Raw genomic sequence first — 132,500 nt, 5'->3', positions numbered from 1 at the left:
TCCTTAATTGCACCAAAAAATAGTGATAAGTGTTGATTAAGCACTGATTAGTAAATTAATCCTCTATTTTATGTGCAAAAAACAGAGTATGCAAGGAGTCCAGATCTGAGGCCCTAGAGTTTAAATGAGCTTAAATCCTTTCAAGGCCATTAATAGAAATTAGTCTAGTAGAGGATTAAGTAAAGAAACACAAGATTTGACCAAACATTGAATGCTTAATCTCTGTTTTACCAACGTCACCTGCTCTACTGCAGATTTGATGAAGAGCTTAGATCTCATTGTAGTCTTGATCAAATCAAAATCTATCTTCACCAACTTGTAGAGCACCCTTGAAACCCCCTAGGGCCAAGAGGAATCAGACCCATTACATCTGGAGCAGCAGAGATCTCATTTCTTCTTCAGAAAATAGGCGCCTATAAAATCGCGTAGAACTGCTGCCTGCACGGTGGTTTGGGCTAATTTGATGTATGAAGGAAGAGAGAGCTCCTCCACCAGCTGGGGGTATAGAGACTAATTGAAAATAGAGGTAGAAACTTAATTATCTACTAATCCTAATTAGCCAAGTGATTAGCAAGATAATGGGCTCATAAATTGATGGATTCTAGGCTAGGCCCTGATACCATGTTAAATTTGTAGCAATGTGATGAGCTATGGTGGATCAATTGCTAGAATCAACATCATTAATAAAGAGATTAGATGATAACTAAGACGTGATCAATGAGCAATTAACTGATAGCTTAATGTAGGCATGGGTAATCAAAAACCAGCAAATTCTCATTAGGCCAATGCCTCAATTTATAGAGTTTACATCCAAGAATCTAATCCCACTGATTTCTCCTTGATTCACTCCACCTCTTTTGCTTGATTCTCTCCACCTCTTCCCAGAATATCTCCACACATCCTAAATCTTCTCATGCTACCCTTTATTCTCTCCCAGTAGATACTTCTCACCTTTCCACAACTTCTCTCTCTTTTATAGATTCTCTTTATAGTGCCTCTTGCTAAGGGCTTGTTCCCGCACACACCCTATTCACTTATATTTACAACACCTCCCCCTCAAATGAATAATCCTAGCACACCTGGACCCTATACCAAGTTTCCCTCTTACTTGGTAGTCCGCCGCCGCGACCAGTGCCTCAAGTCCCTAAATTCATAGTCCTTGATACTCTCTCTCTCTCTCTCTCTCTCTCTCTCTCTCTCTCTCTCTCTCTCTCTCTCTCTCTCTATGTGTGTGTGTGTCAAAGGCTACTAGTGCTCGTGACCTTGACTAAAGTGCTCACACATACATCTACCACATGGCCTACATCATCAGTGGCTCAGAGGTGGTTTTACTCTATTGGGATGGCAGGTTATATTGGGTTGTGGGGTCTCTCTCTCTCTCTATCTCTCAGAAAAGATGATCTGACTCCACTTCCTTAGGAGCCTCCATGGGGTGGTTTTACTCTATTGGGATGGCAGGTTATATTGGGTTATGGGGTCTCTCTCTCTCTCTCTCTCTCTCTCTCTCTCTCTCTCTCTCTCTCTCTCTCTCTCTCTCTCTCTCTCTCTCTCTCCTCTCTCTCTCTCTCTCTCTCTCAGAAAAGATGATCTGACTCCACTTCCCTTAGGAGCCTCCATGAAGTTTGCCGATATCGTTCCTTCTCCACACTAGGATTGCTCTAGCAGTCTCTTGCCCTCTCCAGTTGTTGAGTCCAGCCATTTCTACTCTTTGACCCTGGTCTCTTGCTCTACTAGAGCTCCTTCTATCTCGTGAAGCTCAATTCAGGTACATTCTTTAATGTTGCTACAATGTTTTTATATTCACCTTTGTCCACACTCTTCAGAAGCACTGCTAGTGCCTCATCATCTTCTACCTTTTTGTTGCCAATGGCTGACAGTTTTTGCTTAATGCTTTTATATTTGTTCAAGTGTGTGATAAAAGGTTCACTTTCCTTCATATCCAATTTTTAGAATTGCATTAACAAATTTATCTTTGAATTTTTAAGCTTGTGTGCCAAATAATTTATTGAGTTTATCCCATGCATCTTTTGCCCATTGTATCCCTGTGATGTGATGAATGATTTCATCATTTAAACTAAGTGCAATAAGTCCCAATGCTTTTTCATTCCTGATCTTTCACTCATTTTCCCCTCTCACCTCTGGGAATTCATCTCTTCCCTCAACTACCCCCACAGGTTTTTCCTCATGAGCAGATACATGGTTTTTGTCTACCATGTGTAAAACTGCTCCCTATTAAATTTGGCTATCTCTTGTGCCGTACTCATGATGATGTAAAGGGGGTCTTACCTCTCTTGATCCAATTTTAAGATTCAAGGGCAGTGTCTACCCTTTCACAACTCAATCAAGTGTTTAGGTGATGATTACAATATATTTATCAGCATAAAATCAACAAGAATTACATTAAACGAAGGGTAACAAATCTATACAGAATGGTTGGAGTATCAAACCATCTCCGAATTGCAATCTGAAGTTATAGGGATCTGTATCAGATACCCAATGGTTAATTTGAACCCTCAATTGCACCAAAAAATAGTGATAAGTAATGATTAATCACTGATTAGCAAATTAAGATGCTTGGATGTAAATTGAGGCATTGGCCTAATGAGAATTTGCTGGTTTTTGATTACCTATGCCCACATTAAGCTATCAGTTAATTGCTCACTAATCACATCTTAATTATCATCTAATCTCTTTATTAATGATGTTGATTCTAGCATTTGATCCACCATAGCTCATCACATTGCTACAAATTTAACATGGTATTAGGGCCTAGCCTAGAATCCATCAATTTATGAGCCCATTATCTTGCTAATCACCTGGCTAATTAGGATTAGGAGATAATTAAGTTTTTACCTCTTTTTTCAATTAGCCTCTATACCCCCACCTAGTGGAGGAGCTCTCTCTCCCTTCATACATCAAATTAGCCCAAACCACTTTAGCCAAGCATAGCTAAAGAATGTACCTGAATATAGAAGAAGCTCTACAAGAGCAAGCGACCAGGGTCAAAGAGAAGAAATGGCTGGACTCAACAACTGGAGGAGGATTCTCTCGAGGACGAGGATGAGGAAGAGGCACAGTAGGAGGAAGGACCTTCACTTATTGCCACAACTATGGAAAGCTAGGACACATGGCAAGAGGCTGCTATAGCAAACCGAGTGGAGAAGGAACAACATCGGCAAACTTCATGAAGGCTCCTAAGGAAGTGGAGTCAGATCATCTTTTCTGAGAGAGAGAGAGAGAGAGAGAGAGAGAGAGAGAGAGAGAGAGAGAGAGAGAGAGAGAGAGAGAGAGAGAGAAACCCCACAAACCAATGTAACCTGCCGCAATAGAGTAAAACCACCTCTGAGCCACCGATGATGTAGGCCATGTGAGTAGACACTGCTATTGAATCTTAAAATTAGACCCCCTTCACATCATCATGAGTACGGCACAAGAGAGCCAAATTTAATGGGGAGCAGTTTTACACATGGTAGACAAAAACCATGTATCTGCTCATGAGGGAAAATCTGTCGGGGTAGTTGAGGGAAGAGATGAATTCCCAGAGGTGAGAGGGGAAAATGAGTGGAAGAGTAGGAATGAAAAAGCATTGGGACTTATCGCACTCAGTTTAAATGATGAAATCATTCATCACATCATAGGGATACAATGGGCAAAAGATGCATGGGATGAAAATAAATTATTTGGCACACAAGCTAAAAATTCAAAGATAAATCTGTTAATGCAATTCTACAAATTGGATATGACGGAAAGTGAACCTTTAATCACACACTTGAACAAATATAAAAGCATTAAGCAAAACTGTTAGCCATTGGCAAAAAGGTAGAAGATGATGAGGCACTAGCAGTGTTTCTGAAGAGTGTGGACAAAGGTGAATATGAAAACATTGTAGCAACATTAAAGAATGTACCTGATTTGAAGCTGCAAGAGATAGAAGGAGCTCTACTAGAGCAAGAGGACCATGGTCAAAGAGAAGAAATGGCTGGACTCAACAACTGGAGAGGAAAAAGCATTCTTCACCCGAGGAGGATTCTCTCGAGGACAAGGACAAGGAAGAGGCAGAGTAGGAGGAAGGACAAGGAAGAGGCAGAGTAGGAGGAAGGACCTTCACTTGCCACAACTGTGGAAAGCGAGGACACATGGCAAGAGACTGCTAGAGCAAACCCAGTGGAGAAGGAACGACATCGGCAAACTTCATGGAGGCTCCTAAGGAAGTGGAGTCAGATCATCTTTTCTGAGAGAGAGAGAGAGAGAGAGACCCCACAACCCAATGTAACCTGTCATCCCAATAGAGTAAAACCACCTCTGAGCCACCGATGATGTAGGCCATGTGGTAGATGTATGTGTGAGCTTTTTAGTCAAGGTCGCACTTGTAGTAGCCTTCGACACATAGAGAGAGAGAGAGAGAGAGAGAGAGAGAGAGAGGAGAGAGAGAGAGAGAGAGAGAGAGAGAGAGAGTCAAGGACTATGAGTTTAGGGACTTGAGGCACTGGTCGCGGACTACCAAGTAATGGGAAAACTTGGTATAGTGTCCAGGTGTGCTAGGATTATTCACTTGAGGGGGAGGTGTTGTAAATATAAGTGAATAGGGTGTGTGCGGGAACAAGCCCTTAGCAAGAGGCGCTATAAAGAGAATCTATAAAAGAGAGAGAAGCTGTGAAAAGGTGAGAAGTATCTACTGGGAGAGAATAAAGGGTAGCATGAGAAGATTTAGGATGTGTGGAGATATTCTGGGAAGAGGTGGAGAGAATCAAGCAAAAGAGGTGGAGTGAATCAAGGAGAAATCAGTGGGATTAGATTCTTGGATGTAAACTCTATAAATTGAGGCATTGGCCTAATGAGAATTTACTGGTTTTTGATTATCCATGCCTACATTAAGCTATCAATTAATTGCTCACTAATCACGTCTTAATTATCATCTAATCTCTTTATTAATGATGTTGATTCTAGCAATTGATTCACCATAGCTCATCACATTGCTACAAATTTTAACATGGTATCAGGGCCTAGCCTAGAATCCATCAATTTATGAGTCCATTATCTTGCTAATCACTTGGCTAATTAGAATTAGTAGATAATTAATTTTTTACCTCTATTTTCAATTAGTCGCTATACCCCTAGCTGGTGGAGGAGCTCTCTCTTCCTTCATACATCAAATTAGCCCAAACCACTTTAGCCAAGCATAGCTATAACCCTTGTACTCCAGTCCATTCAAACAAAAGCTATACCCCTAGCTGGTGGAGGAGCTCTCTCTTCCTTCATACATCAAATTAGCCCAAACCACTTTAGCCAAGCATAGCTATAACCCTTGTACTCCAGCCCATTCAAACAAAAGCTCAAACCACCGGCGCGCAGACCGGCGCAGACAGCAGTTCTACGTGATTTTGTAGGGCGCCTATTTTCTAAAGGAAAAAATGAGATCTCTGCTGCTCCAGATGCAATGGGTCTGATTCCTCTTGGCCCTAGGGGTTTTCAAGGGTGCTCTACAAGCTGGTGAAGATAGATTTTGATTTGATCAAGACTACAATGAGATCTAAGCTCTTCATCAAATCTACAGGTGACGTTGGTAAAATAGAGATTAAGCATTCAATGTTTGATCAAATCTTGTGTTTCTTGGGTTAATCCTCTACTAGACTAATTTCTATTAATGGCCTTGAAAGGATTTGAGCTCATTTAACCTCTAGGGCCTCAGATCTGGACTCCTTGTTGCATACTCTGTTTTTTGCATACAAAATAGAGGATTAATTTGCTAATCAGTGATAAATCAATACTTATCACTATTTTTTGGTGCAATTGAGGGTTCAAATTAACCATTGGGTATCTGATACAGATCCCTATAACTTCAGATTGTAATTCGAAGATGGTTTGATACTCCAACCATTCCGTATAGATTTGTTACCCTTCGTTTAATGTAATTTCTGGTGATTTTATGCTGATAAATCTGTTGTTGTAATCATCACCTAAACACTTGATTGAGTTGTGAAAGGGTAGACACTGCCCTTGAATCTTAAAATTGGATCAAGAGAGGTAAGACCCCCTTCACATCATCATGAGTACAGCACAAGAGATAGCCAAATTCAATGGGGAGCAGTTTTACACATGGTAGACAAAAACCATGTATATGCTCATAAGGAAAAATCTGTGGGGGTAGTTGAGGGAAGAGATGAATTCCCAGAGGTGAGAGGGGAAAATGAGTGAAAGAGCAGGAATGAAAAAAGCATTGGGACTTATCGCACTCAGTTTAAATGATGAAATCATTCATCACATCACAAGGATACAATGGGCAAAAGATGCATGGGATAAACTCAATAAATTATTTGGCACACAAGCTAAAAATTCAAAGATAAATCTGTTAATGCAATTCTACAAATTGGATATGAAGGAAAGTGAATCTTTAATCACACACTTGAACAAATATAAAAGCATTAAGCAACAACTATCAGCCCATTGACAAAAGGTAAAAGATGATGAGGCACTAGCAGTGCTTCTGAAGAGTGTGGACAAAGGTGAATATGAAAACATTGTAGCAACATTAAAGAATGTACCTGAATTGAAGCTGCACGAGATAGAAGGAGCTCTACTAGAGTAAGAGACCAAGGTCAAAGAGAAGAAATGGTTGGACTCAACAACTAGAGAGGAAAAAGCATTCTTCACCCGAGGAGGATTCTCTCGCGAGGACGAGGACGAGGACGAGGAAGAGGACGAGGACGAGGACAAGGAAGAAGAGTAGGAGGAAGGACCTTCACTTGTTGCCACAACTGTGGAAAGCCAGGACACATGGCAAGAGACTGCTACAACAAACCGAGTGGAGAAGGAACGACATCGGCAAACTTTATGGAGGCTCCTAAGAAAGTGGAGTCAGATCATCTTTTCTGAGAGAGAGAGAGAGAGAGAGAGAGAGAGAGAGAGAGAGAGAGAGAGAGAGAGAGAGAAACCCCACAACCCAATGTAACCTACCCCAATAGAGTAAAACCCACCTCTGAGCCACCAATGATGTAGGCCATGTGGTAGATGTATGTGTGAGCACTTTAGTCAAGGTCACAAGCACTTGTAGTAGCCTTGGACACATAGAGAGAGAGAGAGAGTGTGTCAAGGACTATGAGTTTAGGGACTTGAGGCACTAGTCGCGGACTTGAGGCACTAGTCGCGGACTACCAAGTAGGAGGGAAACTTGGTATAGGGTCGAGGTGTGCTAGGATTATTCACTTGAGGGGGAGGTGTTGAAATATACAAGTGAATAGGGTGTGTGCGGGAACAAGCCCTTAGTAGCAAGGCTGTAAAAGAGAATCTGTAAATGAGACAGAAGCTATAAAAAGGTGAGAAGTATCTACTACTGGGAGAGAATAAAGGGTAGCATGAGAAGATTTAGGATGTGTGGAGATATTCTGGGAAGAGGTGGAGAGAATCAAGCAAAAGAGGTGGAGCAAAAAACCACCTCTGAGCCACCGATAATGTAGGCCATGTGATAGATGTATGTGTGAGCACTTTAGTCAAGGTCACGAGCACTTGTAGTAGCGTTCGACACACACGTAGAGAGAGAGAGAGAGAGAGAGAGAGAGAGAGAGAGAGAGAGAGTCAAGGACTATGAGTTTAGGGACTTTAAGGCACTGGTCGCGGAAGAGGGAAACTTGGTATAGGGTCCAGGTGTGCTAGGATTATTCACTTGAGGGGAGGTGTGGAAATATACAAGTGAATAGGGTGTGTGCGGGAACAAGCCCTTAGCAAGAGGCTATAAAAAGAGAATCTATAAAAGAGAGAGAAGCTGTGAAAAGGTGAGAAGTATCTACTACTAGGAGAGAATAAAGGGTAGCATGAGAAGATTTAGGATGTGTGGAGATATTCTGGGAATAGGTGGAGAGAATCAAGCAAAGAGGTGGAGTGAATCAAGGAGAAATCAGTGCGATTAGATGCTTGGATGTAAACTCTATAAATTAAGGCATTGGCCTAATGAGAATTTGCTGGTTTTGATTACCCATGCCTACATTAAGCTATCAGTTAATTGCTCACTAATCACATCTTAATTATCATCTAATCTCTTTATTAATGATCATTTAATCTCTTTATTAATCAACATCTTAATTATCATCTAATCTCTTTATTAATGATCATTTAATCTCTTTATTAATGATGTTGATTCTAGCATTTGATCCACCGTAGCTCATCACATTGCTGCAAATTTAACATGGTATCAGGGCCTAGCTTAGAATCCATCAATTTATGACCCCATTATCTTACTAATCATTTGGCTAATTAGGATTAGTAGATAATTAAGTTTTTACCTCTATTTTCAATTAGCTCTATACCCCCAGCTGGTGGAGGATCTCTCTCTTACTTTATACATCAAATTAGGCCAACCCACTTTAGCCATGCATAGCTATAACCCTTCTGCTCCAGCCCATTCAAACAAAAGCTCAAACTATCGCGAACGTAGCAGTTCTACGCGATTTTGCAGGCATCTATTTTCTGAAGGAAAAATAAGATCTCTGCTGCTCTAGATGCAATGGGTCTGATTCCTCTTGGCCCTAGGGGTTTTCAAGGGTGCTCTACAAGCTGTGAAGATAGATTTTGATTTGATCAAGACTACAATGAGATCTAAGCTCTTCATCAAATCTGAAGGTGACGTTGGTAAAAACAGAGATTAAGCATTCAATGTTTGGTCAAATCTTGTGTTTCTTGGCTTAATGCTCTACTAGACTAATTTCTATTGATGGCCTTGAAAGGATTTGAGCTCATTTGAACTCTAAGGCCTCAGATCTGGACTCCCCACATACTCTATTTTTTGCACACAAAATAGAGGATTAATTTGCTAATCAGTGATTAATCAACACTTATATCTATTTTTTGTGTAATTTGAGGATTTAAATTAACCATTGGGTATCTGATACAGATCCCTATAACTTCAGATTGCAATTCGGAGATGGTTTGATACTCCAACCATTCCGTATAGATTTGTTACCCTTTAATTGGTTTAATGTGATTTTATGCTGCTGATAAATCTGTTGATAAATCTGTTGTAATCATCACCTAAACACCAGATTGAGTTGTGAAAGTGTAGACACTGCCCTTTAATCTTAAAATTGGATCAAGAGGTAAGACCCCCTTCACATCATCATGAGTACGGCACAAGAGATAGCCAAATTTAATGGGAAGCAGTTTTACACATGGTAGACAAAAACCATGTATCTGCTCATGTGGAAAAATATGTGGGAGTAGTTGAGGGAAGAGATGAGCGCCCAAAATAGAGAGGGAAAAATGAGTGGAAGAGCAGGAATGAAAAACATTGGGACTTATCGCACTCAGTTTAAATGATGAAATCATTCATCACATCATAGGGATACAATGGGCAAAAGATGCATGGGATGAACTCAATAAATTATTTGGCACACAAGCTAAAAAATTCAAAGATTAGCGATGATAGCTTAATGTAGGCATGGGCAATCAAAAACTAACAAATTCTCATTTAGGCCAATGCCTCAATTTATAGAGTTTACATCCAAGCATCTAATCCCACTGATTTTTCCTTGATTCACTCCACCTCTTTTGCTTGATTCTCTCCACCTCTTCCCAGAATATCTCCACACATCCTAAATCTTCTCATGCTTCCCAGTAGATACTTCTCACCTTTTCATAGCTTCTCTCTCTTTTATAGATTCTATTTTTATAGCCTCTTGCTAAGGGCTTGTTCCCGCACACAACCTATTCACTTGTATATTTCAACGCCTCCCCTTAAGTGAATAATCCTAGCACACCTGGACCCTATACCAAGTTTCCCTCTTACTTGGTAGTCCGCGACCAGTGCCTCAAGTCCCTAAACTCATAGTCCTTGACACACACACACTCTCTCTCTCTCTATGTGTCCAAGGCTACTACAAGTGCTCGTGACCTTGACTAAAGTGCTCACACATACATCTACCACATGGCCTACATCATCGGTGGCTCAGAGGTGGTTTTACTCTATTGCGACAGGTTACATTGGTTTGTGGGGTTTCTCTCTCTCTCTCTCTCTCTCTCTCTCTCTCTCTCTCTCTCTCTCTCTCTCTCTCTCTCTCTCTCTCTCTCTCTCTCTCTCTCTCTCTCTCTCTCTGAAAAGATGATCTGACTCCACTTCCTTAGGAGCCTTCATGAAGTTTGCCGATGTCGTTCCTTCTCCACTCGATTTGCTATAGCGGTCTCTTGCCATGTGACCTAGCTTTCCATAGTTGTGGCAATAAGTGAAGGTCCTTCCTCCTACTCTGCCTCTTCCTCATCCTCGTCCTCGAGAGAATCCTCCTCAGGTGAAGAATGCTTTTTCCTCTCCAGTTGTTGAGTCCAGCCATTTCTTCTCTTTGACCCTGGTCGCTTGCTCTTGTAGAGCTCCTTCTATCTCGTGTAGCTTCAATTCAGGTACATTCTTTAGCTATGCTTGGCTAAAGTGGTTTGGGCTAATTTGATGTATGAAGGGAGAGAGAGCTCCTCCACTGGGTGGGGGTATAGAGGCTAATTGAAAAAAGAGGTAAAAACTTAACTATCTCCTAATCCTAATTAGCCAAGTGATTAGCAAGATAATGGGCTCATAAATTGATGGATTCTAGGCTAGGTCCTAATACCATGTTAAATTTGTAACAATGTGATGAGCTATGGTGGATCAAATGCTAGAATCAACATCATTAATAAAGAGATTAGATGATAATTAAGATGTGATTAGTGAGCAATTAATTGATAGCTTAATGTAGGCATAGATAATCAAAAACCAGCAAATTCTCATTAGGCCAATGCCTCAATTTACATCCAAGCATCTAATCCCACTGATTTCTCCTTGATTCACTCCACCTCTTTTGCTTAATTCTCTCCATCTCTTCCCAGAATATCTCCACACATCCTAAATCTTCTCATGCTACCCTTTATCCTCTCCCAGTAGGAGATACTTCTCACCTTTTCATAGCTTCTCTCTCATTTACAGATTCTCTTTTACAGCCTCTTGCTACTAAGGGCTTGTTCCCGCACACACCCTATTCACTTGTATATTTCAACACCTCCCAAGTGAATAATCCTAGCACACCCTCGACCCTATACCAAGTTTCCCTCCTATTTGGTAGTCCGCTACTAGTGCCTCAAGTCCCTAAACTCATAGTCCTTGACACACACTCTCTCTCTCTATGTGTCCAAGGCTACTACAAGTGCCCGTGACCTTGACTAAAGTGCTCACACATACATCTACCACATGGCCTACATCATCGGGGTGGCTCAGAGGTGGTTTTACTCTATTGGGATGACAGGTTACATTGGGTTGTGGGGTTTCTCTCTCTCTCTCTCTCTCTCTCTCTCTCTCTCTCTCTCTCTCTCTCAGAAAAGATGATCTGACTCCACTTCCTTAGGAGCCTCCATGAAGTTTGCCGATGTCGTTTCTTCTCCACTGGGTTTGCTCTAGTAGTCTCTTGCCATGTGTCCTCGCTTTCCACAGTTGTGGCAAGTGAAGGTCCTTCCTCCTACTCTGCCTCTTTCTTGTCCTTCCTCCTACTCTGCCTCTTCCTTGTCCTTGTCCTCGAGAGAATCCTCCTCGGGTGAAGAACGCTTTTTCCTCTCCAGTTGTTGAGTCCAACCATTTCTTCTCTTTGACCATGGTCTCTTGCTCTAGTAGAGCTCCTTCTATCTCTTGCAGCTTCAAATCAGGTACATTCTTTAATGTTGCTACAATGTTTTCATATTCACCTTTGTCCACACTCTTCAGAAACACTGCTAGTGCCTCATCATCTTCTACCTTTTTGCCAATGGCTAACAGTTTTTGCTTAATGCTTTTATATTTGTTCAAGTGTGTGATTAAAGGTTTCACTTTCCGTCATATCCAATTTGTAGAATTGCATTAACAGATTTATCTTTGAATTTTTAGCTTGTGTGCCAAATAATTTATTTTCATCCCATGCATCTTTTGCCCATTGTATCCCTATGATGTGATGAATGATTTCATCATTTAAACTGAGTGCGATAAGTCCCAATGCTTTTTCATTCCATTTATCTTTTGCCCATTGTATCCCTGTGATGTGATGAATGATTTCATCATTTAAACTGAGTGCGATAAGTCCCAATGCTTTTTCATTCCTGCTCTTCCACTCATTTTCCCCTCTCACCTCTGGGAATTCATCTCTTCCCTCAACTACCCCGACAAATTTTCCCTCATGAGCAGATACATGGTTTTTGTCTACCATGTGTAAAACTGCTCCCCATTAAATTTGGCTTTCTCTTGTGCCGTACTCATGATGATGTGAAGGGGGTCTAATTTTAAGATTCAACGGCAGTGTCTACCCTTTCACGACTCAATCTGGTGTTTAGGTGATGATTACAACAGATTGCATAAAATCATCAAAAATTACATTAAACCAAGGGTAACAAATCTATACGGAATGGTTGGAGTATCAAACCATCTTCGAATTGCAATCTGAAGTTATAGGGATCTGTATCAGATACCCAATGGTTAATTTGAACCCTCAATTGCACCAAAAAATAGTGATAAGTGTTGATTAATCAGTGATTAGCAAATTAATCCTCTATTTTGTGTGTAAAAAAATAGAGTATGCGGGGGGGGAGTCTAGATCTGAGGCCTTAGAGTTCAAATGAGCTCAAATCCTTTCAAGGCCATCAACAGAAATTAGTCTAGTAGAGGATTAAGCCAAGAAACCCAAGATTTGACCAAACATTGAATGCTTAATCTCTGTTTCACCAACGTCAGTTTTACAGATTTGATGAAGAGCTTAGATCTCATTGTAGTCTTGATCAAATCAAAATCTGTCTCTTCACCAGCTTGTAGAGCACCCTTGAAAACCCCTAGGGCCAAGAGGAACAAGACCCATTGCATCTAGAGCAGAAGGATCTCATTTTTCCTTCAGAAAATAGGTGCCTGCAAAATCACGTAGAACTGCTGCGTGCGCCGGCAATTTGAGCTTTTGTTTGAATGGGCTGGAGCACAAGGATTATAGGTATGCTTGGCTAAAGTGGTTTGGGCTAATTTGACGTATGAAGGATGAGAGAGCTCCTCCACCACCTGGGGGTATAGAGGCTTATTGAAAATAGAGGTAAAAACTTAATTATCTACTAATCCTAATTAGCCAGGTAATTAGCAACATAATGGGCTCATAAATTGATGGATTCTAGGCTAGGCCCTGATACCATGTTAAATTTGCAGCAATGTGATGAGCTATGGTGGATTAAATGCTAGAATCAACATCATTAATAAAGAGATTAGATGATAATTTGCAGCAATGTGATGAGCTATGGTGGATCAAATGCTAGAATCAACATCATTAATAAAGAGATTAGATGTGATTAGCAAGAAATTAATTGATAGCTTAATGTAGGCATGGGCAATCAAAAACTAGCAAATTCTCATTAGGCCAATGCCTCAATTTATAGAGTTTACATCCAAGCATCTAATCCCACTGATTTTTCCTTGATTCACTCCACCGCTTTTGCTTGATTCTCTCCACCTCTTCCCAGAATATCTCCAGACATCCTAAATCTTCTCATGCTTCCCCCAGTAGATACTTCTCACCTTTTCACAGCTTCTCTCTCTTTTATAGATTCTCTTTTTATAGCCTCTTGCTAAGGGCTTGTTCCCGCACACACCCTATTCACTTGTATATTTCAACGCCTCCCCTTAAGTGAATAATCCTAGCACACCTGGACCCTATACCAAGTTTCCCTCTTACTTGGTAGTCCGCAAGACCAGTGCCTCAAGTCCCTAAACTCATAGTCCTTGACACACTCTCTCTCTCTCTCTATGTGTGTCCAAGGCTACTACAAGTGCTCGTGACCTTGACTAAAGTGCTCACACATACATCTACCACATGGCCTACATCATCGGTGGCTCAGAGGTGGTTTTACTCTATTGCGGCAGGTTACATTGGTTTGTGGGGTTTCTCTCTCTCTCTCTCTCTCTCTCTCTCTCTCTCTCTCTCTCTCTCTCTCTCTCTCTCTCTCTCTCTCTCTCTCTCTCTCTCTCTCTCTCTCAGAAAAGATGATCTGACTCCACTTCCTTATGATCTGACTCCACTTCCTTAGGAGCCTTCATGAAGTTTGCCGATGTCGTTCCTTCTCCACTCGGTTTGCTATAGCAGTCTCTTGCCATGTGTCCTAGCTTTCCATAGTTGTGGCAATAAGTGAAGGTCCTTCCTCCTACTCTGCCTCTTCCTCATCCTCGTCCTCGAGAGAATCCTCCTCAGGTGAAGAATGCTTTTTCCTCTCCAGTTGTTGAGTCCAGCCATTTCTTCTCTTTGACCCTGGTCGCTTGCTCTTGTAGAGCTCCTTCTATCTCGTGTAGCTTCAATTTAGGTACATTCTTTAGCTATGCTTGGCTAAAGTGGTTTGGGCTAATTTGATGTATGAAGGGAGAGAGAGCTCCTCCACTGGGTGGGGGTATAGAGGCTAATTGAAAAAAGAGGTAAAAACTTTATTTTCTCCTAATCCTAATTAGCCAAGTGATTAGCAAGATAATGGGCTCATAAATTGATGGATTCTAGGCTAAATACCATGTTAAATTTGTAGCAATGTGATGAGCTATGGTGGATCAAATGCTAGAATCAACATCATTAATAAAGAGATTAGATGATAATTAAGATGTGATTAGCGAGCAATTAATTGATAGCATAATGTAGGCATGGGCAATCGAAAACTAGCAAATTCTCATTAGGCCAATGCCTCAATTTATAGAGTTTACATCCAAGCATCTAATCCCACTGATTTTTCCTTGATTCACTCCACCTCTTTTGCTTGATTCTCTCCACCTCTTCCCAGAATATCTCCACACATCCTAAATCTTCTCATGCTTCCCCCAGTAGATACTTCTCACCTTTTCACACCTTCTCTCTCTTTTATAGATTCTCTTTTTATAGCCTCTTGCTAAGGGCTTGTTCCCGCACACACCCTATTCACTTGTATATTTCAACGGCTCCCCTTAAGTGAATAATCCTAGCACACCTGGACCCTATACCAAGTTTCCCTCTTACTTGGTAGTCCGCGAGACCAGTGCCTCAAGTCCCTAAACTTATAGTCCTTGACACACTCTCTCTCTCTCTCTCTCTCTCTCTCTCTCTCTCTCTCTCTCTCTCTCTCTATATGTGTCCAAGGCTACTACAAGTGCTCGTGACCTTGACTAAAGTGCTCACACATACATCTACCACATGGCCTACATCATCGGTGGCTCAGAGGTGGTTTTACTCTATTGCGGCAGGTTACATTGGTTTGTGGGGTCTCTCTCTCTCTCTCTCTCTCTCTCTCTCTCTCTCTCTCTCTCTCTCTCTCTCTCTCTCTCTCTCTCTCTCTCAGAAAAGATGATCTGACTCCACTTCCTTAGGAGCCTTCATGATCTGACTCCACTTCCTTAGGAGCCTTCATGAAGTTTGCCGATGTCGTTCCTTTTCCACTCAGTTTGCTATGCAGTCTCTTGCCATGTGTCCTAGCTTTCCATAGTTGTGGCAATAAGTGAAGGTCCTTCCTCCTACTCTGCCTCTTCCTCATCCTCGTCCTCGAGAGAATCCTCCTCAGGTGAAGAATGCTTTTTTCTCTCCAGTTGTTGAGTCCAGCCATTTCTTCTCTTTGACCTTGGTCGCTTGCTCTTGTAGAGCTCCTTCTATCTCATGTAGCTTCAATTCAGGTACATTCTTTAGCTATGCTTGGCTAAAGTGGTTTGGGCTAATTTGATGTATGAAGGGAGAGAGAGCTCCTCCACTGGGTGGGGGTATAGACGCTAATTGAAAAAAAAGGTAAAAACTTCATTTTCTCCTAATCCTAATTAGCCAGGTGATTAGCAAGATAATGGGCTCATAAATTGATGGATTCTAGGCTAAATACCATGTTAAATTTGTAGCAATGTGATGAGCTATGGTGGATCAAATGCTAGAATCAACATCATTAATAAAAAGATTAGATGATAATTAAGATGTGATTAGTGAGCAATTCTGATAGCTTAATGTAGGCATAGGTAATCAAAAACAAGCAAATTCTCATTAGGCCAATGCCTCAATTTACATCCAAGCATCTAATCCCACTGATTTCTCCTTGATTCACTCCACCTCTTCCCAGAATATCTCCACACATCCTAAATCTTCTCATGCTACCCTTTATTCTCTCCTAGTAGGAGATACTTCTCACCTTTTCATAGCTTCTCTCTCATTTATAGATTCTCTTTTACAGCCTCTTGCTACTAAGGGCTTGTTCCCGCACACACCCTATTCACTTGTATATTTCAACACCTCCCCCTCAAGTGAATAATCCTAGCACACCTCGACCCTATACCAAGTTTCTCTCCTATTTGGTAGTCCCCGACTAGTGCCTCAAGTCCCTAAACTCATAGTCCTTGACACACTCTCTCTCTCTCTATGTGTCCAAGGCTACTACAAGTGCCCGTGACCTTGACTAAAGTGCTCACACATACATCTACCACATGGCCTACATCATCGGTGGCTCAGAGGTGGTTTTACTCTATTGGGGTGTATTGGGGTAGGTTACATTGGGTTGTGGGGATTCTCTCTCTCTCTCTCTCTCTCTCTCTCTCTCTCTCTCTCTCTCTCTCTCAGAAAAGATGATCTGACTCCACTTCCTTAGGAGCCTCCATGAAGTTTGCCGATGTCGTTCCTTCTCCACTCAGTTTGTTGTAGCAGTCTCTTGCCATGTGTCCTGGCTTTCCACAGTTGTGGCAACAAGTGAAGGTCCTTCCTCCTACTCTGCCTCTTCCTCGTCCTCGTCCTCGAGAGAATCCTCCTCGGTTGAAGAATGCTTTTTCCTCTCCAGTTGTTGAGTCCAACCATTTCTTCTCTTTGACCTTGGTCTCTTACTCTAGTAGAGCTCCTTCTATCTCGTGCAGCTTCAATTCAGGTACATTCTTTAATGTTGCTACAATGTTTTCATATTCACCTTTGTCCACACTCTTCAGAAGCACTGCTAGTGCTTCATCATCTTTTACCTTTTTGCCAATGGGCTGATAGTTAGTGCGTAATGCTTTTATATTTGTTCAAGTGTGTGATTAAAGGTTCACTTTCCTTCATATCCAATTTGTAAAATTGTATTAATAGATTTATCTTTGAATTTTTAGCTTGTGTGCCAAATAATTTATTTTCATCCTTGCATCTTTTGCACATTGTATCCCTGTGATGTGATGAATGATTTCATCATTTAAACTCAGTGCGAAAGGCCCAATGCTTTTCATTTCTGTTCTTCCACTCATTTTTCCCTCACCTCTAGGCATTCATCTCTTCCCTCAACTAGCCCCCACAGATTTTTTCTCATGAGCAGATACATGGTTTTTGTCTGCCATGTGTAAAACTGCTCCCAATTAAATTTGGCTATCTCTTGTGCCGTACTCATGATGATGTGAAGGGGGTCTTACCTCTTGATCTAATTTTAAGATTCAAGGGCAATGTCTAACCTTTTACAACTCAATCTGGTGTTTAGGTGATGATTACAACATATTTATCAGCATAAAATCACCAAAAATTACATTAAACCAAGGGTAACAAATCTGTACAGAATGGTTGGAGTATCAAACCATCTCCGAATTACAATCTGAAGTTATAGGAATCTGTATCAGATACCCAATGGTTAATTTGAACCCTCAATTGCACCAAAAATAGTGATTAGTACTGATTAATCAAATAGTGATTAGTACTGATTAATCACTGATTAGCAAATTAATCCTCTGTTTTGTGTGTAAAAAATAGAGTATGCAGGGACTCCAGATCTGAGGCCTTAGAGTTCAAATGAGCTCAAGTCCTTTCAAGGCCATCAATAGCAATTAGTCTAGTATAGAGGATTAAGCCAAGAAACACAAGATTTGACCAAACATTGAATGCTTAATCTCTGTTTTACCAAAGTCACCTGCTGTGCTGTGCAGATTTGATGAAGAGCTTGGATCTCACTGTAGACTTGGTCAAATCAAAATCTGTCTTCACCAGCTTGTAGAGAGCACCCTTGAAAACCCCTAGGGCCAAGAGGAATCAGACCCATTGCATCTAGAGCAGCAGAGATCTCATTTTTCCTTCAAAAAATAGGCGCCTGCAAAATAACGTAGAACTGCTGCGTGTACTGTCGGTTTAAGCTTTTGTTTGAATGGGCTGGAGCACAAGGGTTATAGCTTTGCTTGGCTAAAGTGGTTTGGGCTAATTTGATGTATGAAGGGAGAGAGAGATCCTCCACTAGGTGAGGGTATAAAGGCTAATTGAAAAAAGAGGTAAAAACTTAATTATTTACTAATCTTAATTAGTCATGTGATTAGCAAGATAATGGGCTCATAAATTGATGGATTCTAGGCTAGGCCCTGATACTATGTTAAGTTTGCAGCAATGTGATGAGCTATGGTGGATCAAATGCTAGAATCATTATCATCATTAATAAAAAGATTAGACAATAATTAAGACTTGATTAGTGAGCAATTAACTGATAGTTTAATGTAAGCATGGGTAATTAAAAACCAGCAAATTCTCATTAGGCCAATGCCTTAATTTATAGAGTTTACATCCAAGCATCTAATCCCACTGATTTCTCCTTGATTCACTCCACCTCTTTTGCTTTATTCTCTCCACCTCTTCCCAGAATACCGTGATGCTCTATGTATATATCGAAAACTTTTGATAATAAAGGATGTTTTGCAAAAAAAATTCTAAATTATTTTCATGATTGTGAATATGGTTAATAAAATTATCAGAGTAAATCTTATTTCATGATGTATGATGAAATAATTATCTGTTTAAAGAATAAATCATAAAAAATTAAATAATCATAAATCTGTTGTCAAAGTTAAGTTGACGAAAATCTTGTTTTGTCAGAGTCATGAGGTGCGCAGCCCGTGCAAGGCAACCAGATCCTCTGACCGATGACAAAGAGTTAGATCCGGATGTTCGAAAAGCCCTGCACAGATCCCAGCCTGGTCCCTTCAAGGGTGAAGGGGAGCAGTTAGGTGAAGTAGTGGAAAAGTGGATTGAGGCAATGAAGGAATACTTTGATGTAACTGCTCTCCTTGAAGGGTAAAGGGGAGTAGTTAGGTGAAGTAGTGGAAAGTGGATTGAGGCAATGGAGGAATACTTTGATGTAACTGGCTACAATGAGAGAAGCAAGATGGCTCTCGCCACCAGGTTAAAGATTACGAAAACGACCAAGATCTCTCTTGGAAGAATCACTGCGAGACTACTGAAATACCCAGACCTAGACCGATCTTAAAGCTTACCTCAAAAAGAGGTTTTGTCCTCCGGGCTTCCTTGAAACTAAAATGAATGAGTTCTTGGAATTAAAGCAGGATATCCGGACAATTGAAGAGTACCATCAAGCTTTTGTCCTTCTCCTCAAATATTCCCTGCAATATTGGATGAAGAGCAGCTGATGGCTAGATTCATTCGAGGAATGAACGAGCCAGTAAAGAATGCCAAACCTGTTTCAAAGGGCGAAGCAGTAAGAATGGCAAAAGACTTTGCCAAAGCCTTTGTTGTTAAGGTCCCGCCAAAGCTTGCACCCTCTAACTTTAAAAGATTCCAAACCTTGGGAAGTACTTCAAACTTTCTTCCCCCAAAGAGGCAGCAAGGCCCAATTCAAAATCAGGATACTGGGAGATTCATAAGTGAAGGAAGACCCTTCCCACTGAACACTTTCTCTCTCAAGAGCCCCACCTCTTTCAAGAATTCAGAGGAATGAGCTCAGAAGTAAGAATCGGTGTTTTGGGATCCATCTCACCCAAATCAAGGAAATCCTAAGAGAACTCCAGCTCTCAACAACTGTCTGCCTCTATCTAGAGTAGCCTCAGCACTCCTTCCCAGAATTGGGACAACCAAAGAGAAAGAGTTCTGCCTCAGACTCTGCATCAGCCAGAGCAGTCACAATAGCAGAAGTAGTGGAAGAAAAAGGAGAACAAATTTATACAGCAATTGAAAACCAAGGACCAAACCGTCAATTCTGTCATTCATACTCCAACTGAGTATCAAGGTAAGCCTTTTAATCTTTTGATTGATTCAGGCAGTACTCATTCTTTCATTTCCCCTGGATGCTTTCGTAAGATAGTCTTAGATCAAAAATCAGGGAAACCTATGCAAGTTGAATTGATAAGTGGGAAGATTCTTTTCACTCACCTTGAGAGACGGATCCTTGAGACAGATTGTATTCAGATTCATCTAGATGAAAATATAACTGACTCTCAGTTCAGAGTTATACCTTTGGGAGTTTTTGACAGGATCCTTGGAATGGATTGGCTCCACAAAAATCAAGCTGACATTCACTGTCATAATAGAACCATTTCCTTCCGTGACCTTCACGAAAATAAAGTTCAAGGAATCGAAATTTCAAGAAACCCAAGTCTGCAATCAATAAAGGCTTCTAAATTACTAAAAGAACTTAAAAAGAAGCAACTCATTTATGCTGTCAAAATGAATCCAGTAGAGTCAAAATTAAAAGCTAAAGAACTTAAATGGTTAAGTGAGTATGATGATTTATTTCCAACAGAATTAACAGAGATGCCTCCAATTCAGGAAGTAGATCATGTAATAGAATTGACCCTCGGAGCTCAGCCAAAAACCCTGCACACGTACAAAATGCCAGTTCTTGAAGGCATCAAACTCAAGGAACAGCTTAGACAGTTGTTAGAACAAGGGTTTGTAAGACCCAGCGTTTCACCTTGGGGTGCCCCAATTCTCTTTCAAAAAAAAAAGATGAAACGCTAAGACTCTATGTGGAATACAGAGGTCTCAATCAATTGACAGTCAAGAATAAGTATCCTATCCCCAGAATTGATGAGCTTCTAGATAGGCTAAGTGGAGCCCACATCTTCACAAAGATAGATCTCAAATCAGGATATTATCAGATCAGGATTAATAAGCAAGATATCTCGAAGAAGACAACCATCAATACTCGATATGGGCATTATGAATTCACTGTCATGCCGTTTGGATTGACAAATGTCCTAGCTACATTCAATCAATTAATGCAAGCCATTCTCAAAGAATACTTGGATGATTTTGTTCTTATTTTCTTTGATGATATTCTAATCTATTCAAAGAATGCAGCTGACCATAAAGCTCATGTCAGAAAAGTTCTTGAGATCTTGAAAGAAGCACCAACTCTTTGCAAAAAAGAGCAAATGCACTTTCTCTGCTCACCATGTTGAATACTTGGGCTTTCTGGTATCCAAAGATGAAATTTCTCCAGATTTCGCTAAAGTCCAAGTAGTCATAGATTGGCCTGAACCAAAGACAGTGAAAGAAGTCAAAGGATTCTTGGGATTGACTAGTTATTGGTAGAGAATTTTTATACCAAAGTATGCTCTCGTAGCTTCCCCCCTGAGACTAATATTCTCAAGAAGAATATCCCATTTCAATGGTCTGCCAAGTGCCAGAGTGCTTTTGATAAGCTGAAGATCGCCTTGGTAACCAATCCCGTTCTAAAGCTGCCAGATTTCTCTCTACCCTTTGAGGTAGTAACTGATGCCAGTGGTTTTGCCCTGGGAGGTGCACTCATGCAAGAAAGTCATGCAGTGACCTATGAATCCCAAAAACTCAAAAGGCATGAGTGGAATTATGCTGTCCATGACCTGAAACTACTTTCAATAGTATATGCCCTGAAGTTGTGGAGACATTACCTACTGGGTCAAAGATTCACTTTGATGACAAATCATCAAAGCTTAAAGTGGATCTTCACTCAGAAAGATCTTAACATGCGCCAAAGAAGGTGGATGCATACCCTACAGGAATCCAGAGTGTGAGTCAAAAACTAATTCTTGAAAGAAAAGGTTGTCAAGAAATAGAGCATAGTGAAGAACTTCTATGGAGATAGATAAAGAAATAGTGCAAAGTTTGATTGAGAAAGCAAACAGTTTAGAGTCTGGATTTTGGCATGATTAAGCCTTGAGTTTATAATTTCCTTCAAGGATTTGCAGCAAGCTCACACAATTTCTTCATTGAGCTTCAGTAGCTCTCAAACATAGTGCAAAGTACCATTGAATGCAATAGGACCAAAAAGAAAAATTGTAGACTAGAGCTTCAAATGTAGCCTCATAACCTTGATCATTCAAGACTCAACCTAGCGAGTTCATGTCATCAAATGTAGCCTCATAACCTTGATCATTCAAGACTCAACCTAGCAAGTTCATGTCATCAAAGCTCTTGCAGATTCGCAAATGGAGAAAGTTTCTGATGCACATGATTCTCCAACAAAGGCAGTCTCCAGGATACTAAGGCATACAAGAAGTCGAGTTTAAACAATACAACTATAAAATGCCAGGCTGCTTCTCTCCACAAAGCCTTTCACACAGTGTGTAAATTCAGCCTTGCGCAGATTACAACAGCACATCAAATCAGTTACAGAGCTGCAAAGGAAGCAAAATATATTTTTTAAAAAGGGATTTTGTTGATCACATGACATCACCTACTCTCTGCTAGCCTCTAAGGCGGGCATTGTTTCTTCATGTAGTGCAGGTGTGAGTGTATTCTAACGCATAACGCTTCTTTGCATCGTCCAGCTACAGAGAGCAGCACGAGGTTTAGTGCAGCGTTTAGCTATTTGTTGACTCTAGTGCAGAGAGAGAAACCGTCTTCTACAGTAAATAATTATTGCAAACAAGTCGGCACGCAACGTTTCACACCACTCGAGTCTAACACAACCTTGCGGCAACTGTTTTCTACAACAAGAATTTTTAAAATAAAAATAAAAATAAAAGAAGCTCTTCGCCATCATCACTCTAAGAGCTAGGTAGCTCCCTTGTTCAAGCGCAGAGTAGTGTTAGTAGAAAAAGGCATAGTCATAGGAGCAACTTCTCCGTCGAGCTACAGCAAACAACCCCCATGTTGGCTTGCTAGCCATAGTCAGAGCTAGTCAGTGCCTAGCCATCGCCTTCAACACACAGCAGTTCAGTCATCGTCGCTCTACGTACGAAAGCATCATAGTCATGTTGATAAATCAAACGTCTGCAAGCGTGCAAGCGCTTTTAAAAAAGAAAGAAAGAAAGAAGTAGACGTGATCTAAGTGAAAGCACATCAGCAAGCGTTTCAACTCAGCACAGCGCATCTCAAGCATCACAACCGAGCATGTGCAGAGGAAGAGAGACTTGCATCATTGAGCTTCAAGCTCTCAGCTTGCTCTTTCACAATAGCTCTCCACCTCAAGGGAGAGGGAAGGAATAAGGAGAAGTGAAAGTGAAAAGCATACGTGTGTATTTCTTTTACACTCCTTTTCACATTCCCCAAAACCCTATACTTTGCCCATTTCACACTTTATTACTTTTGGGAGTCCATCTTTGCCTTAGCCTTTTAACACCCTACCTTGCTTTTGGTACAACCCAGCTTGTTTTATCCATTCACATCACACGTGCATCTTGGCCCTTGTTCATGCACGGGTGGTCATTCTGAGCATTTTAGTCATTGTTTTGGTTTTTGCTCATGTGCGGGTGACCATTTGAGCATATTGGTGCCTTTTCCACACATGATATGGGATTCTTGAGCACATTTGGGGGTTTTTCCACACTTTTGGCCTTTGATGGGACGCCATGGGTATCCATTACTATCTCTACCCCACCTACGATCGCCGTGCTACCGACCATCTTCGTCGTCGACATCACTATGTCTCCATCCCAGACATTGATCGTGCGGCATCTGCTCATACCTATCACTCTGGATCTATGCTCGTCATCTTGATTTGCCATTTTAGGTGAGAGGTTACATATCATTTGCCGAGTTCATACATACATTCGGCACATCGCGACTTCGACCTCTAGATCCTTCTTCACCGACATCATTCTATGATGACACATCATATTCATGTTGCATATGGATGTTTGAGCTTCATATGTTATTACCTAGCCAGTTTAGACACTTATTTGATGAGGAGGATGTTTGTGCTAGATGGTCTAGACGTTCTACACATGGTGATTTTGTTGAGGATCTATATGGTTATCTTTACATGGATGGTTATCTTTACATGGATGGTTCGGCATTGCTTGCATGGGATGATGTATGTGGGGATTTGATTGAGTGCCCTACATTTGTGAGCAGAGATGACTATATACCTAAGGATGGGTATCATTATAATATGCATTCAGTGGATGATGATGTGGATAGTGATTATGATCATCATGTTGATGATGATATTGATGTTGACACATGTACACATGGTGATGGTCCTACACATACATGTGATGACATTGCTGTATCACACCCACATACCTATGATGATGTATTGTGCACACACACACATGATGATATTGAAGTATCACACACACATACACATGATGATAGTGATACACATACACATGATGCCACTGACAGATATGCACATGATGATGATGTATGTGATAGTAATAGTGAGAGTGACGTGTGTGAGCTAGATCATGTGGACATGATCTCGAGGGTAGGGATGGCAGCGAGCACATCGAGCATTACGAGCATCATAAGGCTACCTATCTCTATTCCTAATGATCATAGGGATACATTAGATGACCATAGTGATGCATTCCATGATCTTGATGGGCATTTGACTAGTCATGATCATTCGGCTAGTCATACATCCTTAGTTACACATGGGATTGACACTTCATATGTCATTGATGAGCACATCATAGACCATGAGGACCTATGAGAATTTGCTGGTTTTTGATTATCCATGCCTACATTAAGCTATTTGCTAATTACTCACTAATCACATCTTAATTATTTGCTAATCACTTTGTTAATGATGTTGATTCTAGCATTTGATCTACCATAGCTCATCACATTGCTGTAATTTTAACATGGTATCAGAGCCAAGCCTAGAATCCATCAAGTTTATGAGCACATTATCTAGTTGATTAGGACTAGTAGATAATTAGAAAATAATCAATTTTTTAGTTATTTTCAAGAAGCTTTCTGTACCCCCAGCCAGTGGAGGAGCTCCCTCTCCTTGCACACATCAAATTAGCCTAAACCCTTCCAGCCATAGCTAGCCACTTCAATGGTGCTCGAGCCAATCGAATCAGAAGCGCAAACCGCCGGCGCATCCAGGAGAAATTCTGTTTTTTTCCAGCACAGTTTTTTCTGAGAAATTTACAGATCTTGTCTACTCCAAATCAAATTGGTCTAATTCCTCATAGCTCCAGGGGTTTTCAAGCATGCTCTACAAGCTGGTGAAGTCAGAATTTGATTTGATCAAGTCTACAGTGAGATCCAAGCTCTTCATCAAATCTGCAGGTGACTTTGGTAAAACAGAGATTAAGCATTCAATGTTTGGTCAAATCTTGTGTTTCTTAGCCTAATCCTCTACTAGACTAATTGCTATTGATGGCCTTGAAAGTATTTGAGCTCATTTGAACTCTAAGGCCTGAGATTTGGGCTCCCCGCATACTCTGTTTTTTACACACAAAACAGAGGATTAATTTGCTAATCAATGACTAATCAGTGCTAATCACTATATTTTGGTACAATTGAGGGTTCAAATTAACCATTAAGTATCTGATATAGACCCCTATAACATCAGATTGCAATTCGGAGTTGGTTTGATACTCCAACCATTTCGTACAAATTGGTTACCCTTGATTTAATGTAATTTCTGATAAAATTATGCTGATAAATTTGTGGTAATCATCATTTTGCATTTAACCCTTGTTTAATGCCTGTAAATCACACTCAAATTCAAGATTATTCATAGCCAGAGTTGCATTTGGGAATGTGCATAAGAATGAATGCTATATGCATTATGTATTGGGCACATTATATCAGTGTAAAAATGGGATCAGACACTGCCCTTGTCCATAATAAGGCAAGAGGTAAGACCTCCCACATAGATTTGGGTTTGCATTGCATAATGATACAAGATAAACATCAAAAGCCCAAAAGAACTAGCAACAAAACATTTAAACATGTTGCTCACATGGAGCAAGAAGACCTGACGGACAAGCTCATGGCCCCAGCCATGAAAGAAGAAGAACATCTCCTTCCAAGAGGAAGATCCACACCAAGAAGAAAAGCTGAAGGAAGACATGGACACGAGAAGAGAAGCTGCCACAACAAGAAGACTGAAAGAAGAGGAAGACATGGACGCGTGAAGAGAAGCTGCCACCATGACAAGAAGACTGAAGACAAGAGAAGATGTGAGGCTCCAAAGAGTGAGGAGCCATGTGAAAATCTCAGAGAGAGAGACCCCACAACCCAATGTAACGTGCCCCAACAAAGTAAAACCACCTCTAAGCCACCGATGATGTAGGCCACGTGGTAGATGTATGTGTGAGCACTTTGGTCAAGGTCGCGGGCACTTATAGTAGTAAGCCTTGGACACATAGAGAGAGAGAGTGTCAAGGACTATGAGTTTAGGGACTTGAGGCACTGATCGCGGACTATCAAGTAAGAGAGAAACTTGGTACAGGGTCCAAGTGTGCTAAGTTCACTTGAGAGGAGGTGTGCTAGGCACTGGTCGCGGACTATTAAGTAAGAGGGAAACTTGGTATAGGGTCCATGTGTGCTAGGAGTATTCACTTGAGGGGAGGTGTTGAAATATACAAGTAAATAGGGTGTGTGCGGGAACAAGCCCTTGGTTAGAGGCTGTAAAATAGAATCTGTAAATAGGGTGTGTGCGGGAACAAGCCCTTGGTTAGAGGCTGTAAAAGAGAATCTGTAAATGTGAGAGAACCTGTGAAAAGGTGAGAAGAATCTACTGGGAGAGAATAAAGGGTAGCATGAGAAGATTTAACAAGTGTGGAGGTATTATGGGAGAGGTGGAGAGAATCAAGCAAAAGAGGTGGAGTGAATCAAGGAGAAATCAGTGGGATTACATGCTTGGATGTAAACTCTATAAATTGAGGCATTGGCCTAATGAGAATTTGCTGGTTTTTGATTATCCATGCCTACATTAAGCTATTTGTTAATTACTCACTAATCACATCTTAATTACTTGCTACTAATCACTTTGTTAATGATGTTGATTCTAGCATTTGATCCACCATAGCTCATCACATTGCTGTAATTTTAACATAGCTCACCGACAACATCTTGCTCCTCCTATACTGCCTCTTGTTTGTGCCGCAACATCCACGGGTGGAACTAGTGCCAAAAGCTCCACCACTTCCCTAGCTCCTCCCCTATTGGGGAGAGCTTCTATTAGCATCACCCCAGCCAACTGAGTTTAGAGAGAGAGAGAGAGAGAGAGAGAGAGAGAGAGAGAGAGAGAGTCGCCCTAAGAGTGGGTGTACACCCTTGGTGGAACCAACAAAGGTGTCTCTGCTCAGTGTGAGTAGGAAAGTAAAGCTACTCTCGGTGTAGTCCTTGCTAAGGCAATCCTCTTGTGCTATCCATGGGTCGATAATAACTCCCAATACTAGATAAACAAGTAATAGTCATACCTTGGGCCATCTGAACATAAGGAATGTTCAAATAGATAAGTCATAGAGTCATACCTTGGGCCATCTGAACATAAGGAATGTTCAAATAGACAAGTCATAGTCATACCTTGGGCCATCTGAACATAAGGAATGTTCTTGTTGTAAGGCCAAATAATCCATCTTAGTCCATAATCAATGATCTCATAAGTCTATCACGTCAGTTTTAAAGATAAGATCGTGAGTCATAGTTATACCTTAGGCCATCTAAACATAAGGAATATTCTCGTAATAAGGACAAATAACCCATCATAGTCCACAATCAATTGATCTCATAAGTCTATCACATCAGTTAGAGATGTGACCCAAATCCAATCCAAACAATCATTTAAAAAAAACACTCAAACCTAGCCCAATCTTCTCTCCTTTTTAAACATACACTAGGTTTCCACCCTTTTAATGATTCCAGATAGGCTATAAGAAATAGTGCTCCTACACAGAGAAGGGGGCCATAAGGTCTTTCCACGTGCTCACTGCCACTAAAACCAAGATGAGGGCTACATAAGAATCTCAACCTCCTTCATGGATAATGACTCCTTACAGTCGTACTCAGGATCATTAGGAGTAATGTAAGATCGTGAAATACCTAAGTATGATAGTTTTAGATAAGCTATGCTTTAAGAACCTTGGTCTTTGATACCAGCTATAAGGACCCTACCCCTTATATATATAGAGAGAGAATCCAATGAAATCTATTCTTGACCGCATAGAGTGACTTATGTGGGGCCTCTCCTTATAATATCCTAGCATACGCTTGACTGTTAGGAAAATCTCAATCTAATCATACATTCTTCACTCCTAGCCTCTACCAGTTAGTGGCTCTTGCCACTCTTGTACATTGGTCCAACCCAAGATCACTCATCACTTAGCATTCACTTTTGGGCTATACCTCAAGGTACATTATCAAAGTCTTATTCTACTGATCTATGTTCCAAGCATATGGTCACCGGCATCTTGGCATCATCTAGTTTTGAATATTGGGCATGTTTTCATCAGGAAGGGGATCCTATCAATCTTGTGCATCTTTTTCTTAATACTAATCAAAGAAGAGGAGTATTTTATATTTTTGTGTGTTAAATAAAGACTGCCATTGATATGTGTCACTGAAGACATCAGCCACCCCTTACCTTGCAGTTACATGTCAAGGAAGGGATTTGTTTGTGGTTCTAGTGGCAACTCATGTCCTCACACTTGCATGGCAAGTTCTTGTTTTGGAGGATCTAGTTCCAACTATAGTATAAGCTTGTGCTGCTCGAGCCTCTAACTTGTTCAATTCCTTTTTGTCCCTTTTCCTTTAAGGGAGGGTTTGTGTGGGTGTGTGTGAACACCTCTTATTAAGAGGGTGGGCACTCATAATGGGTGTGAACATAACTTTAATAATGTGCCACCTCAGTGGACACTATGGCAACTTTATAAGTGACACTTCTCACTATGCATGCATATCTTGAACTAGCAAAAGGCTATAAAATCAGCCTTGTACTTTAATCAATTTGTTCAAGTTTAGCCAAGATGTAGCCCTCAAAGCTCTCTTGTGTGGTGTTGAGTAGAATAGGGTTTCTTTATCTTGTTAATCATGTTATGTTAATATTGTTAATCCTCCTCTCTTTACCCTACTCCCCTCCATCTTGTGATCCAAAAAGTTGGAAGCTTGAGTGAGGGAGTGATTGAGTTCACCTTAGAGGATTGAGAGTAGAGAAAGGGCTTAAACAAGAGGGATTAACACACCTGTTTTTTCGCCTCTCATATTGGGCCTTCCATGATCCAAGATAAGTGGTTTGGCTAGTATCACTATGATCCCTTGCAAGAGGGCAAGAAGGTTCTTGACATGAACATAAGTGTACTAACAAGCCTCAATCATGACATGAGAATAAGTGTACTAACAAGCCTCAATCATGACATGAGCATAAGTGTACTAACAAGCCTAAATCTTTAGGCTCATGACATGAGCATAAGTGTACTAATAAGCCTCAATCCTTAGGTTCATGACATGAGCATAAGTGTACTAACAAGCCTCAATCTTTAGGTTGTCTTCTAATCTTAATAAATCCCTATTGTGAACTTGTGTATGTATACCTTCTTTCTTCCATTGGATATCTTTGGCCTTGTCCAAGTGGTGGTCAATTGGGCACCTATAAAATAAGCATTGAGAGTTACTTTTTACTTTGTGTGCCTTAGTATCTTGATTTGATGTGTGAGGGCCTAGGCTTTATTCAATGTTTTGGCTACTTGTCTAGTTTAGATAAAACCTTGTTTCAAACTCAAATTGGATAATAGCAACGATAGAGAATAATAATATATTACTAATGTTACACAATAGATTGCAAATCGCCCACAGTTGTGTGCTCCTATGAAGAGAATTACAATCGTTGATATGGAATTTGCTTGGATAGAGGGTGGTGTGCTTTGCAAATCACCAATTGAATGATGTGGAAATGACCTACACAACAATTAACACAAAAGCATTTGTCATGGTCTATGGAGAGAAAAAGTATCATCACTATCTTTTGGCTCTACTAAATTAAAATTTTATCCTTTAAGGCTACGCGAAGAGGGTTGCAAAAAGAAGACCTTGCCATCATGTTATGCTTGTGAAGATTTTATGTATCATGTATTATATATCACCTTGCCATCTTGTTGTGCTTGTGGAGATGCTTCGTATTATGTATCATGTATCATATGCTTTGTATTATGTATCATATATGATTTTCTCAAGAACATGATCTTACAACATTATTGTGCCTGGATATTTTCTAGCACCCAAGAAAATTCTTTATTTTGTAGATCTTATTTGAGAGGACCAGGTCGAACTTTTCGATTAGCCTATAAAATAGTTCTAGACAGATGACCAATGTGTTTGGGTATATTGAGAATACTAAAATGCCATCAATGTAAGCAATATTAACGTTGTAATTTGAAAAGACCAATTTGATTTTCTTCTCTAAAATTTAGTTGTAGCAATCGTCGTGAGTCCAAAAGGCATTACCTTCCATTGGCATTCCCCATGTGGCACAACAAAGGTTGTTTAATATATGACTTCTTTTTTAATTGTAAGTTGCCAAAATCCTCATTTTACGTGTAGAATACTTGAGCCTTGGAAATTTTCTTAAGGAGATCATCTTTATTTGGCATTGGATGTTTATATGTACTAGAGAGGTTTGTAATTAATGACTAACCTCTTTTTCCATCTTTTTTATTGTATATGATTTTTGATGTAAAAAGTAGTGCAAGTCCAATTGCACAATTAATCCTTTTCAATCCCTTCTAAGTACCAAAGAGGTTCTCTCTATATGCACAACTAAACGAGAAGGGAACAGGGGAAAGGCATAATTGTGCTCTCTCTTGACCAAAGGTGGGGCACAACTTGTTTGATGAGTGAGTAACAGCCAGTGGGGGCAGACGATGGGGTTGATAATAGTGAGGCCATGCAAAGTGGGATACTCAGATAGCTAATGGGGGTCAACCTTCTAATTGAAGCCTTACATTTTACTATTTATAACATAGAGTGTTTTCTTTGAATGCATGTGTTTTTGTTCTCATGGCATTAGCGAGAGGGGAAAGAACGTGCACATCGATGGGGTTGACAGGTAACAAGGGCAGTTAGAGTGGTAGAAGTCCCAGAATTAAGGATTTTAAGGCCTTAAGGTGCTCTTACCCTACAAAGAGAGGACATAAGTGCTATAGGTAATGTCAAGGTGCTACAGGTCATCTCTTTCCGATCGCATGTTGCAAGGTGGTTTTTTCTTTATCATAAGAGTTTTTTTCTTGATATTTAAAAAATATATATGGGAACAATTGAGATTTATGATTTAGAGAGTAGATGCAGTAGAGCGGTAGGGCTTGATTCCCGACAAATAGAAACCTTGGAGTGACATTGAATGCCTCTACTTTAGAAAAAAATGCCTATGTCAAATTGAGGAGACATTTGCAAAACAAATAGATTTGAAGCGCCAAAATATTATAGAAAAGTATGCCTTTTTTTGCATTGCAACAAGGAGTTTTTTTTTTAAAAAAAACCCACACCTTATGTGGTAGGGGGGGGGGGAGTATTGAGCCCATGTGCGCAGCTTTTAATGCCAAAGCTTCATCACTGGGCTATATATGTAGGGTCTTGCCTGGCTAAACTTATTATGGGCTTTGGAGTTAGTCCAAATTACTTAATGCCTAGAAGAAGTTCAACTTAGTGGGACCCTGTATGTAGTGGGACCCTGTATGTAGTGGACCGTACAAGATTCTCATTTTATGTTTTTGAGTTTTAATAAGTTATCAAAATTCTAATTGTGAAATTTTTTAAGAGCATACTAAAAAGACATGTGTCCAAAGAGGTGGATTAGCATGATTCTGTTTCTTTAATATATACTAGTCCCCCAACCCGTCCTCTAGAGACGAGAGAGGAATGGATACCATAGAGTAGGCCTTGAATATGAATTGAAGCCCATTTTGGCATCACTTACACCAGATGCTTGCAGAAGAGAGAGCACACTGCACAGCCTGAGTGGGCCTTGAAGGGTACACTCATCTCTGATGGGGTCGACATCTCTCTCTCTCTCTCTCTCTCTCTCTCTCTCTCTCTCTCTCTCTCTCTCTCTCTCTCTCTCTCTCTCTCTCTCTCTCTCTTTCTTTTCGACCCTCCCCCCTCTTTCTGTCCCTTGCTCTATGTCACCCCCCCGCACTTTGCATTCTTTGATGACACGTAAGACTTAAGTCTTTTTTATATATATTATGATAGCATATAGTATAGATAGAAGTTAGCAAAATTAACCCAAAACAAGTAATTTACAAAATTCAGGCCAAAAGTGATTGCTCTTAGAATTACTCCAATGCTGCAAGATCTTGTTTCCAAAAAACAACATGGTTTTATCAAAGGAAGGTCAATATATGATATATGATAATATTTTTGATGCATTGTTGGTGGGAAGAGACGTGGCTATCAAAACTCATAAAAAATGCATTATGTTACAACTGGATTTAGAGAGAATATGACAGGATTCATTGGTCTTTTGTAGCAAGAGTGATGGAAAAACTGGGTTTTGGGACAAAAATGGCAATATGCATTTATACTCTTGCTTGGGGAGGCTATTATGAGGTGTTACTAGATGGAAGAGTGGTAGGTGGGTTTGAGATTAATAGATCAATCAGACAAGGCTGTCCTCTAGCCCCTCTTTTGTTTGCTATTGCTTCTCATCCTCTAGTAATTTCCCTAGAATTAGCCTGCAGAGATGGGAATATTACTAGGCTAAAGCTTAAGCATAGTGAACAACTAGTTATACAATGTTTTGCTGATGACTCCTTAGTGTTTTTAAGGGCTAAGAACAATAATCTGAGATTGGCTTTAGAGATAGTGCAGGAGTTTGCCAGTGCCTCTCACTCTAAATGTAACATTTTGAAGTTTAGAATTATCAGCTTGACTAATGACTTTTATATGCAAAGGTGGGGCTGTGAGGTGGTACAAAAGGGTCAGATTGTCAAACTACTTGGAGTCCCCTTTGGAGTTGGGGTAACTAATAAACAACTGGTAGTGTGGGCAATAAATAGGTTCTTGGAGAAATTAAAAAAATGGAAGAGCATCAGAGTTCCTTTTCATAGCAGGGTTGATATTTGCAATACAATGCTGAATGCTTATTTTATGTTCCTTTGCCTTGTGTTTGATATTCGTAAGTGTCATTGGAAGAAAATTATAGGACTTGCTAGAGACTTGCTATGGAGGAATGGCAATGGAACTAAAAAAGTATCTACTTGGGTAGCATGGGATAAAAAAGTATCTACTTGGGTAGCATGGGACAAACTGATAGTTCCTAAAGGAGAAGGGGGCATTGGTATTATTCATTTGCCTACTCATTGCATTGCAAGAACTGCTCAGATGCTTCCTAGATGTTTATCTCAGAACACTACTTGGGCACTAATGATGAGGGAACTGGTTGAGCTCTCTGCTGATGTGATGGTTAAAGGTAAATGGGTGGACTTAAATTGGAAGGATAAACTCTTCTCATTTGCTTCTCTTAAGGTTACCAGTTCAGCAGTTTGCAAAATGTTATGCAAAACTTGGAAAGATTGCTTGGGTCTCATTACTTGGGATGGGGGTGGAAGAGTGACTGGCAACTCTATGTTCAGTTTGGGTATTTGGTGGACACATAAATTTAACCCCCCTTTGTCATTACTTGACATATCTACTGCATACTTGGATGATTGCTGGAATTGGGATGTGGTAGGGTGGAAGGATGTGGACCATATAATTTTGGAATATCATTTATCTGGAAGGGAGAGTGATTTGATAGCCCAAGTGCTGGATTTGACTCAAAGGAAGCTATGCTCTACTGCTACTGATGTTTCAGTCTAGATTAAAGATTGGGCTTGGCTTAATGGTATCAAGCTAAAGGATGGCAAAACATAGCACTAATGAGAAAAGGGGATGCCAATGTGATGTATTGCAATAAAATTTGGAAAGTCAATTGGAGCCCTTCCAGTTGGAAAAAGAGGTGGAAACTCCTTTGGGATAGCCAGTTTCCTAAGAAATTTTTAGGTCTTTATGTGGAAGGTATGTATGTGGGCATTGCCTATTGGCTCCAAACTTTAAAAGAGAAATATCTCTAGTGGTATTTGTCCCAGGTGCAGGTCATCACTTGAAGATGATAGATATGTGTTTTGGGAGTGCCCATCAATCAGAGGAACTTGGTCCAAGCTGTCAAAATGGATAGAGTTAAGCTTGGGTATTCAAACATTATGGGGGGATTGGATCTTGGGTAAATGGTCATTTAGTGATGAACATACTGGTTTGCTTCTTAATATCACCAGAGCTTGTATTTTGTGGGAAATTTGGTCTGACAGGAATGCCATTGTGTTTATGATGGTTGTATGTATTGGCTTGCAATAGTCAGACTTGATGTATAAGTGTGTGGACGCATGTGCTACTATGTCTGTAATGTGAATAAGATAAGATGCACTGAGCAGGATGCGCTGATACAGAATCTACAAAGGAATATCATTTGAGTCCTTGGTGGAGCTTCAAACATACTAGGAGTAAGTTCCTAATGCTGATTTGTATGCTGCAGGTGAGGTGTTGGGAAGGGAAGAAGAGACCCCCCAAATTTGGACCAAGAACTCAAAGTACGTGTGTGTGTGTGTTTGTGTGTGTGTGTGTGAGAGAGAGAGAGAGAGAGAGAGAGAGAGAGAGAGAGAGAGAGAGAGAGATAATTTCTACGTAGGAGATAGTTTGTGTGGGAGGAGAGAGTGTGCGTTTAGATTAGTGTATGTGCGGTGTGTACATGTGTGTGTGTGTGTGTGTGTGTGTGTGAGAGAGAGAGAGAGAGAGAGAGAGAGAGAGAGAGAGAGAGAGAGAGAGTATGCATGCATGTGCGTACATCTGCATCTATGTGTAGAATGTGCGAGAGAGAGAGAGAGAGAGTATGCATGCATGTGCGTACATCTGCATCTATGTGTAGAATGTGCGAGAGAGAGAGAGAGAGAGAGAGAGAGAGAGAGAGAGAGAGAGAGAGAGAGAGAGATGTAATGAGGGAGGGTGAAAAGAGAGAGAAAGAGAGTGAGAGATAGAGAATAAAAAGTATCTTTTAATAAAATATAAATTAAATAGAAAACATATATGTATATGTGTATATATATGTGTGTGTTTTTATTTACATTTATATATACATACATACATATGTATGTATATGTATATATGTGTATGTGTGTGTGTGTGTTTTTAATAAAATATAAATTAAATAAAAAATATATATGTATATGTGTGTGTGTGTGTGTTTTTTTTATTTACATTTATATATACATACATACATATGTATATGTATATATATATATATATATATATATATATACATATATACATATATATATATATACATATACATATATATGATGTATATGTATATATATATGATGTATATATATATATATATATATACATATATATATATATACATCATATATATATATATGATGTATATATATATATATATGTATATATATATATATATATATATATATACATCATATATATATATGATGTATATATGTATATGTGTGTGTGTGTGTGTTTTTTTTATTTACATTTATATATACATACATACATATGTATATGTATATATATATATATATATACATATATATATATATATATATATATATATATACATATATACATATATATATATATATATATACATCATATATATATATATGATGTATATATATATATATATATATATATGATGTATATATATATATATATATATACATCATATATATATATGATGTATATATGTATATATATATATACATCATATATATATATATATATATGTTTGTGTGTGTGTGTGTGTGTGTGTTTAGATGTGTGTATGATATATCTATCTATAGGTATGTAAGCATGTATATATAAATAGCGTGCATGTGCATGTGCATGTGTGTGTGTGTGTGAGAGAGAGAGAGAGAGAGAGAGAGAGAGAGAGAGAGAGATTACATGTAAGATGCATTTATTTGAGAGTGAGCACACCTCACCACTTATCCCTACCATTAAAATTTAATCTAAAATTTAATTAATTAAAATTATATATATGTGTGTAAATCTATTTGTGTGTGTGTGTGTGTGTGTGAGAGAGAGAGAGAGAGAGAGAGAGAGAGAGAGAGAGTTTCTATGTGAGAGAGTGTGCGTGAAGAGAGAGAGAGAGTGTGTGTGTGCATGAGAGAGAGAGAGAGAGAGGCTGAGAATTTCTATGTAGGAGAGACAGTTTGTGTGGGAGGAGATAGTGTGTGTTTTCATTAGTGTATGTGCGGTGTGTACATGTGTGTGTGTGTGTGTGTGTGTGTGTGAGAGAGAGAGAGAGAGAGAGAGAGAGAGAGAGAGAGAGAATTTCTACGTAGGAGATAGTTTGTGTGGGAGGAGAGAGTGTGCATTTAGATTAGTGTATGTGCGGTGTGTACATGTGTGTGTGTGAGAGAGAGAGAGAGAGAGAGTATATGCATGCATGTGCGTACATCTGCATCTATGTGTAGAATGTGCGAGAGAGAGAGAGAGAGTGAGATGGGGCAGACCTGGAGAGAGAGAGAGAGAGAGAGAGAGAGAGAGAGAGTGAGAGATAGAGAATAAAAAGTATCTTTTAATAAAATATAAATTAAATAGAAAACATATATGTATATGTGTATATACATGTGTGTGTGTGTGTGTGTGTTTTTATTTACATTTATATATACATACATACATATGTATATATATATATGTATATATATGCATATGTATATATATATATGTTTGTGTGTGTGTGTGTGTTTAGATGTGTGTATGATATATCTATCTATATATTTAAAAGTGACCACAACTTATCACCCATCTCCACATATTAAAATTTAATCAAAATTAATTAAATTATGTCGATGTTTGTATTTATATTTTTAAATACATGTATATATGTATAAGTATATGTGTCTATGTATAGGTTTATGTATCTAAAACATAATATTGTATATACTATATATTTACATATGTGTATGTGTGCGTGAGAGAGAGAGAGAGAGAGCGCTTCTATGTGTTTATGTATCTAAAACATAATATTGTATATACTATATATTTACATATGTGTATGTGTGCGTGAGAGAGAGAGAGAGAGAGAGAGAGAGAGAGCGCTTCTATGTGTGGGAGAGTGTAAGAAGAGAGAGGGAGTGTGTGCATATGTGTGTGTGTGTGTGTGTGTGAGAGAGAGAGAGAGAGAGAGAGAGAGAGCAGGTGTGTATATGTGTGTGCATGTGAGAGAGAGAGAGAGAGAGAGTTTCAACATTTGAGAGTGTGTAAGTTAGAGAGAGAGGGAGAGGGCATGTGTGAGAGAGAGATGGTTGTAGAGAGAGAATAGTTCTTTTTTGGAACCTTGGTGTGTACGCACGGGTGCAATACTAGTAATTATTATTGATTAAAAAAAGAAAATTTAATTATTGCAAGCGAGGTTGTTCCTTAAAAGAGAGAGCAGGCGAATCAAAGATCCCGACAATGGAAGAGGTGAAGTCCATACTCCCGCGCTGTCAGCGATGGCTTCCTCGTAAAAGCCGGTACTGTGCTGCAGTAGCTCTTCCAAATCTCGCGTAAGCATCACTCCACTCCGCCCCAAAACTCCAGTATTTATCATGCACGTCATGTCAAAGAAGAATAAGCAGCTCTGAACCAGGCCCTGTGATGGTAGCAGGTATTGTGGGAATCATAAGCAACCGGGTGTGGAGACGAGGATCCCTTGTCCTGTGGACCCGTCACAGTGAGTACCGGTCGATTTAGCTGGTGTGTGCGTGCTTGCTCGCGTGATTGATCTTTTCTCGCGGGTTGTGCAGCTCTATTCTCCAGACGGAGGCGGAGGCGCATTCTCGGAGATGCCCTGGCCTTGTGCGGTTTCAACAGCTGGAGCGGATGCCGTACTACCGCGAAGGGGTCAATGCAGGCAGCGACGATAACAACGAAGATGGCAATGATGGAAGCGGCATGCGAGAGGAAGAGGAGTCCGTAGAGAGGAGGGTAGCGGACGATGCACATGATGGCATGGAAAAAAAGCTCCGGGATCACTGGAGTTCCAAGTTAAAGCGTTTAATCTTCAACTCTTTATCCAAGGAGGAAGTGAGAGAGCTGGTTTGGAAAATTGAGTCCGCGTACAATCTCCATTGCAAGGATGAATTCGATCTTGCATTCGAACACCCCTCAGCGTGCAACAAGTGGGTCGATGCAGACGTGGACAGGTGATTTAGGCCAGGTTGATTCTTATGTTACATAGAGCTGTTTTCACATAGGCTGTCATGTTTTACTTAGAGCTGCAGTGATATAGATATTGTTTTCACCAAGTGTTCTGATAACAGTGATTCCATGCCCTAGGAGGATACCTTTTCAAGTAAAACATGTTCTACAACAAGCGTCTATGCTTGGCAACATGGAGAGTTTTGGTCTTCTTCAGTCACCCAATGCTTATGCTACTGGCAAAGAGAAAGCAATCTCTTACTCAAATGCAGAACCAGTGTTTGTAGAATTTGGGGCAGGAAGAGGCTATCTAGCTCATATGCTGGCTGATTGCTACAAAGCTCAAAATATCGTCCTTGTAGAGCGCAGGTCCTACAAGTTCAAGGTCTCTGGCATTTCTTTTTATCATTATTTATGCAAGTCCATAGAGCAAGCATGCCATGTTCTACTCTTTTGAAATGTTTATGTATGTACACAGGCAGACAGAACTTTACGGCGGAATCCAGATGTTTCTTTTGAGCGTGTACGAATTGACAGTAAGTAAATGAACATGAATCTGGGGGTTTTTTGCAGTATATCGTTTCAATTCTTGGCTGCATGACAGGCTAGATTTGTAGCTAGGGTGGGGTGCACATTGAAATAAAGAATGCTATCTAGGAAGACACTGAATGCTAGTCTCACTGAGGAGAACTTCCAAACTGTAAAACCTCTTTCCTTTTGGATGTTGCAACTCTAAAAACTCATATCTCCAATCTCCCAATCCTTCCATAGCGGTTGTATTTGTTTCACATCATAATGTGGAATACATATTTAGTAGTCACAAAAATGAAAAACATTTAATTGCTAGGTATAGAGCACAAACAAACGCCATGCCAGAAAAATGCAAGGTCTACTATAGGAATTGCAGCTTTGGGAATGTTATGCAATTCTTTGATGAGCCATTTTTTGAAAATTACTAAAATGGGGAGTTTGAAGCAAAGTTCTTGAGTAATGAACAGTTTTAGCTTAGTTCTGCAGTTCTTACTGTGAAGGCTATTAAAAACTCGCATATGAGAGCAGGGCCCGACTTCAGTTTCCAAGAGGTCTTCTCTCACTACCCTCCAAAAGGTGTTGCAGCAACATGCTGGTAAATGAATAAACAATGAAACTATTGAAAAGAATACGTAGAGTATTAAATTCGCGCACCTCACGTGTACTGTGTAGGGTGTTCCGTACGCCGCACAAATGCACAAGCTTCTATATAAATTTTGAAGTTCTTGTTTGTCCTGGATCTTATTAGGCTGCCCTATGCCTCATCCATGCATCCCATATGCTTTTTCATGTGACATGCAGCATAGAATTGTTCCCAATATACCGCTATTAGCGATATCTCCACAAATAGGAATCCTAAAGGCTAAAAGAATAGCCTGACACATCTAACACTAGGAACTCTTTCATGTTAATTATAATGAAGTAGCAACTTTATTAGTTAGGTCTAGGGACTATGGTCACGGACTCAAGTATAAAAGGGGCCTCATGGGCCACCATTGGTATCTTTTGGACATATTACTTTTGCACAATCACGGAGTCTATGGCTTAGACACATTTGGCTTATGTAGGACTATTTCTATCTTGATGGTGAGAGGCTAAACCACTTAGGCATCAAGGATTTGTATGTTATCTTGATTGTGCTTTCATTTTGATTGCTCAGTTTTCTCTAATCTTAGCTTTAATATTTGTGCACAAGTGATTCTCTATTACATTTCAGATTAGAGCCTTGATTTTGATCCAAAGGGATGGAATTTTGGAGAGATGAGTGCACATATGTCATTTTCTTGAGATATTGGCAAAATCTACCATAGATTTAATTTGTGTGTGTGGAATGGTAGAATGTGGAAAAGAGAGTGAGAACACATGGTTTGGGCACCCAATTTGAGAGACAACATAGTCTAGATAGGAATTTTGGGCATATTTTTGAGAAATTAGTGAAAATTATGGTAATAAAAGTCAATTTCTACACTTCTCCCCTTCTCCCTTCAAGCTTTCATGGAAACCTGCATCTAATTCTCATCTATGCTCCATTATGCATCCCGTTGGTGAAAAGTAATCCCACCATAGGCCTACTTTGGCTTGCAAGCTACACAGAGAGCTCACACACTTGCACGCATGGACACACATGTACACAGAGATACACACTTACACGCACACACACAAGCTTGCACATACACATACATGCTTATACTGTGAGGGCAAAAGGACGGAAGGACCAGATATACGAGAGATCGGAGTAAAACCACATAGCATGAAATATGTGAGTGAATATATATAAAAGGGTGAGTGCAGATATGTACAAGAGCCCTCATATGAGAGGTGACTTTGAGTAGAAAGAAGACCAGTGATGAAGCAGAGAAGATGTCAGAGCTGAAGCACGGTCGATGATGACGAAGGCTCGCGTCGATGTGAGGTAAAGCACTCCGAGGTGATAGTGGCAGCGGAAAAAGCTGACGTTGATGACGATGATGGTGGTGCAGTCTCTGATGACACGGGTGCTGCGTACCTGAAGCAGAGAGGGCTGCTGTCTCGAAGTGTAGCAGAGAGGGCTGCTGTCCCAAGGGCTGTGCCAAAATGCACAAGATATGCTTAAGGTAAGCACGGATGTGAGCCCTGATGTATGCGCTGATGTAAGGCTGAGATATACGTTGATATAAGCCCTGGCGTAAGGCTGATGTAAGCGCAGATGTGGGCTGATGTATAGCGCTGATGTATGCTGTAGCAAAATGCAGATGATTGCTGAAGCAAAGTGCTGATGTCTGCTGAACCAAAATGCAGATGTAAGCTGATGTATAAATGCTGATATATGCTATGATGTAGGCGCTGACATATGCAGAAGTAAAACGCACATATGGTGCAGAAGAAAGCCAGATGTAATGCTAAGAATAGCCTGATGTGAGCCCTGCAGAAGGCGTGGCCTGGACCAGCAGAGGAAAATGCTGATGTGAGCCCTTGCTGTAGGTGGCCAGATGGTACCTGATATGGCGATGAAGTGGTACATGAATGATGAGGTATAGGCAAATGCTATATATAGTGAAGGGGGTCGGTCACCGTAAAGGTGTAGGCCAGCAGTCAAGACAAAAAAACCCCAAAAATATAAAATATAAAATATCCAGAAAGTCCCTTTTTAGGGCTGGAAATAGTGTTGTGAAGTACATGCACACACTCACACACACATGCACGTGCACGTGCACACACGTAGGCACAAAGATACACACTGACATATTCACATGCTCACACACATGTACATGCACACACTCACACATGGATACACAAACACAAACATACACACCACGTACACATACTTACACCATACACACTAGCACATATACAATCAAGACACTTGCACGGTGCATGCATGCATGAAGTCGACATTACACAATCACACACGTGTGTATGTTCACACAATCACATATATGTGTGCAAGTGTCTGTGTGTAAGTGCGCATGTACGTGTGTGGGGGGGGGGGAGAGAGTTTCTATGGATGTGTGAGGGGGTGTAAGAAGAGAGAGTGCATGTGCATGTGTATGCATGAGAGAGGGGTGTGTGTGAGAGAGAGAGAGAGAGAGAGAGAGAGAGGGGGGGGGGTATATTGCATGTGTATGTGTGCATGTGAGAAAAGAGAGGATGTTCGTGTGTGTGTGCATGGGAGATTGTGTGTCTCTACGAGAGAGAGAGAGAGAGACACACACACACACACACACACACACATACATGACACATGAACGTGCATGTGTACATGCACACACATGAAGACACACACACATACATGGATATGCATACATACATAAACACACATACACACACTTACACAAGTACACGTGTGTGCACACATGGACGTGCATCACCCACACATGCACACATGTATACATAGATGCACACGTATACACATTTGCACATGTACATGCACACACATATGTACGTGCACATGTACACATAGGGGAGAGAGAGAGAGACGGGGGCAGGCCTAGGAGTGAGAGAGAGTGAAAGAGAGAGAGAGATGGCTATAGAGAGGGAATTGGTTCTTTTTTGGAACCTTGGTCGCTGCAGCAATGCGCGGGTCCGATACTGGTATATGCCAACAATACTTCATTTTTCCAAGGAATTAGGGTTTTTGAGTTTTCTCCAAAAAATAGGTATTTTTCCATGAATTTTTGTGTTCTAGGGTGTTAGTTCTCTTCCTCAAACTGTCCTTTATCCTCCCATACCATTTTCATCTCTTAATGGTCATGATTTTAGGGTTCTTGAGAGGAATTGGGTTTAGGAAAATTCTCCAAGATTAGGGTTTCCAGTGACATTTCTCATAAATTCAATCCATAATCCTCTTTCATGTGGTCTCTTCTATCCAACCATGCATTTCTTGACCCATTTGGCCAAAGAAAGTAAGGTTTTATGAGAAAACATGGTTTAGGGTAGAATCCTCATACACCAAGGGTTTCATACATTTCCTCTACAAGGAAAACTTAGGCAGTGCTGGCGGCTGTTGCAACTGGCGGCAAGTGGTGCTCGGCGGCGTAGGACAGCGTTGCTGGGTGGCGCTAGGCAGAGTAGAGCAGAATGGGGCGGCGCAACAAGGTGGTAGTGGTAGAATTGGGCAGCACAGAGGCGGCGCAATAGGCAGCCTTTGCGAAAGATGGAGGTGTAGCCCTAGGCCCGGTGGATGGAGAGGGTGGTGATGTTGAGGATGATGATAGAGATGATGATGATCTCCTTGCTCTTCACACACTTGATGCCAAAAGAGAGGCTCAAGGTTCTTTCTTATACTCGGGGAGAGCCTTGCTTTTTGCTAGAAAAGCTGTAGCCAAGCTTTTTGCTTTTATATTTTACTAATAATAAAATATTACCCATCTTTTGCAAAAGTTCTTGAATTGTTGCTTTTCTAGCTTCAAGGCCTTGCTTTTTGGTCCTAGAGCTGCTTTTAGGAAAAGGGGCTCTGAGCTTTTTGATCCGGCTCAGTCTTCTCTTTCCAATGGTGCATTTAGCTCGCGGTCAACTTAGTTTGACTTTTTGCATTTTCTTGCTTTTTGTCCAAAAGTGGTGCTTTTTCGTGAGCCAACTTCATGATTCCTGTTTCCATGCTGTCATCAACCTGTCCATGTGTCCGAGCATGTGTTTCCAACATGTGAAAAGAGCTAGGAGGCCAAATAGTTAGAGAGAAAGAGAGCAACGAGCATTAGGATAGCTAGAGAGCCTTAACCATGGAGTAGTCTAACATGATAGAGGCAACAATAGAGCTTGCAAAAATGAAGAGAGAGGACTCCAATTTATAGATTTGGGGCTCTCATGAGCTAGAATGGCAAGTGAAAGCTATAATGACAAGTGTAGAGTTGAGGAGACAAGTGTAAGGCCACTTGTCTCACTTTGAGCCACTGTTGTGCCACATGTCCCAATTTAAGAGATGATTCCAACTCATCTCTAAAAATATCTCAACTCGTAAAGCTTTTGTCAAAAGTGCTTTGGCAAGTCCCTCCATTTACTTAACTTACAAACGCAATGATGCAAACATAATTTCCATTGGGGTTTGTCCAAAAATAGTAAACCTCCTAGATTTTAGGAGCGTGATCCTTTGTATTCCACCTTATTAGAAATGTATGTGAGCACCATGTAGAACCATGTTTCAATACTAGATCTCTCCCAAATCCTTGGGAGCTTGCCATACATGCTTTCCACTTGACACCTAAGCTCCAATGCCCATTTGTGTGTCCAAGCAACCATCTCGAGCGCCTAGACCAAGCTTCAAGCACTAGATGTTTTGTATTAGATAATTCCCCATTCCCAAAGCTTATACTTTCTAAATATTTAGACATCTAGGAGTCCACCAGACTCCTTTCATATGGGGAAATGTCTAGGCTGGTGACACCTGCAACTACGTGACTCTCATTAGCATCACCGGGTGTTCTATTGCTGCTGCCTGCACAAGACTTGCTGCTACTTGTACCCTCTACAGTTGCTCATACTATTAAGGCTCATGAGGTGGAGCTGCTGTTGCCCAGCATCAAGCTCTCTCACGTTTTCTCTGTTCAAGCTTGCTCTCTGCGTGTGTGTGTGTGTGTGTGTGTGTGTGTGTGTGTGTGTGTCTACAAGACTGCTTCCACTCCATGCAACATTGGTATCCGAGCGACGCATCTTGTGCTTCTCATCTTTGCACACAGATTTAACACTCACCTCGCACAGCAACTTTGGTCTGTTTCAGCTTAGACCTCTTGTTTTTAGGGTTTCAGCAGTTTCATACAGTTGCCCGCCGCTTGTAAACTTCTGTACAGCCTGTTTTTAGGGTTTTGAAAATTTTGTACTTGCTGTTTTTAGGGTTATTGCTGTTGCAAACTGCCATACTTAGTGTGTTGGTCATGTTGCCTGCTTGCTCGCTGGTCGTTCTGCGCAGCAGCCGCCACGAAGAACCCTGGTTCCGCCTGCTCTCTCCAGGAGCTTCACCTAGCATCGAATGTGCAAACCCTCAAATCAATTTTTTGATTTCGGGGTTTCCGCCAATGCCACCATAGCGGCGCCGCCTCCGATGGCTGAGCAGCCAGTTTTGCCTGCTGTCGCCAGTAGCAATGCAACCGTTTGCAGAGCCAAATCTCAGACCAATTATTATTATTATTATTTTGCACAACTGTTGTTCCTCATTCTTTTCTGAGTCTCTTAAGCCGAAGCACACGATTTGGAGCCCGTTTAGGCCATCGAATCCCATGTGCAAATTTTCAGCTTCTCTCAAGGTAGCAAACGACTTCTTGAATGACGTGATGTGCTTTGTAGCACTTGAATCAAAATACCAATCAGCATCGAGCCTTGGGTTAAATTCGGCGTTCCTCGTGCTCTCTCTCAGTGCATTCGGCATCGAAATACAACATTGTGACACCCATCTTTGGGGTTTGATTTGGTCATCAAGTCTTTATTCAGATAACCTTTCTATCCCTACCCTTTGTCATCTCAATACATTTGCAAGTCCTTGTCATTAGTGAATCATTGGGCATCGTAGAAGTCTAACTTTTAGTGGACATTGAGGGTTTGCAGTGCATAGCTTGGGACAGATTGTTGAGAGAGAAAAAGAAGTAGTAGCAAGGTCTTGTTGCAACTATAGGTGACGGTGCCGAGGAAGCAAATTTTGCACATGATGGCTATGCCTTAACAGTCACATGCAGTGATTTGCCTGCCTCTTGTTTGTCATTGTCAGATGTTGATTTGTATTTTGATTTAGGTGCTACAAAGCATAATAGTTCGTGCAAGAAACTGTTTGCTACCTTGAGTGTCACGTGTATCCCGCACTTGGATGCCACGTAGACATATCTGTACAGTCGCCTGGATTTTAGACAGCCGACCAGCCTCCAATAGGGGTATAAATACCCATTACATAATTCAGTTCTATTCATCTCATATTTCACCAAGTGTTGAAGCTGATCAAAGGGCCTATACAGCCAAGGATAAGCTAACGCAGAAGGGGTGAAGGATTGAAGGTCAAGGGCAGAGGATTCTCCTCAGCCTAGAAGGTTCAGGTTCAGACTTTTATTTCAGTTTTTGCATCATTCTAATAAAAGCAAATACACCATTCGTGGTGGGGGTCCTATAGAGGGTATTCGGGACCCAATACTGTGTCCTCTTCTCCCTCTCTCTCTCTCTCTCTATTTTTTTGCACATCTACATTAGTTTTGTGCGTTAATTTTCGTCGTGACAAGTGTGCTATTTTTCGAAGCATTGAAGTTACCGATCTCCCGTGAAGCTTCCGCATGTTACAGTGGTATCAGAGCCTACTTCGAGCGTAAAGATTCAACAAGAAATCATAAATTTTTTCTCGCTCGTGTGGTTGGTTTTCAGTCTCCGGTGGACCACCCCTTTCGGAGTGACTCCTGTCCCTCGAAGGATGGTTGGTTTTCAGCCTCCGAAAGCCTCTGGAAGTCTCCCGCACACATAGTGGATGGTCAGATTGCGCTCTGGAAAGGAAGTGTGTTTTCCTGCTATGGCAAGCTTCGACGACGAGAGAGCCCAAGAACCTTGGGACCAAAGTGCACCAGGCAGCCCAGCTAGGGCATGAGTGTTATAGAGATGTTCCAACAGATGATGCGAGCAATCGCAGACCAAAGTACCAAGTTGAAAGAGCAGAAGGCGTAGATACTGTTGAGATATCGAGCTCGTCTAGTGAGGCGGTGGACACTGATGACCCGCCTGGGGGATAGGCCCTGCACTTACACCACTGGCATGGTTGGTGAGATCTTGGGTGATATGCGGCTAGTGGGATGACAGGCTGTGTGACAGCCATTCTAGAGACTGGCATAGTTATAGCGCCAGCTCATTTAGTTGGGTTCACACTATAGAGAACCCGTGTATGTATTGGTTGAGTACCTTTCATATTATGTGTACTCTTATCTTGTATATGGTGTGTTGAGTGTTGAGTGAAGAAGAAGAAGATATTCAGCCTCTCACCTTGTGTGTTCTCTATTAGGGTTTTGTGAGTGTGTGTGCGCTTGCAAGAGCTCAAGCTCTCTTCCCCCCTGCATCTTTTCATGGTATTAGAGTCTGGTTCATGCTAAGGGCTGAGCTGCAAGCAAGAGAACCACAGGAAGCGGTATGAGGGTAAGAGCTTCAACTACTCTTCCCTATTGTGTTGGTGACTACACCCTTGTCGGGAGCTCTACGGGAGGCACCGGCAAACGATCTCTGATTGAGGAGCTTTCTTCGCGGGAGTAAAGCTATAGGGAAACAAAATTCTGTCCTATCGGACAACATTTTTTGGGTCGAAAACGCGTTTTGGGCGTGTCTGGACCTCCGTTTTTCAGAAAGCAGGCGATTTCGAGCACTGCGGGTAAGTCATCAATTCTCTGCAGAACTCTGTTTTAAGAACTGCAGGAAGACAGCTTGACTGTGCAGACACTGTGGGTGCTGCAAAGAGGTCAACAGTTGCCATTGGGTATATGTATGCACATTAAAGTCACGGGTTGTGACATTTGAGAGTACTACAGTACCGTTGCAAAAAATACAGCAGTTTGTGCAGAAAAACCAGAGTGCAGTTTCTGGTAAAATTGTGTGTTTGGCAAGATGTCAAATGATGGGATAACTCAGATTGTGGCTGAGAAGCTTGACAAGAATAACTTCCATGCTTGGAGGTTCAGGTTGACGAATTTCCTGATGGGAAAAGGCTATTGGGACTACATAGAAGGTGAGCATGAAGAGGCATCGGAGATACCAGACATAAATCCGACTGCTGCCTGCAGATGTGAAAGAGTTTAAAGACTGGAACCAAGGAGCCAGGAAAGTTATGTATTGGCTTTCCATTAGTATACAGGACACCATGATTGGGCACATTCAGGATGCCAAGTCCCCTAAGGAGGCGTGGGACACCTTGGTTAAACTCTATGAAACAAATACCAAGGCACGCAAGATACAGTTGAAGAACGAACTTCATATTGTAGAGAAAAAGAGCATGTCTGTGAATGACTATGCGCTGAAGATAAAGGGTATTGTGGAATCCCTTGCATCTATTGGTGTGTCAGTAGATGATGATGACAAGGTGGAAGTCTGTCTACGTGGTCTCGGGCCACAATACAAGGCGTTCAAGACGTCTATTCAGACTTGGAAAAACATTCCCAACTTTACAGATTTGGTGTCTATGTTGATTATAGAAGAGAAGAGCTTGGGTGAAGACCAACAGTCTTCACAAACCAAAAACAGTTCAGAGCAATAGGCCTTCTACACAGGTTCAGGAAGAGGACGAGGTAGAGGAGGCCGTGGACGCGGTCAAGGAGGTGGCCGAACAGGTAATCAGAATTATGGCCAGCAGCAGCAGCAGCAGCAACAACAACAGTCCCAGAATACACAACAACAACAACAACAACACACAGGTGGAAGAGGCAGATTCAGAGGCAGGGGGAGTCAAAGAGGCCGTGGAAATTGGCAAAGGCAGTATAATGATGCACGTGAATGCTATTACTGTGGTAAGCCTGGACATGTGCAGGCAGAATGTTATAAAAAGCAGGCTGACATGCAAAATGGGAAAGTGCAGCAAAACAACTATGCATCCTGAAGCAGAAATAATGAGGATAATGAAAGGTTGTTTGTTATGCAGCATGTCATGAATGCCATGTCTGAAAATGTTGATGCAGCACAAAAAGATAATGTATGGTATGTGGATTCAGGTGCTTCGAACCATATGACAAGTCATGGGGAGTGGTTCAAGGAGATGAAAAATCTGGAAAGACCAGGTTTTGTGGAAACAGGGGATGACACTGCTCATTCAATTGCCCATGTTGGAGATGTGCCATTGTCTATGCAGGATGGCAAAGTGAAGTACCTTGCAGATGTACTTCACGTTCCGAACATAACAAAGAATCTGGTTTCAGTTGGCCAGATGATCTAGCAGGGTTTGCAGGTTCGGTTTAACCCTGATGGTTGTTATGTCGAAGACTTCAAAGACAAGTGCAGGTTGGTTGCAAAAGGCAACAGAGTGGGCAGAATGTTTACGTTGAATGTAGACATGCCTGAGATGAGTGCTGCGATGTTTGCAAATGGTTCAGGAATTGTTGCAGACATAGACATTTGGCATAAAAGGATTGGACATGTGAATGTGCAGAGATTAAAGTCTATGCAGACTAAAGGAATTGTGACAGGGCTGCCAAAATTTAAAGTGGAAGGTATGCAGAAAATATGTGAAGCATGTCAATTTGGGAAGCAAACAAAGCATGTGTTTCCACGTAACAGATATGTGAGCAGAAATGCACTAGATGTTGTGCATTCAGATGTATGGGGTCCTACGAAGACCATATCTATGGGAGGCTGCAGGTATTATGTGACTTTCATTGATGACCACACAAGGAAAGTGTGGGTATATTTCATGAAGGAGAAGAGTGAGGTGTTCACTCACTTTCAGAATTTCAGAGTTTTGGTTGAAAAGCAAACAGGGAAATATGTAAAGTGCCTAAGGTCAGATGGAGGGGGAGAGTACTTCTCCAATGAGTTCTCTGAATTTTTGAAGAAGAATGGTATTCGGAGATAGTTTACATGCAGATACACTCCGCAGCAAAATGGAGTTGCTGAGCGGAAAAACAGGCACATTGCTGAGATTGCGCGGGCATTGATGGAAGAGAAAAATATGCCGCATAGCTATTGGGCCGAGGCTGTTTCTACAGCAGTACACATCATGAACAGGACTCCAACTGCAGCCATACATGATGTAACTCCAGAGGAGAGGTTTACTGGCAGAAAACCAGATTTGTCTCATCTAAAAGTCTTTGGATGCATTGCATATGTGCATGTGCCAGATGAGCTGAGAACTAAGCTGGATCCAAAAGTTGAAAAAATGTGTGTTTATTGGATACTCCCTTGAGCAAAAGGGATACAGGTGTTATAACTCTGCTACACGTGAGTTGAGGGTAAGCAGGGATGTTGTCTTTGATGAGATGAGCAGCTGGTATGCTGCTGAAAAAGAAGCTGTTGGGGCTGATGTGAGTGGAAGTGTGGTTGCACAGAATGCAGGTCAGCAATCACAGTCTTTGAGTGGACTAGGAGAGTCCTCATCTAGTGGGTCTGTTGATAGACCATGGAGTGGCAGGCTGCGTCATAATACCAGTCCTGCAAATGTGATTAGTACATCACGTAAAGGAAAGAGAAAGTGGTTGAGCCCCTTAGTATGCCTGACATTTCTGCAGGGCATTCTCATGTTGATGGAGAGTCTAGTGGCTCAGATATGAGCCTTGATGAGGAGCTTGGGATCCCAGCTATGAGAACACCTGGTGTAAAGAAGGCTATGGAAGCCATGAATGAAAAGCTGCGAAGATCTGGGAGAGTGAAAAATCCTGTGCAGAGATTTACCTATGATGGTTATGTGGCACATCACTATGCATATATGGCAAAGGTTGTGCAGGTTGTTGAGCCCACATGCATTGATGAGGCTGTTGGAAATGTGTGTTGAGAGAAAGCTATGGATGAGGAGATGGATGCACTATATGGAAATGAGACTTGGGATTTAGTGCAATTGTCTGAAGGCAAGAAAGCCATTGGATGCAAGTGGGTGTACAAAGTAAAACATAATAGTGATGGAAGCATAAACAGGTACAAGGCTAGATTGGTAGCCAAAGGATATGCGCAGACATATGGCATTGATTATGAGGAAACTTTCAGCCCAGTTGCCAAGATGGCAACAGTGAGAGTTGTGATAGCAGTGGCTGCGTCAAAGCAATGGTCTTTACATCAGATGGATGTAAAGAATGCATTCTTGCATGGGGATTTGCAAGAAGAGGTGTATATGTTGCAGCCACCTGATTATGAGGATGTGGGTCACCCCGAGCATGTTTGCAGGTTGAAGAAAGCCTTGTATGGCTTAAAACAAGCACCAAGAGCATGGTCTGACAAGATTTCTGAATATCTTGTCACTATTGGCTTTCATGTAGCCAATGCAGATTTCTCGCTGTATGTGAGACATGGTGATAGAGGGGTTGTGCTTGTTGTCATCTATGTAGATGACTTAATCATTACGGGGGACCATGATGCAGAGATCTTTGATGTAAAGATCTTGCTTAGACAGAAGTTCGAGATGAAGGATCTGGGGGAGCTCAGATATTTCTTGGGCATTGAGGTGATTAGGTCACCACATGGTATTGGATTATTGCAGAGACAGTATGGCTTGGACATGTTGTCCAAGTATGGTATGACAGGTTGTAAGCCTATCTGAGTGTCATTGGATCAGAATGGCAAGTTGAGTGCAGATTCAGGAGAGATCTTGGAGGATCCTACTATGTATAGGCGCATAGTAGGAAGTTTGATCTACATGACGATCACCAGACCAGATTTGAGCTATGCTGTTGGGTTGGTGAGTCAGTTTATGCAGGTTCCACGGAAACCGCATTTGGATGCAGTGAGACGCATACTGAGGTATGTGAGGTCTACTTTGCATTGTGGACTATTCTATGAGACTGGGACAGAGATATGTGTACATGGGTACACAGATGCTGATTGGGCTGGTAGTATCTCAGATAGGAGATCTACTAGTGGATTCATGTTTTCTTTGGGGAGTGCTGTTGTGACTTGGAGCCATAGTCACCAGGGAACGGGAACGGATATGGGAACGAGGGGCCAATCCGGAACGGGAACGGGACCCCTTGCAATCCGGAACGGGATCCGGAACGACACGTTATCATATTTCAATACACATGAGTAGACAAATATACAATTAAAAGCAGGCAAAAAGAGACAAATATACAATTGAAAGTAGACAAAAAGAGACAAGAATTTGATAGCAAACTCAATGACCTTGTTCATATTTAGAAAACCAGAAGTACAATAGCTTGTACAATGTACAGCCACACAGTGAAAGCTAGATAGCTAAGAACAAAGAAACCTAAAGTCCTAGGTGATATCAAATAGGTGCAAAGATGTCAGCTAGATCATCCATAGATGCATCATGCATCGATGCAGGTGGAGGTGGAGGTGGAGGTGGAGGTGGAGGTGGAGGGTCGTCATCATCCGACTCAGACTGTGGCTCCATATCTATGAAGCTCTCATGGTCAAAGTCACCACTAGCAACCTGGGCTAATAGTCGCAAGTTGGCTGACACATACACAAGGTCATTTGTTCTTCGAGGCAACATGGCTAAAAACACTCCATAGTTGCTCAATTGGAGAAGAACTTGCATTCTGACTGAGAATGCGCATTGCAAGCCGTTGTAGCTCTAGAGTACCCGATCCGTAGTTCTCCCACCAAAGAGCACCTCCCATAAGTGTCCTATCTTGCTGGGCATCTGCTGAACCAAAATTACCTGTCTTTGCTCTGTACTTTCCCAAATCAATTCTAATCTTGCTTCTCATCGTAGCATCAGGCACCAATCTGGCAAGGATTTTGTCCCAGCCATTTGTGACTTCTTCATCCGATTCCTGGCTTTTGCCTTGAAACTCTGGATCAATCACAAATGCAGCTGCATGCATTGGTGAGTGATATCGGTCCCACCTTGCTTGACACAAACTTTGAAGTTCTGCCTTCTTTGTTGTGTCGGGCTCCAAAGAAAGGATACGCTCCACCATCTTGTCCATGCCCTCATAAACTTTGCCAATGCAAGGTTTTTTCCCATCCACCATACGCAGCATGTAGATAATGGGCTTCGTAATGTTGACAACATGCTCAATCTTCACCCACAAAGGAGCATCCATGATGTGGGTTGTTCCTTGTGTGCTACGGGCAGTGGGCCACGTGCTCCACTCATCACTCACTACAAGCTGCTTGAGAATGTTATGGAGTGCAACTAGCCTCTCTAGCATAATAAAATTATATGCAAAACGAGTTTCCGAATATTTTTTAAGATCCAAGTTTCGGGATCTTTTCCTAAACTCGGAGAGGCTAAATGTGTGCCGAGTGATGAATGAAACTATGTCTTTTCCCTTTGCTATGCATGGTGCTACCCATGAAAGACCATCAATGTCTTTCAAAAGATTATTCAAGCCATGTGCAATGCATGGAGTAAATGTGATGTGTGGATACCTTGCCAAAAGAAGGTCGCCTGCAGCTCGATTTGAGGCCTCCCCATCACCAATGACCTGGATCACATCTTGAGGACCCACTTGCTCAATTGCCTCTGCCCATTCCTCCACGATGACGTCGGCATACTTGCCCGTTGGAGAGGCATCATGGGAAGACACAAAAAATGTGTTCCCTTGAGAGTATGCGATGATGCCATGGATGGAGCGAGATTGGCTATCACTCCATCCATCACTAATGATGGAGACACCGTTGCGTTGCCACCCTTCCTTGACGTTTTGCATGGCTTGCTCAACAGCTTCCTTTTCCTTTGCCAAAAGCGTGGTTCGAAGGCTCTCCGAAGAAGGGGGAGTGTAGGTTGGTCCAAATTCAGCAATGAGACGAACCATTTCCCGAAAATAAGGGGACCTTGCCACATTGAAAGCGATGTGGTCATGGTAGAAGAACCTTGCAATAGCTGCATCCACGGCTTCTCGTTTGCGTGGATTCCAAGAACCCGCAAGAGTTCTTTGCGTGCCTTTGGGGGGTGGCGGTTGATGCACGGAAGAAGAGCCTACGGATGTGGAGAAGTTGCGTGAAGGAGTTGTAAAGAATGATGGGTTCGCAGCCATAGCTCTTGGAGGAGGAGCACGAAAAATCACTTCATTATGCCTAGCTTCTAGCTCTCTCTTTTTCTCAGCTGAGATTGACAAGCATGGTTGGATTTCTTGTCCCGGCTCATGGATTAGGTGACCTCGAACTCGGTTGACTCCCCCATGTTTGGATTTCTTGTCCCGGCTCATGGATTAGGTGACCTCGAACTCGGTTGACTCCCCCATGTTTGGTGCTGCCACAATAGCGACATTTCCACTTCCTAGCTCCTCCGCCTTGATTGGCCTCAAGAATATCCACCTCATCCCACCATGACCATGCTTCGTTCTTCTTTGCTCTCTTGGTTTCCTTAGGAGGCATTATATGAGAGAGAGAGAGAGAGAGAGAGAGAGAGAGAGAGAGAGAGAGAGATTGTACTTGGCTTTGAGAGAGAGATTGTGAGAGAGAAAGCTGTCTTGGTTCCCTTATGAGAGAGAGAGAGATTGTACTTGGCTATGAGAGAGAGAGATTGTACTTGGCTATGCACATTGCACACTGTACTTGCAGCTGCATTGGATTTTATAAGTTCTCAGAGAGGTACGTTTTTTTTTTTAACGTTGATATTGACGTTTTTTTTTTTGAACGTTGCAGGGCAGCAGGTCGTCTTTCAAGTTTCAACGTTTTTTTTTAACGTTGCATAATCTATTCGTTTTTTGATTTGTTTTTTTTTAGGGGTCGGCGGCGGCGCTCAAAGCAGGTATCCATTTTTTTTTTAAAAAAAAGGCCCAAATTTGGGCCTTTTTTAAAGGGTGCCCAAAACGTTGGGCACCCGTAACCCGTTCTATTCAAAAAAAAAAAAGGATACGCTATTACACTGCCGGCTGCCATAACGTGGAAAAAAAAAACATTAACGTTGCCGTTCCGCGCATCAGGGAAAAAAAAAAAAAAACCACGTTGCTCCACGTTCCACCGTTCCCAAGGTGGCTTCCTCTACGTTCCCCCGTTCCACACCAGTGGAACGGCGTTCCCATGTGACTATGCTTGGAGCAGCAAGAAGCAGCCTACGGTTGCTCTATCTAGTACAGAGGCCGAGTACAGAGGAGCTGCTATGGCAGCATGTGAGGTAGCTTGGTTGAGAAAGCTACTTGCAGACTTGGATCTATCAGTGGATAGACAAGCTGTCATTTTCTGTGACAACATTAGCAGTATACAGTTGGCCAGGAACCCGGTCTTTCATGCTCGTACGAAGCATATAGAGGTCCACTATCACTTCGTCAGAGAGAAGGTCTTGGCAGGAGACCTTGACCTTGTTTATGTCAGCACAGAGGATCAGGTAGCTGACATCTTCACCAAAGCATTGGGTACAGAGAAGCTCCGCAGATTCAGGGCTTCGCTTGGTGTACATGAGATGGGGTTGAGCTCGAGGGGGAGTGTTGAGATATCGAGCTCGTCTAAAGAGGCGGTGGACACTGATGACCCGCCTGGGGGATAGGCCCCGCACTTACACCACTGGCATGGTTGGTGAGATCTTGGGTGATATGCGGCCAGTGGGATGACAGGCTGTGTGACAGCCATTCTAGAGACTGGCATAGTTATAGCGCCAGCTCATTTAGTTGGGTTCACACTATAGAGAACCCGTGTATGTATTGGTTGAGTACCTTTCATATTATGTGTACTCTTATCTTGTATATGGTGTGTTGAGTGTTGAGTGAAGAAGAAGAAGATATTCAGCCTCTCACCTTGTGTGTTCTCTATTAGGGTTTTGTGAGTGTGTGTGTGCTTGCAAGAGCTCAAGCTCTCTTCCCCCCTGCATCTTTTCAGATACTGGCTGTGGAAGAGCGCACCCGTTCTCTAGTGCCGCGTTTTCCATCTCCTCCTCCCTCTCCTTCCGTATCCTAGATTCCAGATCCTCTACACAAGGACCCTCTCGAAGGATCACGACCACAACCGAGTTCGATGCTTGAGTTGCAGATGCGTGCATTGGAGATCCGACAACGCGAAGACGAAGCCATGCGACGCGTGGAACATGAGCGTTACCTTGCGGCTTTGGACACAAGATTGACACCAGCGGCTTCCTCGAATCATTTTCTCGAGGAAATGAACTTCAGTAAGTATAATGGTAAACTCGACCCCAGAACTCTTTATTCATGGTTGCATCAGTTTGAAGCTTACTTCGCCGCAGTTAGAAAGAATGATACGGACAGAGTGATCTTAGCCGGTTGGTACTGGGAAGGTGAGGCCATTCCTTGGTGGACCCAGTGGGCTCATGCCCACACCAGATTAGGTATGGCAGCTTATGTTTGGGACGAGTTTGTCCGCGACCTTAAGTAGCGGTTTCTACCGCCCCATTACCTTGAGCGACTCGAAGACGAGTTCAGGGGAGCGCATCAGAACGTGCAACCAGTCCTTCAGTTTGCCAATAGAATTTCGAACTTATGTTTGCAATTAGGCTTATCTGATATGGACAAGAAAGGGCAATTTTTGTATGGCCTTGACATGCAATCCAGTGGATGGTGCGTATGTTTAGGCCAGCCACCTTCGAAGATGCACTCTCGCTTGCGCAGAGTGCTGAGATAAAGCACAGTGGTGGCAAGCCTAGGACTTCCCAGTCGGCTACTCCCAAAGCTTCCGCCTCGGGGGGAAAAGGCCAGAACTATACGGGGTCTTTCCCACGACAGAGCACGGGAGCCTCTGGCTCCAAGAACTCGAACAATGCGTCCAAGCTTACTCCAGACGAGAAAGCGGAGGCAGGTGGCAAGTTGAGTACTGAGGAGATTGCTCAGTACAAGGAGGATAGGTGTTTCTTTTGTCATACAAAAGGACACACTTCTTGGGAGTGTCCTAAGAAGACTACCACTCCAAAGACCGCCGCCTCAGCCTCCACAGCTTCTGTGGTGAGCCCAACTCCCACACAGACCCCAGTGGTTGTCCCTAGTTCTTCAAATCCCAATGCTTCAGTTGGAGCAATCATTAGTCTCGGGAGCTCGAAGATAAGCAGAAGGGCGCCCATGACCAGGAGTATGAGCGCAACGAATTGCTCAAGACCTTTGGCTACATAGGTGGCCATAGAGTCGTCGTCTTGTTTGATAGCGGCAGCACGGAGGATGTGGTCACGGAACAAGCTGCTCGGCGTGCTTGTCTCCCCCTGACTTCGGTGGACAAGCAAGTTGAGGGTTTTAGCACAAGTATGACAACGAGCGTCAAGTATGAAGCTCTAGGTGCTAAATTGGTTATTCAGGGCATAGAATTTGTGCGTGATTTTATGGTTGCTCCTCTTGTAGGAGCAGACATAATATTGGGCATTCAGTGGTTTCACAAGTTCCTTCCTGATGTCAAGTGGGACAAGCATACTTTCCAGATTAATCGAAATGTGTCAAACGTCCCAGTGACCATTAAGTGGGAGCCAAGAATTTTGAACTTTCCGCTGATAAGCCACTTGTGGGCTAAACGAGTGTTTCAATATCGCCTTTCCAAGGCAATGGAATCGGAGTTGGATTGCCAACTCCAAGAATTGTTGCAATCTAGCTTCATCCGCCCCAGTGTGTCGCCATTTGCAGCACCGATCCTGTTTGTCAAGAAGAAAGATGGGTCTTCTCGTTTGTGTGTTGATTATCGTGCACTCAATAAGCTGGCGATCAAGAGTAGATTCCCTATGCCTCGAATAGATTATATTCTTGAGAGGCTGAATGGGGCTAAGGTGTTCTCGAAACTCAAATTAAAGAGTGGGTACCACCAGGTGAGGATTGTGGAGGGGGACATCCCCAAGACAGCCTTCCGTATGGAACGGGTCCACTATGAATTTGTGGTCATGCCTTTTGGCTTGACGAACGCCCCAGTCACATTCAACCGCATGATGATGCGTGTGTTCCAGGAATTAAGTGGAAAGTGTGTTTTCATATTTCTAGACGACATACTAGTATTTTCAGCTACGGTTGAGCAGCATGACATTGATGTGGAGAAAGTTCTGAAGTTGCTGGAAAGCAATGAGCTCTATGTCAATGAGAAGAAGTCGGAATTTTATTTGTTCCAGGTTCATTACCTTGGATATATAATTAGTACAGAAGGCATTCGACTGGATCCGGCTAAGGTGGCCGAGATTGTCAATTGGGAAGTACCTCAGACTGCTTATGGCATGAGATCCTTTAAGACAGGGCTACTAGAGTATTCTGTGCTTGAGTTACTTCTCCATACTCTTATGCAATGTAGCAGTGGTGCTTAGCAAGTTGTCAGTAGACCACCTAAGACAGAGGAGAATTATTTGTCGACAGACATGGCTTCAGGAGACCACTTCTCTACAGCCATTCCTTCTCCTATCTCTTCTCCCGCTCCATCACGGCCTGGATCCTTTGCTCCCGCCGCTCCACGGGTGGTTCCTATTCCCAATCTTTCCTCTCTGAGTTTCTCTCATCCAGGTCTTGCTCCCACCCCTGCCCACATACCATCCTATAGTCCTCCCCAAGTCAGTGACTCCATGAAGCTTACAGCAACCAACTATCATATTTGGTCTTTCTACACTCAGTTGTTGATGCAAGGAGCCGGTGTGTGGATGGCTATCTCCACACCTCACTTGGTGGACCCTGCTTTGAGAAGCATATTGGATGCTCGGGCTCGTCTTATCATCACCCATACAGGCACAATTTGTCTCCTCCCAGGGTAATGCTCATCAGATGTGGATAGAGATCCAGAGGAGGTATGGGAGAGTTTCGACAAAGAAGATTGCCAAATTGGAGTCAGATCTGGAGAAGCTTACCATCACTGAGAGTCTGAGTCAGATGACTTGATTGAGAAGATTGGAGAGTTCTCCCGTATCAAGCTGCAACTTGAGGAGTACGGGAGCACCATCAACAATCCCATCCATATACTTCTTGGTAAGTTGCCTGCTTCTTTTGATTCTTTCAGGGATAATATTTATTTCCGTGATCCTCTCCCCCCTTTTGAGGAAGTCGTGAGTTATCTCCATGACAAGTGCATGCTTTGTGGAAAAGGCAAGTCGGAATCTGCTTTTGTTGCCTCTAACACAGGCAAGGGCAAGGGCAAAGGCAAAGGCGGAAAAGGGAACTCCAACAACAACAAGCAGAAAGTCACCACAAAGTCATCTTCTGATGACGACGATTCTAACAATTCTAACAGCCTCAAGGGTTCCAGGATGAAGGATTCTTGTGAGTTTTGTGGCCGACTTGGTCATTCAGAGGCCAAATGTTTTGCCTGACATGCTACTTCCCGCAAAGCTAAAGCCAAAGCTAAAGCAAGGCAGGAGTCCTCCTCTAATGGCTCAGACAGTTCACCCACAACAGATGGCTGAGATACTTCACCGACGACGACAGAGGAGAGTACGAAGTCTCATGCTAAGATGGCTTTTCCAAGTGGGCTGTAAAAAAAAACAGCAAAGTACCTCCTCTCAAGCTGTGCACAGCAAGAGAAAGAAGAAAGAAAGGGGGAGGGTGGGAGTCTGATAGAGAAGAGAATAGAATGACTCTCCAGTGGTAAAGCAGCTCTGTAGAAAGAAATTGCAGCACTTGAGGCAGTCTCGAGTGAAAACGCAGCTCCACATGAAAACGCAGGTTACTGATGAGGAAAACGCAGCAAGTGAACAGCTCCTATATGCTGTAAACAGTCAACAGCAGCATGGGAACAGAAAACGCAGGTCCCTGTAGATGTTTCCGGCTCTAATACCATGAAAGAATGGGTACTATGCTGTGATACCCACAAAGAAATGCTGCAAGAACTGTACAACACTGTATATGGACAGCAAGCATAAAGGAAAAAAGAAGATCACTGCTGAATATGACCAGAAAAGGTAGTACATCATGTGGAGCAGCATGAGGGAGGTCCCGTAGATGCTGCCTATCACTGCAGAAGCTGAAAAGAGAGAGAATGTGAGGGAAAAGGGAGCCAGCCCTTAAATACTACCTCACGATGCTGGTCGGCCAGCTGTAGCAGGCCGACAGCATTGGTGTAGCAAAAAAATGCTATAAAATGTCTATTGGTGTAGAAAAAATGCTAAATGCCAATGCAGGGCTTCATATGGAGCCAGATACAAGCATGAATATGCATGGGAAAGTCCATCTCGGGATGAAATAATTGCCAACATGGTCCTCTGCTTTATCAAGTTTTTACCCATATATAGCCCATGGCTTACTTCTAATAACCATCTCTAAGACAATCCAGACCTCCCCCTTGCTAGCCCTTAGCCCTATGGGCGGCTCCTATATTGGCCCCAGCGCCCCGACTAAGCCCACTAATGTGCTGTGGACAAGTATAATCATTGGGCATGTGTATGTGGACATTTTTAATGCTTGGGTAGGTTGTGAGTTTCTCCATAGCCTAAACACCTGGCAATGGGCTTTGTCCAGGTGCAGGGTTTCAACAATAATTAAAAGGGGGCACTTTCATCAAATTGTTAAACCTGCCATGCTTCGTATGGTTGTTTTGTCCCTGCAGCACCCTATGTCACGTGCACCCATGCATTGTGGTACACGGTGACAAATTGGCCCATCAACAGTGCAAGAATCATGTACAGTAATAGTACCTGTGAGGATATTTCTGTCTTATGCCGTGACCCCTTTGTGAGCCCCAGTCCGGGACATGTTAGGCACGAGCGATGTAGGTTAGTCTCCCAGCCATAGAGGTCAATGTCAGGTCAGTCCTCTTAACCCACTGTGGAGAATTCAGCAAGTGTTCATCATGTAGGTGCATGTAGATGTCAGCCATAGTAGTAGTCTGCATTGTAAGCATTGTAAATGCAGTTCATGTAGTTGGGGCCAGCCCTAAGGCCAGCCCCATGGCAGCCCCTAACCATGGGCAAGCCTTGCAAGGGGTAGCTAACACCCCTAGCCAGCTTATAAGCCCAGTTGGCAGCCTATATGGCCCAAGCATGCAGTCGGCCAGGACATGGGCCTGGACAACCGTCGGCCAATGCCAGAATGCCTTTGGCTAGTTTATGCAACGGTCGGCCAGCAGCCCGACCAGCAAACTGAGCATTAAATGCTATTTATTACAGTCGTGGGCTTTATCTGCAGGCCGACAGAATACTAGGGCAGCCGACCAGCATTCTTGAATCATATAAAAAGGCAAGCGACATAATCATTAGATAAAATCAAAGATATCAAGTAAAGTCAGTCAAGCATGTGTGCATACGCTCGAGCCCTTGCATACCTACAGCCACTCTTATGCTTTCAGCCCAAGGCAAAAGAAGCTCAGTCTCTTCAAGAGTATTCAGCACACCAACCCTCAGTCTCGGGCCGGTGTATCCTCTTCGAAGATAGCTTCACAGTCGCCTACAGCTTATGCACGGTTTTGCCCAGTGTTTGGTTGCTTTGTCCTTGCGTTTGGCAGTCAAACAATCAGTTTGTCCGCTCAGTCTTGTGGACACAGTTCAGCTTGTATTCATTTCTCAAGAAGAAGAAATAAAGCAAATACTCCTCCTTGTAGGGGGGCCCTTCAGTGGGTAATTCGGGACCCTATCTGGTGTCGTCTCTACTACATCTCTTTCAGTTTCATCTATGCTGTTCTAAAGGATTGCTAAAGACTCACTAAACTCACGCTTAAAGAAAGGCTTCGTTGTTTCACACGGTCCTAGCGGTTGCTACAATGGTATCAGAGCTTGGGATGTGATACAACCAGGCAACCTAGAGTGAGAGCATCCCATGGAGGTAAAGCGGAGATCGGGAAAAACCACTCGCCCATCCACCATGGCATCAAGCTCCGAAGACATCACTAAAGAAGAAGAACCATTCGAATAAATGCTTTCGCAAAAAGAAGACGAAGACAACCAGAAGTTAGAGGAGCGGATGAAACCGGCCTCTGGTAGAAACCAAAGTGCGGTAGACTAGCAGTCACCCTTCCACTTGTAGTCGAGATATAAAACAAATGTGATTGGAGCTAGAGTGTCCCAAATCTGAAAATAGAATGACACCTGTTGGCCGCAAAGCTTGGCGCCCCTTGCGGTATTTCTTTATTCAATTTCAAAAATATGTATGGCTGAGTACAACAAAACCAGCCAAGAGAATACACTTGTATGTCCAATCTGGCAGCCCACAATACCTCTTAGCACAGAGGATTCACACACACAGATCTGTGTCTCAAAGCAACACTTTGTGCTTCCCTCTAATCAGCCAAGACCATTCAGCAGGACAGCCTTGAGCATACATCTGGCATATCCCATGCACATGATTCAACAACTCAGCACAAACATACATTCACTGTCCAATCTCTGTTTCCACCCTTTTCAATCTGCCACACCCCTCCTCTCACAAGGGGCCAGATAGCACAACTCTGCAGCAGACATAAGCCAATGGAAAGAAAGACAGATGAACAAGTTCAGAGCTTATCAAAATCAGCTCGTGGTTCTGCACCCGTGGAGCAGTTCGTACCAGTCTGCACTTGACAACGATTGTCTGTACTGTTTCCCCTGCAACCACTTGACTATCGCACCAACCAAGCTTTGGAAAGCTTTGTTTGCAACTATAGGTGCTGTACCTGCCTGTACAAACCAGCAATTCAGTACTGTTCCTGTTCGTACAGGTTGAACCAGCAGCCCACGTGGCGACTGTACCCGACTGCGTTGTCTGAAACCAACCTCTGTACCCGACTGCGTTGTTTGAAACCAGCCTCTGTACCCAACTGTACCTGTCTAGTCCAGTGCTGCCTGCTCCTGCCCTGTCCGTACACTGTACCAGCAGTCGTACCAGCCAGCGCTGCCTGAAAACTGTAGCTGCAGCCGCCTGCAACAACAGCTGCCGCCCATCAATAAAACATTAAAAACATTAATGTTTTTGTCCCCCTTCACATCTGAAGTGTCCACACATCATTCTCATTTGTCCGGGCACCCCAAATGTGAATCTTTTAATATTTTTGCTCAGCAACCACCATGCCCACACTTGTGCTGTTCCATTTTCACAGGGCCATGACATACCCCCCTCTTGAAAAATGGCAAGCGTCCTCGATTGCATTCTGGTGATACAACAAAATATCCAAAGTGAAATATACAATATGGCAAGATCAGGGTCCCAATCTCTCTAAGCCATGCACATGTATCAACATTCACTGCAAACCAATGGCGTAGTAGTAGTCCAAGTTGTATACCACTGTGAACCATACACAACCACAATATCCTATGTGACTAGTACACATATATCATAGAAGTCCCATAAACAGATGTATTGTCAGCCATCAGTACCTTCGAGTGAGATAAAAAATTGCACCAAGCGACCTCTAGATGTCATCTGAGCCTGTCTGTATCAAGGGAGTGGAGGTGCTACCCCCCTCTTGAGCATCAGGTAATGCTCCAGACCCATGCTCTGCTGAACCTGAATGAGCCACAACAAGAGTCGGCTCTAACTCAAAGGCATCGAGATAAAGCTGCAAAACCTGAGGTGAATCTGTTAAGTCACCTTCCTCCATCCACTTCGCATCCATCGGTGAATAGTTCTTGAACTTCACAAGATAGCGACGGGAAACTTTACCTCGTACCTTTCTTTCCTTATGTGCCAGTATCTGCTCTGGAATCAGAACCTCATCAAGTTCCTCAACTTCCGGCTGAGCCTCATCTGATATATCCTCAGGCACATCCCCACGGAAAGGTCTAAGGAGACTCACGTGAAAAGCATTGTGAATCCTCCAGTGATCTGGTAGCTTCAAACGATAGAATACCTCACCAATCTTTTCCAATACCTGAAAAGGCCCATAATAACGCATGCTCAACTTAGGGAATAAGCGCTCTTTACCCTTCATCTTCTTGAATCTAGCCTTTTCAAAGCGCAAAAGAACCCAATCACCCAATGCAAACTCTAAAACACGTCTGTGACGGTCTACGGCTTTCTTTTGCTTCTGCTGAGTTTTCTGGAGTGCCAACTTAACTCTCCGATAAGCTTCATCCATGTTTTCCACATACTGATCAGCCTTAAAGATCTTATCCTTTGTATGCAAAATGGGTGGTACCTTCTTTCCTCCTTCCACAATCTCAAAAGGCGCCTTGCCTGCCGAGGTATGGATAGTGTTGTCATATGCAAACTCCACCAAAGGAAGATACTTTTCCCATTGTTGCTTGTGCTCTGACACATAACATTTAAGAAGATCCAACATTGTAGAGTTAGTCTCTTCTGACTGACCATCTGTTTGTGGATGAAATGACGATGAAAACTTGAGAGTTGTACCCATGTTGTCAAACAACCCTCTTCAGAACAAACTCGTCATCCGTGGATCACGGTCACTAATGATAGACGTAGGCAAGCCATGATACTTGAAGATGTTCGCCATGAACAACTTCACCATATGATCCACTTTGACCGTCTTACGCACGGGAATGAAATGAGCCTGCTTACTGAACCTGCATATGATAGTCCAAATGCCATCATTGCCCGTTTGTGTTCGTGGAAGATCAAATATAAAATCCATGGCAATGCTCTCCCAAGGTCTATCTGGAATAGGTAAAGCCTGTAGTAACCCTGGTGTCTTTTGACGATCAAACTTTACCTTCTGACATACGATGCATTGCCTCACAAAGGCATCAACATCTCTTCTCAAGGTTGGCCAATAAAAGAAAGTCTCCACTGCTTTTACCGTGGCGTCAATACCTCTATGACCTGCATACGGTGGAGCATGACTTTCAATCATAACCTTGAGTCGCAATGGCCTAGTAACACACAGTCTGCCATGCATCAATAGAAACCCATCTCTGAGAGTATAATGCTCATGCCGCTGACCCTCAGACATCTGATCATACAACCTTTCAAAGTCCTCATCATGGGCATACTGCTCTTTCATTTCATCAAGCTCATGATGATAAGCAAGTGAAACTGCGGAGACCTGTGGCTTGCGTGACAAAGCATCTGCCACTACATTCTTTTTGCCTTCCACATGCACAATCTGGAAGTGAAACATAGACAAAAAGTTTGCCCAACGCATATGCTTCTCTGAAAGCTTAGTTTGCGTGAGGAAATAACGCAAGGTCTGATGATCTGTCTGCACAGTGAAATTAGCCCCAAGCAAGTAGTGTTTCCATGTAGAAAGAGCGTGAATTACAGCCAACATCTCTTTCTCATAAACCTGTAAATGCTTCTCGGCATCTTGCAATATTCTACTCTCATAGGCGATCACATGTCTCTCTTGCATGAGAACTGCCCCAATGCTACTTCCGCATGCATCACACTGGACAACAAAAGCCTTTCGGAGGTCCGGTAACACCAATACTGGATCCGAAGTAAGCTTTTCTTTGAGCTTTTTGAATGCTGTAATTTCCCGATCAGCCCATCTAAACGGAGTTGCCTTCTTTGTTAAGGCATGAAGAGGTGAAGCAATTTCAGCAAAATGCCGTATGTACTGCCTGTAATAGGAACACAATCCTAGAAAGCTGCGTACATCATGCACGGTCCTCAAATCTGGCCAATTAAGAATTGCTTCCACCTTTGCTGGATCCATACGGACTCCATGCTTAGATACAATATGCCCCAAGAAATGTATCTCTTGCAAAAAGAACTCACTCTTCTTGCCATTAACAACCAGCCTATGGTTCCTGAGTTCTGCAAACACAATGGCCAAATGCCTTCTATGCTCTTCCTCAATTTGTGAATGCACAATCATATCATCAAAGAATGTGCCCACAAACGCTCTATGAGGCCTGAAAATCCTGTCCATCATTCTGTTAAATGTGGCAGGTGCATTTGTCAAACCAAAGGGCATAACCAAAAACTCATACAACCCAAACGTGCTCGAAATGCTGTCTTATGCACATCCTCGGGTCTAATACGTATCTGATGATACCCGCTTTTCAAGTCAATATGACTAAAGATTGTGGAGCCTTGTAAGCGGTCCAGAATGTCATCGATCCTCAGTATGGGGAATCGATTCTTGATGGTACTCTTGTTCAGCGCCCTGTAATCAATACACATGCGCCAAGAACCATCCTTCTTTTGCACTAAGAGTACATGTGAGCAAAAGGGTGATGAGCTAGGTTGTATCAATCCTTTATTCAAAAGCTCCTGCACCTGACTCATAATTTCTTCCTGTTGGGCTGCACTAACACGGTACGGCGGTCTATTTGGTGGAGTACTACCAGGAATTAGATCAATGGCATGATCTTCTGGCCTCTCAGGAGGAAGTTCCCCTGGCAATGACTCGGAAAAACAATCTTGAAATCCACATAAGAAATCAGTCCTGTCCTTATCTAACATAGACAAATTAGACTTAGACTCATCATCTTGTGTATCCTTTACATAAATCAAGTACGCGGAAAGATGCTTTTTCATTACTGATGAAATTGCCGAAGCGGATACAATAGGAACAGATTCCCCTTTAAGTTTTACATCCAAAACATGTTCTTTCCCTCTATGAGTCAGAGTGATTTTCCTGTTGTATGTATCCACCACCGCATGTACTCTGTGGCACCATGGCATACCCAACAAACCATCACAGCCATCCAGAGGCATGATGAAGAACTCTTCGCTATCCACATAACCCTGCAAATGAAGCCCGAGCTTCCCAATGATAGGAGTAACGGGTTCTGCATACCCTGGACAAGCCATGTTAGCCTCATATAACGGCCCCATCTCCTCTGTACGAATCCCCAATCGGCCAGCCAAATCTGGTGAAATGAAGTTGGCTCTAGCACCTGTGTCAAAGAATATCAAGGCATTCTGATCTCTCACTTCGCCCCATGCCCTGCATAACTCTGTCTCTTCACCACCTGGCTGTTCCCCCACAAGATCAGGAACTAACCCAGCGGAAGGTTTTGGTTTCTTTGACTTGGGCTCTCCTTTATTGTCAGAGTCCTTTTGGGACTTTCTCTTGGGACAATTGAATGACATATGTCCCTCTTCAGTACAGTAAAAACATTTCCGAGCATCTCTCAAAGCCTGTCTTTCCTCAGAAGTTCTCTTGGGCATTGGCAACTTCTTATACCGCGTCTCTGAAGACCCTTTAGCATCACGTGAAGCATGCCCAGATTTTTCAGCTTTCTTGCTCGAGTTCTTACTTCCTTTAAACCCGGATGAACCTGCAGTGAGTAACGCATTAGTTGTCATAGCATTCTCGATCATCTGTGACATGTTCGTTACTCGAGTCTTGATACAATAATCTCGCACCTCTTTGGGCAGCCCACAACAATACTTCTCTACCTACTCAGACAAAGGCACTGCACGGTAAGAAGTCACTGGGAGTAAAGCTTCCCAAAACTTCTTGTTATAATCTTCCAAATTTTCACATTTTGAAGCATCCAACTTGTGCCATGCAGTCATAACATCCACCTCAAATGTAGATGTGAGCCATACGGAAGAGAAAACCTGTTGAAATTGTACCCAAGTAGTGGGTGCTATGCCCTGCAAAAGAAGAGTAGACTACCACTGCAAAGCATTGCCTTTGAGAAAAGTGGCAGCTTTCCTCACCTTAGAGGACTCTGTGTAATTCCCACCAGAAAAAGCAGCATCAAACTGCTGTAAAAAGGTAAGTGCTTTTAATTTATCTTTGGCTCCACTGAATGTATCAAACTTCACAGCAGCTCCCCCTTCCTTATAATCCTTCGCCTTTCCCATAGGCGTTAGATTATCATATGGAAGTGGCTTCGCAAGATTGCTGCCCCCAACATTCATGCCCATCATAGGGTCAACATTTCCCATTCCCACACCTGGCATGCCATACATTCCAGCCATGTTTCCAAACATACCATTATGCATACCTGGCTGCATGCCACCATACATATTTGCTTGCATTCCAGGTTGCATGCCCCCAAACATATTTCCTTGCATACCAGAGTGCATACCACCATACATATTCCCCTGCATACCAGGCTGAAAATTTGCTCCAAAAGGCCCTGGCATACCCATGCCTCCCTGAGGATAACCCCCAGTCATAGATTGGAACACCGAGCCACCACCAAAATAACCTGGATGCATAGTCTGCTGAGGAATAGATGGCTGTCCAAAGAAGGAACTCTGAGAGTTAGCACCATAAGCATGCTGCATGTTCGGAAACTGTCCAAAAGATGGATCTTGTGGGATGGCACCACTATGACCCTGAGGAAGGTTCTTAGAACGCACCTTCTTCTTCTTCTTTTCAGGCTCTGTGCGGGATCTCATAAATTCAGCAAACTTCTCACTTTGTGTGAGCTGCATAAACACATCCATAACACTAGCCAAACGATCTTTAAACCGAGCATCATCATCCTCTTTACCAAGTACATCTTCTGGCTATGTTACATCCTCATAATGCTCATCCATCAATAAAACATTAAAAACATTAATGTTTTTGTCCCCCTTCACATCTGAAGTGTCCACACATCATTCTCATTTGTCCGGGCACCCCAAATGTGAATCTTTTAATATTTTTGCTCAGCAACCACCATGCCCACACTTGTGCTGTTCCATTTTCACAGGGCCATGACAACGGATAAAGAAACTCCAGATTCAACTCGAAAGAGTTCAAATGGAAAAAAAACTGGTAGAAATACAGGCAACCTTGGCCCAGCAAGAGACACCTAAAGAACAAAGTTCCTCAATGGAACAATTGTTTATAGATGACTGAAAAAGAAGAGCGAGACTGTGAAGCAAGACTAGTCGAACAGCTGGCAGAGAAAGCCAAACGCAAGGCCAAAGAGGAGCGATTGTTGGCAGAGCTCGAAGCGAAGGTGAACCATGAGCGACAGGCCCAAGAAGACTTGAGGGACCATTTCCAATAGACACTCCGGACTCTAGTAACTTCTTTTCACCCTTCTCAATCCTCCACAACCCCAGCCATAGTCTCGACAACAGTTATCCGTGCCTCACCGAACTTCACTAAGTACGACGGCAAGTGTGACCATTCGGTTGTGACTCGGTTTATTCACTAGTTTGTTGCCCCCCTTCCACTTTGCAAGATCATAGATACCTGGCGGCTTTACACCTCACAGGTGATGCAGTCACTTGGTGGCAACATCCAGCTGCCTCCTTGCCTTGAAGGGCACCAGCTGCGCAACCCACCTCGGCTTTCGCTGTATTGACAAAAATAGGGAGGCACCTGCTCTCTCCAAAGAGTGCCCAGGTGAAACACATGTAGAAGAAGAGTACCCTAGCCTTGGGACCAAAGCTCTAATACTAGTTGAAGGGAGCTAAAGAAGCTCAGCTGAAACAGTTAGGGTTTCATGTGGGAGACACACACAGAGAAGAAGGGAGAGAGAGAGAGAGAGAGAGATGTGTGGGGATAAGTCAACTCACAGTATGAGTGTGTGACTCCCCTATCACACACTATAAGGGTGGGCATAATGCCTTTACCCCAACACAAAGCTTGTACTTTCCAAATATTTAGACATCCTGGAGTCCACAAGACCCCTTTCATACTGGGAAATGTCCAGGCTGGTGACATCCTTCCCAGCTTCTTAAAAGTTGTCCGCAACTTTAAGCTTCAAGCCATATATTCAAGATATAATCATGTCCCATGAAGTGGGCGAGACAAGACAGTCTCTAAAATCCAATATAGCTGAAGAATCCTTGCCCCAGAGAAATGGGTGAGACTAAATAAGTCTCCATAATACCAATATCAAAATCATGTCCCAAAATAAATGGGCGAGAATTCCATGGAAGATATGCTAGACACAGGCACAAGAGCCAATTGTGTCTCAATCACGAATATCAATGAGATAATTATATGCCAATGAAAATCACCAACTAGGTGCTAAGACACTTAAATAAGTGCCATGCACAAGAAACTAGTGCCTCGCACAAAAACATGTACTATGCACACAAACTGGTGCCATTCAAGAGCACAAACCATGGTGACAGAAAAGCTGGTTCTCCATAGTTCTAGCAATCCTTTCTCCCAATCCCAACAGTTCTCATGTTCTCCCATACAATCCCAACTCTGATCAACAAGCATGGTGTGGAAACAATGAAACACTCAGTCCACAATCGCAATACGAATCCACGTGTATGGTGGAGTGTTCATTGAATTGCCCTCTCACAATCCCAACATGAATCCACATGCATGGTGAGATGAACAATGAACCTCTTGGCCTCTGAATGGGGAGATAGTGATGCTAATATGGCATAAAGATAAATAAATCCATGTCCCAAATAAACGGGCGAGACAAAACAGTCCCATAAGTCCAGGTATCATAATCATGTCCCAAGTAAATGGGCGAGACAAAATAAGTCTCCTGTCAACAAGGCATCAGTCCACATGACCCTTGGCATAGACATAAGTTCCGTGCCAACCAGGCGTCATGTCCACTTTACCACTTGCACTCCGTGTTGGTACTCTGACCACACACCTTGGATGAGAGGTGGGCTCAAGTAACAAGATAAATTAATCATTCGCAGGCATAGATAACCTGGTGTTCCATAAGCATTTCTGCTACACATAGTTTATAAGCATTTCGGCCACCAATAGTTTGTAGGCATTTCGGCCACAAACTCACACTACCCTCTCAAGTGCCCATGTTCCCTTCCATCTGCTCTCTATTGTTCCACCCAGATATGGTAGAAACAATCTTCAAGAGAGCACGTAGGACAAGAGAACACTACACACGGCATGTTGTGCTCGACACTACCCTCTGAAGTGCCGATGTTTCCTTCCATCTGCTCTCTATTGTTCCACCCACACATGGTAGAAACAATCTTCAAGAGAGCACGTAGGACAAGAGAACACTACACAGGGTATGTGAACCATGAGTTTCATAAGTCCAATGCATCCCAAATAAAGGGAGCCATAAAGAATAATCCATCCCAGTAAAAGGGAGTCATGGCCTTTCACATGTGTCACATAAAACAAATGCATACTTACAAACAAGCATGCATCATTCGCACACATAAAAAACAACACATAAAGTTGAAGAAATTCAAACATACATTAGTATGCAGTGCACAAGTAATGATTCTCCTATTCATGGATTGTCCTGTCTGGTGTATTGGAAACTGTGCTGAGCTATCTGGCTTCCGAAGGAAATTGCTCAGACTATCCTCAAGGCCATCTGGTCACTAGGACCACCTGAGAGTTCATTAATAGTCATCTGGGCCATTTGGTCGCATGGACCACCCTACTATGAAATCCAATATGGTCATCTCGGCCATCTGGTCGCAATGACCGCCCGACTTTGAAATGCAATACGGTCATCTAGGCCATTTGGTCGCAATGACCGCCCGACTGTGAAGTCCAAGATAGCTGGCATTGTTGCCGTCCAATGGGTCATGTGGAATCATTGCCTCCCATATACAAATCTCATTCTGGCATCGTTGCTGTCAATGGGTCATCTAGCAGCATTGCCTCTCATATACAAGTCTTGCTCCTTGGGCTATTGGGCATCGTTGCCACGCAAACTGGAGCATGTCCAAGTAACGATTATATAAGCAAAATAATGATCAATTCCAGTCCAATTTATATACAATGGAGAGGGCTAGAGATTCAATCCCTCCCTCTTGAATCTGTCTTGATCGCAAGATGTGAACTTTAAATACATCTGAACCAACCACTTTCTCATAAGCTTGTAGTATTTCTGGATAGTTCTTGAAGTACTTCTCTAGCATCCATTTTGCATCCAATAGCGAATAATTGAATTCCAAGAGGTTCTTTTTGATCACTGTCTTTCCTCTTTTTCTCATAGAATGAAACTCAATTTGCTCTAGCTCTTCCACCCTGGTGGATCCTTTAATATAGGCTTCTTTGGGGGTAACCCTATGCATGGTTCCAATAAATTGTCAAGGAAGGCATTATGTATCCTCCAATGCTCTGGAAAATCCAATCGATAACATACATGGCTGATCTTCTTGATAATTTGGAAAAAAAGGTCCATATACTATCATTTGCATTCCTTGACTTTGGCAATCCAAATATAAAATCCATAGCAATACTCTCCCATAGAATATTCAATGGGTGCAATAATGCTCTTAGCTTTTGTCGATCAAAACTTGACCATATCACAAAACCAAACATTCTAGAACATATAACTCAATGTTCTTTCTCATACAAGGCCAATAAAAGTAGCTTTCCAAAACTTGAGTTGTAGTCCGTATGCTTCTTTCTCCTATGTAAGGTGGAGCATGGCTTTTCTTTGTTCACTTTTGGCCTCAAATCCTTTGTTTCACATAAACGGGTTTGCATCATAAGAAAACCCTTCTTGATGACATAAGAAGTCACCAAATCTTAATGCTTCAAGGTATTGTGTTTCAACTTTGGTCCACAAAGATCCCACGGCTTTCTTTGTTAAAACTTGCATTGGTCTAGCATCCAGTGCAAACCTCTTGACGATATTCGTGGCATGATGTCAATCTGATTATCCTTCCGAAATGGTGGCTCTAAATCCTTCCGAAATGGTGATATCAGCCTTTGACAGGAAGATAAGCTTTGGCAGCTTTAACTCCTTTGGCTCGGTTGCTCTTTCCTTGATGAATTTTTCAAACATTTGAGCCCTTCTTTGGTCATGTTCCCTCCTGGTTCTTCAAGCAAGCAATTCTTCGTCTCTTAGAAATCGCCTGAACTGTTGAAAATCATGGTACTCTTCTGATGACATGGTCGCGGTCTCATGAGTAATGGATCGACGGCTCTGGTTCCCTTTATTAGGCCCTTGGTTGCCCTCTACTCTCAACATGGCTCTGTCACCCCAAGAAAGATTCCTCAAAGGAAATCCTGCTCTGATACCATTGGAAGCTTAGCGGGGCGTTTTGTGAAAGACTCAACCACGTATTCAAGAGAAAAAGATATAGAGAGAGGGGGCGAGACACAAGGGATTAGGGAACTTTGCAGAGTACACCATACTGAGCGGGGAACAAACCCCGTCCCCTTTCAGGAATTTATTTAGGAATAATCCACAGGGTGAGAATGGGATTGAGACCTTACCAATGCTGAGTTTCAACAACTATGTTGTCCTTGTAAATAATGTGGGAGATGGAGTACCTATATCTGGTAAGACATGACAACAATCATACCTAGTTGCGACTCTCCACACCCCGTCTTACTCAATTTTGCGAGGTCTAGTGCTCTCATTCTCTTATTGTACATCTCTTATTGTACATCTCTTATTGTACAAGGGAGATGAACAAAGCAAAGATTTAGACAAGAAGTAGCATTTTGATTATGAGCCATGGTGTGGAGATGAGACAGAGTATTGATTATGTACTACTTGAAGCAGATATGCTGATGTTAGACGAGGAAAGCAGCACATGGGTTATAAACATAATCTTTCTCATTGCTATGAATTATGTGGTTAAAATTTATTGGGAAAGGCGTTATTGTACCATTTTAAAATCAATACTTCTTGTATCATTTTCTTCCAATGTAGTCAAGCAAAGATGACTTGAGGACCTAATGGCTTTGATGACATGATACAGATTTGATTTTGTAGCCCTTCATAGCCAATGCTTTGTCCTCTTCTTGCACTTTGGGGTGAATACTAGGAGGGTTCTCAACAAGAGTTCGAGGGTCTCAATCAATTAGTCTTTGTTGCTCTGCTCTGTTGAGGACAAGTATGCATTTTGCTGGCCTCAATGTATGATCAAAGTGTTCACTTTCTTCTGGAGTCTCAAGAGTTCAAGTTTATGATACCTCGATTATTCTTTTTTTCTCCCCCTTGCAAAATTTACCAAGTAATCTCTTGTTTATAATTTGTCAAGTGCACTTTACTCTTTGAGTCTTCAAAGTTGCATGACTTGGAGATTTTGATACATTTTGTTGTTTCTGTAGTTGAAAATTTGGATCTGAGCGGTGTGAAGTCCTTGCAAGGTTGCCACTATGTAGCGTTGAGCAAGCATCTTTGCGGATGTGCTACAGGTCTATATCCATTTCATTTTGAATTGACGTTCAAGAAGAAGAAAAAATCTGTAGCACTTGATATTTCATCTTGCTTATCATCAAGTCAAATGTGATACATGCCCTTTCACATGAAGACGTTATGGGTCCACTTAATGCAACAATTATGCTCTACTGAATTTGTATGAAAGTAAGGAGGCTCACTTCTTCTCGTAGATGTTTCATGAATGAATTCCATAAAAGACAGGAGGCTCATTACAGAGAGCAATCTTCGTGTCTATATTTTATGTAGGATATCTGCATTGGATTTTTGTCTCCTTCATTTCATCTTGAGATGTTTACTGTGGATGTCTTTTTCTGAGAAGTATCACATATGTGTTAGCTTGCAATTAATGAACTTCCTCTCTTTTTGGTAAACCTTCAAAATTTTGAGTGTCAGCTCATTTTTGTTGTCTAATTTGTATGTAGGTTCATAGTTTGTTTTTGAGCAATTGAAGTTGTAACGCCTTCTAGTAGGAAAGCCTCCAGCTGGGTTACCAAATTGTGACTATAGAAGGATCTACTCAAGGAGAAAAGAATACTAACTACCATAGCAACCATGACAGTCATTGAAGTGGGGAGACTTCACTTTGCCGAGCATTCTGCAAACTGCTGAGAAGAAATTATAGTGATTGATGTGCATCTGTGAGAAATAAATGGTCGCAAGTTCACTGCCATTCTTGCAAGTGACTAGATGATCACAAATTGAAAGGACTCTTCTCAGGAAGCATCACTAGTCTCTTTAGTCTCAAACTCGAGCCGGAGTTACCCATGTTGTAGTCTCCTTAGTCCCAAACTCGCTTCAAAGTTACCCGTGTCCTAGTAGCTGAATATTAGTGATGCGTCCCTTCTTGTCGAGACGAGCAGCTTGCTGGTTCAAGTGATGAAACACGTTTCCTCCAGGCTGAAAGGTACAACACGCTTTAAATGTTTAAAACATTCCCCATCATGCTCCCCCTGCAACCCGGCCCACCCCACCCCCCCTGGCCCGCCTGCGGCCCCCGTTCCTTTTTTTTTAATGAATTGAGGGCCTCATGTGTCAAATGCTTTTTTCCCCTTTTCCCTCCTGATAGCAAATCAACGAAAACATACACTTTCCAACTCAAGCAGCATCAAGCTCACCTGCTCGTGGTGTTTTCTGCGCCAAGACTGCTCGCAAGGTTGGTATTGGCTGATTCGACCTAATTTTTCTGTTGTTAGCGATAAAAGTAACCACCAGCAAATGTAATAGTGTCACCAATTGGCCGACCATTTGGTCCATCTCCAGATTTGTGTCTCGTTCACTTGAGGCCAGGCCGGTGTCTCAGACTCTCATGTGAAGGGGCCAGTATTTTTGCATAACATGGACGGGAGCCAGACTGGTGCCACCCGTGTATGACCTGGACTGTGTTCTATCCATGGGATTGTCACGCCATGGAAGAGCCAGTATTTGTGCCGTGTCTTGCCTATGGGACTGTCACTCCATAGGGAGGCTCGTGCCTGGATCTGTGTCTTACCTATGGGACTATCACTCCATAGGAAGACCGGGATTTATGTTTTCTGTCGTGCCATCATTGTGCCCGACAGAAATGTTTAGTACTTGTTCCATGAACGGGAGATATGTCCATGATACTGTTTGCACATGCATTCATGTTTTGCATGTTTGGAACTGTTTTCGCATGACTTGTATTTTTGTGTTTGCCTGTTTGACGTGCCACTTACTGAGCGGGGACGCCTGCTAGTGAGTCGTGAAGTTTGCTCTGTCTTCTGACGAGTTTTGTTGCGTGTGAACAGGTGGTAAATGTATTGCACTTGTTTATTTTATAGCATTCTTTTTAACCTTTGTTTTTATAAGGTTGCAGGTTCACACTCATTAATGAGTGGACACCCTCCCCAAATATTACTTGGTGTCCTTGGTAGGGTGGGCACCCATTTTTGGGCACCCACGTTTGAGTTATGAAGGGTAAAGGGAACCCCCTTATGTGTGGGGGTGGGTGCATGGCCACCTACCCACCCCCCACCTTGGAACTGGCCGCCTCCATGCAAGCTAGGGGGACCGACCAGCTATTGGACGTGTGCCTTCTCCAACACCTACATATGGGCGACCACCTCACCAGCCTGGTGATACGACTGTGTAGGCGACCATCCTATCAGACTTCCCTCCACAGGCGGCTGCGCTCCCCTCCACATGCGGCTGCGCTCCCCTCCACAGGCGGCTGCGTTTCCCACTCCATAGGCGGCTACGCCCACCTCCATAGGCGGCCAGACCGTAGGCGGCTGCACCCAGGCCTCCTCTCCACTTTGCAGGCGGCTGTGCTAAGGTCTCCAGGCGGCTGCGCACTCTTCCCTCTTGCCAGTAGGCTGCTGCGCTCTGGTGTCCATCTCTAGCAACTGCACTTAGGCGCCTCGGGTATTTGTCTTCCACTAGCAAGCTACAGGTAAGTGGATTGAGATTTAAGCAAAGGACTTTGATGTAAATCTGATAAGGGATACTCTCTGCTGCTAACACCCGTTTGGTGCCGGGTAGTCCAAGCTTCTGGAGAACCACGGTCCATAGGTGTCGAGATCGGGAGAGCCAGGCGGTAGTATGGGAGCGCCTATTTGTGCGTGGTCCTGGAACACTAGTGGGGCGCTCTCTGCGGATTCCAGTGAAGGCACAGGACCGTAGAGACTAGACTACTCAAGTGGGTTGCTCTCCTTCGAACGTCTACTTCGAGTCTCTTGTTTGGTAACTGTATTCATCTCAGCTGTACATGGACATCATCTGGTTCATTGAACCCATGGAGCATTGTATCTTTTAAATAATCCCAATAATATATCATATATTGAGGGGGGGGTCGGCCTGTTCCGGCCCCAGTGCTGGTGTCCATTGATCAACATTTCATTTCATTTCAGTTTTCAGTTGTTATTAAATTGTCCATTCAAATTGTGATATTTAAGTTGTGCTATTACGCGTGTGGGTGTCCAACGGAGTCTATTCCCTTTTGGCGGGATCGGTTTCATTGGTATCAGAGCACGGTTTCTCTTCTTAGTGGGTAAACGAACCTGTGTATTGGACACCCCGCTTCTAGCACACTTAACACAATGGATAGCCAAGGCAACCCTTTGGAAGTGCCTAATTCGAGGGGCCCATCAAGGTCCTCGCGTGTCTCCACTAGGCACAAAGGCTGACAGGTATATGTATGCTAGTGCTCATGGAGGGCATGATGGTCACATGCATTCAAGACATGTATCCCATGGAGGGGGTGACAGGTCTGCCACTAGAAGAGCTTTGCCTACCGAGTTGTCTCATGGAGAGACATTGCCTTATGCAGGAAGGTCACATGCATCTGATTCTCAGGTTCGTGGAGCACATGCCACCGTGCTTCATGAAACTTCCATGATGGCCCATGGAGCCCATGCAGATAGGGCTGCCCCGTTGGAAAAGGGAAAAAGAAAAAGAGAGGACCATGAGCGTCATGCCAGAAAGCTCAAGGAATTTAAAGCAGGTGACAAGTCCGTTATGTTTGATGTTTTTCATGGAGAGCATGATGCTTCCAAAGTGTTAGCATTTGTGGCACAGTTTGACATTGCTCTTAGCGATGAGGACTTCACTGAGAAGTCTAAAGTACGCCATGCTAGCATGTTCTTGAAGGGGACCGCTGCTCATTGGTGGATCACTGAAAAGATCACCAAAGATCCCATTTGCACCTGGAAAGAGTTTAAGGACAGATTTTATGCTCCGTTCTTGCCACCTAATGCGGAGCAAACTCTCACCCAAAAGTGGGATAGACTTGAGCAAAGAGATAATGAAAGTGCGCAACAGTATGTCAATAAGTTTTGGAAAGTGTTGCTTGAGGTAACTCCTTTTATGCAAATCATTGAGGATGAAAGAAAGAGGAAGTTTCACTCCGGATTGCAACCAGCTTATCGTTTGGGCATTGAATTGCACCCGAAACATACTTTGCAACAACTTATAGCCTCTGCTCTTGCTACGGTGCAATTGGTGCTCAAAATTAAGCAAGATCAAGGCGGTTCAAAGGACAAAGATAAGGCTGTCCCAAATCTGCAAGAAGGTGGACAGCCACTTAAAAAGAACTTCCGGGAGACCCAGAAGGGAGGTAAAGCTGAAAATACCTCATCTAAAGATCATGGCCCAAAGAAGAACAAATTTGGCTTGACCCCCGAGCAAAGAGAGCAACATGCCAAGGAGGGGAAATGTTTTTCTTGTGGCTGCAAAGAGCACATGTTTCGACAATGCCCTGACCGCAAACCAAAGCATGAGGACAAGCAAACCAAGGCTAATGTGCATGCAGTTCCCGATGTGCAGGTAAACACAAAACATGGTGCAAAAGAGCGGATGGTATGCAAAGCATGGGGTCAAATCAAGGATCAGCCCGCCTTATTCATGTTTGATGATTGTGCAACCGATAACTTCATCTCTATTCAGATGGCAGCTGCCTTGGGTATTGAGATTGAGAACACGGGACCTCAGATTGAAGCAGAAGCTGCCTTTGTTGGTAAAGAGGTGCAGGTTACCCCACTGATAGGGAAGTTGCGCATACATATTCAGGGTTACCTTGATAATGAGCATTTCTTAGTTGCACCACTTAATGGATGTGATGTATTGCTGGGCAAGCCATGGCATCATAGGCTTGAGCCCCGCAAAGAGTACAAGACAAACATGATTTCTTTTATGCATAGAGGCTGCATGCATTTCATTGATGCCGGGGCAAGGAAGGGGATTCCATCCCACTTGTATCTCACATCCAGATTAATAAAGCAATGAAAAAGAGTCTTTCTGCGTACTTGGTTTTTGTTCGTGATAGCATTGTACCAAGTCATCAAAATGTGGATGCTATGACTTACGATAGGCTGAATTTTCTTCATGCATTCAACAATTGTTTTGCTGATGCATTGCCAAGTGAATTACCTCCCCAAAGGCCCGAGGATCATCGCATAGATCTTGTGCCAGGCAATTCTCCACCTAACAAACCCGCATACCATGTGAGTGCCGCACAACAAGAAGAGATCATGAAGCAGGTAAATGAGTTTTTAGAGAAAGTTTTGGTTCAGCCAAGTTCCTCACCTTATTGCTCTCCCGTGCTTCTTGTTCAAAAGAAAGACGGGTCATTCCGCATGTGTGTGGACTATAGAGCTTTAAATAAGCTTACCATCAAGAATAGATTCCCAATTCCGCGTATTGATGACATTTTGGATAAGCTTGATGGTTCGGCTTGTTTCAGCCGTCTTGATTTAAAGAGTGGTTATCACCAAATACGAGTGGTGTCACAAGATGTCCATAAAACTGCATTCAGGACAGCTTTTGGATTATATGAATTTGTGGTGATGCCTTTTGGTCTCACCAATGCTCCTGCCACATTTAATCGTATGATGGATAGGATATTCCGACCCCATCGCAAATTCATAGGTGTATTCTTTGATGACATCTTGGTTTTCCTCAAGAATGAGCAGGAACATAGAACTCATTTGGTCACAGTGTTCGAAGAGTTACGGAAGCATAAACTTTTCATTAATGCCAAGAAAAGTGAGTTCTTTCTTTCAGAGATACATTATTTGGGTCACATTGTATCCAAGGATGGAGTAACAATGGATCGTGTGAAGATAGAAACCATTCGGAATTGGCCAGAATTGCAAAACGTACATCAAGTACGTAGTTTTCAGGGATTATGTTCATATTATAGGGGCTTCATAAGGCATTTTGCTATGATAGCCACCCCTCTACATGATCTCACAAAAAAGAAAACCACTTTCAAATGGACTCCAAAAGAACAGGATGCCTTCTTGCAGCTCAAGCATGGTATCATATGTGGACCCGTATTGATTGTTCCCGACTTACAAAGGTCATTTGTAGTGGAATGTGATGCTTGTGGCGATTGTATAGGGGCTGTCCTAAATCAAGAAGAGCATGCAGTTGCATATGAGAGCCATCGTTTGCATGATGCTGAGCTTCATATGGATATCTATGAGAAAGAGCTCTTGGCTGTAATTCATGTCTTAAAGATATGGAAACATTATCTTCTTGGGGCTGAATTTGTAGTCAAGACAGATCATCAAAGCTTGAGATACTTTTTATCTCAAACAAAGCTTTCGGAGAAGCAGATGAGAATGGCAAACTTTCTTTCCATGTTTCATTTTCAGATTGTGCGTACTCCGAGAAAGAAAAATGTGGTGGCAGATGCATTATCCAGAGGCCTTATCTGGCTGCAGTTTCAGTGGCCTCTCATGGGGACTTATCCGCTATGCGAGATTTGTATCATTTGGATGCTGATTTTTGCCATATATGGACTGATTTGATGGCTGGTCACTCACATGCCTCTTATGTTATCAACGAGGGTTATCTTATGAAGGATTTGCGTGTCCAAAGGTTATGGAGGAATGTCACACTCCACCTTATGCTGGTCATAGAGGTATCATGCCCACTACGCGCATGATTGAGAGAGATTTCTTTTGGCCAAGCATGTGTAAAGACAGTGAGGCATATGTACGTGCATGTATTACTTGCTAAAAGGTGAAATTTGACAGGCAAAAACCTCCAGGCTTGCTTTAGCCATTGCCTATTCCCTCGCAACCTTGGGAAAGTATTACTATGGATTTTATTATGGACTTGCCTAGATCCCAGCATGGGAATGATGCTATTTGGATCATTGTGGACAGGTTTAGCAAGCAAGCTCATTTCTTGCCCGTCAAGAAAACCCTTAAAGTTGATCATATGGTAAAGCTTTTTCTTGCTAATATTTTCAAGTATCATGGTATGCCTAAATCCATTGTTGGGGATAGAGATCCCAGGACTACGAGCCTCTTTTGGAGGGCTTTATTTGATAATATGGGCACTAAACTTGATTTTTCATCAGCTTATCATCCCCAAACGGATGGCCAAAGTGAAGCTGCAAATTCAGCCGTGTTGGATTTGTTGAAGTGTTATGTGGCAAATCAAAAGACTGCATGGGAGAAGTATCTTCCACTTGTTGAATTTGCCTACAACAATACGATCCATGCCTCCACGGGAAAGGCCCCGTTTGAGATTATTTATGGCAGAGTGGTATTGCCACCCATCCTTCGTACAAAGAATGAGATTTTTGCAGCTGATGAGTATGTTCGTGATTTGGATGTAGCCTTTGCTCAGGTACGGACAGCCATTGCAAGGTCACAAGATAAGCATAAAATGGCTGCTAACAAGCATAGAAGGGACATGCAAGTCAAAGAAGGTGATTGGGTTTTGCTGAAATTTGAGAAGCCTAGGCTTTGGAAGAGGCCAAGACGAGAAGGATCATATCCTAAGCTTTCTCCTCGCTATTATGGACCCTTAAAGGTGATTCAAAAGATCAATGAAGTGTTATACAGGCTTGCTTTACCTAGTCATTGGAAGATTCACAATGCATTTCATGTGAGTCTTTTCCGGAAATATGTCGGGCCAGATCCTGACGAGCCTATCACAGAAGATCCGCCAGAGATTGATGAGCTTGAGGAGATCCTCTAGACAGAACAGATTGTCTTTCACAAGGAGAGGGCTACTTGCAGGAAAGCTTTCCAGGAGATACCTTGTGAAGTTCAAGAATTATTTGCCCATTGATGCAAAGTGGGTAAATGAGGATTATTTTGTTGACTATCCACAGCTGTTGCAGGCATATCTTGAGGCTTTTCAGTTGAGGACAACTCTTTAAAAGCCCAGGGGGATGTCACCAATTGGCCGACCATTTGGTCCATCTCCAGATTTGTGTCTCGTTCACTTGAGGCTAGGCCGGTGTCTCATGTGAAGGGGCGAGTATTTTTGCATAACATGGACGGGAGCCAGACTGGTGCCACCCGTGTGTTAGTAGGATGGTGTCGTATGGACGGGAGCCAGACTGGTGCCACCCGTGTATGACCTGGACTGTGTTCTATCCATGGGATTGTCACGCCATGGAAGAGCCAGTATTTGTGCCGTGTCTTGCCTATGGGACTGTCACTCCATAGGGAGGCTCGTGCCTGGATCTGTGTCTTGCCTAAGGGACTGTCACTCCATAGGAAGACCGGGATTTATGTTTTCCTGTTGTGCCATCATTGTGCCCGACAGAAATGTTTAGTACTTGTTCCATGAACGGGAGATATGTCCATGATACTGTTTGCACATGTATTCATGTTTTGCATGTTTGGAACTGTTTTCTCATGACTTGTATTTTTGTGTTTGCGTGTTTGACGTGCCACTTACTGAGTGGGGACGCCTGCCAGTGAGTCGTGAAGTTTGCTCTGTCTTCTGACGAGTTTTGTTGCGTGTGAACAGGTGGTAAGTGTATTGCACTTGTTTATTTTATAGCATTCTTTTTAACCTTTGTTTTTATAAGGTTGCAGGTTCACACTCATTAATGAGTGGACACCCTCCCCAAATATTACTTGGTGTCCTTGGTAGGGTGGGCACCCACGCTTGAGTTATGAAGGGTAAAGGGAACCCCCTTATGTGTGGGGGTGGGTGCATGGCCACCTACCCACCCCCCACCTTGGAATTGGCCGCCTCCATGCAAGCTAGGGGGACCGGCCAGCTGTTGGACGTGTGCCTTCTCCAACACCTACATATGGGCGACCACCTCACCAACCTGGGGATACGAGTGTGCAGGTGACCATCCTATCAGACTCCCCTCCACAGGCGGCTGCGTTCCCACTCTGCAGGCGGCTGCGTTCCCACTCTGCAGGCGGCTGCTCTCCCCTCCGCAGGCAGTTGCGTTCCCACTCTGCAGGCGGCCGCGCTCCCCTCCACAGGCGGCTGTGTTTCCCACTCTGCAGGCGGCTGCGCTCCCCTCTCCACAGGCGGCTGCGCTTCCACTCCACAGGCGGCTGCGCCCACTCTACAAGCGGTTGCGCCCAGATAGTAGGCGGGTGCACCCAGGCCTCCTCTCCACTTTGCAGGCGGCTGCGCTAAGATCTCCTAGCGGTTGCGCCCTGGTGTCCATCTCTAGCAACTGCACTTAGGCGCCTCGGGTATTTGTCTTCCACTAGCAAGCTACCAGTGGGGCGCTCTCTACGGATTCTAGTGAAGGCACAGGACCGTAGAGACTAGACTACTCAAGTGGGTTGCTCTCCTTCGACCGTCTACTTCGAGTCTCTTGTTTGGTAACTGTATTCATCTCAGTTGTACATGGACATCATCTGGTTCATTGAACCCATGGAGCATTGTATCTTTTAAATAATCCCAATAATATATCATATATTGAGGTGGGGGGTCGGCCCGTTCCGGCCCCAGTGCTGGTGTCCATTGATCAACATTTCATTTCATTTCAGTTTACAGTTGTTTTTAAATTGTCCATTCAAATTGTGATATTTAAGTTGTGCTATTACGCGTGGGGGTGTCCAATGGAGTCTATTCCCACTTGACGGGGTCGGTTTCAAATAGTGTGCAGGGACATGCACACAATTTAGTCACACGATGGGAAGTTGGTCAACAGGCATTTCAACCAAAAGCTTTGTCCATTGTTAGTGATAAAAGTAACGTGCAAGGTATGGTTCAATATTCCAAGATAAAATCTATCCCATCTGCCATTTGACGGAACCTAAATAGTCTGTTGAGGGACTCTTCCCTCCTCATCCAGCCATTGAGACCTCAGCCTTTTTGAGTCATAACTCCCCAATTACTTGTTCTGAACAAAAAGCAGCAGCTATACGAGATCACCAGCTAATAGCATTCAATCTCATATTGTAACCTGTCCTGATGACACTTATATTTGTGGCATTTCTTTTCCACAAAATTGGCAAACTGATTATGGCAATACGTTAAAGGCCATACACTTTTAGAAGTCTTACTATAGCATAAATTTTGGTCAGAAATATCTTGTAATTACTTAAAGACAGTCAATTGGTCTGCATCAACGTTGAGATTGTTCCAAGACAAGAAAAGGCTAATTCAATATAATCATTCACATAGTTGCTCTTGTACGGCGTACGATACATAACAATATCATACGGTTCCGTACGACCGCTTGCTTTTGGTGTCCTTTCAGGCTCAGCACAGCCAAGGATCTGTGGATGCTGACTTTTGGTGTGGATGCAAAGGATCTGTTCTCTCTATCCTTGTGATCATTGCTTCGTATTTGGAGGGTTGAGGTGAGGCACCTTCCTTAGTTAGGGCAACAAGAAGCAAAGGCTTCTCCTCAACTACCTCCCTCTTTGTGTGTCTTCGCAGACTCTCTTCCAACAGTTGGGCCTTGGCCCTTGGCCCTTGGCCTTGGGTGGGTGCCTTGGACTCTTTGGCCTCCCTTTAAAAAGCTCTCCTCCTACCTTCTCTCCATCACAAGTTTCAAGCTCTCATAGCTCTAGCCTCTCAAGTTCAAGCTCCTATTGCTCTCAAGCTTTGTAATAACATCTTAGCTCTTTATCCTTTCAAATTGATAATCTATAAATTTGTAAGTGTAAAAAGAAAAAAACATCTACTTTACCCATCATATTCCAAAATTTCATGCGTACGGTAAATTCCCGTATGATATCCCACCGTACCGTACCATACGACCGTACGTGAACAAGTATGATCATTTAGAACCTATTCTATAGAGCCACATCCTCCAGCTAGCCTATTCACCACTGCTAATGTCGTCAAACCCCTATTGAAATTGCACAATGGTGGAGCCAAAAGGACCACGAGGACCTCTGCATAGAGCACATCTGCCACCTCGGCGCCTATCTTTGCGTAGATCTTCAATAGGGATTTGTGTGCAGTGTCCTCATAGATTGACCCTAATAACTACTGGACCATCATAGATTTGTGTGCAGTGTCCTCATAGATTGACCCTAATAACTACTGGACCATCAAGATTTGGCCACCCTTTGGTCAAGATCTATGGGGCTATATTGAAGCCAGAGATAGGCACTTTGGCGGAGAGACGGGGACAGAGAGCACTAGGACAGGGAGGCTTCTGGAGGAACTATTCAACACTAGATCATATGTGAGCCACATTAGGAAACCATGGTGCCCAGGAGAGAGTGGAAGAGAAGATGAAGGAGATGGAAGCTCAAGCCATAGAAAGAAAGAAAGTTGTATTAATGTCTTCAAAAGGCCAAAATGACCTATGAGACCAAAGGGTTACATCATATCCATGAGGTACATCATCCTGGGTACAAAATAGTAATAAAGAAAGATAACAAAAATCTAGAACTATAAGATTTGATCTAGGTACATGAACAGAGAGCTCTCATATCACCCTAATACATCCCTCATGGGCCGCTGTGACATGGTGCTCAAGGTGGTAAAATTGAGCGGCGCGAGAAGGTCCTACAATGATGGGAGATGCTGGCCCGGATCCTCGTGCGGTGGCGTGGCCGTGGGCGAGGGCCATGGGGTCTAGGGCGTCGAGCTCTGCATAAGTCAGTGGCTCTGTCGAGTGTCACACCTCTGAGCTGAGCTCTTGCACTAGCTTGTGGTCCGGGTATGGTGGGTGGATCGGCCCTTAAAGTGCTAGTCTAGAAGAAGTTGGTGAGAGCTCTCTGTGTTGGTCCTTGAGCAAGTACAACTAATCTGGATCTCACTCCCTGTGTCTGCGGAACTCTAGAAGAGAAAGTCCTAGGCATCTTTGATCGGGGAAGTCCATGATCCTAGAAAGTGGTCCGAACCCAGCTCGGAAGAGTCAGTGGAACCTCCCCCGAATCACATAGTATACAGGGCATTGGCATATGTAATGATCATTTGTCTTGGGCTCTGTGTGATAGAGCTGCCATATCTTGTCCTTTGGTGCGGCCACCTTGGGCCCATATCTAGCAGTCTCCACTCTTAGCTGGTGGGACGAGGTGCGGATTTGGCCGATCACACATCTCACCCCAAAAGATAGGTGTGTGTCCATATAGCGTGGGCGGATGATGAAGCCATCCTCTATCAGGCATAGGAGGTGATCTCTGCAGAAGGCCATCTTCCTCCCCAATAGACGACTAGGTGAACTCCATGTCCTCTGAGTATCCAGTTTGACAATGTCCTTCCTGATAACCCTATTCCGCTCTGTGCGGCTGAGAGCAAAGGATGGGGCCTCTATGCTATATTGGAACGGGGGGAGTGCCTCCATCTGCATGCCGTGCATGCCAAACCAAGTGCCTAGCTGTGCATACGAGCACTTTGTATCTCCCTCAAGTGTCAGCTGTCTCGAAGGGCTAGCCGAGGGTATCTATCTAGTGGAAGCTCCCATAGCCTGTGCTAGTATGTCACTGTCTGGAATAGAACCTCTGTCACTATTAGTGCAGCCCCTATCTCTGCCCACACAATCTCATGTGGCATTGATGGCTTACTCCTAATCATGCGCGAGATCATTGCCACTAGAGCCCTCTCCGTCGGCTTCCACCCATCATATACTTCCTCTGTATCTATCTCGGCCGGCTCTCTCCTCTGTCTCCTCATGTGGCTGGGACCAAGATAGATGGGGGCACCATACAGTAGAGCGGGTGTAACTAGAGTATCAAATAGCCAAAGCTTCGTCCTCGGCTCCTGAAACTGTATCTGTGTCTATGAGCATTGCCTCTCTAGCGAGCTAAGGGGTGCATATCCCCTCATCAATCTAGCTTTGGCCGCCTTCCGCATCGAGAAGTGAGGTCCAGCAAAAGTGATCCCAAGGTATACATATGAGGTAACATACTCCACAGGCTCTCCACTATATGTAAACTGTACTGCAGATCTACTTATCCACTGTGGGGAGGTGTTAAAGATCACGAGCGACCTTGGTCTTTCCAAGGTTCATAGTGAGGTCCCGGTCCTCACAAAAGGCCTGTAATGCATCCAAATGCAATTGCAGCCCCTTTGGTGAATCAGAAATAAGAACAACATCATCTGCATACAAGAGGATCGGTATCAAGACTCCTGCTAAATGTGCTCCTGGTCCTCCCTGTTTGTCTATGTAATTCGAGATCTCGTCAATGTATTGACCAAATAGAGTAGGAGAGAAGGGTCAGCCCTCCTTCACCCCGATAGTGCTATGTATGATCTCTGAGTCACCTCCTGGAGCCTGTACTATGCCTATGACTGACTCAGAGTGTAATGATCCCCAAAGCATCTCTGCTGGCACTCCCATATCCTGCAGTCTCCTCATCAGTCTAGCCCGTGGGATGGTATCAAAAGCCTTGCGGAAATCCACAAAACAGCAATATATCCAATGCCCGTGAGCTCTCCCCTCCTCAATGATCCCCCGTAGTGTAAAGATATGATCTAGTGTGGAGTGTCCTCTTTGGAAGCCTGCCTGCCCTAGTGCTCTGAGTCTCTGCTCCTCGGACCATCTACTAAGCTCATGCTCCAAAAGCAAACCATAAATCTTGGCCAAGGTGTGACCAATCATGATGGTCTTGTAGTTGCTAGGGTCCATGGGGTCACCTGCTTTCAAGATAGGTACAATAGTATTCGATGACCAACTGGCGGGGAAGCCCTCACATAGAGCCCTGTTAAACATGCGAACCAGTAAAGGGGCTAGCATGTTCCTAGCATGAGAGAAATGCTCGGTGAGGAGTCCATCATGATCTTGTGCTCTCCCAGTTTGCATCCTATCAATAGCATCTGAGCCATGCTCAGGTGAAAGAAGGAAGAGTGTGGGGGACGGGGCTCGGGTGGATGGGGGAGAGGTGGCTGCTCGGGGGAACGGTAGAGAGGTGTGGCATAGGTGCTAGGTGTCGGGCGAAGTAATCGGAGTCGGCAAGCGATGATCCTTGAAGATCCTCTAGGCCTCTTTACAGTGCCTCCCAAGAAATAGCTAGTATAGCTCTTGCTCAAGCTTGGCTAGGTAGGCTCTCTTCTTCCTCCGTGTGAGACGTCGGAAGATCACTCGCGCCTGTTGGTGAGTGGTGGATTCTAGCGCCACCTCCCGATGTAGACGGGCTCGGGTATCACAACATTTCTCGTTGTACCAGCTATTCTGTGGGACAGTCCCTCCTGGTGATGTAGGGGTGGCTCTAGAGTGCGGGAAGGCCGCTGCAGCGGATGTATGGAGGGTGGCTGCGAGCTGTGTGGTAAGCTCATCAAGTGGGATGTGGGGGTTGAGGTCGGAGAGGATGCAATAGACGTGATTAGAATAAATGGAAGAGGTCTCTCTGGTGAAGTGGTATCTCGGGTGGCGGCGATGGGGCAAAGAAGGTGGTTGGGTGGTGTATTGGCATGTGAGGGAGAAGTCCAGATATGCATGGTCGGCTACAACACTGATGGGGCGAGACGAGATGGTAAACTCCGGAATGAGTGGGATCAGAGAGAGGGATCCCACTAGATAGTCCATTGTACTGGCTGCATGTCTGAAGGGGTAGGAGGTGGAGGAGTTGGATCTAGGCCATTTGGCAAGGCCATTATAAATGGTTAGCCTATGAGCCCCGCCGAAGGCTAAGAGATACTCTTCATAGTCTGTGCGGGCTGCTGTATCTTGTGATGTCCGCTCCAGATCCGTACACACCGTGTCAATCACCTGGTACATGGGATCATCTATCTCAAAGAAGGTACCTGTGCGCATGTGGTGCGGGCATTGAAGTCTCCAACTTATAAAGGGGGAGGTACGGGGATTCTCCATGGGTGGCATATTTAGAAGTGGAGGGTGCAAAGTAGCACATTGCGCCCTCTCTGTCTGGATCCTCACCCACAAAAACCGTGTAGCCTCATCCTGCCCAACCACCTATATCACATCCTGAAGCTCCTCCCTGTATAGTAGAGCCACCGCTATGTTTTGCTGTGGGCGGTGAACAGACTCCCATCTGTATCCTCTCACCTTTGGAAGTCGACTCCCCTAGCACTGATGTGTCTCTGTGTATAAGACCAAGTCTCTCCCTCTAAATGTCTCCTTGAACAGACCTGCATCTGTCCTCAAGGCGCCATTGGGGTTCCAAACTGCAATCTCTAGCTTGGTCTCATAGGTCTCGCACCGTCATTGGGCACGTTGCTCGATGATGATCACCCTCCCATCTTTGTACACTACCCATTTCCCTGCCTTCCGTGTATCCAAGATGCGTGGCATGCACTCCCTTCTGTGTGCCACTTGTGCTAGTGTGAGATTGTCTTCAAGGTAAGGAATGCCTGCATCGCCTTTTAGTGCCTGCCTTTTGGTAAGGAATGCTTGCATCACCTCCAACCCCGCAAAGTTGAGGCTGAGTGTGTGTTCCTTGGTGGTGTCTTTGCCCACCCTCCATGCCTCGACGAAGGGGCTATCAGGGATTTCCATCTTTCTGCATAGTGCTATGGCGTCTTCTTTCGGCGAGGCTCCTTCCTTCCATCCCACCACTCTCACATTCAATGCCCTAATCTTCCTTCTTTTCTCCTCTTCGAGTGTGTCATTGATGATGTTTGGGGGGTTCCGTTCCTTCTTGGCAACCTCAATCTAGCTGCCAGCTTCTTCCACTTGTTTCTGTGTCTTCTTAATCATCTCGGCCCATGTGGTTACCTCGTTTGTCTTCTTCTCCTCTTGTTCCTGGAGGGTCTTCATTTGCTCTCTAAGTGTATTCAGCTCGTCATTGAGGGATGGCTGAATTTCTCCTTCTTCGAATTGAGTATGTGCCCTCAAGTTCTCATTTTCCACTTTAAGGGTGGGGACTTGGGCCTCCAGCTCCGTGATTAGTGAGGCATGGTGGCTGGTTTTTTCGTCCAACATTTGGACCATTTCGTCCTGCATCTTGCTTAGCTGAGTTTGCCATATGTACTTGCATGTCTGCCTTCCACCTATCCATCTCCTCTTGCATGGAGTTACGCAACCCACGCATAAGGTCATCACTATCGTTGTTCTCCCCGAGCTTCTTTTGTAGGTGCTCAATGTCCGTGTCCTGCATTTTGCATACTTCTCTCATGGTGGTCAGGCATTTTTTGATATGGGGGTCACCGATCTTCTGTGTGCTCGCCCAAATCGAGCTGTATTTCCTCTCCTTCTCACCTCTAGTCCTTGTTTCCTGCGAGCTGTCCATGTTTGATTGAAGGGGTCCCCTTTCTAGTACTGATTCTGGTCCTCAGGTCCTCAGCTGGTGGCCAACTGCAAGTGGGGAGGCAGGTACAAGCAACAAGAGGAGGAGAGAGGAGGTACAGGTTGGACAGCGAAGAGAGAGAAGGAAAGAGGGGGCAGCGAAGAGAGAGGAGGAGGTGCAGGTTCGAAGAGACAGAAATAGGCGAAAGTGGGGTAGTGAAGAGAGAGAGAAAGAGAGACCACCAGCCACGAGCGCCCCCCCGCCGCAGGGGTGGGGGGGGGGCATGGGGGGAGGGCGAGGGTGAGGGTGAGACAGGGTGGGTAAGAGAGGAGGCGAGGGCGAGGAGGGTGGGCGAGGGGAGGGGGGGGAGAGAGAGAGAGCAGCGAGGGCGAGGAGGGTGGGTGAGGGGGCAGGGCGAGACCACCAGTGGGGGGGGTGGGGGCGAGAGAGAGAGAAATGAAATGAAATGAAATGAAATGTTATATTAACGTCTTCAAAAGGCCATAATGACCTATGAGACCAAAAGTTACATCATGGTGGATCTGATACAATGTCTGGATAAAAAAACCCAGAAAATGAAAAATAAAGATGATAACTCACAAAGGAGAGAGAGTTGCAGCAAACAAGAATGATTGTATTAGATAATACTCCCACCTTGTACAATGCTTTTTTAGGCACCAAGGCCTTATCTTTTGACTCTTGCTAAGAGGTGGTTCACAACTTGTGTGTTCACACCAAAAGATCGAAGAACCCTTTCACACTACGGAGACTTTGACTATTCCAACACCCCCCTTCGGAGCGAAGGTGGTGAGACCCAAACGTAGAAGAAACAACCAACCTCCAACTCCCATCACATTGATGCAAAGAGGCAAACTAGCCATGCTATTCCCTCTAATCAACTTATGACTGAAGCTGAGATTATTGCTTAGTCCCTCTTCTCCCCCCCCCCCCCCCCCCCCCCCCCCCAAAACTCCTAACTGGGATAAGAATACAACTTTGCCTTTTATAGCATCAAGACATACAACTCCAAATAGACATTTAAAATATTCATATTTTTGGAGACAACCTGAGCAAAGAACCCTTGACTCAACATAAAATAGAAAATATGGAAAGATGAAGATCCCTCCCTCGAACATATGGAAAGATGAAGAGCAGGCATCCTTTTTGGATGACGTTTCCAAGCAATGGAAGCTTGGGCCGCTGTTTTATGCTCAAGGGCCATGGTAGAGGACCTAGAATGGGACAAGTCTATCTAAAGTAGAAGAGAGAAATCCCCAGATTTTCGTCAAACCAGAGGCTTCATCTTGATGTCGGAGGCTTATCTCCAAACTTTGGGGACTGCATGTGCTTTAGATTGATGATTTTGTCCATTTTGCAGAAAAAGCTAGAGAGGTTGGTCATAGAGCCAACCACGGTAAGCCCACCCTGAAAAACACCATGCTGTTATTTTTCTATTAACTTTTAAGTAATAATATAGAATCCAGAATCTAATAGCCAATTTGAACTTCTAATGACATACACGTAGATTCATTGAAGCACAAAGAGCAGCTTGAGGTTGAGTCTGACAGGGTCCAAGATGAGTAGGAGGAGTTGTACAGACAAGACAGCTCTAGAGGCGAGGGCGAGGGCGATTGCGAGGGCGAGAGGGCAGGGGGGGGGAGGGGGGAGAGAGAGAGAGAGAGTAGTGAGGGCGAGGAGGGTGGGTGAGGGGGCAAGGCGAGACCACCAGCGCGCGGGGTGGGGGGGGTGGGGGGGGGTCGGCGAGAGAGAGAGAGAGAGATGATAATTCACAAAGAAGAGAGAGTTGCAGCAAACAAGAATAATTGTATTAGATAATACTCCCACCTTGTACAATGCTTTTTTAGGCACCAAGGCCTTATCTTTTGACTCTTGCTAAGAGGTGGTTCACAACTTGTGTGTTCACACCAAAAGACTGAATAACCCTTTCACACTATGGAGACACTGACTATTCCAACACCCCCCTTCGGAGCGAAGGTGGTGAGACCCAAACGTAGAAGAAACAACCAACCTCCAACTCCATCACATCGATGCAAAGAGGCAAACTAGCCATGCTATTTACCCAATCAACTTATGACTGAAGCTGAGATTATTGCTTAGTCCCGCCCCGCCCCCCCCCCCCCCCCCTTCAACTCCTAACTGGGATAAGAATACAACTCTGCCTTTTATAGCATACAAGGCATACAACTCCAAATAGACATTTAAAATATTCATATTTTTGGAGACAACCTGAGCAGAGAACCCTTGACTCAACATAAAATAGAAAATATGGAAAGATGAAGATCCCTCCCTCGAACATATGTCAGTGAAGAGTAGGCATCCTTTTTGGATGACGTTTCCATGCAATGGAAGCTCGGGTCGTCGTTTTATGCTCAAGGGCCATGGTAGAGGACCTATAATGAGACAAGTCTATCTAAAGTAGAAGAGAGAAATCCCCAGATTTTCGTCAAACCAGAGGCTTCATCTTGATGTCGGAGGCTTATGCTTGGGAAATCTCCAAACTTTTGGGACTGCATGTGCTTTAGATTGATGATTTTGTCCATTTTGCAGAAAAAGCTAGAGAGGTTGGTCATAGAGCCAACCGCGGTAAGCCCACCCTGAAAAACACCATGCTGTTATTTTCCTATTAACTCTTAAGTAATAATATAGAATCCAGAATCTAATAACCAATTTGAACTTCTAATGACATACACGTCGATCCAGATTCACTGAAGCACAAAGAGCAGCTTGAGGTTGAGTCTAGCAGGGTCCAAGATGAGTAGGAGGAGTTGTACAGACAAGACAGCTCTAGAGAGAGTTGGAGAGTATTGATAGGCGAGTCACTACTTGGTCCGGTCCGTTTCCAGGGGAAGGGGAGGAGGCACCGGTAGAAACGCAGAGCGATGGGAGGGCACACAGCTCCAAGCACCATTGTGTTCTCGACTCAAGGACACCTGCCCTAAAAGGCTTTTTTCCTTTGTCATGTACCTGCTGTCCATGCTCTATGTGCTGTAATTTCTGAAAACAGCACTATAGGGGCTGTAAAATCACTCCTATTTGCAAGTTTTCCATTTCCCTGGGAAGCTACCAAGCAGAGGAACCTCATAACATGCTGCTGTCCAAGAATTAGGGCTTGGAAACCCTAATTTCAGAGCTGCAAATTCTGCAACAACTCTTGTTTTCGAAGCGTTTGCATTAGGAAAAGTGGTAAGAGTCATAACCTTACACTTGCAATACTTTTATACTTCACAGGTACTCCAAAGAAGCGAAACTTTGGCAAGATTCAGTCATGAGAGCTGATTGAAAGTGGATGTATCTTGATGTACTTTGGTGCAAGTTGTTTATTGGTTTAGAGTGATTTGGAGAGCCAGGTAGCAAGTTAGATATGCAAAAAAGTGGTTCAAGGAAGAGAAAATATGACTAGCTCTTCTTCTTCTCTCAAAGCATCACATAACACTTAGTTTTTTAGTTCTCTTTTGCATGAAGAAAAAGGTGCCATCTTTCAGGTCCAAAGAGGAGATTGAAAAATGACAATTGGCAGTATGGGGTGATCTAGTGTTGGGGGCACTGGTATGTGTTCCCCAAGGTGTCTCCATGACTCATAGAGTAAGTTCATGGTGAAGGAGGTTAAGATGAAAATCCTTGTGTTTTTGTCCGTCTCTGGGAGGGTGGACATTTAGGGCACCCGCCGCCTGGGGCTTGAACCAAATTTTGTCGAGTTAAGATAATGAAAGTAAAACAATCACGGAACCATGGCTAAAAAAATGTAAGAAGCCACAACCCTAATAGTTTACAGGCATTCTTTGCAAAGTACAAAACCCTAATTACTTGAAAAATCAAGAACCCTAACTTATGAGTTTCTTGAACAAATAGAAAATGAAGATCCCAAAAAACCCAACTACGAAAAAAAGCACGATATACTCCATTAACTAAACAACTTGGTTATATAGTCTGAGATTGGCCTACCTCTTTGTGAAATCAGAATCCGCCACTTGAACTGCATTCTCGAGAACAAGAAAGCGTACACAACTTGTAGGCTGACATCCTTGAAACCCACCTCTTCCTCTTCTATAACAGCATCCATGGCACTGGGAAAGGCAAAAGAGAAGTTATTTTCGAGAAAAAATTTAAATTCAAACGCGCAACAACAAATGAAGAGGATGGTAGGACAGTTGACTTTACTTTCCTTTTTTTTTCGAACTTCAAAATTCAAAGGTGATTTAAAGCCAAAGAAATCCTTGGATGAATTTTTGAGGATTAGTATTAATTAGGTTTTAGGTGAATTAAACGACATAGTCAAGTTGTACGACCACATGTTATAAAAAAAGAAAGAAAGTAAAAATAGAAATGTTGAAACCAAACTATGACGAGAGAACATGATGAAAAACATTACGAGCTAAATATGAGTGGATTAAAAGAAGATCACAAAATTTTGAATCCCTCCCCCTCGGTTTTCCCCCCCCCCCCCTCTGTCTTCCGCCCCTTCCCCTCTGTCTTCCACTCCTCCCCCTTTGTCTTCTGCCCTTCCCCCTCTTCCCCTCCCTGCTCCGCTTTTTCGTGCAGCTTGGTTCTTGCAGGACCCTCTGTTTTTCGCTTCGTCCTCGACTTAGCTTCAGACTCTGATGGAGATTCCTCTCGCCCCACCTCAGAGGGACTCTTCCGCAGCTGCCTTGCCCGCCCCTGAGGATACCCCCATCAGGCTTTCTCTTTCGCCAGAAGAGGAAGTGAGCCTCGCCGCAGAGGTGGAACGCCTCCAGGCACATTCCACCATCTGCCGTAAAGTTGGCACTCGCCCCAGCAGAGGGGAGATCCGAGATCTTCTCCAGGCCTGCCTTCTTGCAGATGTGGGCAATATCCTGGACGTTCAGTTACTGGGCCGCGGACACTACCAGATTGAGTTCGAGACAGCTCAGAGCGTGGCCCAGGTCCTAGCCATGAGTCCCCTTGACATCAGGGGCGCTCGGGCCTTCTTCAGACCTTGGCAGCATGGTTTCGACACAGTTGCGGTCGAGCAGCGAGAGCGCCTATTCCATGTTACAGTTTGCTTTCCTGGACTTCGCCGCGAGTACCTTCCGCTCCTTTCTAGGATAGGATCATTGGTGGGCTCGGTGCTTGAGACTGGCCCCAGAGCAGCTTCAGTGGGTGGTGGCTAGAGCAGCTGGCCTGCCTTCGGTCAGAGTTTTGGTTCCTGACATCTCCTCCCTTTCGAAGGTCATTCAGTTACCTAGGATAGGGGGGGATGGATCGATCAGAGAGTGGAGTTTTCGGGGCTCCCGAACCAGTGTTTTATATGCAGGCAGGTCGGCCACCTGGCCAAGGCCTGGCCTCCAGGAGACCCCGACCTTCACCGCAGCAGCAGACCCCCGATGGCCCGCCCACAGATGCGGCTCGGCAGGCAGCCTCCGAGACACTTGCTCAGCCCACAGAGACCTCGGATTGGCAGCCTGGACAGGGGCGTCGTAGAGGGAGACAGCCACAGCAGCATGCCCAGAGACCGACGCAGCAGCAGTCACAGCCTCAGCATCACTGGGTTCCAGTGAGGAACAGCTTTGCTTCCCTCCGGGAGGAGACCCCAGCGCAGACTGAGGATCAGGAGATGCCAGCACCCCCCTCTTCGCCCCCACCCCCCCTCCCCCTCCCCCCTCCCCCGTCCCCCCCTCCCGCCTTGCTTCCACCTTCGCCTCCTCTCGTTTCCGCCCCCGCTTTTTCAGCGGCTCCTTCTCCACCCCCTTCTCCCCCCCCCCCCTCTCCCCCTCCGCTTGCCCCAGCTCCCGGGGAGGCACTGGCAGTACCCTGGCGCTCACCTGCAGTCTGGCGAGCACTGAGCACCGACCTTGCTCGAGCATCGCAGAGGAGACCTACCATGCCGATTCGTGCTTCACGGTATCGTCTATCCGCAGTCGGCTGAGTAGTCTCGACACTAGACAGCGCTCGGAGGCTTTTGACTACTTCAAAGGCCATTTTGGAGCGGAGGGCCCCCATGAGCCAACACCCATCAGAGTTCATGTGGTGATACCTCCGACCCGAGGGGAGGCGGGACTTGATTCAGCGGTGGCCTTCTCCTTCCCTCTCTGCGGCACTAGCTACCGGGAGTGGACTCTGGATCTCGCTCTTAGTATTTTGAAGACTCAGGCAGTTGAGTTTTCTCACCATGTGAGCGATTTGGATGACAGACGTGATAGGCCGACTCTGGGAGTTGGCACATTTCTTTGATACCGGGAGTGCGGATGCCTTCGGGATTCGACATTTGGTGGTTCGCATAGTGGCATACCTAGCACGAGACCTTGGCTATGTATGCATACATCAAGTTTCTCTCTCCGAGCGGGAGGCAGTCGCTATGGTACACAGCCAACCACTGGTGCCTGGTCCGAGACTCTTGCAGCACACCGGGTGGGCTGATTCGTAGCCGCTCGGATGGGGATTACTCTCCATCCAAGCCGCTTGCGAAAGCCCGCCGTATGGCTGAGACAGCCTCCACCTCAGCAGGTCATCCGTGAGGATCATCTCATGGAATGTACAGGGCCTTGGCGGCGCACACTATGTACGTTATCGTGGTTGCTTGAGGCAGGAGCTTCAGAGATGCCTGGTTGGGGGCAGTATTGATATTTTGATGATGCAGGAGCACCATTTGAGTGAGAGCAGGATTCGGAGATATGGTTCGGTGATGCCTGGTAGATGGGACACATTTTGGTCTGCAGGTTTTGGCCCTTTGGGTGGGCAGGGAGGAGTATGTATGGTCATTGCGGATGTATGGCGGCAGGCCATTGTGGATCGCGGGGTCATTGTGCCTGGTAGAGCACAGTATGTTATTCTGAGGATGCACGATGAGCACTTCGGTGTGCTCAATGTCTATGCGCCCGACCATGCTAGTGCCAGAGCAGAGTTATGGACCCTTGTTACAGATGCATTGCCCGAGGCCGCACACTGGTGTGTCGGGGGAGACTTCAACATGCTTGAGGACCCGGCCGATAGGGTGGGAGGCAGTCATGTTACAGTGCACAGCACGAAGCTTGTAGCTTGGGAGCGATTTTGTATGACACTGCGGATCACTGATGCATGGCAGCATGAGGCTTACTCGAGTTCTCAGGACAGTCTTAGTTTTTCTCGGTCGGATTGCCGGCAGGGAAGGACTAATCTATCATGGATTGATCGCTTGTTTGTGGGCGACAGGTTCGGGGAGCGTGGTGGTTCCGTTGGCATTCTCGCTGGCACCTCTTTTTCAGACCATGCGCCAATTATTTTGACACTTGAGGAGAGGACACGGGAGACCAGCTTGCAGTTGAGGATCCCAGAGAGGATACTTACAGATCCCAGTCTTTCTGAGGACATTGAGAGGATATGGCATGATAGCCAGAGTTGTGACCTGGATGCAGCAGGCCAGTGTGCCGAGGGACTCATCGAGCTCAGCTCTTTTTTGCACGCTACAGCCTTGACACGGTTGGGAGAGACACGAGAGCGGGAGCATCGCTTGAGACGTGGCCTTGCTTCGCTCCAGCATCTTCAGGAGTAGCTGCTTACATGTGAGTGGGTGGCATCCCAGCTGAGCCAAGCACGCCAGGAGGTTAGAGAGGCAGAGGAGCAGAGACATGAGTTCTACTATCATCGCCAGGCCTCTCAGTGGACGCAGCTTGGTGATAGAGTGACTGGGGAGTTTTTTGAGATCACCGGACCCCGTCATGCTCGAGCAGGAGTACGCCAACTCAGGAGGCAGGACGGATCGTTAGACACTGAGCCCGGGGAGATTAGAGCCATTGCCACTGAGTTCTATAGAGACCTGCTTTCAGCGGAGCAGCCATGGAGGCACGTGATGCTTGCAGACAGACTGTGTGGGCCCATGTGCAGAGGAGGGTCACAGATCGTATGCGCACAGTTTTGGGTGAGCCCCTTTCAGAGGATGAGCTTGTTGAGGCTTTGAGGGTCCTTCCGCGTCATAGTTGCCCTGGGGAGGACGGATTGACGCCTGCCTTTTTTATGCGCTATTGGGACCTTTTGGGGCTAGGCCTCCGTAGGGGCTTTCAGTATGTTTTGGACACTGGGGTGATGCCACAGAGCTTTTCAGAGGGCTTGATCTTTCTTATCCCCAAGGGGGAGAGAGTGTCAGATGATATTTGGCATTGGAGGCCTATCACGATCCTCAATACTGTCTACAAGGTCCTAGCAAAGGCCTTAAGTTTGAGGATCCAGCCCTTCCTTGGGGAGTTGATTCATGCTACCCAGACAGGATTCGTCAAGGAGCGCAGTATCCTTGACAACATTTTCACCTTCTGGGAGGCGACGGCCCGAGCTAGATTTCTCAGTGGGACTTGGTCGTGATGCTTCTTGATTTTGAGAAGGCATACGATAGAGTCGATTGGGGTTTCCTAGAGGGCACTATGCTTCGCCTGGGTTTTGAGCCAGACTGGATTCGAGGAGTGGCGGCTCTATATTCCACAGCTCGTAGCTAGGTGTTGATGGCAGGAGGACGGGGGCGTTTTGAGTTGACCAGATGAGTCCGTCAGGGATGCCCTCTCGCCCCGTTCCTTTTTCTCTTCTTTGCAGAGGCTATGAGCATGTATCTGACAGCAGAGGAGGTTGGTTTGAGAGGACTCCAGGAGAGGAGGTTGGTTTGAAAGGACTCCAGCTTCCAGTCCGGGGTGAGGACCTGCTCGACTCTGAGTTTGCTGATGACACGGGATTGTTTCTGCATGGCCAGGAGGCCAATCTACAGAGGGCAGAGCAATCGCTACAGGTTTTTGGTGTGGCTTCGGGAGCATTGATCAATTGGCGCAAGACAGTGGCTTTTTGGATCGGTAGCGCTCCTGTTCCGGCATGGAGCCCAGACCTGGGTTTTAGATGGATTCCTCCTGGCACAGCAGTGCGGTACCTGGGATGCCAGATTGGACTTGATTTGTCACCTGAGCAGCAGATCGCCCCGCTTCTTTTGAGCATTCGGAAGAAGCTTTTATATTGGAGTACAGCTCGGCTATCCTTGGCTGGGAGGGTGGTGGTGACAAATTAGGTGCTTTTAGCGACTATGTGGTACATCACGTCTTGCTGGATCTTCTCGAGCTCTTGCATCAGCCAGGTACAGAGGTTGATTTGTAATTTTCTTTGGTCTGGGCGGGATGGTTAGCCTAACCGGGCTAAGGTTGCTTGGGCAGTTATTACTCTTCCGTTGGCCCAGGGGAGCTTGGGCATTATAGATCCAGCTGATCAGAGTAGAGCCTTGTTGGGGAAGCTTATTGTTCGGGGGGCTGCTTCTAGGCCCTGAGCCTTGGAAGGAGCTTCTTTTTCAGCGGCTGCAGGCTAGAGCTTCCCCAGCAGGGGGCACTTGGGCACCAGAGATACGGTGGATCTTCATAGAGATGAGGAGGACAGGCCTCAGTAGAGGATGGGAGGACAGATTTGCCTTGAGCATCCTGCGAGCTTGGGAGCTGCTGAGATCGGGGCTTTCTCAGAGACCTCCCACTTGTGATGAGGAGCGGGCTAGAAAGCCGCTCATTTGGAGCCCCGCGGTACGCACAGAGCAGGGTCATATGCTGGGTTCTCGGCCTCGTCTAGCCTGGGGACCATTGGCGGCAGGCCCAGCACGCAGTTTTGGAGATTGGCAGGCCTTTTGCAGTCTCCCTTAGGAGATCTAGGCGGAGAGGCTGAGTCACTTCAGAGGGGGGCTGATTATGAGGGATGACATTCAGGAGGCACTCACTGAGGAGTGGTTCACGCCTTTCGAGCCAGCGGCCCCACGGTGAATGGGAGCCTTTACACAGTTGGAGGTCCTGATTGCTGTCAGAGCTTGCACTCAGGATGGTAGATGCCTCTACTGTGAGATATAGGATGAGGGCAGACTTCAGAGAGTGGAGGCGGAGTCGCCTTTGGTTGCAGAGTGCATCTTTTAGAGGATACGGGTAGTGGCCGCCGGAGCCGGGGCCAAGCGGCGCGCAGCATATGCCCATATGCGCCAATCAGAGTCCACATCTGCAGGGTCTAGATCAATATGCCACTTCCGAGAAGCAGTGGGACCTTGGTGAGTACGAGTGGCATGATCCTTATGCGTCCCCCGAGGCCACAAAGATCACCTTTTTCCAGTACACTGTTCGGTTGGGGAGGCATATTTTGACTGCGAGGAGGATGGTCTCTCCAGCTGCATCGGAGCATTGGGTTACAGGGACTATCACAGGAGTTCCTGGAGGATTTTTGGACCAGGCTCTGGGCTAGCCGACAGGCACGCAGGATCTCGACTTTCCAGTGGGGCTGGTTGCCCATAGGGGCTCTGCAGTTGGCACTGGCTTGTCTACAGTGGCCTTCCGTCGGCCTGCGTATGATGCGGCCACCCATTGGAGACACAGAGACATTGCCTATGGGACTGTCCACAGGCGCGGCAGATTTGGCTGAGGATGCTGCGCATTTTGGCCCCCCTCTCTCCAGAGGGCATGGCATGTATACGTGGGGAGCCGCTGCTTGGTCGACTTCCTCAGGGCCTGCTCTGGGATACGAGACGGAGCAGGACAGCCAGGCCATTAGATTCATTAGGGGCCAGCCTCGCCTTGTTCCTTCACCGGATTTCTCGTCCGCCGGCTGGACACAGGAGAGGGATTTACGATGGGAACTCCTCAGCAGCCTCACCATATGGTTCACTTGGAGAGCCTGTTGTTTCAGGGCATTTGAGGGGAGATTGGAGCCACCAGCAGAGACTGTTCGGGGTATCTGGCAGGAGTTGATTCACACCCTGCGAGGACAGTATGACCACATCCGGGGCGACTCGGATCGAGCGATCTTGCGGCGCCAGGCCTTCCACACCACTTGGCGCAGCGGCCCCTTCTATACTCTACACGCGGGTACCCCCCACTGGCACTACAGGCCTCCTGTTTGGATTTTCCCCCCTCCTATTGTATGATATAGCCTCTCAGTTATTTGTACTTTTATTTGTGCTTTTTTGCACCTAGGGAGAGTCTCCCTAGCTGCCTTGATTGGATCTCTGCTCTGCCTTCTTATGAGCATGAGAGGGTTTTGTAGCCATGTGGGCGTTTTTTTATAACTAATGAAAGGATCTTTTCTCGGAAAAAAAAAAGATTATGACTCTTACCACTTTTCCTAATGCAAACCCTTCGAAAACAAGAGTTGTTGCAGAATTTGCAGCTCTGAAATTAGGGTTTCCAAGCCCTAATTCTTGGGCAGCGGCATGTTATGAGGCTCCTTTGCTTGGTAGCTTCTCGGGGAAATGGAAAACATGCAAATAGGAGTGATTTTAGAGTCCCTATAGCGTTGTTTTCAGAAATTACAGCACATAGAGTTATTCCAAGGGTTATAATGAGTAAGTAAGAGAGAGAGAGAGAAGACCAATCAAAGCAATTGCATCTCTCGTTTATGGAGAATCTCAACAAGTTATGTCACATACTTACGGGGATCGAGGTTCACATATTGAGAGCCATTCTTGCTATATGGAGAGAAAAAGAGAGAGACCTCCTCATGAAGAACATGTTGTTTCACCTATTTCATCTAAAAGGCTTTGAACCTTTAAAACAGGTGATAAAGATGTGAAATTTGACATCTATAATGGGAAGGGAAATGTAAATAAGGCACTTGCATGTACCGGGCAGTTTGAGGTTGCCTTCACTTATGGTGATTTTACAAAGAAAACTATGCTTCACCATGTTGCCATGCATTTGAAAGACACTGCTTGTGATTGGTGGATGGCAAAATTAATGGATGGAATTGCTCCAAAGTCATGGGCTGAATTTAAAATTTAGTTTTATGAACAGTTTTTACTCTCTAACTTTGAGAGGGAGGTACGCAAAGAGTGGGATTATCTTGTTCAAATGGAGAATGAATGTGTGAATGCCTATGTGAACAAGTTCACTCGTGTAATGCTTAAGGTAACTCCCTTTTGGAAGATCTTTGAAGAGGAAAAGATGTGAAAATTTGAAGCAGGTCTTCATCCTGCCATCCAAAAGAGTCTTACTCTCTACCCCAATACCAGTCTGAGGCACATGATGCATTGAACTATTATTGCTGAACAGTTGCATGAGAAAGGAATTTAGTACTTTTCGGGAAAAACAAAGAGCAAATCAAGAGCTATTCAGGGCTAGACAGCATGGACAATAGGTACATGACAAAGGAAAAAGGCCTTTTAGGCCTATGGATGCGTCCAAGAAGAAGCTGGGGGTAAATCAGATGTTTTTCAACTCTCAAAACAGTAAATAGCTGAGTATAGAGAGCAGAATAAATGTTTCCAATGTGGACAAAAAGGTCATATGAAAATAGATTGCCCATAGCTGCAAAATAAGGATGCCACAGAAGCTCCTAAGCCAAGGGCAAATGTAAAACCAGCCACTAATACAGTTCCAAAGCTGGGAACTGCTTAAAGCCTGGGGCAAACTTAATAATCATGGAGGTAGACAGCAAGAAAAGAAGCGCGTAGGTGTCCTTGAGTCGAGAGAACACAATCGTGCTCGGAGCTGTCTGTTCCCCCAGCGCTGTGCGTTTCTACCGGTGCCTCCTCCCCTTCCCCGGGAAACGGACCGAGCTCTAGTGACTCGCTAGAGCTCGTTGTCATGTGACAAAGACTACGCTGATATCCAAGTGATTCACAAACACTAATTTGAATTTGCAGTCAATACAGCAAATGAGCGGTTTATGGAGAAGAGCGTATGGGATTGAAACACTTGTAAATAGACAGTGCACTAGGGACAAAAGTTGTGCAACCGCATTTCCCCACTACGACTCATTTTAAATCTTTTGACAAAGACTACGCTGATATCCAAGTGATTCACAAACACTAATTTGAATTTGCAGTCAATACAGCAGATGAGCGGTTTATGGAGAAGAGCATATGTGATTGAAACCCTTGTAAATAGACAGTGCACTAGGGACAAAAGTTAGGCTTGTTTCCTGCCTTAGTGTAATTGACCAAATTGGAAATGATTATACAGTTGGGATAGCTACTCCATCAACAGCTTGCATTGTTTGTTTGTACATAACGTGTCCATCCTAAAAATAAGAAGGCAGTTTTGCATGATGTGTTGTTTTACAGGTAAAGTTAAGCCCCATTTACCTTCTTTGTCGTAAGTCATGTAACATGAGATTTTCTTATTTTGTGCTGGTGCTATGCAGATTTGACTTTGAGATGTTGTAGCCTTGATTTAAAACAAGGTTTGAAGTCGCAAAATACTGCACCCTTACTTGATGGAATCGCCATTGCAACTTGCTGCCATCATCTTTGTCAATGGAAGCCTTACGTCAGTGAGTATTCAGAGCCATGCTGACACTTCATTCTCTTAAAATAGTGTTACTTCTGAAGGACAAAGATTTTAGTTTTTGTCAAGCCTACAGCTGCCATTTTGAAGAATTAACTTATTGTAACGTCTTACAAAAGATCACAAGGGTCTATGAGACCATGATAATACATCCAAAATACTACTACTGTGCAGGTTGGTATGAAAAACAACAATAAATAAACTCAATAGCCAACATGACTAGATGAGTACAAAAGTAGACAAGTTGAGCTAGTGCACACAGATGACATCATATGTAGGCAACAGCCTCAAGGCCGTGATGTTGGAGGGCAAGGCGTAGTAGAGGTAAAAGTTCTTGGCTGGCAGATCAGATAGAGTTCTCCAGGTGGATCCTCCTTATCAAAATTGTAGAACCGAACTCTGTATCAGGTCTGATATTGAGATTTTTATGAAGAATTAGGAATTGAACACAATGTGCTCCTGCAATGTGGCCAACACAGAATCCTCATTGCAGTGGAAGTCCAGCTGTGCATTGAAACGCAAGGAGAAGGAAGAAGTGCCTGTATCGGGGTATGCCAGACATAAGTTCTACAAAGCTACATAGATGTGTAGCGACACACACAGGTTTTGGCTGATATAGTACCTAGATTGGGAACCATTGCCAAAAACGATGGTCTACAGGGAGTCCACCCTAAGGTGAGATGACCTTTCCCTGGTGGGATGGGGAGCCTGCTGTTGGCCTCTGAGTGGGTCCGGAAAGGTCGGACTAAGGGGAGACACAAGTGGAGAAGGTTGCGCTTGGCTTGCCAAGTTCCCAGAGGTGCTAGATGGAGAAGGGGGAGGGGGCTTCCACTAGCTCTGGTGTGTTGGTCTGTGTATCCAATAAAGGTTGAACCTTGTCCAGGATGAATTCTGGCCTCCTAATTTAGGGGTGAGGGCACATTGTGTCCCATGTGGCAGCTGCCAAAGCAGTGACCCAGAAGCATGTAAAACTAGACGCGCTAGATGAAAGCAGGTCATCCAGTTTACGCAAACAGATTGGTTGATGAAGCTTTCTGGGGTGGGAACAATGACGATAGCTGGGAGGAGATCCTGGTATTCCTCGGGCAGCCCTGAGAAACAGATTGTTCTGGAGAATCTGATCTTGGTGAGGTTGGCGTCAGAGTTCAATGAGAATTTCTAGCATAGCTTCTCTGTGGAATATTGCTTGCCATTATCTTGGAGTAATATTTCTAATGGCCCCTGCCTGCCAACAAGAGCATCCTGCAGTTGTCTATGAGGTGGCCACAGGCTGGTCTGCTACCAGAATTTGTGCCGACTTGTGTGATGGACGCCAGTGTTACAAATGAGGCAGAAAAGAGCTCTAATGACCTGGTTGCCAAGAAGAGCACCCTGGAGGTTGTCTATGAGGTGGCCACAGGCTGGTCTGCTGCCAGAATTCCTGCCAATTGTGTATTGGACTCCAGTGTTGTTACAACTGAGGTAGAGAAGAGCTGAATGTCTTCCTCTAACAGATTGCATTAGTAGGTATTCAGAGGCAAATCAAATGCCAATGTAGAGCTAGCACATTTGACCTGAAAACGTCCTTAGGGGAAAAGAGGCACGAGGGGATACCTTATGCTAACCACAGGGTTAGGCAACCTAATTTGGGGGTTAGGGACCCAGGATTAGGAAAAGCAGGCTGATTGAAGGGTCAAGGCTTATCCGTTAATAATCCCATAAGTATAGCTTTTATTGGCAAAAGCTAAGTGAGGGTTATGTGATGAGTGGGTTATTGTGGTATTGTACTTCGATGGACAGTGCCTCGGCCATGAGTGTAACCCCCATAGTGATGCAAACAGTCTATGGATGGCCCCTTAGGGCAGGTCCTGGTGGTATGGGACACCAAGGTTGGCTGGTCTGAATCTGTATGGATTGGAGCCTTGATCCATATACGTGGGGGTGATCCGATGTATTGGATCTATGGTTGGGTGGTGAGCTCAAGGTTGCAGAATCTAATTTGTACTAATGATGCTTATGTCTTGTGTCTAGGGGATCTTTGAGAGGTTTTGGTCATGAAAACCTCTGACAGTTGGTATCATAGCAACCCTAAACCAATGAGAGGCATGGTGTAGCATGGAACAAGTTATTTGTAAGCTTTTGAATCCGCTTTTCTAGGGTTTTTGCAAGAAACGTGTATTCCTTTGAATCTATCGTTTTTGAGTTGATGCATGCTTTAGATGAGATATGAGTGTTGATGTTTGTGCATGCCTGAGAGTATCGCAGGTTCCGTAGAGGAGAAGAGAGACGTGTATGGTGATGGTTTCCATTGCTAGGCAGATGCTTTTTTGATGTGTGCGTAGATGTTTTTGCATCTGTATGCAGGGGTGCAAGTGTACATGTGTGTATGTGTGTGGGAGGTTGAGTAGGTGCTGGTCGTACAGTGGGAAGTGTAAGTTTTTGCGTAGATGTTTTTGCATCTGTATGCAGGGTGCAAGTGTACATGTGTGTGTGTGTGCGCGCGCGGGACGTTGAGTAGGTGCTGGTCGTACAGTGGGAAGTGTCCAGTGGGAAGTGTCCGTACAGTGCTACATGGCTATACCTTAACTGCTAGGCTCTGCAGGCGTTACAGGTGCTGGCCCTTCTGACCGCAAGTGAAACACCTGCCCTCCATAGTGTTCTGAAGGATCTGTTGGTGCTTCTGATCCTTCTTGGGTTCACCCAAAACTTGGGTTTGGTTCTGTGGAGACTTTCGTTTACGCCTGGAAGCCTGTTGAGAGGTTTTTGTGATTTGAGGTTTCTGAGAGATGTTCTTCTGAGTCATGCCACGGCCATGGTCTCCTGATAAATCCTAGCATACCGGATGGCATCCTCCAATGTCTTGCTATGATGATTCTTTACTTGGAGCTTGTGTTCCTGCGCCAGCCCATGGATAAAAACCCACACAATGTTGTGGCATCCATGCGTGCCGCTCGGGACTGCAACTTTCTAAATCTCAGTAAGTATGTGTCGAAAGACATTTCTTCATATCCAAGTCCGTGAACTTTGCCACAATATCAAACTCATACTCCGCCTGGAGGAACTCATCATGAAACACTGTCTCGAACTTTGCCCAAGTAGTGGGGTTATTCCTGAGCTCTCTCCACCATGTCAGGGCTTTTCCGTCAAGAGACCCCTAACCATTTGTATCTTCTGGGCTTCTGGGAACAATTGGAACTCAAAGTGAACATTCGAGCGGTTGAGCCAAGAATCAACCACTTCTTGGGTCCTCTCCTTTCTTTTACTGCAAAAGCCTCCGGTGAGAAAGGAGCAGCTATTGCTGTCGTCCCCACAGGAGATGCTGCATCAATCACTGACCGTTGAAGTAAAACCACCCGATCCCGCAAAACCTGAATATCTTCTTACAACTCAGCCCGGAGTTTTGCCATCTGCTCCTCGAAGTAATTTTGCTCTACCACTGCTACTTCCTCTTGCTACATCTCCATGTGTTCCCCTCATAGTCATAGGAAACGGCCGTTTCAGCCCTTTTCTCCGTTTCCTGACCTCATCCGTTTCCATTGCCATGTCTCGTTCCCCAAGTGATATTGTCACATGAAACGGCCATTTCCACCCCTAAAAACTCGTTTCCCTGTTTCCATTTCTCGAATGTTTCCGTTCCCATTTGTCGTTTCTGGTGACTATGGTTCCCTTGACCCGTGAGGATGACCTTCCTCATGGTTGGAAACCTCATGAATGAATTGGAGTTGTCACCCATGGTAAAGCGGGAGAGAGAAATAAAGAAAGAAAGGAGGTCTGTTGGCATGTGTCGGATTTTGAAAGTCATAAAAACGGGAGGAAAGAAACATACGCTTGATGCGAGAAATGAGACAAAAGCATGCAAAACAAGGTAACCCACCTGTGCTCCACGCACGAAAGATGAAGAGCCGGTTGAGAATCCTCGCAGTGACCAGGCCCAGGGGACTGTTTACCAAAAACACAGGTCTCCGCAAAGTCGTAAGATTTTGGTCAAAAAGCAAAGAAAAGCAAAAAGTCAAACTACGTTGACCGACTACTGCCACCTGTGCCGCCTATAGACCGCGTGTGTACCACTTGGTAGTGTTGCCATTGCCAGCTGACAATGTCGCCAGTACCGCCACTTGTTGTTTTGGGCACCAACTGGTTCTACTGTGCTACCCAATGGACCTACCATGGTTCATACACATCTATACGACTTCTTGTTGACTGTGTCTGCTCCTAGTTTGGGCGACAAACTCACAGCTGATCATTATAATCTTCATCATATACACTTATCTCTGTGTACCTCGTGTACAAGCTTGGGATCCTTGGATTTGGACTTGGACGTGGGTTTGGATTTAGATTTGGACTTGGATTTGGATCTGGTACTAGCTTGTTGAGAGATTCTTGTGAGTCATCCCCGTGGTGTGCACAGTATCAGGATCTCGTGCCTTGACATGGACATCGACTCCGACTTGGTTTCTACATCGGCATATTTGTTTGCTTTTGCATTCACTGATGTATTGATCTTGGCTTGCGAGCCCGTGGATTGTTCCTGAATAAATTCTTGAAAGGGGGCGGGGCCTGCTCCCCGCTCAGTGTGTGTGTATTGTTCAAAGTTCCCTAAACCCTTCTCTCTCTCCCCCTCTCTGTCTTTTCTCTCTTTCTATATTTTTCTCTCTTGGATACGTGGTGGAATCTGTTCATGGCACGCCCCGTTGGGCTTACACCCGAGCCAGGGGCTAAGGTTCCACTCCCATGGGTCCATACTAGTTGGTACTCGAGTCTCGCGTCCATACCACTAGTACTTGCCCACAGTGGCCCTCCGCAAGACTATCCGTGATCCGCCATGTCCATGGCATGAGTAAACCTCTTGGTATAATGGTGCAAAAAGCATGAGGTTGCAAACAGTACATGGATGAGATGGAGGGGGAAGAGGGAGGGGAGGTGGTTGGGGGAGGAGGCTTCACACTAAGTATGTGTGTAACCAAGTGGAAGATACAGGCTGTGTTTGAGGGAGGAGATTCGAGGTGGAGGGTTTGGGTTTCACATTTCACACCTGTTTTGCTCTACTCTCTCTTGTATATTGAGTCCGTCCTTATTTCTGTAGAGAAAGAGCTAAATGCTGGTTTTCGATCTGGCATATGAGATTTGAAATACAATCATTGTTCCCACTCAGGAGAAGTTATTAATGCATGCTGAGAAACTGGAAAAGTTGTAGGTGTCTGAAGTTCCATAAACTGCAGGCCAGCATCTTGCATCATGCTGCCATGAGAAAAAATCTTCCAATTTTTATGTATTTTCCCCATCTGGCCTTGCACCCAAGATCCTCTTGTAATTATCAATTTTCACCGCCTGTAGGCACTCGCCTGTTGGCGATGCGGTTGAGGAAGCATCTTGCGGGGTTTTGAACCTAGGATCTCCTGTCTTGGTCCTAGACAAACACCTTTACCACTTGAGCTATCACCTCATTGCTTGTGGGTTCAAATTTAATACCGATACATAGCAGTCTTTTCGTAGTTAGAAACTAACAGAGGCCAGTCCTATTTAAAAAGGAAGAGAGGCCGGAGTGGCTTCTATGATTAGGGATGTGCATAGGTAAATTAGGTACACGCCTATGAAGGATGTTGAATTCCAAGAAGGCACTGGCCTATGAGAATGATACGCTGGGAAGAACAAGAGTAATGCATTGATGGAGGAGAGGCAAATTTCAGCATGGACAATTGGTGCCTGGAGTTACAGGTGGTTTATCTTGTTATTGTTTGTCCATTTTTCTACTTCTACCTGCAGATTCAGAATGTTGATGCTTACTCAGCAGTTTTTTTCTGGGGCTGACTTAAAGCTTTTAGTATGGGCTCATTAGTTCCACAGCAGGTAGTGTCAGTCCGAATGAAGAGCAAAGAGTATTTTGAGCTCTTGTAAAAGTTAGCTTTTTTTTCACCATCGTTTTTGTCCAGCTTTCCTTTCTGCTGGTCTAGTATTATTGCCAATGTCAGGCAGGGTTGTGTGAAGGGGAGAAAATCTTGTGGATGGAGCAGGGCAGGGGAAAATGCAGACGTAGGAAAGTTATGTGGATGCACGGGATGATGTTGCGTATTAGGTGATGGTATAATGCAATGTTCTAACAACTATCATGTGTCTCACAGATAAGGAGTTCTTCAAGAAAATGGGTTTCACACAGAGTGATTTTAACATTCTTACATGGTTGACAAGTGGGGCCTTGTCTGGTGATAAAAAACACTTAGTTGATGAGGAGGCTTTGACGGATTATTCTTCAGGCCCAGAAAAACTTTTGAGTTCATCGTGTCGAACAAAAATCGAGTGAGTTAAAATTTTCTAACAGTTTCTTGTTTTGTTTTTGTACTTGTCAAGTCTGACACGTGAATACTAATTTGCATGAATGCTACCTACCCTCAGGGCCCCTGACGACAAGGAAATAGGTGATGGAATGGAGGACATTAGCGATTGGTTTGCACGGCCAGCTGATCGAGCTGCACTAGGATTGAAATGCAAACATTTATTAGACGTGGGTAGGCTTTACTGGCTCAGGCAAAATGGCATGGATGCAAAGTTAGTTTCTTATGTTCCACCTAAAATAACACCTGAGAATACATTACTACTTGCAAGGCACCCGGGTGGCTGTAGTAGAGTTGAATAGCTAAGGTGGGTTTCAGACTGAACACCCACCAGGGCAGCGTTGATGTTCTGTGGGGTCTGGATGAGGCATGCGTTTCTGAAACCACCCCGAATTCAGCTCATCCCTCACTGGAAATAGAAAATTCTTACCGTAAATCTCATTGATGTGATATCTTACTATCACACATCAGCTTACACACTGATGTTACTTGGTGTAGCCTACACCTTTGAGACACTGTGTAGCCTGTGTCGGTCTTAGAAGGGCAAAAAAGAAAAAAACAGCAGGAAAGGGCAGAGGAGCAACTGCTAACTTTTTTGAGTTTCAATGCAATTAAGAGCCGAGGTTAAAATGTCTGTTTGGCATTTGTTTCTATGTAGTAGAGGGCTCCCAACCATCGTATGGACCCTTTGCTTTTGAAGCTCCCTAATGGGGTATCTCCTGGATTAGAGGAATGTATCACATGCTCCCTTCCCCAATGCTTGCAATGTGGCCAAAATTTTCTTGTAACACTTCCTCCCTAAGAAATGTTTTATGTTCTTTAAGACAACATTAGGATCTTTCTTATTTAAATGGCTTATATTCTCCAAAGTTGAGCTTTCCTCTGGCCTCTCTCTCCACTTTATGAGTATTGAGTATATCGAGTACTAGTGCTCACATCAAGAAGCTTTTCTCGTTCATGTGAAAGACTAGGTAGCTCTATAATCCTTCATATTCATCATTTACTAGATTATCCTCATTGCTTAATTTTCATATTATCGACTCACATGAAACAATGGATTTACTCTAAATGTCTCTTGTAGCTTTACGTTATAAGGAGCTGCGGCGTACCTTTCTAAGCACTCTGAAAGTACCACAATTTTTAGAAGCTAGCTCAAGGGGTATCATTTAACCTTAGAAGGACTTCATCGTACAAAACTAACCTTCTCCAATGCGAGACTATAAAATTTCTTGCTCAATCTTGAGCCTTCTTAATGCTATCTTGAGCTAGCTTGACCATTTGGTTCATGTCTTTAAGAGGGTCTTTGGTTGAATGCATTTTTTCTCATGTATCTCTACAGCAGTGCAACTTTAGATTGTCATACATCTAAAAGCTTCTTACAAAATTATAAATGGAGTAAAAAACTTATGGTGTGAGTGCTTTACATTGTGAAAGGTAAACTCTAATAATGGTATGATAACGCTTGCCGTTTGGTCTACCTACATCTTGGGTAGGGATGTAATGAAATCTGTGGAAATGCTTTCATTTTCCCATTTGGAATCTCTAGTGGATTCAACATATTGCCAACCTTAAGACATTTCCTTAGTCACTTGTGTCTGTGGTACATTAAAACATTATCTTACGATCTTGGTTATGCTCAGCCATAAAATTCTCTTAAGAAAATCTCAAGTCTTTTGCAATCAAAGGTGTCGATGCTCGGACTATCATGACACTTGTACAGAACTTGTTGCTTGTAGAGTAGCTACCCAACTACAAGCGTAAAGTTCTTACATTTGAGACCTTTTTGATTACATTTGTATGATTCTTTCTTATTTGCATCCATCATCGATGCGACTTTTCTCTTTAGAAGATATCTTTATTTCCATCCTTGGTGCTTCTCATATGGAGCCCTTTTTTCTTAATTGCCTTGCCAACCTAAGAGTACACAGTGTCATGGTCTTATCTATCCTTGATGGATTGCAAGATTTATCTTCAAATAAATTAAAACTCAGTTCGATTACCATTGCCATTTAAATGCTTTGCAAGGGTGGGTTATTGTAACATCTCAATACACAAATTGGCTAGAAAAATGCCAGTTGAAGAATATCATAGGCTCGTAAAATAGACTAGCCTCAAGTTTGTCCTCAAAAGAAGTGCCAAATTCTTAGAGAGGAGCCTCATAGTAAAATCCACTAGGAGATGGGATGAGGGTTCACCATGGGTGTAGGATGTCAAATGGGAGAGATAAAAATCCTTTCATGATCCTCCTCCCCTAGCTAGAGAGCGTGGATGATGAGTTTGTAGGGATTGAGCTGCTAGGGTTAGGGTTTAGAAGGCACTTCAGCAGGAGGCGTGAGAGTGTGAGAGAGGAACACGACTACTCATATATTGATTGTGATAAAATGAAGTACAATAGCCACATAAAAGATGTGACCTAAAAGGTGTGTTCACATGGTCCGGCCATAAAGTGTGCCAGGTGGACCAAATCACTTATAAATCATTATAAGTGAAACTAAGCTAAAACTGGGGGAAAAAACCTCCACTAACTGAAGTAAAAAGTGCCCCAGTAACCTACTGATGATCACTAGCACTGCCCTGGGTGTATACACAGCATAAAACCCAACAAATCTCCCTGGAGTGATATGTGATCACTGTACATCATCCACCAAAAGGAAACAAATTCAAAGCAGTGCGGAATGTTTCGAATTTCGGACGTGGTAATGCCATGGTGAAGATGTCTGCCACATTCTGATCTGTAGGGCAGTAAATCAGACTGATATCACCTGAGTCTCTCCCGAACAAAATGATAGTGAATCTCAATGTGTTTCGTGCGAGCATGAAACACAGGATTCCTGGCCACGGCAATGGCAGTCTGACTATCAGTATAGATAGGTGTAGGCTCGTCCACTGAAATATCCATATCAGTCATGAGAGGATGTAGCCAGACACACTCAAGGTTAGTAGTGTAGGCTGCTCTGTACTCTGCCTCACAAGACGAAGTGGCCACTGTGGTCTGTTTCTTGCTTAGCCAAGAAATACATGAAGAGCCAAGAAAGAAACAATTTCCATTAGTGGAATGTCTGGTATCAAAATCACCAGCCCAATCTGAATCGCTGGAAGCATATAACTGCATGTCACCCCCCTCAGGATAAAGCAATCCAAGAGACAAGGTACCCTCCAAATACCGAAATACACGCTTCACAGCTTGCCAATGTGACAATCGCGGGCTGTGCATGAATATGCTCAACTGAGATACGGCATACTGAATATCTGGTCGTGTAGTACACAAGTAAATAAGGCACCCAACAGCCTGAGCATATGTAGTGGCATCAAATAAAATACTGTCATCTTGTAGTGACAGTTTCATCCCAGGCTCCATAGGAGTGCTGATAGGCTTGCAATCCTGAAATTTAAACTTCTCCAGAAGTTTAGCAACATACCGAGATTGCAACAACCCAATGCCTCTGTTATCCTGCACAAACTGTATGCCCAAGTAGTAGTGTACGAGCCCCAAATCAGACATGTCAAATGTCTGTCTCGTAGTATTTCTTTAAAAGTTGCAATTTTGTCATCATTTGATTCCATGAGCAAAAGATCATCTACATAAAGACTGATGACCAGCAGATCTTTCTCTTCTTTCTTTACATACAAAGTGGCTTCTGATGGACTGTTCACAAAACCTTGAGTGAACAGGAAAGCATCTATCTTTGCATACCAAGCTCGTGGAGCTTGTTTCAAACCATACAAGGCCTTTTTTAGCCTGCATACTTTCCCTTCATGTGACCATGTTCTGTAAAACCTATGGGCTGATGTACATAAACTTTCTCCTCGAGGTCCCCATGTAGGAAAGCAGTCTTGATGTCCAACTGATGAACAACCCAACCACGATGTGCAGCCAATGCAATGACACTCCTAAGTGTCGACATACGGGATGTAGGAGCAAATGTCTCCTCATAATCAATGCCCTTCTTCTGTGCATAGCCCTTTGCAACTAGACGGGCTTTGTACCTGTCCAATGGATCCATCTGCATGTCTTTTCAACTTATAGACCCACTTAGTACCAATGGCTTTCTTGCCTTTGGGCAGATCAACCAAATCCCATGTTTGATTCTTTTTGATAGAATCAAGTTCATGCTGCATGGCTTTGTTCCAATGCACATTGTCTCGTGCATCCACAAATTAATCAGGCTCATCATCATCCTGTAAACTGGCTGCCATAACCATATTTAAATCCATGATGTGTGCATGCTCATTGGTCCGTGTCTCCCTAAGAGTACGGCCAACAAGAGGACCCTCTAGATGGCTGTCCTGTAATGTCCTCAAATACCATCTAGGTATGTGTCTGACGACCTGTGGAGCCTGCTGCCCTACATTTGGCTCAACTTCTGGCTCAATTGCCTGTTTTTGCACCATCTTCATGATTAGCTGGCTGTCCTGCACGCTCATGGGTTGGATCACCAACTGTGGAATGGAACTCCATAGGTAGTAGACCTTCAAACACATCATTTTCAGCCTGATTTACATCCTAACCAGCCTGATTTACATCATAACCAGCCATGGATATTTCTGATTTTTCATCAAAAATCACATCCCGACTAGTGAATATCTTCTTGGACAGTGGGTCATATAACCGGTAGCCCTTGCTCTCACGGCTATACCCAACAAAAATACATTTTGTGGCTTTATCATCCAACTTCCTCCTCAACTCTTTGGGTATGTGTGCATATGCAAGACACCCAAAAGTACGAAAATGTGATACCGAAGGCTTGCGGCCATGCCAAGCCTCAATAGGAGTAATGGAAACCAATGCCTTTGTGGGACATCGATTCAAAATATGACAAGAACACATAACAGCTTCCACCCAAAAGACATGTGGTAGCTTCTTTGCCTTTAACATACATTTGGCCATCTCCATGAGTGACTGATTCTTCCTTTCTGCAACCCCATTTTGCTGTGGAGTATAAGGAGTAGTATACTGATGCTTGATACCTCTACTCTCAAGAAAGGAATTCAACATGTGTGACACATATTCCCCCCCTCGGTCAGAACGGAGAGTCTTAACCTTGCATCCAGACTCTGTTTCAGCAAGTGCTACAAAGGCCAAAAATGCATCATATACCTGTGATTTCTGTGTCAACGGATAGACCCAGCATATACGAGAGAAGTCATCAATAAATGTAGCAAAATAGAAGCAAGCTCCTAATGACTTCGTCTGCATGGGACCACAAAGATCACTGTGTATAAGCTGCAACTTTGCAGTTGCTCGTAGAGCCTGATCACGTGGAAAGGAAAACCGATGCATTTTTCCCAAAATACATCCCATGCAAGCATGCCATAACTCCGCATCAACCATAGCTGGAGTAAGAGTGAATGCATTATAAGCAGATTGATCCACTGGCTGAAATGCATCCAACTGATAGAGTCCATGTCATAATGTACCAGTAAGCATCAAGGTCAAGGCATTAGCTTTGTCTCTGACCATGCATTTGTCATCATCAAAGTTGACTTGCATACCACACTGTGCTAAAGAAGAAATGGAGCTTAGTGATGGTCCAAAATTCATAGCCCATTGATGGTTGTGTAGATGAGTCTCTTTCACCTTTCTCAAAGACTCTTCTCACACTTGGCTTTGTGATGCATGGATTGATGATAGTTAGGGGCACACATGTGGATTGGCACCAAGTTTCTTGTGGTGATTTGTCTTTTCTTTGGATTGATATGGAGTTGTCCTCAAGAAATATTGGGAGGCATGAGATGGTGGAATCTATATGTGCTATGGGGGTGGATGGCTTTGCTTTGGGCATTGATAGAGGCTACTTGTGATGAGATTTCTTGTGTGATGATATCTTAGTTGAGGTGGATATGGACGTATCTATCTTGGACGTGGTTCTCGGGGCTACACACACTTTGCTTCGCATGGATATATCTGCTATGGGTCCATATGATTCTCCTTTCTATGCAGAACAATGGTTAAATGATGTGTGTATCCATGAGTATGATGACTTTGAGGAGCAGTTGGATGCCGATGTTCATGTGACTGATTGGATAGGCATGCATTTGTGATGCTCACAGTGTGGATAGCTACATTTTAGATATGCTATGGAGGGTGTTACACATGCATCGATTGGTGTGGACAACCATGCTTGGGATTCACCTATCCGCATTGAGGAATGGTCTATGGACTACATATGTGAATCCAGTTTATGATGATTTTTCAAGCTCAAAGTGGAAAGTGTACGATTGTGAGGATGCCTTACAGAGTCTAGTGTTGATGAGGATCATGCTCATGATGATCTTGAGGATCATACTTTGGATACATGGGAAGATTACATATGTGGTGATGGTTATGCACATGAGGATTTGACATGTATTGATCAAAGTATGTTGTGCATGACAACGAATCCTTGAAAACACCTATTGGAGATGCTTCTTGCTTCCGTGATGTTTATGGCGACTCTCTTTGTACATGGGACATTAATAGGTGCTATGCTCATTGGATAGAGGATGACATAGAGAGAGTCATATCTATGGAGAGTTTTTTGGATTACCATTGTACTACCACTTATCATGAGGACGAGGATGCCTATGATGATGCATGTGATGGTAGCCTTGATGATGGAGTTACCCACTATGATGATGCATGCTCTATGCTTGATGGTGGAGATTTATGTATGCTTGGTGCACATGTGGTAGTACTTATGGTGAGCTAGGGGTTTGCATTTATAGTGAGCATGTGTATTTGGATGATCACACCCATGCCCATATGGATGCTAGCTATGAGATGTGTATATTTGGGTCTTGTGGATGCCGATATGATGTGATGGCTTATGCAGTTGGTGCGCCATTCTCTTTTGGATGTGTCATATTCTACTTGTATTGTTTTGCCTATGGAGGACATATGACTGGCTTTGTTAGAGATGATTATGCACTCTTGGGATTCCCATTTGACCTAGGAGATTGGGTGATGATTAAGGATGCATGGCTATACCATAATTTTGATCCAAGTGGTATTATGCTTTTCAGCTTGGGAGTCCATCTATGCAATTTCCCATTTGATCCAGGAGGTGACATAGATTATTATCTATAGGATCATGTTTTGATAGCTACCCATTATAATTTACGACTCACATGGGCTATGTGCATCTATGAGGCCTCTCACATGATTGATTTTGGCTTTTATATATAGCCTTTGTATAATTTGCGTGCACGGTTAACCACCCTTCAATTTTGAGGACAAAATCATTGTAGGATGGGATGGTTTGTAATAATGAAGGAAATTATGTGCTTGGATGTATTGCACATATATATGTGGGATGAAGGCCTAGGCACATAATATGATTGAACATAGGACTTGGGTTTATGGGAAGCCCATGTGTAAATAGTCCTAGGAGTAAGTGATTATATAAGTCACTTATGGGACATCTTTTGTATCTTCTTGTTACTTTTTGATATCTTTTAATATTGAACCTTCTCGGCTCAAGGATCCATGGTGGTAGTTCACTCTTGAGTGCACTCCATGCTAACCTTTCTTGCATTAGTACATGTATTAGACAACTAAAGCACTAGGGTTAAAGGTAAGTCTATGCTTGTTCCTTGCTCAAATATACACTAATTGGGAATTTGTGTGTGTGTAGAATTAACATCCCATTTGCATCAAATTTACCTTTGCAATCGGATACCAATTCAATTATTTTTTACCTTGTATAAAGTTTCATAATTGACTAGTTTACAAGGTCACTCGGACAATTAGCTCAAGGAGAAGAGCATGCAAAATCTTAAATGAAAAGACTTTTTATACAATGAGATTCTTTAACTCCAATATGGTCAAAGAATTGAGAAGCATGCTCATTATTTAAAATTTCTATTTTGATGCGACAGGAAGGTTATGAATTCCAAGGTTGGGTGATGGCCTTAGTACATGTACCAGTCCATCAATTGTCCTATTAGACAATTAAAGCACCAAGCGTAAAGGTAAGCCTATGTTTGTTCGCGGCTCCAATAGATACTAATTAGGAAAACATTTGTGCTTGGATATTTAGAACTACCATCCCATTTGCATAGAACTCACCTTTGGGATTGAATACCAATTTTATTATGTCTTATATCGTACGAAGTTTCACAATTGACTATTTTACAAGGATACTTTGACAATTAGCTCTCGAGAGAAGAGCCTTTCATTAGCTTAAGGAAATTATCTCAAGGAGAAGATCCAACAAATCTTAAATGAAAATACTTCTTACAATTGACTATTTTACAAGGTCACTTTGAGAATTAGCTCAAGGAGAAAAGCCTATAATTAAAAAAGATACTGTAGTTAATTCAAGAGAAGAGCCTATAATTAGCTTAAGGAAAAGAACTTGCAGTTAATTGAAAATCTTAAATGAAAATTTTAGGGAAGGATTCATGCCTTCCACCATCCCTAAAATAAAAAGTGTTAGTAATTAACACTGTTTGAGGGGAAAGCATATGTAACCACCCTTCCTCCCTTGTTTCGCGTGTTACTTCTACATAGATTGAAAGATGAACATGCTCTATTCAACATGTAGTGATAGATGAAAGCTAGAGTGATGAGTATAAGGAAGAAAGTTGGATAAAATCTAGAGCAAGGCACATTGTTAAAAACTGACCCTTACATAGAAAAGGTGAAGAAAATATAAAACACCTTAATTATTAGTGATGAAATGTCAAATACTTATCATCTAGGTACCTCGTATGAAAGTGAATTATTTTCCAAATAAAGGCTAGCAAAGCTAGGCTACCAAGTCTTAGATGATTATGGTTAAAGAATTTAGAAGTACAATCATTATTTAATACTTTTGGTATGATTATCACCATTATCACCACATGCCATAGTTTTTTACCTATACAGATAAAGGGAAAGTATTTGTTTCATCCAACACATGTTGTGTTGTCAGCATTGGTATTCAAAGACTTGAAATGTTGTGTTGGAGTAGTCGACCACATGCTATCATTTAACTTGTAAATCCAAAGGGTAAGGATTCATATCTTTCACCATTTCTAAAACAAAAAATATTAGTAATTAGAATCAGCATATGTCAACACAATTTTCCCCTTGTTTTGGCAACTGAATTGTTAGTTATGAAACACAATTGTCAATCTTGTAAAGTGGCTACCATAGCCTCGGCATCATCAGACAACCATGGTTTGAATCTTCCACCACTACACGCTCACCTAATCCTCCTACTACCACCTTTTCCAAGCACAGAAAATGTGGTAGTAAGATTCTAGCAAATTCTCCCTCTTGGCTCCTCTTCCTCTCTAACCAAGAGTACCTCTCACCACATCTAGAATCTATAACTTTTGGAAATGGAAAAATTGTGAAAAACAAAGTATGGATTGAGGCTTACACAATGATATATCCATGAATGAACTCATGCACATGGAATCAATATTTTTTGTCCAATATTCCCACATGCTCTTCACTAGCTTGTCCATTGCATGCTCAGGCCCTGGATTTGACTGATGATGAAGCCCAGCTCATTCTAGAAACCTTAGATTTTGTATTTGCCAAAGTCTAAATTTGAGTCAGATCCCTTTGTTGCATCTTTATCCATTGATGATTTGGCCACTTTAAGCTTTGATGACCTTACCCTGTTCCTATACATCCAAAATCATAACAAACTCCCAATCAACCCCATAAGGATGTTGCATTAGTTATCGATGTATGGCCATCAACCTCTGCATTTGATGGATTGATATCCACCTTATGGTGGCCACTACAAGTGAGAATAGGTCGGAAGAGCATTCCTTCACTCACGAGTGGATGAGGAAGCTCACATCACTTGTCTTCTACCAGCACTGCTCTCTCTCATATGGTATTGATCCTTGAGCAATTTAATCACCTTGGATTCCTACTTAAATGTGGAGAGAGAGGCTCAGAGGTGGTGCCCCTTAGTCAAACAACATCTTTCTTTATGAACTCTCATATGTCAGCTACTCTCAAGATCCAGACGTTGTTTTCGCTTGATTTGCCTTCCCAACCCTTTAGACTTGTAAAGCAAGCCTTCTTTACTTAGCAAAACCCTAAAACATAGGCAGATCACAAAGTGCAAGGTAGCGAAATGATTTCTCTCCTATTTAAAAAAAAATTACATTCACATTTAATTGGCCCAATGAAAAAAAGCAGTCCACACCAAGCTTTCCATGTCCAAGAGCCCAAATGGTAGAAATTCCTGGCCACCCTTATCCAATTTGCTCATTTTTAAACCTTTAATACACTCAAGATTGCCATAGATTTGGTTCATAGCATCAAACTTAAACATTATCTATGCTTGCACTAAGAATTTCAAGAAAATATTGGGGAAGATCAAGAAAATTAAGAAAACATCCCTTTTTTAAATTTTTTGTAAGAAGTTGAACAAGAAGAAAGAACAAGATGGATCAAAGGCTTGGCTATGATACCAATGCAAGAAATGTTAGCACTCAATGAGGATGGAGTGCAAACATCATAGCATTCATTACATGGAATGCACAATAGAGTGGGCTACCACCATGGATCCTTGTTGAGCCATCGGCTTCAGGAGAAAAAGATATCAAAAAGTAATAAGAAGGTACAAAAGCTGTCCCATAAGTGACTTATATAGTCACTTACTCCTAGGACTATTTACACATGGGCTGCCCATACACCCAAGTCCTATGTGTCCCATATTATGTGCATAGGCCCTCATCTCACATATACATGTGCAATACATCCAAGCACATAATTTCCTTCATTACAACTAAGGTCGTCTCTAGCATCCCAACCTTAGAATTCTCTTGAGCTAATTGTTCGAGTGACCTCATAAACTAGTCAATTGTGAAACTTTGTAAGAGGTTAATTTTTTTTAAAATTGGTATTGAATTTCAAAGGTGAATTCAATGCAAATGGGATGTTAATTCTAAAATACACATAACATTTTTCCAATTAATGTGTATATCTTGATGAAAAACAGGTAGAGGGAGAGGAGACACACACACAGGAGCAAACCCTAACCATAGAGGGAGAGGAGACACACACACAGGAGCAAACCCTAACCATAGAGGGAAGCCATCTCCCTTCTCACACAATGCATAAAGCCATAATCCATCATCTACAACGCACTACATGTGTTGTGTCCACACACTGCTAACCCTAGCTAATGTCCACACACTATGACCAACCGGACGTGGTCATTTATGTCTCACACATGTTACCTAACATGCTACTACCTAAACTGCTAGCACATAGTGCAACTGGCGCACAAGCTGACATCGAGCTTGAATATCAACAGCCCCTCTCAAGCTCATGATGTACTGCCATAGATGAAGATGTAGATGAGCTTAGGCTATCAAAGCTCTCAACACTTCCCCTCAAGCTCATCCCATGTACTCCCAACATAGTACGGAAGTACTCAAACTTCTCCCTACTAAGTGGCTTTGTAAAGATGTCGGCCACCTGCTCTTCAGTCTTCACATACTGCAAATCCACTGTACCATCCAACACTCTCTCTAACAAAATGATAGTGGATCTCTATATGTTTGGTCCGCGCATGAAAAACTGGATTCTTGGCCAACTGTATGCTACTCATGTTATCACAATGAATGACAACCTTGCCATCAATAGGCTCTGCTAAATCAGCCACCCACCAAGAGACTCTTTAACCATACTCCTTCACATGTAGCAATGGCTGCACCCTTCTATTCAGCCTCCTCTGTACTAGATAAAGCAACAGTAGGTTGCTTCTTGCTGCTCCAACTCACCACTGCACTTCCAAATGTAAAGGCATAACCACTAGTAGACCTCTTGTCATACGAGCTACCTGCCCAATCTCTGTCTGTGTAGCCGTGTACATCCAAGCCTTTACCATGCTCATAAAGAAGACCATAATGTTGAGTGGTCTTTACAATGTCAACAACTGGATACTTGACCCTTTGGGATCTCCGCAATGCATGCGGATCACTTTGAACACCTGCCACTATAGCATGTGGAGGCACATATCTATCCTGCCTTGTGCGTAAAACTAGTATGCCAAGTTCCTCATCCAAACTTTCTGAACTTGACGACTCATAACCTGTAATGCCAATTCCTTCAACCTTCTTTTTCCCTTTATCCACAACACTACTCCCAGTGGGGTCACACTCTCATGTCGTCTCAAGCATCCTGAACCATGGACATATAGTGCTACTCTCAGACTCTGCTGGCCTAGACATAGAAATAGAACTTGCTTGTGGCAAGTTCACATGCACATCAGCATCAACAAACGGAATCAATGACACCCTCATCCTTTGCCTTGTACCAACTAGCAAGTTCATCAAACACCACATCTAGTGAGATAACCACTTGCCTAGTTTGTGGATTGTAACATTTAAATGCCTTGCAATCCTGTGCATACCCAACAAAAACACACTTTTTTGCCTTAGGATCGAACTTCCTCCTTCTCTCATCTGGCACATGCACATAAGCTATGCTACCAAACACTTTGAGGTGTCCAATGTCTGGCCTAAAACCTATAAGATGCATCTCTGGCATACTTCCATGTATGGCTGCTGTGGGTGTCTTATTAAGTACAAACACCGTTGTGGCACACGCTTCTGCCCAATAATAGTCTGGCATGCTCTTTTCATTGAGCATTGCCCTGGCCACATCACAAATGACTCTAATTTTCCTCTCATCAACACCATTTTGCTGAGGTGTGTACCTGCAACTTAGCTGTCTTCTTATGCCATGCTTTCTCAAGAAATTCTCGAAAGCATGTGAGGTGTATTCACCACCTCCATCGATCCTCAAACATTTTATCCAAGAGCCATATTGCTTCTCTGCAAAAGCTTTGAAGTCCATAAACTTCCCAACACTTCACTTTTCTCTCTGAGAAAGTAAATCCAAGTCATTCTGCTAATGAATGTCACATAATACAAGCTGCCTTTAATGGATGGGTTTTGTGCAGGACCCCATACATCACTATGAACTATCTCAAGTGGCCTGCTACTCATGTTGCCTTATTTAGGAAATGGCAACCTTGCTTGCTTTCCAAACTGACAAGCATCATAGACATGCATATTCCCATCATACTTGAATCTAGGCAGCCCACTAACAATGCCTCTTGCCTGCATGTTCTTTAACCTTTGTATGTTCACATGTCCAATTCTTTTATGCCACTTGTCAATGTCCTGTACCACATTTTGGTTTTTAGAGAACATGGCTGATTTCAACTCAGGAATCCCAGCATCCAACTTAAATAACCTGCCTTCTTTCTTGCCTTTGGCAATGACTCTACATCCATTTTTGAAATCCTCAATGAAGCAACCATGCTCATTGAAATGAACCTGTAAACCCTGTTCCATCATTTGACCAAACTGAGGCACATACAAGACATTTGCCATAGACTTTGTTTCACCATTGTGCATCACCAATGGTACACTTCCAACATGTGTGATAGCATGTTGTGTGACCAAACCCTGTTCCACCATTTGACCAAACTTTTTGTAATAGAAGGCACATACAAGACATCTGCCATAGACTTTGTTTCACCATTGTGCATCACCAATGGTACACTTCCAACATGTGTGATAGCATGTTGGGAATCATCTCCTGTCTCCACATAGCCTTTCACATCCATTGGCTTCATATGCTCAAACCATTCGCCATAACAAGTCATATGGTTTGATGCTCCAAAGTCCATATACAAGTGTCATCACTGTCACCATGTGTCATCATAGATCCCACGACATGTTTCATGTCTCACACATGTTACTACCTAACATGCCAGCACATAGTGCAACTGGCACAAGCTGACATCGAGCTTGAATCTCAACATACCTGAGTGGGGAGCAACAAACATAGAATTACCTTTAAGTTTGGTGCTTTAGTTGTTGAGAATAGGTCAATTGATGGATTGTTACATGTACTAAGGCCATCTTTGGCACCCCAACCTTAGAATTTAGTGAAATCCATTTTCGGATAAGTGCTTTTACACAGTTTTCAGATTTTGATTTTCTTCATTTTGAGAGGATTAGCAGTGAGATTAATGCTTAATTTTTTTGAATTTATATTAATTAAAATTTTTAAAAACCCTAATCTACATAGTTTCTAGATAATCTTCTTTATTAGTGTTGAATTTTTGCATTTCTTGATTTTCTTGAAATCTTTCAATATTAGAGGTTCTTTCATTAAATATACTACTGTTTCTCTATCCTTGTTTAGATCCTTAGGATTCTATGCACTTTAGAGAGAGGTTTGAGGTTTTATACAGGTTTTGGTGAAAATTTCATCAAGAAAGTGGTGCAGATTTCAAAACTGTTGAAAAAATTGTTCCAGAGTTCAAGTCTAATATAGATTGATTGGTGCAAAATTTACAAATCTTGGTGTAGAATTTTTAAAGTCTGTAAAGATTATTGTGTAGAATCAAATCTTAGTAATAGTGAGTGATTCTTGATCTAATCTTTCATTAATCTTGGTTATTTCTTGCATGAATCTAGTTCCTTTAAGAGAAATTGGTATAAACTTCATGAAAACATTGGATATTGCTGAAAATTCATGCAAGAAAGCAAGATTATTGAATCTTGGTGACAATAGTGTAAGATTATGCCAATAGTTTGTAGATTAGGTGCATTAAGATAGTTTCTTGATCAAGAAAATGACTAACAATAAGGATTAATGCGTCTAGTGATTAGTGATCAATCTTGGTGGAACTTGACAAATCAAAAGTAGTTTGGACAATTTATTGATCAAGAAAGTGATTTACAATAATGTGGCAACAACAATAGTTGATTAAAGGCCTTTGAGTGAAATTATTAACGCAATCAAGGTAGTTAAGTGGTAATTTTGTAGTTGTTGGTGATTAAGATCAGTTGGAATAGCTTTCTGATGAAAGATTAAATAGTTTCTTGGTGCATTAATGTAGAAGAGGATCAACATTACGCTGATAAGCAATGACAGATTATCAGTCCACAGATTCTCTATGCAACATTAAATTTTTGGGAAGATACATCAGTAGCAGTCTTGTGATGATCTTGTAGCTTTCTCCTTCCAATGGGTTAAATCAAGGATTTTCTACTACTTTGCCCAAAAAGCTCTTGGAGCTCTAGCTCACCAAAGAAGGCTTGGCATCATGGAGGTTTGAGCTCTCAGCATCATCGTGCAAAGACAAGTGAACAGCACAAGCAAAAGAAAAAACAGAAACATAAAAAACCTGCATGGATAAAAAGAAGTGACTACCACTCTAGCTTTAGCAGAGCACCATCACTCCTCACAACCGAAAGCAGTGTGCTTGAAGTTTGTTTTGCTACAAATCTTGCAATTAGAGATTCTAGTTTTGAATATCAGGCAACAATAGTAGTAACAACATTCTATATCTGACAGTCTTGCCCCTCTCTGTGTGTGTGGTGGGCAAATCAAGTGTCAGGAGAGGGTCCCTCTCATCAATCATCTACTCAAAGAGAGAGCTACTAAAGTTTCTCACATCAATCATCTGCTCAAAGAGAGACCTACTAGAGTTTCTCACAAAGCGAGCTAGATGCGGAGGAGGAGCGCGCCTTTGATTTCCATGGCTTATTCTCTGTATTATTAGGGAGATCCCTAACAATGATGGCTCTGGCATGCTATTGTATGGCACTCTCACTGATGACATTTCCTGTCTCTAGCTGAGAATACCCAGTGTTTGGATTTGTCCGAGGGTATTCTATTTTAGGATAGAAATAAAAAGAAAAAGAAGAGATCAACCTATAGAGATATCTGCAACAATAACATTCATTCTCAAGGACCAGCTTCTGTTTGCAGGCTGCATTTCTAAAAAGAATGTTGCAAAGAAGCCTCTGATCTTACGCTTGGTAGAGCAAGGGGCAATCATCCATGTAGTAGAGGAGGACTTCCTCTTCGACAAGAAGAGCAGCAATGCCGCTAGTGATGCTAAGAGTAATGAGGATAAGAGTTGTCGTGAGAACACCAATATATCATAAAGAAGGGCAAAGGCTCAAGCCAAAGTGAGGCAGAAACCAAAGCAGCTACTTCTGCCTTGAAGCAGGTGTGGGGTTGTGTGTAGCAAGCCTACTGCTACTGTTGTTGTTGTTGTTGTTGTTGTTGTTGTGTAGATGATCATGGCTTACAAACAAAGCAAACCAAAGTCACTTTTTTGAAGAGCTAGAAGAAGAAGAAGAAGCATCATCATCATCATTGGGTGGCTCTAAGGAGCTCTCAACTCAATATGCAGTGGCCGCCGCCGCCAACGTGAGGAACAGAAGCGAAGTTTTATATATATATATAACTTTCTTTGTTTGAGCTATTAAAAAAAAATAGGCCTCATTTGCATTATTAAGACCTTAGGGTTTCTCTTTCCTTTTTTCACACTCTAATCTTTCACACCCTTTCCAGCCCATCAACCCTCCTTGTCCACACCACATTACCCAGCCTTAATTTTGTGGCCATTTCATATATCTGCACTTTGGCATGGTTTCAAAAATAAAGTCCTGCAAAGCTAGACTAACAAACCTCGATTAAACATACCTCCCACCATCCCTAATACAAAAAATGTTAGTAATTATAACTGTTTGAGCGGAAAGCATGTGTCAATACCCTTCCCTCCTTGTTTTGGGTGTGACTTCTTCATAAATTGAAAGATGACCACACTACTCTACTCAACATGTTGTGATCAATGATGAAATGTAAAATACTTATCATCTAGGAACCTTTTTCCAAAGTGGATGGTTTTTAAAATAAAGGCTAGCAAATCTTGAGTCATTTATCATAAATCATGAAGACAAACATAAACCTAGTTAATTCATATGCCTAACATACAAATCTTAAGTAAGAATGTAAGACTCTCTTTTCTAAGACTCGAGTCGTCACATAGCAGTAAATCACCACACAATACTAATCATCATTTGTCCATGCAATAAAAGGTACATGAAACTAATTAGTTACTCTTAACTTGATAGCTTGTGTATGCTGTAGCACCATAATATAAATCACACACACGAGGCCTTGAAAAGTAACAAGAAAACTTGTAAATTATGATTGAATCTCAAAAGAATGCCACCATATCTAGGCTTAGGGGGGCCTTAAAAATGAACTTGTTTATAGATGCTCGTGTATTAGTTTTTTACAGTGCTAGCTTACATGTCGATTAACGTTTAAGATAGTTGTAATCAATTCCACAAGGTTGAGCTGAGAGGGCAGTGTCAAGAACATGGCATATGAATTTGATGTTGGAGCACGTACTAGACCATATCTGAGGAGCATGTGAGTTAAAATTGAGAAAGCAACATAGGTAATCAATCACACATTGTAACATGCTCATCTTCAATAATAATATATGCCCATTCGATAAACGAATTTATGGTCTTTTTATGATGTAAAAATCATCAATTTTAATAATCAAGTTATTTCCACTTGGAATCTTAAAAAGCAAAGTCCAAATTTGAAATTTGTGCATTATTTTACCCTAATATACGATTTTACAGTACTCAAAACAGACACCGGATCAAGCCTCTATGTAAATTTTTAGTTATTTTCAATTAAAATATGGTAAACTTTGGACCTTAATAAATACATAACCGTGTGTCTGATTGACGAACGATCTGCACCCCCACGACCAAGGAAACACCTCGGACATTTTTGCTAAAAAAAATTTTCGCCTGCTGTGGTGGGCAGGCCGACATGCATATCGAGGCCGACACCCCAAACTAGGGGTCCCCGCTCCAAAAAGATGACGTTCACATACCCAGATGCTTGTACAATAGCCGCATAAGGACCAAAGGCATCGCGCGACCGCTCCAACGTACAGTCTACACTGGCTGACACGCGGCCATTGACCTGGAAGGTACATGCGTACCTCATCTTTTGCCCATGTACAGGCACCATCCCTTTCCCCAGACTCATGCGACCACTGACTTGGAAGGTACATGCGTACCTCATCTTTCGCCCACGTACAAGCACCATCCCTTTCCCCTGACTCGTGCAGCCCCACATACCAGTGTACTTTCATCGTACACCGTCCTTTGTACGCCGCCTTGCTCTCCCTTTCCCTGCACTCATACCCCGTACAACCCCTATATAAACCTCCTAGCACCCCCATGGTCCAGACCTCGACACCCTGTACTGCTCGTACCCCACACTCTATGTAGAGACTATATCTGACAGTTCGTACCCGACACTCTGTGCAGGATTGTACCCTGATAGCTCTTTGCAGCCCTTCCCAGCAAGCCTTTTTAGCCCATCTCCAAGTACGCTCTTGAGAAATTTTTTCATCGTCTCACCCTTGTGTTAAGTAGAGGGTGTCCCTAGCTGCTCCCCCCCGCCCCGCGGTGTGAATAGACTTAAGGGAGAACTCCCCTTCTCTCCCTCTAAGCTTGAGCTCTTGCCCTGAAATTCTAGTTTAAGGACACCTATCTTCCCCCCATTTGCGGTGACTTTAGTTTAAGGACACCTACCTTCCCCCCCATTTGCGGTGACTTTAGTAAGGGCTCTTTGGCTCTTAAAGGTGGTTCCCACCTAAGAGTTTTATGCTCGTGTAAAGAGAGCAAACGAACTCTCATTTGTGATCCGACTGAAGCGTTGCGTTCACGGCGGCAACGTGGGCTACAAGAAGGTGAAGAGAATGGATCCTCCACAAAGATGCCAAAATATTACCTCGAGAAGTGTGCATAATAGTGACCCTAGAGGGAATGCTCCGGATACAACCCCATCTCTCCCCTTGGGAGTCCCACAAGGAATTAATGGCCATGTTAGCTTGGTCATCATTTAAAAGAGAGGTTTTTGATTGAGTTTTTAATTTTAGCATTAATTAATTAAGAAAGAAAATACCACTATCCTTGCTTTGAAAAATACCAAAATCCTTGTGATATTGTTGTTTTCTTGAGAAGGTAATGTTGTTTATCGTATTCTATGGTTTAGTTTAGCAATTGTTATTTTGATTAAGTTAAAAAGTACAGGTACATCTTCTCCCTGCCTTAATGCTTACCTCGTTTTTGTGTTGTGCTGTGTAGTCCTACGGGGGCGACGTTAGCGAGGCTCGGAGTTGGCCCAAGGTATCCCTCCTATCATTGGGAAGATGAGATTCACCGATTTAGGCGAGTATTATGATGTTGCCTAGTTCTACGGGCCCGTGCTTATGCGGTGAATAAGCCCATCCTAGCATGTAGACATCTCTCTGCTGAATGGGAGGATTAAGCGATGGAGCCTGAGAGGGCAACAGGCCAGCTTGAGTCCTCACTAGTTGTCAAAACAGCTTGAGTCCTCACTAGTTGTCAACACAACGAGGTGTATGGTCCCGTAGAGATTGCTCAGTCTATAGAGATTGGAAGGCTGAATTCTAGATCATCGACAGAATAAAGTAAAGAAATAAGAGAGCCTAGATCTGGCTATGGATAATTTGGAATATTGTATCTATTTTTTTTAAAATCCCTTGTTTGTTAGTGGTGTTGTATCATTGTTAAAGGTCGTTTAAACGAACAATGTGTAAGGTCATTAATTAAGGAACAATGTGTAAGGTCATTAATTAAGGAACTTGTCTATATATGTCGCATAGCGTGGTTGTTTAAACGAACAATGTGTAAGGTCATTAATTAAGGAACTTGTCTATATATGTCGCACAGCGTGGTAGGACTAATTAGAAAACAAAATTGATACATGAGTTGGGTGGAAAGTGGGAGGATGGAATGCCCTGATGGCACCATCCTATGGATGGGTGGATTTGATTAGTTGGGTAGCTTTCCAACATATTAATTGGAAGTGCTATGTTAGGTAAGTAGGTTCCTGGGCAACACGCTTCCGAAACAAGCTTTACTTCCTAGTAGACAACAAGCTTCTTCAACTCCATTATGGTAAAAGAATTGAGTACACTCATTATTTTAAATTTTTAGTATGGTTATCATCATTGGTATTATAAGACTCGGATTATTGTGTTGGAGTAGTAGACCATATGCCATTGTTCAACTTATAAAGCAGGGGAAGGATTTATTTCTTCCACCAATTGTGTTGTTATCGGCATTAGTATTCAAAGAATTGGAACGTTGTGTTGGAGTAGTAGACCACATGCCATCATTCAGTTTATAAAACCAAAGGAAAATGGTTTTATACCTTCCATTGTCCCCCCCAAAACAAAAAAATGGTAGTAATTAGAATTGTTTGAGGGGCAAGCATGTGTCAACACAACTTCCCCCTTGTTAGTGATGAAACGTGAAATACTTATCATCGAGGAACCTATTCTCAACATGAATCATTTTTAAATTAAGGCTTGCAAAGCTAGGCTAGCAAATATCTAGTGATTGCTCATAACTTTCACTTTTCCTGCAACACAAATTATTTGTGATTATATTTTTTTGGGGGGAAAGCATGTACCAACACCCTTTTTTTGGGGGGAAAGCATGTACCAACACCCTTCCCCCTTTGTTTTAGGTGTAACTTCTTCATAGATTAAAAGATGACCATGCTCTACTCAACATGTAGTGGTCATCAACGAAAGGTATAGTGAGGGGAATTTTAGGCAAAAGAAAAAATAGTATCTAGTGATTGCTCATAACTTCCACCTTTCCTGAAACACAAATTATTTGTAGTTAGAACTTTTTGAGGGGAAAGCATGTACCAACACCCTTTCCCCTTTGTTTTGGGTGTAATTTCTTCATAGATTAAAAGATGACCATGCTCTACTCAACATGTAGTGATCATCTCAACAACGAAAGGTACAGTGAGGGGAATTCTAGGCAAAAGGAAAAACAGCCATTAATAAAAGCAAGAACAATGTGCACTATTGTAGAAAGTAACCCTTACAGAAAAGGTGAAGAAAATATTTAAAAAAACCTTAATTGTTAGTGATGAAATGTAAAATATTTAAAAAAACCTTAATTGTTAGTGATGAAATGTAAAATACTTATTATCGAGAGACCTATTATTATTGTTTTGTGTGTAACTTCTTCATAGATTAAAAGATGACCATGCTCTACTCAACATGTAGTGATCGTCAAGGAAAGGTATAGTGAGGGGAATTCTAGGCAAAAGGAAAAATAGCCATTAATAAAAGCAAGAGCAATGTGCAGTATTGTAGAAACCAACCCTTACAGAAAAGGTGAAGAAAATATAAAAACACCTTATTTGTTAGTGATGATACTTATCATCGAGAGAGCTATTATCATTTATCATAAATCATGAATACAGACATAGACCTAGTTGATTCATATGCCTACCATATAAATGTTAAGTTGCATAGACAGTTGGGCCAATAAGCTGGAGCAAGCTAGACTTGCATGGATGGACCACATGAAGAGCCATCACTTACATAACCAACAAAACAGGCGTTCATATAACAAAGGTGTGTTGAAAACTGGTTCAGAGAATTTTAATTTTCAAATCTCACAAAAGACCCAAGTTGATGTGTCATAGAGTGGGTATTTCACTGATTTCTAAGGTAAGTCTATTAAACATATAGTGATAAAATGACAGATGAGTGCTACACGTATGTGTTTCACTTGCTTAGTTTGGAGTTTAGTTTGAACAACACCACGTTCATATACTCTGGATTGATGAGTTGGCCACTAATTTTAATGCTTCTTTTGGCATGATTAATGTCCATTAGATGGTATGCATTGATTTTTATGATCAACTATGGTTTTTTATGGATTTGAGGAGCTTCTATGCTTTTATCCATGGTTTTATAAGGATCTTTTGATCTTTTGGATAATATCATGTGCTTTGAGAGTAGCATTTGCCTTCGTTTTTTGCATGTAATTCTGGACTATGTTCCTTGTACTCTTATACATATTCCAACTTGGATACCTAGTTGCTTATATATCTAGGTGAGTTATTTTTCTACCCTAACTTTATTGTGTTTTGGGTAGTTATCATTAGAAAGGCGCCAATAATTCAAAATTCTTTTCTAATGATGTACTCGAAAAGAGTTATTCCTTGATGCAGTCTCAGGTATATAGAGATAGGTTTTAGTATGTGAAAGTCTGGGATAAGGCCATCTTATTCCTTTTATACATGATTTTATTCATATTTTCCTAGATGGCATACTAGGGAGTTTCAAATTGTTAAGATATGTATGGGTGGTATCATGGTGGTATGGGACGCTAGTGATCCCTCACATATATTATCTTATGGGATAATTTGGGCTCATGATTGTTGCTTTGCTTACATCACTTAGTATGTTGACCCCAACATTCAAAGACAATCTCAGTTTCTAAATTCACTAGAAGTTATAGTATGGGCATTCTCTAGATAAACTTCTTTTATCTATAGCCTGCATGTTTTGATGAGGGTAATCTCGTCGGCATTTTCACTTGTTGAAATCTCTTTCTTTAGAGTTCAAACAAGTTTATCTTGTTGTGTTCGGATAAGGAAATTTGGATTCTTCCTTTGTTGGCATTTCTTTCTCTAGTTTCGTACTTTAGGTGATTTATATAGTCAACTTGATTGTTTACAAATGGACATATGTGACTCATTGACGCTGATGACTCTCTATGTTGATATGGGTAACTCAGATGTCGATTATTCCATATTCAGATGTGGGTATGTCAGGGCGCCAATGAATCCCTGGTTTTTGCTGCTGTTATAATGCCATGTTTTCCTACTTTATTCCGAATGGTTTATAACGAGGAAGTTACTTTGAATGTGAATTGCTCTAATCATCCGTAGTCTGATGGGCAAACAGAGCGTATGAATCAGATTGTAGAGGATATGCTTCGTGCATATGTCTCTAGAAAATCATCATATTGGAAAAAATATCTTCCAATGATAGAATTTGCCTATAACAGTTTTAAATATACGGCTATTGGTTTTAGTCCGTGCATACTTATGTGTATGGGTATCAACCCAGGGCACCTATTGATGTTGGTCTTAAGGACATCGAGCTTGATGCATCAAGGGATTTCTTGCGAGATATGCAGGAAATGTTGATTGAAGCTCGGGATTCTATCAGGAGTGCTCAGGATAGAGTACGATTTTATACTGATAGGGGATGCTCATCTCGGTCTTTTGAACCAGGAGCATTGGTTTATTTTAATATTTCTAAAAATTCTCAGACTTTGTCACAATAGAAAAATGCTCGAATTTATCTCCTAGATATTGTGGTCCATTTTTGAGTTATACATCGGATTGGCACGGTTGCGTTTGAACTTAAAACTACCTCCACATGTTAGAGTTCATCCAGTCTTTCATATCAATAGATTGAAAGGGAAACTGGGAGGTGAGGATAACACAGTTACTCCTCCTTAAGAACTCGTCGTTGAAGTCAAACATTTATCCTATGTTCCACATGAACCTGATAAGGTACTTGAATTCAGGGAAAGGAAACTTTGTAGTTAACTAATCCCTGAGGTTAAATTTAGGTGGAAAGATAAGGAAATAGAGGATTCGACTTGGGAGACGATTAAGATTGTTCAGTGCAGTTCTTCTTCTTTTCATTGCAAGAGTGTAATGTTTTGAGAGAGGGGAAGTATGTTATATGCACATTATGTGTGCATATACTAGGAGGCTAACCCACATTAGGCTTGTGAGCATGGGAGCATGGGAGCATGGGAACAAGCTCTAGTGGAGCATGGGTTAGGACTAACCTTAAGGGTTAAGGTTAGGGTCAGGCATGATCTAAGGGTCACACATGGGAAATGGAGAGTCAAGAGTCACTTGAGGGTCCTCCTATATAATAGGGACATGGGGCACACTCAAGGGAGGCTTGGGGGCTTGGAGGCTTAGGCTATGGTCTCTTTTGTAGAGGTCCATATCTACTCACCTACCATTTCACACTATAGCTACATGTTATGGATTGGAGTTATACCTCTTGATGGTATGGGACATCAAGGTAGAGGTATGATGTATTTCATTTATAAATTCATGTGTGCATCCCTTGGGCTCGGGGGTGGTTGGGTGGATGAGTTTATGCCTGATTTATGCATGTTTATGCATAACAATTATCTAGAGAGATCTTAGGGTTTTAATAGAGGACAAATGTGATAATTGTATTTGGTGATCATGATTCGGCTGATGATGAGAGTGACAATAGTGAGTAGGAGATGGAATAGTGCTTGGATGTTATGACTTTGGTAACAATGTTGGTATTTTGTTTATCTCTAAGACATCATATTTTATAGGCTTTATAAAATATCTCCCAAACATCTTTTGGTGGATTATTTAATTAGGATGTTTATTTGGTTTTTAAATCTCATATGCCTACTGATTCTCATTCTTTTTTGTAGATGGGAGGAGGGGAGGGGGTAAGATAAATCTAGTTCATCCCCTCCCCTCCTCTCGAAGAGAGCAGGGTGTAGCCACAATCATTGCGGTGATGGGGTTCAAGTCCCCAACTCTCTATTTGTATGGATGGAAATTGCTTTTACAG

General features: G+C 43.3%; 1 protein-coding gene across 3 annotated transcripts; it reads left to right on the top strand.

Moving 5' to 3' along the window:
* Positions 1-37,246: 37,246 nt before the first annotated feature.
* On the top strand, positions 37,247-109,049 carry LOC147622388 (methyltransferase). Of its 3 annotated transcripts, none has more exons than XM_086821928.1 (9): positions 37,247-37,414; positions 37,516-37,581; positions 37,655-38,053; positions 38,187-38,433; positions 38,527-38,584; positions 72,741-72,827; positions 101,769-101,897; positions 108,010-108,184; positions 108,281-109,049. In XM_086821928.1, exons 1-9 carry the CDS (start codon positions 37,323-37,325, stop codon positions 108,519-108,521), a joined length of 1,494 nt encoding a protein of 497 aa, XP_086678054.1. In that variant the 5' UTR covers positions 37,247-37,322; the 3' UTR covers positions 108,522-109,049. The 3 variants fall into 3 exon arrangements, with proteins under 3 accessions (XP_086678054.1, XP_086678055.1, XP_086678053.1); XM_086821927.1 differs by having other exon boundaries at positions 37,282-37,414; positions 37,513-37,581; XM_086821929.1 differs by lacking the exon at positions 72,741-72,827 and having other exon boundaries at positions 37,281-37,414; positions 37,513-37,581.
* The last annotated feature ends 23,451 nt before the right edge of the window (positions 109,050-132,500 follow it).

Source organism: Cibotium barometz, chromosome 28, assembly GCF_041138505.1.
Source record: "Cibotium barometz isolate CiBa-2024 chromosome 28, ASM4113850v1, whole genome shotgun sequence".
Taxonomy (NCBI): domain Eukaryota; kingdom Viridiplantae; phylum Streptophyta; class Polypodiopsida; order Cyatheales; family Cibotiaceae; genus Cibotium; species Cibotium barometz.
Note: the sequence above shows the minus strand (reverse complement) of the source record. Positions and strands in the feature narration are given on the sequence as shown.

What these genes read in the sequence shown, in the direction of transcription:
- LOC147622388 (XM_086821927.1), top strand. Translation starts at nt 37,323, where the DNA reads ATGGAAGAGGTGAAGTCCATACTCCCGCGCTGTCAGCGATGGCTTCCT. An exon ending in GTAGCTCTTCCAAATCTCGC is followed by an intron (nt 37,415 to 37,512) that starts GTAAGCATCACT and finishes CTGTGATGGTAG; the next exon opens with CAGGTATTGTGGGAATCATA. An exon ending in TCGTGTCGAACAAAAATCGA is followed by an intron (nt 108,185 to 108,280) that starts GTGAGTTAAAAT and finishes ACCTACCCTCAG; the next exon opens with GGCCCCTGACGACAAGGAAA.